General features: G+C 37.1%; 4 protein-coding genes across 5 annotated transcripts; 2 read left to right on the top strand and 2 right to left on the bottom strand.

Moving 5' to 3' along the window:
• Positions 1–15,015: 15,015 nt before the first annotated feature.
• Positions 15,016–82,839, top strand: hmcn1 (hemicentin 1). Its single transcript, XM_043220343.1, is given in 108 exon segments — positions 15,016–15,499; positions 26,254–26,324; positions 27,399–27,557; positions 27,814–27,936; positions 28,985–29,156; positions 29,250–29,356; positions 31,622–31,742; positions 32,273–32,536; positions 32,633–32,777; positions 33,692–33,813; positions 36,080–36,349; positions 39,984–40,125; positions 40,201–40,328; positions 40,515–40,628; positions 40,730–40,888; positions 41,113–41,307; positions 41,684–41,779; positions 43,392–43,519; positions 43,647–43,791; positions 44,576–44,688; positions 45,261–45,420; positions 45,579–45,756; positions 46,350–46,477; positions 48,309–48,575; positions 48,660–48,755; positions 48,970–49,164; positions 49,262–49,392; positions 50,202–50,349; positions 50,465–50,591; positions 51,336–51,490; positions 51,600–51,878; positions 51,999–52,280; positions 52,840–52,948; positions 53,368–53,537; positions 53,697–53,851; positions 53,960–54,083; positions 54,463–54,564; positions 54,668–54,844; positions 54,963–55,114; positions 55,233–55,356; positions 55,769–55,944; positions 56,206–56,302; positions 56,386–56,508; positions 56,652–56,807; positions 57,044–57,319; positions 57,868–58,035; positions 59,013–59,126; positions 59,290–59,376; positions 59,448–59,639; positions 59,715–59,888; positions 60,116–60,229; positions 60,337–60,482; positions 60,579–60,729; positions 60,842–61,018; positions 61,146–61,259; positions 61,371–61,558; positions 61,695–61,791; positions 61,898–62,059; positions 62,165–62,278; positions 62,400–62,602; positions 62,744–62,825; positions 62,904–63,035; positions 63,117–63,266; positions 64,209–64,368; positions 64,494–64,618; positions 64,727–64,910; positions 65,741–65,838; positions 65,981–66,259; positions 66,342–66,538; positions 66,693–66,774; positions 66,866–67,002; positions 67,442–67,583; positions 67,689–67,833; positions 67,934–68,061; positions 68,179–68,335; positions 68,506–68,627; positions 68,711–68,875; positions 68,959–69,066; positions 69,250–69,387; positions 69,991–70,125; positions 70,200–70,469; positions 71,847–72,037; positions 72,116–72,329; positions 72,412–72,546; positions 72,647–72,837; positions 73,171–73,252; positions 73,378–73,647; positions 73,748–73,918; positions 74,031–74,201; positions 74,281–74,451; positions 74,668–74,805; positions 74,808–74,837; positions 74,924–75,094; positions 75,575–75,745; positions 76,046–76,189; positions 76,374–76,511; positions 76,597–76,718; positions 76,830–77,067; positions 77,177–77,239; positions 77,353–77,472; positions 77,563–77,697; positions 77,834–77,947; positions 78,230–78,355; positions 78,502–78,630; positions 79,465–79,827; positions 80,765–80,884; positions 80,981–81,107; positions 81,192–82,839. Coding segments are annotated over 108 exon segments (16,860 nt in total). The 5' UTR covers positions 15,016–15,249; the 3' UTR covers positions 81,559–82,839.
• A 423-nt stretch (positions 82,840–83,262) lies between these two features.
• arpc5b (actin related protein 2/3 complex, subunit 5B) lies at positions 83,263–86,294 on the bottom strand. The gene is made up of 4 exons (XM_043220170.1): positions 85,994–86,294; positions 85,030–85,102; positions 84,443–84,619; positions 83,263–84,372 (listed from the first exon to the last, which is right to left on the bottom strand). The coding sequence occupies exons 1-4, from the start codon at positions 86,131–86,133 to the stop codon at positions 84,310–84,312; spliced, it is 453 nt and encodes a 150-aa protein (XP_043076105.1). The 5' UTR covers positions 86,134–86,294; the 3' UTR covers positions 83,263–84,309.
• A 1,870-nt stretch (positions 86,295–88,164) lies between these two features.
• On the bottom strand, positions 88,165–103,730 carry pla2g4ab (phospholipase A2, group IVAb (cytosolic, calcium-dependent)). Of its 2 annotated transcripts, XM_043220194.1 has the most exons (18): positions 103,589–103,730; positions 102,011–102,128; positions 101,397–101,478; positions 101,081–101,229; positions 100,499–100,612; positions 99,191–99,228; positions 98,929–99,073; positions 96,450–96,586; positions 96,151–96,373; positions 95,931–96,045; positions 93,783–93,920; positions 92,981–93,070; positions 92,450–92,515; positions 91,907–92,104; positions 91,626–91,810; positions 91,086–91,275; positions 90,591–90,748; positions 88,165–90,354 (listed from the first exon to the last, which is right to left on the bottom strand). In XM_043220194.1, the coding sequence occupies exons 2-18, from the start codon at positions 102,035–102,037 to the stop codon at positions 90,202–90,204; spliced, it is 2,208 nt and encodes a 735-aa protein (XP_043076129.1). In that variant the 5' UTR covers positions 102,038–102,128; positions 103,589–103,730; the 3' UTR covers positions 88,165–90,201. The 2 variants fall into 2 exon arrangements, with proteins under 2 accessions (XP_043076129.1, XP_043076130.1); XM_043220195.1 differs by lacking the exon at positions 100,499–100,612.
• A 1,071-nt stretch (positions 103,731–104,801) lies between these two features.
• Positions 104,802–108,554, top strand: ptgs2b (prostaglandin-endoperoxide synthase 2b). The gene is made up of 10 exons (XM_043220196.1): positions 104,802–104,926; positions 105,036–105,152; positions 105,248–105,391; positions 105,515–105,658; positions 105,931–106,112; positions 106,211–106,294; positions 106,486–106,732; positions 106,884–107,170; positions 107,308–107,455; positions 107,622–108,554. The coding sequence occupies exons 1-10, from the start codon at positions 104,869–104,871 to the stop codon at positions 108,029–108,031; spliced, it is 1,821 nt and encodes a 606-aa protein (XP_043076131.1). The 5' UTR covers positions 104,802–104,868; the 3' UTR covers positions 108,032–108,554.
• The last annotated feature ends 12,149 nt before the right edge of the window (positions 108,555–120,703 follow it).

Raw genomic sequence — 120,703 nt, 5'->3', positions numbered from 1 at the left:
CATAGATGTATCTTATATGTAAATTTGTTATAATGAATCTAATGGCAAATGCATTGTTGCATAACATACCATTTGCACTCTTTTATTAATAAGAGCAGATATGAAGCATATGTATCACTTTTTATAACTTTTTGAGACTGATTAAATTTGTAGTGTCAGTTTTGATCTATCACCATGTTCTTGTCCCCTCTAGTTTCAAACAGATACATGGCCAATCTGAATCCTCATGCATAATTGGATCATTTAATCACTCTGTGTGTGTGTGTGTGTGTGTGTGTGTGGGTGTTGTGTGGTCGGCTCATCTGAAATCCTCAGGCTCAGTCTACTGGCACAGATGTGTTCTGACAGCAGCATTATTAATATTTCAGGTGAGAGGCAATGTCTCACAACTGCAACTAACACGTGAGGCGTCTGGGGAATGTTCCCGGCAGGACATTTGACTCGGCTCAATTTTTTTTTTTTTGTTCAGCAGAAGGAATGTCTGAGAAGAAATATGACTGTAGAGATTAAATAGCGTGCTAGATGTTTTCACATTCGTAAAAAAATATTTTACATAATAATTGTATTATGAACCATTTACATCGTGAATGAAGCCCAAGTAGTTTCTGTGCCACTAAGTCAGACATTTTGTCAAATCTACTATTTTCAAAAGTTTCCCTCTTTATTCTATTAGTTGCAAATACAAAAATTGGCATTGTCTCAAATGCATGCTTTTAGCTCAGCTAGTGTTGCCATTTTGGGTTTGTCAAGATGCTCAGACTAGGTCCTGTGTTTATACTTTTAAGTAAATCAACCCGCAAGTCACTTAGTTCTAGGATTCACTTTACATTAACCTGGCATGAATTAATATATTTAATAATTAGCAAACTATAAGAGTAGGGTTTTATATAAAAAGTTTAAATCTAAAATATAAAGTACTTTAATGTTAATGTCAGTGGATTTACCAAAAAGACAGTTATGGTCATATATGCACAAACTAGTTTATTAAAACTAGGTCATGCAGTGCATGTAGGCATAATACATAATTAATGCATTCTAACATACTGTACTGCACTGTACTCTTACAGAAGCTGGCTTGTTAGTATATCCTATATTGAAGTATCCTGATGTCACTATTAGGTGAGTTAAAAAGGATGCTGGGGGATTTAATGCACAGCTGATTTACAGTATGGGTTGAGTCATTCTTGCTGAGTAAACCTTTGTTTTCAATACAGGTTCATGGCTTTGTTGTAATGTTTCATTATTATTATTATTATAACACTGGGTGATGTCCATAGATAGAACATAATAACTTTCCAGGGTGTACCGAAGACAGCATCCATGTCTATTATATCCCTATGGGTACAAAAGCAGAAAAAAAGCATAACATGTTTTTAAAAATCTCCCTTAAGTAGCTCCTCATAATACTCCGTCTTTAAATCTATTCCAGCCAATGTTTTGTAGGCTTCATTGCTTGTATTGGTACCAAACTGCATATGTTATTTCAAAAAAATTTAAATGTCACCAATTGAGTACCATAAATAAATCATCAATCAATTAGGAATTATCCCTATAGTCTTCCTGTTTGCAGCCTGGACGTTCGTTCAGCAGTAACTGCTATCTGACACATTTATTGCTCATATTGAGCAGCTGAATGTAGATCATTTAATTTCATTATTCTGCAGGGCTGGTCATTATTCACTTATGATTTTATTGAAGATATCAGAGAGTAATCATAACTAAATGCAAAGTATCAATCATGAATTGCAGAACAAAATTAACATCACAATGAAATAATATCTTAACATTATTTGCAGATGAAGAATACATTTTTTTAGAAGTCTATATGAGCTTATACCAGTAGTCTTGTTCTATAAAAAATGATGTTTTTATTTATTGAAGTTGTATTCTAAATTTTTAATGACAACATTTGTTTTTACTCTTTTATGAAAGCAATGTTGATGTTAAGACATGGGATAAGCACAGCATGTTTACTAACTAATGAATGTGCATCCTTTTTATAGAGAAGATTCTTTAACTGGGTCATAACTGCTTAAAAAATAAAAATAAATAAATAATTTATGTGTTTATTTTGCCTCCATGCATTGGCCTTCCTGGGTGTCAAACTAGTGCCACACACAAGCATGTTAAGTGTACAGCAAAGGTTAATTTAATGAAATTTGTAACTTAAATGGAAGTCTATTTAAAGATGTTTGTGTTTCAAATACTATGCAATACAAATATAATGTATATTTAAATTTACAAATGAAATAAGTTCTCTAAAAACAGCCAGATCTGATTTGTAGTCACTGCTAAATTATTATTTCGAAATACTTTTCCCCTAATATAATTTCACTTTAACTTTTTCAAAATAATTTTATTTAAGTAAATGATGTCTGTTTTGCTTAATGTTTGCCTGTGGAGGCCATTTTTGAAGGCCAATATGCCCTACACCAAATCCAACCCTAAACCTACCCAAAAGTGTTAACAAATGCAAAACTGATATAAAAAGGCATCTGTTGATGCAACCATGCCATTTCGACATCTTTTACACAGTTTTACCAAACCATCAGCTACCAAACAAACCTACTGCCTATGAAGACCCACATAGATGAACTTGAATATGTGTGATGCTAATGTTCGAAAGCATTAGAAATATCCCAGCTTTTTTCTTTTCTTAAGTCACATGATATTCAAGTATTTTTTTTAACATTATGCTTTATTAACTGAGACTATGCGGCAATGTGTGAAAAGGAATAAAAGGTGTCAAATTTTTACTGCCCCTAAGTGTTCATTTATTTTGGAAACTGGAGTGATATGTACTTGTTGGTACATATTTTGTGTCTTTCTAAAAAGTGCACCAAGGTACGTTAATGCCATTAAACCAGGTAGCAACCCACACTGCAGTGAAACATACTGTGTGTGTATCTGTGCTGAATTTACTGTTTCTCTCCATTCTCTCTTTGTCCCACTATTGCAGAGCAGTGATTGTTTCATGATGCTGCACTGCTGAAACTAGAGGATTGCAGTGCAGAACGAGGAAGCCATCTAATGTTTTCAAACCTCCGTCTTCATTGGTTTGTAATATTCAGGCAGTATGCACCATGTTTACTTTTTTACAGTATACATGCAGTCTAATTTTTGTTTGTTTGTTTTTTATGTCATGAGCATTTTAGTCACTAAATATATACTATATTGCTTCTAAAGCTCTAAATCGTTAAAGATAACTAAATCTAGGTTTACGAGAACAAACTATGAGAGGGAGAGCATACAGTGTTTATTTGGCTCAGGTCTGTCTAGTTTGCAGGGAAATTGCACATGCAATTCAAGATGAGGTTAAAAACAGAGATACAGTGTTTTCTTGTGGGGAGTGTCTTGTTAACTGAACGACTGCACTTTTTTTTTTACAACAGCTGAGCTAACACTGCCGTTAAGTTTTACTTACTCCCCAACCTACATAGCCTATGAAACGGTGTCTGTTTAGTCACTCACCGTCTGGGCAGCCAGCAGCTTAGGTTCCTTGGGTTTCAGACAGAGCCTGTGTCTGTGTCTCTTGTTTTTTCGGGTATTTGTCTAGTTTATTGTGTCCACCTTCCCTCAGATGCCCTTGGTCTAGCCAGCATCCTTGTTCAACTCAACCCCTCCCTTTTCCATTGACCGTGGTAAGTGGGTCAGAAATTTGCTCACACACTTTAAAACTGTGCTGCTCGCTGTTGGCCTTGAGCCACCAGACGTGTTTACCTTGCCAGACCGCTATAATAGTACTAGCGAACCTTCACTTACAGAAAAACATCGAGGCCTAAGAGCTCCATTAAGAGCTTCATATCGCCATGACGATAGGACTTTCGATTTTCGCTATTTAGATTTAGTTCTACTCATTAAGTCTGAGAATGCACGCAGCCGCCAAGCTTTTAATTCAATTACAAACTCTCTCGCCTGGCATCTTTATTCTTCTTGTACTTTCTCCCTCTCTTTCTTCAAACATTCGCTCGCTCACCCCTTTTCTTGATGTTCCCTGTTGTTCCTGAACTGCTTGAACCTGAAATTCCTTAATGTTAACATGACAGTATAATTAAATTCCCCATCACAGGATTTTACAAAGGATTTGTTATTCATTTAACTCGTATTACCTTCTTCCATTCGCATGGCCCAACATGACAGGAGTTTGGGTATTAAAATAATTGAAAATATTTCAATATTTACCAGTCTGACACTGCAATGACAGTAAATTGGTCGGACATTATCTAATTTGTTTTATCCACTGTTGATGTTTTGCAGTGTTTCTTGGTTTAGTCACATTTTGTATTTTGACACATTTTTACATTTTGTCAATATTTATACATACATATATATATATATATATATATATATATATATATATATATATATATATATATATGGATATGGATATGGTTGTAGAAATCATACACTAAAGGAAACCATGCTTTCATTGGGATTTGTAAAAGTTTAATGTATGTCCATACATTCGACACTTGTAATGTGATCAGCCATTTACGCAATTTATTACAGCATTGGCCACTTTCTATCCAACCAAATAAATCAATGTTCAATAGGGGGCCCGGCCTTTTCTATGGTTACTCAATACAGACGTCATTCCCCATGAGGTCAGATCATGTGGTGAGCGGTTATGTAATTCAGGATGCCACATGTGCCCAAACACAGGAAATGCTTTCTCAAATGCAGATCGCTGTACAAGTAATTCATTTAGAGCGTTGATTGAATGTGATAAGTAATACATATTTCTTAAGCACGTTTTATTAAGCCACCACATTTCGTTTTGAAGCAGGGGAATAGCAATATCAACCCCTAAATGCAATCATAATTCCAATGAAATTTTTAAAAAAGCACAGAAAGATAAGTTGTACTCAACAAACCTGATGTAACAATGTTAAAAATGGGTAGTCATTTTCTGCTGCAATCATGTGGTAGTTAGCAGCCACTTCTCTCAAAGCGCCTCCTTATCCTTCTCTCCTTTAACAGTCCCTGAACATTCACTTGATATGAGAGCCTCTAAATTAGGTTGTGTCTGTGAGTAGGTCTAGTTTAGCGAGTTGGAAATGGAGAAGGGAATAATAGATGTACTCCTCAATAGCCCTAAATTTTGATGAAGAGCAGGACCACACAATTGTATTCTGGTCTTTAATGTTGTTATTTAGGTCCTGTTCGCTCGCACACCCTTGACAAAAAACATCTCTGTTGTAGATGGATTATTAATATAAATAACAAGTAATATCTTATGGTGCTCGGTGCTGCAGGTGCATAGTGTTCTCTAAGTAATTGCTTTCTGGCAAAATCAGAAAAAAGTCTTATTTATCTCTTTTTATTTTTTTTAAATCACGTAGCTCGTCTACAAGCACCACAATTTTAGGTATAATTCATGTTGTGAGACGTAAATTTTACAGACCGAATTTTAATATATATACTGTGCCCTAGCAAATGCTGACATGACAAAGCGCCAAGCTAAAAAAAATCCTTCCTCTAAATCTTTTGTGATAATTCTGTGTCTGGGGTTTGATGGGTAGCCCCGCCTACTGTGAAATCTCATTGGTCCAAAGTCCTGTGTCTCATAACTATACATTACACATCAAATAACTACTGATAGGCTGAGATTGAGTCACTTTGCAAAGCAGTTTTGCAATTGCACGCATTACTGTTGCTTACTGGTTAGAACATAGTGTTCGAATTATGTGCATTGTGCAACATGAATGTTTGCTTTTATAAATTATGTACAATACAAAGGAAGTCTTAAAGAGTTTTATTGCTACTTTTTATGCCTATTTTTGTAACGAGTTTCACGGCCTTTATGCTTGACCCAGCTTCAAAGGGCATCAACTGATCTCATACAGGTAATGTACACACTTAAGTGCTCCAGTTGCATTGAACCATTACCTGTTTGCTGAGTTGTGAATGAAATCAAACTCTGGAACTGCTAGAAGCCTGCAGCTCAGGGTCATATCCGCGAAACACGTGAGGGACTCTGACTGACCTGGATTCAGACTCAGAAATAGTGGGCAGCGTGTCAAAGAGATTAACTTTTAACCAGAATTCGACTAGTTGAGAGCCTGCCACATCTCTGTGACCCCCTTATATCTTCTGTCGAGTCAGGGGAATTTGTGAGTTTGATGAAATCGTTCACTGATAACAAGAAGCCAGTCATGTTTCAGCCAAGCTATCTGTGATTGGATAAACGTGTGGAACATGTTGTAGTAATGGAAAAGCTTGTTCATTTGCTTAGTGTTTGTTAATATGTAAAGCTGCTGCTTTGAAAAAGGACCAAAAAAACACAACAGCCTGGCCCTTGTATGAAGGGAGGTGTCAGATATCAGAGCAAAATAGCTTCTTATAATCTCGTGATCATATTATGCACTTTCTGAGCATGCCTGGTCTAGTAACACATTATGATTGAATAAAGACAAGATGTCATTTTTCTTGACACGGCTGTATATGTGTGGTTTATAAGTATGAGTTCACGTTTAAATGGAAATGGGAATTAAAATTTTGAATGACACATTATGATGGAAACTGAAACTGATATTAGTTTCTTAATTATTCCATGTTCATTTCACTGACACATAACTAGTGCATTTTGAAAAATAAAAAATAAAGTGTACTTAGACTTTTGGACCTAGCTGTTCACATTTGACTTATTGGATGGTTTTGAAAAGGTTTTGTGCTAATTGTTTGCACATGCTCAGTTAGTCCAAGCAGGCGTTATAGACAATCAATGTGCTGTTATCTGCTCTAGCATTAGTGTCTCCATATAAGCTGAGCTAACAAGGCTTTATCATTTAGAAATCATTTTATGATGTCTTTCTCCGTTCCTCCATCTCTCTCTCTCTTTCAGTGGAAAGTGTTGTTCATGTAGGCAAATATCTTTGATGACGCTCCAATGTCTACAGTTTCTGTCCTTCATCAAATGTCACTGTTTTAAACAAACCTTCTACAAACCAGACACAAGCATACATTTTCAAAACCATACAAACCTGTCATGCTTTAAGCCGATGGATGACAGAAAACAAATACAGACAGTCAAATAATGTAAAGCACACACAAGTGCTCTGTTTGCTGTTGTGTAGCCATAACTTAGGGAAATTGTTACTTTAGCCTACATTTATTAAATTTAATTTTGTTTTTATATTTTCACTGTAAATGTTTTAATTTAAAAATGCTTTTTTAAGATGATATGATCACTAAACATGTATTAGAGTTTATTGAACAATTAGTATTGGATTTTTCTGTTGTGTGTGTGTGTTGTTAAAATATTACATTTATTTGGATGCATTTTTTAATAAAAAAAAAGTAATAAATATATGTGTATGTATGTTTATATATATATATATATATATATATATATATATATATATATATATATATGTATGTATGTATGTATATATATATATATATATATATATAATGTATGTATATGTGTGTGTGTGTGTGTGTGTGTGTATATAATATAAATAACCCATATCTGGTACAGAATTATAAAAACAACAGTTACAGCACAGAGGGCTTTGTTATGTCTACCTCCACTTTCTGTGTTGTAGAAACACAGCATATTTCTTGGAACACTGACCACGCTCACATGTTCCTCGCTGTTGTTGCTTCAGAATGGTGGTGTAGGTGTTATCTGTTGTTGTGTTACAGTGCTGTATGTGAACATCTGCCCTCAGCTTCATAGTCTTGCTGGCCTTTCTCTTTGCTGCCCAAATGTGCTTCAGGTTGCTACGATGACTTCCTCACAATCTCGTATTGAGCAAGCATTAAATGTCTTCTGCAGTGGTTTACAGATACGAACGGCTTTCATCTAAGCTTCTAATGTCTTTTACCTCATCCTGTCTGCCTTCTTGACTGACAGCAAAGAGCTGTGCGTGTTTTATGGATGTGTAATTATAATTTCAATGAAGTCTTAGATATTTCTCCTTTCCATTTGAAAGCACGGGAAAGCAAAGTGTGTGCGCAACGATGTGGCAGGTCATTGCTTTCAAACTGAAAGGAGAAACAGCATGTGAAGAAAGTAATATCTTTATATCTTTCTGCCTGTCTGTCTGAAATCAGTATCTCTATCTATCTAAAATGATCTATTCATCTATTTATTTAAATACCTACCTATCTGTCTATATATCTTTCTATATGAAATAATCTATTTATCTATCTAGCTATATAAAATAATCTATTTATCTATTTATTTAAATACGTATCTATCTATACAGCTATTCAGACACAGGGTTGTGTTCTTGCCCTCAGGAAGGAATCACATGGTGAAGCACTTGAAGGCCACGTGCCGACTGCTGCTCACACTCAGAATACAAAACAGCATACATAAAATTCACAGATGCATTAAAAGACACACACTCAAAGTCATTTCCCCAAGGACACAAAAATATAGGGCAAACATGAGTTATATATTGTTAGAGATTTAATTCTAAAATGACAGCATTTTCTGAAAGTTTACATTGGGGTTCAACTAACTTTCCTGTCTATGTGTTATTACCTATTTGGTGTGCAGTGATTGTTGAGGACCATTAGCTCTTCATGTCAAACCCGGGGAAAATAAGGAAGTGAAGTGGAGCGAGAGAAACAATTGATTTCAGAGGGCTCTTTTAAAGAAGGAGGGCTTAAACAGAAAAGAGGGTGAGAAAGTGCCTGAAAAGTGTTTTGAGGCAGTGAAAAAAGAGTTTATTCAAGGACACATGGGAAAGGAGAAAAGAGGTTAAGTTAATCAATGCCAGTCCTCTCTTCTATCAAGATGTTCAGCGTTTTGAATGCACCCATTTTTGAGCTCTGTGTCATTCTATTAAACATTAAGCCAGTTCATGCAGAGAGAATCACAACCTGCTGTTTGTGTTTTCAGGCATATAGTGCTGAGGACATCTCCACAGTTCTGTCCAGTTACACACAGCTGCCAGTACATCTTGAGACATTATGTTGCCTGTTTTATCTTGATTTATCGTCTTATTTTGGGTTCAGAATGCTCTGGGAGCCTCAGACCTCATAGCGTCCTTTATTTTCTCACCCTGCTCACCCTGAATGTAACCTTCAGACAAACGTGTTGATATCAGTAGTTATAAATGAAAATATCATTTGGGAGCTTTTTGATTGATGAAAAGCACTTTTTTTTTTTTTGTTTCCCTGTTTTCAATTTGATCAAATTCTGATCTTCACAAGTACAGACAATTCTTTAACTTGTGTGACCTCAAAAATTCTGTTTGTGTGTAGAGGATTTTGAAAAAAAGTACTTCTCTGTGTAAAGATGTTCCACATGATTTCTATTTACTTTGATAATGAATGATTTTTTTTTTTTTTTTTTTTTTTAAATCCAAACACATTGGTTCTGCTTACAGTAAAAACATGTGACTCTAATCCGCTTCCCTAGAATTATTTTGCATGCTTGTTGTAAATGACCCACAGACACTTGTTAGGAAGGAAACTATATCTTTTTCCCAGGTTGTTTGTTCCTTGTGCTCCATCCCTTGTTGTCACAAATAGTGTGAGACCGCTGGAAGCAGGGTCATTGAGTGCTGTTCCCACATATGCAGTGTTCCTGTTTGACATTCCAGCCTGAGACAGGGACAGGACCCAATCAGCACCTTCAAACAGGATGAACCCAGTGTATTATACAATAAATAATACTATGTGGTGGCATGGTGATTGGAGGTTGTGTGCTTTTGGGTTAATAAATCCCTTAATGCAAACTCTTTTTGTCAGCTTGAATAAAATGTAAGTGTAAGATGATCTTTCGTGAATTTAACAACACATTCAAATGTTTACAGTTTTCAGATGTTGGTTAATAGTCATATACTATGTATTTATTCTTGGTAACAACTTTATTACATGCAATCTGGATTACGCAATCAGGTTCCATAAATTTAGTGCTTGTAATTAGTGAATCCTGAAGTAATGTAAACTCTAATGCATTTCATGATTTCTTTTTTTATGTGTATATAAATAATCCCATTCAAATCCATAAACAAGTTAGGTCATAAGTAATCTAAAAGAAGCAGGAATACATCACCTAAAATGAGCAATGTAAATTACTGCTATTTTCGTCATGTAATTTGTCATCGGGAACAGACTACAATCCAGCCTTTATGTATATATATTGTATTATTATTATATTAAAAAAGTATACACTCTTAAAATTAAAAAGCTTTAACATCTGAAGAAAATGTTCTGTTTAACAAAAAGTTCTTTGGCTGTGAAAGAAGGTTCTTCAGATTATAAAAAGGTAAGAAAGATATGATTCTTTAAAGAACCAAAACCATTTTAAGCGTCTTTACCTTTAAGAGCGTAACAAAAAAAAATCCAAGATTTTTTCATTCAAACCACGTATGCACGAATATATTTCATTCAGCTGAAAAAGGCCACAACCAAGTGAACACAGCCAATCTTTGCTCTTCCCTTCCCCCACTCACTTTGTAAATCAGCACATCGCTCTTCCTCACATCACATCCAGGTTATGTAACACTGCTTCCTAGTTACCCGGGAGACAGAATCTGCCCCTCTGTTCACCTCGGTGCCAGCCGTCCACCGTCTCCTGTCTGAACGGGAGGGTAGACAACAGAATTTATAAGAAGATTGATTGTTGTTCTGTTCCTTTGGGTGCTGAAGGAAGCATACAGATGACCAGATAGTATTATGAATGACAATTATTGTACAGCGAGTGCGCGATTGGTCTTTTGTGCAATTGGAATGACACACATTTCCCTTGAAAGAGATTTATTGTAAACTCAAAGCAGCAGCGGGCATATGATAACAACAGTGACTGTTTGAGGATGTCATGGCCTTGCTAGATAAAGATTATGGAATTGTTCGTCAGATTACATCGGATTTCAATTTTTTTCCTTGTTTATTTAGTTACAGAGCATGGGATTTTAATTGATTTTCCTCCAACGCTGACTAAACAAAATAAATAATCTCATGTAATTTGTATAAACACACTGGATATATAATTTACATGCCCAGTTACTGCCATTAATCCCTTTGTTGGTCTCTGCTTACTTAATTCACTCTAATGAGCTCATTTCATTACAGACATTTTAATGAGCGCCTCTTAAGGATAATATACCAGCCGTAATGTTTTATTCATCACCAACAGTTCATTATCTATAACCGTCTGCAGCACTGCTTGCAATTTTGTAGCAGTGTATGGCTTGCTATTAAAACATTTGTACAATTTTCCACATGCACGTTTTTGACATTTTCAGACTCCACTTTCATTCTTCCTGCTTTTTATTTCAATTAATTAAAAGAAATGCATTTAACTGAATTAAAAGTATGTTAATTTTCTGAACAAAAACAGATTCTTCTGGTATATGGTGGGCGCCACAGGGCTCCCTCTGCTGCTTGTTACATCCAGACAGTATTGCCCGGCTTCGTTATCCAGTGGCCTGTGCACTCTGTGTACCTCTTTCAGTGCCAAACAAAGCATTGTGAGGTGCGTCATTACTGGGCCGAAAAATGTGCAGACGGCACAGAATGGCAAGCCTAGAAAAAACAGAGAGGTTTTATCTCACCACTGGTGGCCATTCACATAGCGGCTACACAACATTCCTGCAGGCCTCATTAGGGTGCCACTTGTACCAATCTCATGTCCCATGCCTTTTTATTTGTGTAAATCTCTCTTGTATTTTTCCTAAATAGTTTTTATTTCATAATTAATACTACAGATATGTTAGTATATCTTAAGAGTTTTCTCACAAACCTGCTTTAAAATAGAAGCGCCTATAAGTGTGTTATGCAGTATTGCATACAGGTGAATATTTTGTGCATGTCTATATCAGTGCATATCTATGTGCTTTTGTGCATGTGCTCTGGGCTGGATTGATTCATAGTAGTAGGACACAAAGAGGGTCTCTGTGGGCATTAGGTACATTATAATCCTGGGATTAGGGCTATTGAATTACAGAGCTGAGGGTGCTTCTTTGCTGTTCAGTTTGTGTTTGGTTATTGAGAACGATGGGCTGGGGTGTCATGTGTCCTGTTTTTAGGATGAAAAGCGCGTTCTCATGTTCGAAAATGCTTGATTCCCATTGTTGATGTCCGTCAGGTTGTTGGCAACAGTTTTTAATACACTATAAATACTGAAGCACTAACCTGAGTGTAACAAGGGGGTATAAAAACGTTATAGTGTTTCAGATCTGCTCAAATGAATGTTAAATCTTGGTTTGTGGCAGAGCTTTGAACTGAGTTTCACATTAAGCTTTGTACAGAGCGAAAAGGTAGATGTTCTCATACATGGAATTGATGGCTGGATAGACAGATATGTGATGCGGGTGATTACAGATCATAGATAGATAGATAGATAGTATGGTACCAGCGGTGGTGAAACACGTTACAGTAAATATAGAACTTCTTGTTGCAGTAATGTCCTATTGTAGGTTGCATAAGGCTGGGAAGTTTTTTTTTTTTTTGCAGAAGACACACTCAGAGAACTTTCTCTTGGCTTTGGCAGAGAACTGATTTACTTGTTTATGCATCCAGTCCCAATTTGGCAATTTGGCTTTGCGCAATATTGCATTTCCATTGCTCCTCTCCATAAAAACAGCATTTATTGTAGTTGGCACCTCACTGCTGAAATTCCAAACTAGTTAGATATAAAATTGGTTTAAGGTCAGTTTTTTGGTCACAATTAGGTGAACACGTTCTATGTCAGCTATGCGCAGATGTGTGTCTTGTCTGTATCAAATCAGAGCAAAACAGAATGAGTAAACATACCTGCCAAAAATTCTGATGCATGATTTTAATCATTTGATTGTACTCAAAACAGATCACATGAGTGACACCCAGTTTCCTTAAGTAGAGCGTGGATATGTTTGGATGGCAAGATAGTAATGTGTAGCTAGTACAATTTCTGCTTTGGTCATTTTTTCCTACCATTGTGTGTTTTAGATTTTTAGCATTAACAGCACAGACAGCTTGCTGGTGTTGGGCCCTGATTCAAGCCTGCAACCAGCAGCTGAGTGGGCATATCCAACATAAACATCCTGCCTCCGTGCCATCAGCTCAAGCCAAAGAAGACTCATAATCAACACACCTGTGTCAACATGGAAAAAGAGGACAGTTTGAGAGAGTTAATTGTCAGTCAGTTCCAAGTAATCCAGTACATAAAGATGGAATTTCAATGTTTAATGATGTAAAAATCTAATTGTGTAGATTCTTGTTTCTGTGGTCTATATTTTAGCTATAGTGAAATCAATTAATTAGTAAATAAATAAATATATAATAAACAATAATGTAAATATTATAATTAAAAACTCTGCGTATTTTTTCTCTTCATATTATGTATGCAACTACATCGTATTTAACATTTAACGTTCATAGAAGTTTGCGATCATCTGCATGTTATATGGCGCTCTCTAGTGGACAAAATCTCATTATTTTTTTATTTATTTATTTATTTATTTATTTATTTATTTATTTTTAATTGGAGAAGTGTGTTGGTTGGGATTGTGTGTGGGATAATAAGTCACCCTTGTAATCACTCAAGCCCTTAACAGCTCTGCTTTGAGCTACCATTACCATGGAAATTGAAGTTTCGATTAGTCTTGACTTGGACTAATGGACCAAAGGCCAAAGGAAATTGGGTGCTAATTGGGTTACAAAACAGTCTTTTTCCTTTCATTTTAGCAGTTGGAAAGTATCAGGGGGGTTCAAAGAAGAGCATATATTGACTTCAGGAAAATCATCTTAGGTTTTAAAGTGGAATAAAATACATTATTTAAAACTCTGTTAAATAAGTAGATCAAATAATGCGTTAAACAAAAATGCATGATTTGGGAGAAAGGTTGGAGAAGAAGACCCCTATACAAAGCATTTCATCTTTGAAGCTAAGAAATTTAAACGAGCATTGCCATTTAGAGTAAGGATTTTAGAATTATGATACTACTTATTTAAACTTTGAAATGTTTAAATAATTGCTCTGGTGACATCTAGTGTTGTAAAACATAATTTCTTCTCGTTTACGTCAACGCGGGATCGATGGAAAACTATTCCTTTGCATCTTTTTCCAAATGACTTAATAGTAACGTCTCATCAGCCCAAATGGCATTTATGTGTTGTGGTCTGACAGGCGGCCATGTTCATTAATTCATTTACCATGAATGGCTGTCTATTTGGCTCCTCTTTTCCACAGTCTTCAACTTTTTTTTTTTACTACTCCATTAGGCCTACTCACAAAAATCTGCTGACCCCGATCTTTTTCTCGCAAAGTCTTAAAAGCTTACAAGCAAACCTAACTGACTTTAACATTTTAAATAAAAAACGTACCGCCAATAAAAACGCCAACAACGATGACGTTTCACAATTTCACAGCCCCTTCTTCACCGGGCACCTTTATTTTTGTTGGCATTGATGATGTTGTAGAAAAGACAATAATCTCAGCTTCTGTAGCCTACCATTAGGTGGTGGTAAAAGAACAAAAACACAAGCGACAGAGCTCAGCATGAACTGCACGTCTGTATGCGTGAGGTAACTTGTATTGTGGGGACCACGTTTCTCTACAAGTATAGAATAACTTAAGTTTTTTTTAATTATTATTTATTTTTACCTTGTGGGAAGATAGGGACATTTATTATTTTTTTTTATCAGAATGTAAAAATGCATCAATGTTTCTGTAGGTTATAGAGGTAAGGTGAGGATTAGGGGATATAATATGCAGTTTGTACAATATAAAAATCAGTATGTCTGTGAAAAGCCCAGATAGTGTGCAAGATTTCAATTTAATTCATTAAGTTGCTGCTATACTCCTTGAAGGTGTTTAGATTTTTATTGTTTTTTTTTGTTGTTAATATATATATATTATGAGATTAATGTCTTATGTGCGGACAACATGAAATGTAAGGCCATTAATATACATGGTCTGTCGATATGCACAGGACCCCCTCGCGACCCCAAAAGAGCTGTGGACCAATCAGAGCGCAGCGTCTTAATACAGCGAGTTTGCCCGAGGTGCTCGCTTGTGAAAAGAACTTTACAGAGGATCAGCGTTTGTAACGGCGACAGTGTCTTGAGAAACTTCTGAGAAGCAGGACGCGCGTGGTCTTAAACAAACTTAAAGCATCCTCGCGCGAGCGACGCTCAGGAGAAATCTGACTCTGAATCTTAACAAGCCTTTATTTTTGTCACAGTAGTGCGAGCGTTGACATTTCGAGCCAATGTCTTGTCATTTTCCCTCAGCTCGCCGCTGAATCCTTTGTCGAGGTTTTTTTTTTTTTTAATTTTTGTCGAGGAGCATTTGTAAATCTCAAGATGGACTTGAGACCTTCGCCGTTTTTTCTTGGTCTTATATTAGTGCTTAACGTTTTGTCAGCAGCCCAGGACGCAAATGAAGAAATCCCCGAGGGAGCGTCCACCTTGGCGTTCGTGTTTGATGTCACCGGCTCCATGTACGATGATTTAGTGCAAGTGATTGAAGGAGCATCGAAGATTTTGGAAACATCCCTCAGCAGACCTCAGAGACCGCTGTACAACTTCGCATTGGTGCCGTTTCATGACCCAGGTACATAACACAACGCAAAAGAGCTTTTTTTTTGTGGTGAAAGGCTTTAAAAAAGAATTCTTTCTTTTTTTGCAGTTCTCCTATCTAGCGTTCTCGAGGAACATTATGCTTTGTTTTGATAAGTATAACCTGTTACTTTCTTTCCTAAGAGGACATTTAACTAGAACTTATAAAGCCTAATGTTTTCCAGTCTTAACGATGAACTAAACAATTAGTTTGTGTTATGTTATTAATACATATCGCAGACTAAATGTTTTTTAATCTAATGCAATTTATTTTATTCCTAAAACAAGTAAAAAAAGGTAAGAAAAATGAACAATGTAATGTCACACAACTTTGCTTAAGAAAATGTGTCTTGTTTTAAGGATGTTTAAAGATGTAGCTCATCTTAAAGAGGGACTTGTTGCCAGAAACATGACAAATCTGTTAGTTTGCTGAGAGCTGCTTCATGCTGAAGTGTCTCACACCTACAGGAGGTATCAAAGCATTGTTTGTAGTGCCCAGATGTTCAGTGCGCTGAATTCACTGTCATTATCATTCCGTCTGTCCAGGCGGAACAAGCTTGGAAGCATTTGAATGCCTGCTAGCGCAGCCTTTTTCTATGGGAGATACCTTACTGACTGTACATTACAGTTTGAGTACAGTAACAGCTCTAGTAAGTTGGTATTTTTGGAGTAGACGTGGTTTAAGAGTCAATATGTCGTATGTACATTTAATTAATTTAAATTAGTCTAACGTATACCTGATACACATCCAACAATGATATGACCTGAATAATGTGTAAACAAACTTTTGTTTTTGTAAAACGCAGACTCTAAACGTGGTGTAGTTTTGTCTTTGTAATTAGTTTTAAGTACAAGGGTAAGTTCGCTTCTCTAATCTGCAAAAGCTGAAACAAGGTAATGGCATATAAATGATAAAATTGCAGGGCAAACAACACAAAAACTATGCATCTAATCTCTTCAAACGCTTTTCGAAGAGCGAGAGAGAGTCTCAAAAGAAAGTATCGTCTCAAGAGATGTTAAGCCTCCCCCTTCTTCGTTCCCAACCTGAATCTGACCTAAAGTGTCCAAACGCAGCATGCCAAATACATTTTCCATCCACTCCTTGGGGTGCTCAGGAATTTCTTTCAAGATGCACGCTGTATCTGGTTATTGCTTCAGAATGCGCTGTCCGCTGTAACTAAACCGAAAGATTTGCAACACAAAAGAAGACTCTTAGAGAGGGAGAGGAAGATTGCCTGTTCCTTCACAAAAATGGGTAAATCAGTTTTCCAGATGTGTGCAATCATGTACTGAAATCGGGCTGTTGCCTATTTGTTTGCATTATTGTAGATTGTTTTATGAAGCCTTGCAGACACGAGATGCAGCCAAAGGAATGGAATATGCATTATTCAGATAACCCATAACACAAGCGGTTTGTTTGTCAAGAAATTGTCGATCTGCATCTGGCTTTTTGGATAGCGTTCATGTGTTTTATTGCATAAATCAAAGAACAACCCTGCTCTCAGGAAAGGAAGGACTAGATCAAACTGTGTACATATTGAATCCATTTCAATTTGTTTAAGCGTGTTTGGCTTCTGATTCAACCAGAATCCTCAATGAATTTCTGTAGCAAATTAATATCTAACTAATCATCAGTGATTTGCGATGATTTAGAATAGTTTTTCTTTGCTTTGACTACCCATCTAACCAAAGTTAACCGATAAAAACAGTTAGCTGAGTTCTTTTGGAGAATCGGTTTGGTTCATTCAGACTGAACTGGTAAAAAAAAAAAAAGCTTCGTCCTCTGGTAACCGTTCGACTGCGACCTGGAAGAGGAAATAGAATGTCCCTTTGGGCACTGAATAAGGGTTAATAGTCAGTGGAGGCTTCAATGAGTTTCAGATGTCCAGAGATCTTTTAAAGAGCAGTTGGCCAATTGAGTAGTGTGTGACCACAGGCTCCTGTGCTACTGCTTTCCTAAGACTCCAGTGAGGTACTTCCCACATACACATGCATGCATGCATTCTCAGATACACACACATAGGCCTGTAAATATGACCCCCTGTAATCCAGTTCCTGAACTTGGATGTGTTTAAATGTGTGTTATTTTGGGCACAGAAACACTGTCAATTACTTAGAGCAGACTGAGTTTGGAAACTATTTCTCAGACGCTTTTCAAGGTTTTTGCAAGGTTTATTAGTACTATTATATCATATTATCTTGTGCACGCTTTGAATCTGTCCAAATAATTGGCTTCTGGATAGGCTTTAGGTCACTGGAGAATTGCAAAGACAAACAGGAATACTTCAGTTCATTCTTGTCATCCTAAAACTGTCAGGAAAAGCTGTGACAAATGATATAAACTTCAGACAGAGAATAAGCAGGATTGGTATTCTTAAGGGACCATTACTACTCTAGCTGAATTTTCCAGGTTCCTGAAGATCCTGATGATAGCAGCTGGATGGATATGAATATCGGTCAGCTTTCCAAAGCAAATAGTTCCCTTTGTCTTTCTGTAGTCAAAGAAAAAAAGTTCCCTTTTCTTGTATGAGATTTATCTCGCTCTTTCTACGTCCCGTCACAGTTTCAAATGGCTTAACCTACCAAATAGTTTGACAGCTTGCTTTGTAAATGAACATTGACATGCTTACAACTTGTTGATGTCTTCGGAGCTATAATCACCTCACCATTTTAAGGAGCATTTTATCCTTCTTCACTCTGATTGGTCGCATCTGCTCCCTATAGTTAGACCTTTTACCAAAGCTCTCCAAACGGGATAGGAGGAACGTTGATGCTTTCTACGCTTTTAACATTTTCAAAGCTTTTTGCTCAGCTAAATATCTCTTTGACCCTTTTGCTGCTTGTCCTCTGAAGCTACATTCATCTTGGAATACCCCTAGATTACAAGGGGATTGGCGTGAACATGGCCCGTAATGATGCCATTAGGCAGGAATTTGTGACGGTGGGTGGGGTGGCTTAAATAGGGTTTCAGAGTACGGTGGAGTATGTTGTAATTCTTCTGTTTCATCTCTTTAATGATGAGGAGAGAATAATATATCACTCTTTAATTTGAGAACAGCGATTCCAGTGCCTAAGGTGTTACACAAAGAGCCATTTTCCAATGCTACTGTACCCAGTAGTTACTGTAAGCACTTACCTTATATTTATATGGGGACTCGTATTGTGTGTGTTTGTTTTTTTTGCTGGGAGATTAAGCCTTTTATTTGGTAAGAACATTTAAAATGTAGAAAATAACAATTAAAAAAAAAAGCATAAAGCATAAAAAATCTTACCGTTCAAAAACTTTTGACTGGTTGTGTATTTGGCCTCTGATTGCTCTTTCTGAGCCGTAGGAATTGTTTTGATTGGACACAGAGAGATTGTTTGACCTTTTGTGACTGCTAGAGGGTAAAGGTCGAAGTCTGCTGGGAAGTTGAACTTGAGATGAGTTCAGAATGAAAGATGAAAGGACAATAGATGACTTTTAGTCTGTGTATGATTTTCAGATGTTTGAAAGACAAACATGGATACTATTAGAGCGTAATTGCATTAGCTGCTACAAGTCAGTGGAAAATTATAGCCTCTGTTTATGACATACAGCGACGTTTTGCTTGCTCCAGGCCAAATAATTGCTTATGCTTTTTCATTACTTTGATGTCACACATTCTTTTGTATTATTTAAATATGACTAGATAAAGGCAAAACACTGTATAAAGGAACCAAGTATAATAAATAAATTTATGACTTGGGTCTCTTATACGACCTGACATCAGGATTTGCTCAATTATAGCGAAATAGCCAATGATGTATGCCATCATATTTTCCAGGTGTGTTTTAATTGTAATTTTAGGTGCTGAGATATGTTTAATATTAACTAAGTATGAGATGAGCAATTAGGTCTTTACAAATTGTTTTGTGAATTTCAAAAATGTATTCCTGATAATTCCTGAGATATGGAGTATTAAGGCAATATTTACATTACATTAATGTGAAACATGTAATATCTATTACCTGAGACCAAGTTCCATGTCTTCTTTAGAGGACAGGTTTTTTAAGGTCATTTTATTGTCTTGGGGCATCATCTAAAAATTGTATACAAACAAGGCTTAGTGCATTTCTCAGTCAAAAGTAGTCAGATGTGAAAGCATTTCTCAAAACACACTATACTCTAAGGAGGTAATTACTCAGCTTTGTTTATGATCACAATTCGACTCTGCTACATTATTTAGATGATAGAACAGGCTGTTTTGATCTTTTGTGAACAATTATGTTTTTCATTCAGAACTTCCTTCAGTTTTTGGCTCTGATTGGGGAAACACATTTGGTCTGCATAAATGAAGTCTGTTTGTTCCAGTGTTATTTAGTGACATGATTGTGGATAATGTAACTATATTTATCTGTTCAAAACAAAGCAATTTTTTTCCTATCAAGCATGTCAAATGGGTACAAGGGTGCAAATGGGTATTTTTGTTTGTAGTGAAATGTGGCATGTGACATGCTGCTGTTTTTGTCTTCAGAACAGTGCTATTCGGATAGGATACATTTTTTTATGACATTTAAGTTACAATTATCATACTTGATGACATTGATTTCATATACTGATCTGAATATGGTTAGGATCTCTGTAATTATTACTTATTATAGTTCACCTATATGTTTTGCCAAGGCCTATATTGCATCGGATGAAACATTATGCTGTGCTATATCCAGTACGTAAAATTACCATTTCCTGATCTTTATTTGTGGAAAAAAATATTTCTAGTTTGCACAGATTTGCCAGACTGGTTGGTTACAGTATTTGCTTCCATTATATTTATTTCTTTTTTTTAATCACAAATATAATCACAATATATAGTAGTATTTATATATATATATATATATATATATATATATATATATATAAATAAACATTAATGAATTGAATTGCAAGATTCTTATAATAATGTAATGATTTTTTATTTTACATTTCTATTTTTATAGGTCAGTACTATATAATGAGCATTCCGAGGAGCCCAAAATTGGGTTATAGATTCATTTTTCCATTTTCATTGGATGTGAAGCCAGCAGCATACCTGCAGCAACAAATTTCTTTTCTCTTTCCTTTTTTTTTTTTTTTAACTGAGAAAGTTAGGAAAAAGTCCCCATTCTATAATGTAACGGAACAAGACATTTAGCTTTATTTACATTTCAGGGTCAAAGTTTTATCATTTTGTGATTATGTATCTGAAACGCTCATTTACCTGACCTCCTCCTCACAGAAAATGAGCCTCAAATGTATGAAATCCTACTCCAAGTGAAACAACATGCGTAGTTTACAACAGACAACAGCTAGTGCTGTAAAGTTCTTGTAATAAAATGTTTAAAATATTTTAATCGAACATTTGTATTTACATTAATTCTTTGAAGTATTAGTAGTAAGAGATTTATTTTTAAATCAGTTTTGCAGTTTTCCTATCTGGGTCTGTCTATTCCTGTCTTTCTTCATCCCTTTGTCTCCCCATTTTTTTTTCTTTGTCTCCCAGGGGAATCGCCGTCTCACTGCTGAAACATTTCCTGAGCGGCTGAAAAAACGCCAGTCAGCTCCCAGCTGGCAGGCCGGCATTTGCTGTGTCTGTGTTATGATCTCTGGTCTGATTTTTGGCTTTACAGAGCAAGTGATTGAGACCTTCTGACCTTCAGTTCAGGCTTTTCTTTAGAGAACAACCTGCTGAAAGCTTTGCGGTATGAGTATTAGAGAAGTGTGAGGAAATGGATGGTTAGGCTTAGTCCTCTCTGGGTTTGGTGGAGCATGTGTGTGGTCTATGTTTCGGTCAATGGTGTTGGGTCTTTGTCTATAGGATATCTGACACAATTAAACAAATGTACTCTACATGCGAGCAACATTCTTTGTGTTCTGAAACTTTCTATTTTATAAAGTGGTTGAGGACTGGATTGTTTCTTGTTGGCCCTATTGCTCTCATATGACTAATGACTAATGCTTTGCACCAATCTACAGTTGGTTTCCATTAAATGGCTTTGTTTGAGTTACCATAAACAAATTGTCAAAGTTCATATCCGGATAAACTTTTTGCTGTAAAACCGATGGTACATTCGAGCTGTTCAGAGCTCTCGTATTTTTATAAAACTTTGTGTAGCTAAATTATACAGATACATAGTTACTTTGGTCATACTTGTAAACCAGCGTCATTTAAATCATACAATTCAGCCAAATGCAGTTATGGCATTAGAAAGTTATGGACTGGCAACTAGTGACTTGGCAAGGCTTATAAACAAATGTACATCAACCAAAGCGCTATATGTTAGGGCCAACAGTCTTACATCACAGCCGATGTTTCTGGTTTTTAAATGGATTGTATGTTGAGAGTAATGGAAACCATATGCTACATACTGTAGCTATGGATAGCATTCATATTGAGTAGCTGAAAAGAGCTCATTTATAGTTTCTTATTACTTAAGAAAGAACCAAGTAAAAAAACTTGATTTTATGTATTTGTTTTTTTTAATTTTTATTCAGTTGTTGCATATGATAACGAAACTGTGTGACTTTCTTCCTCTCTCTTATCACTTTTAAATATTCCTCTCTCTTACCTCACAAATGTTACTTTTGTCTGATTAAAAGTCTGTATTGTGGAATATTATTACAAATGAATACTATTTTTTTTAATGATATTTATTTCTGTGAATGCAAAGCTGAATTTTCAGCAGCAATTACCCCAGTCTTCAGTGTTACACGATCCTTCAGAAATCATTCTAAAAAGCTGATTTAGTGCTCAAGAAACACTACCACCATTATAGTTGGATGACTGATTACAAGTCTCTCTGGGGGGAATAGTAACTTCCATAAGAGTTATTTGATATTCAACCATTTAAGTTTTATATGCCCTTCTGTTGTGATTATTTTAAGTTTTTTTTGTGCTGGTGGCAGCTGTAGTCACATACTGAGGGAAACACTTTGACTCATTTTGACTGTTTTATGGGGGTGCCGTCACATCACCAGCCATTCGATGGTGTCAGTCAAACTTGGACACTCCTCCATAGGCCTAAAACCTGAGTCCAGCTAGCCAATGAAGCATACCCAATCATGCTACTGGCCTAAATTAGAAACAGATTGGCTTTAGACCCCTTAGTCAAGTTTAACTCTTTCCTTCTGATAACATCAGGAAACTTGTCATTAGCATATATTTTGTAAGGATGCTCTTCTGTGAAAGCTTCAGTGTCTGCACAAATATTTTCTTGTGTGTGTGTGTGTGTGTGTGTGTGTGTGTGTGTGTGTGTGTTTCAGTTCATATATACTAAAAACAATTTTGTTGGTTTTGTGGTCAAGCACCCTGATAGGTTTACAGGTGGTCTCAAACAAGATAAGTGTATATAGGACTTCAGACATACGCTAATATCTGTTTTGGGTAATTAATAACAGTTGACTAAAAAAATATATAAATAAATAATATAATATAATATAAATATATAAATATAAATAATATATAATATAAATAATATTTTGAAATGTGTAGTTCTGCCATTAAATTCTCATTGGTAAGCCACATTTGAAGGTAAATAAATGATAAACTGTATGGGTATAATATCCACACAGCAGCTCTACTTAAATGTGACAAGTTGCAGTGTTGCTTGATAAATTATATGGTGCGCACCACTTAATATAATAGCAAGTTTTTTCTCATATTTTTTGGGAAACATCCTGCTTTTCTTTTCACGCCGCTTCATTTTTCTCTGTCACTTTTATAGCACAACGAGTGTGGAGAGCTGTGATTCTATCCTGAACACTGGTTGTGGTGAAGTTGAGGCAGCCCTGTCTTATTGAACTGTTCTTTTTCATCAGTCATCTTTTTTTTTTCTTGCTTTCTTACAAAGGCTTACTGTTTTGGTAGTTTCCTGGCACAATGCTGAAGTAATTGAAGTGATTATCCTGCATCAGTGAAATATTTCTGTTCCTAGAGTCTAAAGTCTGTGCAACATATTTGCTGTCAGCGGATGTTTTAATAAATTTTATTGCTGTTATTTCCTCCACATGTTTAATAGTTCATGATGTTAATTCTGTTAGTAATTTACTGTTTTCATTATGTTTTTCGGTTATTCTTGGACCTAATTGCTGTACCTATGATTTTATAAACATGGTCATCAAATGTCCATCTTGGATCTACCAGCAGAAAGATGTAAAAAAGGAAGAATCCATTGTAGCTGGTGCTGTTGTAGTTCTACTTAAAACTTCTATTTGAACAACATTTTAAAGCGTATTGAAAAAAGAGGGTGCCACAGCAATGAAACAGTTATTTCTGCTATCTACACTGGTATCATAGTATTGTCATTGTGGCTGTTGCCCTGTAATAAATGCAACGTGTTTATCCCTGGAGCGTAAAGAGCATCTGATGCTCTTATTTATTAATTTCCATAGTATATAGTGAACCTCCTGATTGCTGGACTAAAAGGGATGAAAACAAATGTTCAGGCCTGTTAATATGATTGCTTTCACATCTATATAAACTCCTTGGTCTTTGGCAGAAGAGATGTGGTGGAGGGTTAGTAACTTAACTTCCACAGTGGTTTCCCAGGCTCCATCCATCTCGTTTTAAGACTGTTCCTTAATTCTTCATTTAGACAGACAAGCTGAATCGATTTGGCTTCTATTGCAGAGAACTACTTATTTTTTAAAATGAGCTTTTAATAATAATAAGAATAATGCAAGGCAGGGGGCATAGAGACAGAATTTCTTTTTGAGAATGTTGTAGTGAGGTTTTGTTAATTTCAATAAATGTTTATTTTTTTAATCGAGAAGGACACACTGTAAAAAAACAATCGTTGTTTCAACGTAAATGACAACTAAAATACTTCAGTTGACTCAACAAAAAAAAAATGTAGGCAGCGAGGGAACAAGGTATTTCAAGTTGAAAGAACTATTGTTTTGTACAGTGCATTCTAAAATGTAATCTTATGGAGCTTTCAATGTGTTTCAAATACTTAAAATGTTTTAAAACATATGTCATCATTATTCAGTGCTGACTGCAAGCATATGTCTTGTTTCTGAGAAAACACTGTGACTCTTTCCTTTAATGTTCTAAGCTGACCTAAAATCAGCTAGCTCAAATAAATCACTTGCTTTCTCTTTTATTATTGTTAATTTTCTTCTATAAGGTTTGTATGCTTTTATTTACCTTTCTCTTAAACGTCTTCCAATTTGATTGTCATAACTTGATTGTCAAGCACTTTACCATTTCCACTATTTTTAATGTTTCCGTGTACTCTTTGCCCCAGGTTTCCCTAACTCTGATGCCACTTTTAGGTCAAAGTAGAGTCAAAGTCAACCAGCATCCAGGCTTCTAAGATGAAAATGTCCTAGGACTTTGTAAACTTTTCCATTCGTAAAAGCATTCACTTGAAGCCAGTTCAGCAGGCAGAGCAGTCAAAATTACTATCCTGTTAAACACCGCTTTGATCACCTAAATGTTCTTTTTCTGCACTTCAAGAGTTTCCTATAGTGCCAAAATATGCTCTGAATCTCTCTTGAGGAAGATTTTACAGTTCTGCAAGCATTTGTTTATACAGTGTTCTCAAGAAGTTATGTTAGACCATAAAGTTTTTCTTTGTTCACATTAACCGAAAGCAAACCGTAGAAAATCAGTTATAAATTTTTATTTTCTGAAGATGGTAATATATACAAAAACAAAATACACTTCAGAGACACTTTAGCTATGGGGAATGCATCAAAAGGATCTCTGACTCTCTCTTGCACAGCCCCTATAATTTTTGGTGTCAAGAAATTTGTAGGTTTTGGACACTACTGTACTTCCTGACTTCTTCAACGTAAAATGCTCTTGAATTGGTTCATAGAGGATGTATTTGCTTAGTGGTTTGGGAAAAGCTTCTCTTTTATAGTCTAGTTGTTTGAAGTCCTCCTTGCTATTAACAAAACAATCACGATAATGTTGCTAGTTTGTTTGTATTAAATCTGATTGCATTGTATGAATGGAGTGTGTGAGTTGTTATGTTTGGTACAATGTGTCGGCTTGGCGCTACTAGAGTTGTCTTGTATGCTTCCTTTGAAAGAAAGAACATGTTTAACAGTTTTACAGCTCATCAAACCTTGAACAAAGAAAGAAAGCTGGAAAGCAAAGACAACATGGCTTTAGAAACGGCACATGATGTCATTGGCCCATGCACACTGACACAGGCAGGCAACCGCAGCACAATGACCTCACGCCAGACTCTCCCGCAGCTGACAGAAGAGCATACCTGAGTTATAAGGTCTTTCCTATTATGAAGGAACAGCTGATGGGAACATAATAAGAACAGGCTGTTTTTTTAGAACTAAACCACTGCCGGTTAGACCCTGCAGGTTTAACACATCGTGCTATGCTAATTAATGCAATACTTGGGTGGCACAATTAAACAAATTAAAATGTAATATTACCTTATTTATTTAAATATGGTGCCTATACCTTATTTTGGCCTTGTTGATCAAAATAATAATAATAAGGCATAATATACACAACTCAGTGTAATGTAAGGTTAAAAAAACAAACAAACAAACACAAAAAAGACTCAGAAAACCTCCTGGCACTAAGCAGGAAGCTCCTCATCAACCAGGATCAACTGTGACCCTTGATTTTACACATCCGTCACTGGCTGCCAGCATAAATATTTAGCATAATATATGAGTGAACAAAACAAGACCCGTTCTAATCTTTCAGTCTATGAGGTCATTTGACGCAATTCCAGCTTATTTTTGCCTCTAAAGACATTTGTTGTTTTCTGCAGAGATTGGACCCATTACAATAACAACAAACCCCAAGAAGTTCCAGGATGAGCTGCGGGAGCTTTACGTCCAGGTGAGCTCATGTGCTTCACATTGGGTTTGATCGCAGGCTTATTTGAATCCATATTCAGTCCAAAAATGTAACCTTTTTTACAGTCTTTCTACTTTTTGATGTTTGGGTTTGCTATCCACTGTTGTATGTGTGTGTTTGTGTAAAGAACAGCGAAACAAAAATCACTTGCTTCCAGATGTTTCCCTCAGACACGTGCCCCCTGGAACACATAATGAAGACAAGACTCTTTGCCCTCTGTGTGAGAAGAGACAGACATACCTATATCACAGATACTCTGATGAAAGAAAACGGTTTACTTTTATCCGTGTCAGTTTAAAGGAAGGCACATATCTATAACAGAACTCTTGGAAGTCATCCATTTGAGTTCAAGATTGTGCTCCATGTTTCATTCCAAGGTCAACATCAGTTGCAGGCATGACTGACTCCCATGGCAAGCTTTGCAGCATGCCGTACATTTCTACTTTCATGATTAGGCCAAATCTACTGACCAGCTCGTTGCCCTTTCCAACTTTGTGCAATTAAGATAAATATCTGCCTTTGAGGAATCTGGATGTTGCATTGACAAAACGCATTGGCGGTTGTGCTCATTTGTGTAGCATTTTTTTAAAGTTCCAAGGCAGCTGGACTGAAAACAGGATATAAATAAAGAAGAAAAATAGAAAGTTAGCAACTACAGTGAACAAGCCAGGGGTAAAAGAGGAAATGCTGTAGATAAAAAAGTTGAGCATGGTGCTAGCAACATCAAGGTCTTGGGTTAAATCCCTAGAGAATGACAAAAATATAAACTGACAAAGTATATACTTTGAATGCAACGTAAGTTGCATTGGATGAAAGTGTACAAAATGTATGAATTTAAAGAGCCCAGTAAAAATATATTTATTTCACATAAATGTATATTCATCAAAGAATCAAATAATAAAAAAAACTAGCTAACTCTCCTCAAACATTTGTGCATACTAAGAAAGTCGAGCATTGCGTCTCTTAGCGTTTGCTAAAAGAAATGAAGCAACAGCCAGCTCTCTGTGTGTTTGTCACATAATAAGCATTAATTCAATGACAAATAATGTTTTTTAGGGAGGAGGAGATTGTCCAGAAATGAGCATTGGAGCCATCAAAATTGCCCTTGAAATCTCCCTACCAGGGTCCTACATTTACGTGTTTACAGATGCCCGATCAAAAGACTACAAGCTGACCCACGACGTTCTTCAGCTCATTCAGCAAAAACAGTCACAGGTAATTAAATCATTCACTCAATTTACAGCAACAATTTAGTAGAATTACTGAAAGATTCACCATTTTTTATCTGTATATGATGCATTGCACGCAGTGTAAGTATGACATTGTTATATTGCAGCACTTTCTTATTCTTAATTCACTTTGGATAAAAGTATCTGCTAAATGAAGAAATAAATTTGATGGAAATGTATCTGGACATTTAGAATAATGCACTGGAATACTACTAATGATCATTATGTATTTGTGTGGGCAGGTGGTTTTTGTTTTGACTGGTGACTGTGATGACCGATCGCATATCGGCTATAAGGTGTATGAGGAGATCGCCTCGACCAGCTCAGGACAGGTCTTCCATCTGGACAAGAAACAAGTCAATGAAGTAAGATTATTTGGGACTACTAGTTTGACCCCCAAAAATATCACTCTTTCTTTGTTTCATAAAGCAACACACTGCTGCTGTTATATACTGTATGACCGAGGAATAATAATGAAATGTCTTCATATCCTAGCTTGGTTACAGGCCCAGATTTTTACCCACTAGACTACATCGCCCCATGTATGATGACAGAGCAAGCAAATTAATAGAAAGATTGGAAAAGATGATGGAAATGCTTGAGGTGCAGTGATGCAGTATGCTCTCGTTTGAAAGCTTTACTTTCTTTGAGCATGGTAAAATAGACATAAGTCCAGGATTCTGTTTTATAGCTCTCTGAAAACCAAGGATTTAGAAGAGCTTGCTCTTTTTAGGTGTTCCAAGAAATTCCTATCAATCTTCATATGCGGTCAAGTTGCTGTTGCCTCAGAATTTTGATGTTAGAATCAAACGCAAACTAAAATATTTGAGTTGACAAAAAAGGAGTTTTTGTTTAAAGTTGTAATTTCAAATGTCCATCAAAACGCGAATTCTCTAAATATACAGTAATGTTCAAAAACTTTTTATGTTTCTAGCAATCTGCTATAGGTTTGTTCAGTTTCTCTAAGATTAACCCTTTGTTCAACCTTTTGATCATATATATGTACATATACATATACATTTAGATTTACAAAAATTTGAGATTACATTGAGATTACAAAAAAATCTAAATTCTGTGAAAATTGCCTGTAAAGTTGTCCAAATGAAGTTTTTAGCAATGTATATTACTAATCAAAAATTAAGTTTTGGTATATTTACAGTAGGAAATTTACTAAATATCTTTATGGAACGTGATCTTTACCTAATTTCCTAATAATTTTTTGGCTTAAAGGAAAAATGCTTCATTTTGGACCCTGCAATGTACTGTTGGCTATTGCTACAAATATACACATACTCCGTATAGCTAATTCTGTGCTCTTCAGGGTCACATATACATACATGCATATATACACACATATGTCCATCAATCTTTTTAATTGACTTTACTCATTTTTTTTTTATCTTTTGACTGCAGGTGTTGAAATGGGTAGAGGAGGCAGTGCAGTCATCTAAGGTTCACTTGCTCTCGACTGATCATCAAAATGGGCTTTTAAACACCTGGCAGATCCCCTTTGACCCTAGCTTGAAGGAAGTGACTGTTGCCTTAAGCGGCCCTGCACCAAATATTGAGATCCGAAATTCTCAGGGTAAGGAGAACATTGTCTGATTGCAGTATTCCCAGAACAAACCAACAGTGTAGACTGATGTAGAACTGAATCATGTACTTTTTGTGCTTCTAGGAAAAATTATCGGGATTAATGATGGTCTGTCTGAGCTCCTTCACATCCCTAACTCTGCCAAAGTCCTCAACCTCAAAGACCCTGCGCCAGGAATGTGGACTATAAAGGTGATGGACTAGTTTATCATAGACCAAGATGCACATACACATATGATAGGTCTTTTGTGTCAGTGTTGATGATTTAACAGTAACTGGTGGCTTTCCAGAAAGTTAAAGTTATTGCTTTTAGTCTGTTTTATCTCCTCAGCATAAGAACTGATCGCAGAGTGATGGATAGGTACTCAAGTCCAAGGTTGTGTGTTGAAGTCATTTATGTCGTTGGGTTTGGGACTTTGATTAGCCTGCTGTGTAGTGGGTTGCTTTAGGGTACACAAAGTCCCATAAGTCCAGTTAAAAGAAAGGACAACATTTTTGCTTGATTGATTTGTGAGGGAAACCTTACATAGTCTGCTTAATCAGCTTTATGGCTGCTTTTTGAGTTTGGACGGCCTGATGATTTATGTGTAGACAAATGTAAAGAGAGAACATGTCATCCTCTATTTGCTTTTGCAGAGAGGAGAGGATTATCTGGCATAATAGGTGCAAAAGCCCCCCTATATCTGTCAGTTTATTTCCTTCTTCCACCCAAACTCTTCTACTTACTCCATTCAGTAGTAATGTCTTTGTTGTTGTTGTTTTGTTAAAATCTGAAAATTGAAATCAGGTCTCTTAGACTATTATCTGTACAAAGACTGGCTATGTTTAGAATGAATTGTAAAATGTTATATGATTTACACTACTGTTCAAACGTTTTAATGTCTTGTTTAAAGGCAACAATTATTTTTTAATTAATTATTAATGCTGTAAATCTGCAATATTGTAAAATATTACAAATTTAATTCATTGTCTTTTATTTTTATTATTTATTATATTTATATATTTAAATTATATTTATTCTTGTGATGGCAAAGCTAAATTATTAGCATTCATTACTGTAGTCTTTATTGTCACATAATCCTTCAGAAATCATTCTCATAAGATGATTCAGTGCTTCAGAAACATTTATTATCAGTGTTTAGAACAGTTGTGCTCCTTAAGTGAAATAGAATTTATCGTAACATTGTCAAGATCTATTTTCTAGATTTAGTTAATGTCTCCTTGCTGAGTCTTAGCCCTGTTTATATAAACAGTTAATTTGCTAAATTCAGTTTATTAAAAGTTAAAGATTATTGTAGTCCCTTACATCGTTATTTGTTTTGCTATGTTGAGAGTAGGTTATGTACCACTTGTCACATGAGTATGAAGTTTATTTATGCTTTGGCTATTTAAATTGTTTTGTTGCATCCCATAGAAAACAAAAGCCAAGGTTCCTTTAATCTTCTAATGCCTCCATATCTTCTCCAACTTTAATAAATTTGTATGATTAACAGAATCAGTTTATTGGCCCTTAGTGCATGTATAAGTATAAATACTCATACGGGCCTATCGCTTACAAGAACATGAACAAAAATAATAAAAAAGCTCTTTGTATTTATTTTCCCAAAAACAACTTTAATTAATGTGTTTAGATAATTTCAGTGTTTGTCAGAAAGCATGCGGATTGTGACCACAGTCTGGGAGTGTGGACATATCATGGGAGTATTCACATGTTATGGTGGCGTCTGACTGGGTTTTCTGCCTCTGGGTTGTTTTAGTTTGGATTAGTGAATGTTTGGCCTGAATTTAGCTTGGCAGGGCTAATTCAAGGCAGGCTAATTCAAACCTCAGGATGAATGAATATGATCTAATCTTAATCTTCTGTAAATTGCTCAGTGAAGGCCTTTCCCTTGAATCTCATGAATGCCCCTGTACCCCCTGTTCCAATGTCCTTCCTTCTCTCTGCTCCACATCTCTCAGAGGAATCCTTCAGGATCTTCTCCTCCTCATTCTTGGCGTCATATCATGCAGTGCTTCATGGCCCATGGTAATTCTTTAGGATGGTTGTAATTTCAAAAGAATGCGAGCAGAGGATGGGTTGCCATGGCTCGCCCTGGAGCACTGAGCTGCAGACATCAATCGTACGCCAGACCCTCAGCACCAAAACAGTCATAAAGGGCAGCGCAGAACAGCAGGGATCATGTTTAAATGACTCGGACTGTTCCATCTGTCAAAAGCGAAGAAAAAAAGCGAGCCATTCTTAATGTTCGAGAATTTCAAGTCTGCTGTATCTGTGGATCTTGAGCCGACTGTCATCATAAATTAGTTTTGTTGTGTTTCTTCCGTGCATCTTGCTATGAAAAACAAGTTGTGTCATTAGGATTGAATGCTGTTATCTTAACGAATACAAATAACTATAATATTACAACAACTATTCTATTTGTTTACTTATTTGTGTTGTTGTCAATTTAACCTCAGACGTCCAGTGAAGGCAGGCACTCAGTTCGTATATCAGGCCTCAGCACCATCGATTTCAGAGCGGGCTTTTCTCGAATGCAAACGCTTGACTTCAAAATGACATCCAGCAGGCCAGTCCAAGGTGAGTTAGTGTTTTAAAGAGTTTTTTATTTTAAGTCTTTATTTATTCCTGAGATGGCAAAGCTTTATTTTTTAAAATTGTAACAATATAACTGTTTTAACTATATTTTGTAACTTAAAATAAAAAGGAAATAAAAACGAATCGGAACCCTTAACTAGGAGTCACGCATTACCAGGTCTATCAAAACTATTGCAACCCTTCATTTTTTGGCCTCCGGTTCTTCTCTAGATTCAATGGCTTATTTATTTGTTTATTGTTTATTTACAACTATACTAATTCCCCTTCCATCATTTCATGATTCTTTGATTAATAAAATGTTAGAAAATTTATTTTATTTAAATTTTTTTTAAATCTTAGTGTGTCCTTGCTGAAAAAAAGAAAAAAAAGAACCCCCTAAAGTTGTGTTTCTGTCTGGACCACACACGCTGTCAAATTTATGAGGTCAACATAGTGGCTGTGTACTTGAGCATTTGAAACATGTTTTGATTAACCTTTTTAACCTCCATGCTCCTTCTCATAAACACACACAGGAATCCCCACCTTTATCCTGCTAAACACAACTGGTCTCTCCCCTCCTGCTCGTCCTGATCGCCTGGAACTCTTGAGCATCACTGGTGATGTAATGAAGACGCTGCCCATCCGCTACTTCCCTGACCGACGCCCTTATGGCATTTGGAATATCACTGAGTTTGTTCCACCCAAAGAGGCTTTCTTCCTGAGAGTCACTGGCTATGACCGTGATGGCTTTGTCTTCCAAAGAGTGTCCAGTGTCTCCTACTCCAGCATTGTGCCAGGTCAGATTAATGTCGATAGATAAAACCATGGAATAGTCAGTCTAAGTGTATTCTATTATATTTGTTACAAGTATGTTTTGTTCTTTTTTTTTATAGAAGCACCTAAAGTAAGCATGCCTGCTCATACCCCTGGTTACTACCTGCAGAAAGGGAGTATTACCTGCTTTGTGGATAGCCTGATCCCCTATACCTTGCGTTTCACTAGGGAGGGCCTACGTCTGGGTGTGGACCAACTTTTCAGGTAGTGATAATTAATGACACTGTACATGAGTAGCTGACACGTCTGTAAAGTTTTTTAATATATATAAAATATAAAAATATACTTGGGAAAAATTGTAATAATGTGAAACAAATAACAAATTTAAGGCATTTTAAGATGCATTGTATCCTTGTAATTGCCAAAATTAAGCAATATTCAGAAGCTGTTGCTCCAGTCTTACATGAACCTTCAGGCCCATTCTTGATGAACAGAACAGTCAAAAGAACATTGTCACTTTTGATCAATTTAGTGCAACTTTTCTGGATTAAATAAATAAACTTTTTTTGACCTTAAAGGAACACTCCGCTATTTTTAGAAAATAGTTTTCGAATTCATTCAGCTGATCTCCGGATCTGGTGGTAGCACTCAAAAATGACCAAGGAGTTTCAATATTTTTCCTATTTATAAAAATTAATTTAAAATTTAGATTTTGTAGCCCGATATGGCTAGGAATTATACTGTCATTCTGGCGTAATAATCAAGGATCTTTGCTGCCGTACCATTGGTTCTACCCCCAGACCCGGTAATTGGCTGAAAGGATTTGAAAATGGTGAAACTCAACTGTTTTAAGTTGAAAAATAAGTCTAGTTTGAAAAATAGTGGAGTGTTCCTTTAAACTTCAATGTTAGTGTGCTAAATTCAGTGTAAAACTATTTTAAACACATTTGTCTAATAAAACTAAATTGCTACTGTTTTTAATTGGAAGAAACCTTGACTAACATTCTAAGCAGAAAATAATGCTATGAATAGTGTTGAAGTGCCAGTGAACTGTAGCTACAGCACTTAGCATGCTCATTTATTTCTGTAGTCAAGGACTCAATGCTAAGAGCCTAATTAATTGTTTATTCTGGTAAAAATGCATTTTATATGGTTTTACATTTTTACCATCTTTTTAGGGAGTCTGCTAATGCATCATGGGGAATCCCTCGGGTGTCCCTGAAGGATGAGGGCTTTTATGAGTGCATAGCCATCAGCAGTGCTGGAACAGGACGGGCTCAAACCTTCCTTGATGTTTCTGGTTAGAATGTCACCTTTCATTTTCTACTACATTATAACCTGTTATTAACAGTAACGTTAACAAACATAATTTGATAGACATTATAATGAAGTTGGGTTGAATGAGTTCAATCACAAAGTTTGCAAAGACAGAGATATGCTATTAGAATAGCACTGAAGCATTTTGCATGACTGAACGCTCAGGCATTTTAACTGGTGCATAATAGATTACATATAAGGCAGAATATTTAGACGTCCCACATCTGAGATGTCTCTTTTATATTTTCTCATCAACTTGCATGTGTGTAAGTTCAATCTACCCAGTCAGAATCCCAGTGCGATTGCGTCAGTTAAAACTTTGGTCCAAAGGTCTGCCCCCAATTCATCCAAAGTGAAGAAAGCACTGGATTCCTCAGATGAAATGGCCCATTATAGTCTTTGGTTTTATTTCATGCTCCATGTAACGGACATGTGTTGTCCATGAACAATCTCATGCATGTGAGTGAGTGAGTGTGGTTTTAAGTTCAGGAAATGATTATTTTTGTAGCTGAGTTTTGGTGATGCTAATGGCACAAAAATTTCACAGTTCAGCCTAAACATTTATAGTTATTTGAATAAAAATAGTGGAAGATTAATACACTGAAAAGTGTCAGCCTCTTTCAACTTAAGTTCAGCTACTGCCTTAAATTAAGTATAATCAAATTGGAGATGGGTCATTTTAGATAAAATAATATTAAACTAATATATTATGATATAAACTATTTAATAAGTACATTTTGTATAACTTGGGATTAAATCAGTTTGAATACTTAGACTCAGTGTCTAAAAATCTAATGAGGTGTCCACTCTGCATAGAGATTTTGGGTATCATAGACAGAAGCAAATGTAGCTGTTAAAGCCTGTTAATACCATTTGGTGCAAAAAGTTGGTGCATTACACATTTTAATTTGAATGAATGCCATGTTCAGACTAGCACTATATATATATATATATATATATATATATATATATATATATATATATATATATATATATATATATATATATATATATTATTTATATATATATATATATATATATATAATTTTTTATTTATTTAATGTTTTAATCTCTTTTCCATCACACAGCAAAGGAAATTCGCCAACCAATAACACCGCTTTTGGTCATGTGCCCAGAGCTGCTGCTCTTGCATAACTACCACTATTTTTTACATGACAGTGAACTAATTTGGTGTTGTTGGAAAAACACTATAGCAAATACAGAAATCTGAATGGCTGTTTAAAGGCATACTGTCTAATAAATACTGTGTAATATCCTATATTCTCTGTGACAAGCGGGTATCAGAAACAGAAGGTTGCACAGCACTTTGTGTACCATGCTAAATGTGATATTTCTGCTTTTACATAAGTGCCAGACTGTATTTGCATATTCATTCAGTCTGCTATTTTTTGCCAATAAAATTTGACTAAAATTTGGCAAAAAATTATGCACAATATGATTTCTTAAGTAGGCAGCAGTTTTGAGAAATTTAAACAGCAGTTTAATATTGTCATGTCACTGCAATTAGATTGAACAGATCAAAACTTTTATTACCTAACATTTCAGAAAGGGAGAAATGTTTCAATGTTTGGTTTTGTGTTGCACAAGGACAGCAAAAATAAACAGGACTGTATCCTCAAGGCATTGTGGTTTTAGAAACCAGACACCACAGTGTCCCAAACCGTGCTTGCACAAACGTCTTGGACAAATAACCTAACTTCCTGTCTTCCGGCTCCTCTCTGTTGTTTTGGCTTTATGGTGAGATACAGTGTTAAAAACACCTAAGGTTACTTTAGAGTCTGGGATTAAGTTCCCATTCACCTGGAACGGTCACCTAGAAATCACATTTCGCATATAAGTTTTTTGTTGACCGAAGGTTTATCCTTGTCCCATTTTCTGAGCTGTTTCCCTGACTGTGCTGTCGCGGGGCCAGTGACATGATTAGCAGGAGTGACAGGAAAAACCTCCCTTATAAAATTTATGTGTCTTCCTGTATAAATTCCCCACTTATGCCCTAATCCACACATCTGTCACCACCTCCCCGTTTCCCTTTGCATTTCAGACTTATTGCACAGACTTCATAGATCTGTAGAGTTCACAGACATCCAAAGACCTTATAAGAACTCATAGACAAAAAAACATTTAGAGAAGGTAAACAGATTCAAATCAGGCTGTTGAATTCAGTTGCTCTGGGATAAATAGGTTTATTGTCAGATTTTCTTGATTCTTTTGTATCTGTATTTCTGCAGAGCCTCCCCCAGCTATCACGGTGCCCTCTAATGCGACTGCGTCTCCAGGTGCAAACGCTATTCTGACGTGTCTAGTTGTCAGCACGGTGCGCTTTAACCTGACTTGGCAACGAGGGGACGTTGATGCCAGATTGGACCGTCGGATGCATGTCACCTCCAACCTATCCTTGGAAATCCAGCAAGTCACTCCTGATGATGTCGGCTGGTACACCTGCATCGCAGCCAATGAGGGTGGAGTCTCTGCTTCTCGTGTGTATCTCAATGTGCAAGGTGAGTGTATCCGTGTGATTTTTAGTGTTGTTGATTATTTACCATATTTAAGGGCCTAAGGTAGAATGGGCATATACCAATTGACTCATGAATATTAATTAGGCGATTAATTAGGTTACTTCTTATTAGTTTATTCTGCCAGTGCAATTTTATAATACACATTTTACTCTTCATAATAATTCCAGCTGTTGACCCAAATGTCATCAGGTCACGTTCCTTGTCCACTAGGTGTGTTTAAACTGCTAAGAGCTCTTTGGACTTTTAATACATGCATAGAAAAAAGCCATGCCACAGGGCTCTTGGCAGCTCACTCACTTGCTTCTCTCTAGCACAAGATCTGTTTTCACTGCAGCCTTGCTGTAATATTTCACTGTAATATTTTATAGCACTTGTGAAAGTGATTTATGCTGGGCTTGCTCGCTGTTTGCGATCCTGTAGTTTCCATTGAAACAGGTTCTACCCCTCTCTTACACTGAATTAAAAAGACTTCCTTCGACAATACACAACCCCTTTTTTTAGACCATGTATATTTATGTATTCAATTGCCCTATGTCTTTTTTTTCTCTGAATGCATCTCCTAACACTTAACCAAACATATACTTGAATAAAAGACTTTTAGTAGATCTACTAATAGGTCATGAAGTTCTTGTCCTCACTGAACTTTTGTGTTGCATATCACTTACAGAATCAAGACTTGTCTGTTGTTTCTCATGCTGAGGCACAGCTTTTTTATTAGTCATGCTCTGTTGTAATGAATTAGAAAAAGATGTTTTGATTTGAAAATATGAAGTTTGGAGGTAATATTGATGGATAGATGTGTGTCCTTGATAATGATGAAATGTGTTGAGCCCCTGAAGGCCCCAGCAGGGCCGGGCTTGAGTTTTATTAACAGGAGAGCGGGAGTGACATTAACTGTATAATTTTACCTCATTGTTGAGTGATGAGTCTCTTAGTTTTCCACAACATTCTTTCCCAAGACCTGAGGAACGGGTTTTCCCTGCATCCCACTTTAATTCTTTCTGTCTCCATTTCTGACTCGTCTCATTTCTGTCTCTCCTCCTTAGGTTTATTTTTCTGCGTCTGTGTCAATTTGTTTTGTCTTCTTCTCTCTTTTTTACTTTACAAAAGCTTCTATTGCACATATATGCACACAACTTTAAAACAATTTAAAAAATAATGAATTAAATACAAATGAATACAAATACAAACTACAGTCTGTTTTACTTCTATCAGTCCCTGCTTAGTTTTCCCTTACCCTCTATTTTTGTCCTGCTGCAACATTTTAAGCCGCTTCAATTTTTTTGTGTCAGTCTTCAGCTTTTTAAACAGCTGTCACTTTTGTACTGACAAAGTGCATGTATATGTATGTGTGTGTGTTGTGTGTAATCACCACCTGCTGGGATTCCTGTGCTGTCCTAGTCATTAAGGGCCCTTTGAAGTGGGACTGCTGACACAGTGATGCCTGGCCAGACCGTAGAGTCATCTGCCCTAATCCTTTACACAACATTACTTTGACCTGCAGTGTCCACACACAGTTCCTGTCATATGCAAATCTCTGTGTTCAGTCTAGAACTTAAGTGAAACTTTACCTCCACTGACCTTCCTTTTCCTTCAAACGATTAATTAAAGATTTAATATTTTTGCAAATATGTATTTTTTCTTTTGTTTGGTTATTTGCATTAGAAAACCATTTAACTATATGACAAAAACTGGAATAACAAACTGTTGCACTAAACATATTACGTGTGGAATCTGCATGCTAAAAATGTGTCTTAATATTTATACCAGACCATAGGCATCCAATTTGCTCAAACTATAGACAAATTTAGCGTCTATATGTTTAACTATTTGTACCTATTTGATTTTGTACCTAGCCTCAGGCAAAGAAGCCTAGATAAGGAGGTGTTAGCAAGGTTTAGCGTCATTGCGTTGTTAAAACCAAGCCTTTAGGCAGACCAAGTCTATTAGAGTACAATTTAGCGAGTAAGACCTGGGATAATTACAGCTTTACTACTAGACACAAAGCGATCTCTCGACGGCAGTGCTATAACCGCCTTGCATACAACACACAGCGTCCCTCCCGTGTACAACAGACTCTTTTTGTCTGCCAGGTTTCGAGTCCATTTTAATAATGACAAAGTAAGGTTCTGGAAATCACGTCACTCATTCCAGTGAAGCTTTCCATGTGAAATACAGTAGACAACCTGTAAGGCTTGTGACCATTATGTTACCATTGTGTATGGTACCCATGCTACTGATACTTAAGCACTTAAACAGTGTCTTGCTCTGCTCTGAAACTTAGTAAGCACCATACAGAGGCAGCATTTTATCTTGTTTCAAAAGGTAGGCAACTATGTTATTCTGCATACTAAGATACCTAAAATACCTATTATTATTATAAGGAAGTATTGCATGTATTATTAATGGCATATTATTATTAAAAGCATATTCTTAATGCATATTATTATTAAAGGCAGTCATAAAATACACTGTGATTACAATGTTTATTAATTAATTAAATGTTTTATTTTTTCATTTATTATGTAATTAATTTATTGATTTAAATAATTTTAATAAATGCTTTTTTGCATTGAATTAAATGTAAACTACCATTCAAAAGACCTGTTTTCTTATTTAAAGGTTTATTTTGATGTCAAAGCTGAATTTTCAGCATTGATTAATCTAGCCTTCAGAAGTCATTCTAATATGCTGATATGGTAACATTTCCTATTATTATCATCAATGCTTAGTAGAATAGTGCTGCTTTTTGTGGAAATGTGATGCTCTGTTTTTTAATGCTTGTACCATGTTGTGGTATTGTCTTAGCAACGTGCTAACAAACTGTAAGAGTTGCAAGTCGAGTCTCCCTTCTGTTGGGATGCTGTCTTAGGAAGCAGCTATATAGGTAGCTTGCTTGGTTATGGAACAGATCTATCATGTGCCTTTCCGGTCTCTGGCCATGATGTCACACATCCTGTTCTGCTGGAATATGGGACAGGCAGAGACTGGAGGTCAGAGAACAGTGGAGACACACATCAGATTGGCTTCAGCAGTGAGAAAACACTCATTCAGCAGGGGCTGCACATCATGAATTGATCAAGAGCATGCCTCGGCTTCAGCAGCTCAGAGAATCTGGAACCAATAATCCCACTTTAGTGTTTCTGTAAAAAAAGAAGCAGGAATGATAGGAGAATTGCTGTGAAATGTGGTTGGCTGGGTCTAGAATCATATCATGGGTATAAAGCAGGACAATTTTAAAGGCCTATTGTAAAGATATAAACATTAGAAGCTGTTATATTCTTTACAAACACATATGTTTTAATGGCCAAATATTTGTCGATGAATGTAATTATATTAGCTATATATTTGTGAATCTCATCCAACCATTAAATATGACCGGGCATGTAAATAATACATTTCCTTTTAGTACAGTTCTCATCATTGTTCTCACAGTGGTTCTCAAGCTTTTTGACTCTAAGACATGTTTTTTTTCCTGGCCTAGAAATCACACTTTTGAAATAAACTGTGATAATCCTGGTTCTTCTGCTTTTGAGTTATGTACATTTGCATAACAGCTGCTGGGACGTTCTGTTAACGATACATCATGATTGACTTTTTGAATTTGAATTTTTAGAACCACCGGTGGTGACGGTTGACCCACGAAACCAGACGTTCCGTACAGGACAAGAAATTTGGATCCGGTGTTCCGCCAAAGGCTACCCCTTACCCATGGTGGTGTGGACACACAATGACATGTTCATTATGGGCTCTAGCAGGTAAAACCCCCCACAAAAAATCTTACTTTTGAATCTGCTCTTTGTGTTAACCTTTACTGTTCTCTTCTTACTAAGGCACAGAATGACCCCTGATGGCACACTGGTCATCAAGAACACAGGGCCAAAAGATGCTGGGACATATGGCTGCTTAGCGAGTAATATTGCAGGAACAGACACTCAAACTGCCATCTTCACCTACATCGGTCAGTACAGAGAACAGTTGCATAACACCACCAAATGAAAGCAATAAATCTCATTCTGAAGGTTTATATGGTTTTACTCAGCTTCTTACAACTTTGAATAAGTTAGAAATATGACATATTCAGTCCCACCCTGTGTTTATACGCTAGTCTTTAATTAAGTTTCCTGTGATCTTCGCCCCTCTGTAGAGTCTCCACAGGTGACAGTCCTTCACTCTGACTTGCTGATTGGTTTAGGACAGACCACCATTTTAGAGTGCAGGGTCACAGGAGTTCCACATCCGGACGTCCTGTGGTATAAAGGTCAGCTAGTCTACTCCTTAACTTCTGGACATCTTTCTGGTATTTATGCACCTATTTTTAATAGACACCTTCAGCCCTAATGTACTGTGTTTGATTTTCAGGTGACGTGCAGTTGAAGCCATCTGCAGTTTTAAGCTTGAACGCTCAGCATGGCACTCTGAGCATTCAGCAGACTCAGGACACAGATGCAGGAGAGTATACATGCGTGGCAATAAACTCAGCCGGTTCTGCACAGGGGTACATCACTCTGGACGTGGGCTGTAAGGCATTAGACATCCCTCATATGAATTAGGGTCCCCTTTCTTACAAAATCCTCTGATTATATTGCATAACCGAAAATCATTATTTATGTACTTGGTAGTTGGTATGTTGTTTTATATGCATTTCAATGTAATAAGGACTGTGAAACATTTCTTTATTTCTGTACTTTATGAATGAATGAATTAAACTACTGTTTATTTCTTTATTCTGTATTCTTCAACAGCTGCTCCTCAGTTCACACGAAAGCCTTCAGATCTGTCTGCTGATATCGGCACAAACCTCACCTTGCCTTGTCATGCAAAAGGCCACCCAAAACCCCAGCTCTCTTGGAGGCGAGAGGACAACATCCAGCTATTCTCTCAGCATCGCGGCCCCAGTATTGTCACTCAAAAAACTAATGGGGACCTTTTCATCACCAGTCAGTGTCTTCCTTTTACTTCCTTTTACTTTCTCTGTCCCTGGACCTGTGTAAAACACCAAAATTTTAATTTATATAGCCAAAAACACACAAATACTGTATTTGTAAATATATTTGTTAAAGAATGTATATTTTCAGTGAAATTTTGCATTGGATGCATTAAAAATTATTTTATTACATTTATTTATATTTAAAATTTATATCTGAATATAGACATGTTTTCAAAGAAATTCAGCATTTGAGACATCAAAATTTATTTTTTTAAATTTTTGTGTTTAGTTGCATTTCTTATTATTTACATTTTTATTTATATGTAAATACAAGTTTCAATGTATTTTACAAGGTTGGATGTGATTTCCTATCATTTGCCTTTTAGACCTCTGGGTAGAAGATGAGACCACCTATGTGTGTGAAGCTTTAAACCATTTTGGAAAAATCCAGGCCAAGGCCAAAGTCACTGTTACTGGACTCGGTACGCTATCTGAAAAAACTGTTCAGTCATAACTGCAACATATGTTTCATGTTTATACTAATCCGTCTGTCAGCAGGACACTTCAGGGAAGAAGCCGATGTGGAATATTAATTGTTTTGCTCTTCCTTTATCTTAGTCACATGTACATTTTCTCGGCCTGAGGCCCATATGCTTGAGTTCGCAAGGTGCTCAGAAGCTTGATGTTTTGAGTCCATATGAATTTATTAGGCTCAGGGGTACATGTGTTTCTGGTTAAAAGAGATAGGATGCTAAAATAGAAGTCCACACCAAAGTAAGCTCAAATTCATTTTCTGTGGCAAGAGATATACCGCACCAGATGTGAGCACTAAAACTTGCATAATGCATTGCAATGTGTATACTTTATTTAATAGATTATATTTATGTATTTGAGGTTGTTTAATTATATTGCAGATGTAAGATGAATGAATTTGCCTGTGTGTGACAGAGCTCATGGTTGGATGCTTGCCTTTAAGATTGCGATGGGCGCGTGTCAGCTTTACTCTCAAAGAACCAAAGATATTCATGCATCTTTTCATTTCTAGCATCTGTGAAGTTCTACTATATGTGTTCTTATCTCGCAGGATAACGTCAATCTGTTAAGACCTTACCGCACTGGCCTGCTTGAAACTTGTGAGCTTGGCAAAAATTACCCTCTTTACATACATCTAAGAAAATGGTTCATTCCAAGGTTTTTGCTGAAACTTTTAAATAATTTAGCCTGATAGTAGGCCAGAGCTTAGCTAAAATAAGTGAAACATTTGATGCAATTTCCTCTTCTCTCTAAATGAATAGAGTACATGTTTGTGTACTTTAACAGGTAACCTAATGCGTATATTTAAAGAGAAGACAAATTTTTGACTCATATAAACACTAAAAGCTCTAAGTATAATCATTGGTTTTGTCATGTTGAAGTACACGCTGTGTGTGAGTTCCAGTGTAAGCGTATCTCAGTATGTGAGGGAGTGACTGGTTTTGTGGTCCTGTAAAAACAACATAACACAAGTTGAAGCTAAAGGTCACTAAATGCGGTCATGCAGTGTGTCTCAGCCATCCCATAATTCTACTTTGCTGAGGCCTAATACCCCAGTGACACTTTTGTGTATTCCAAGGTATCCATGGAAATTTAACAAGCAAAACATCAGAGGTGCGGCCAGTCTACAGAGTTTTCAGTGTCAGTGTTTCCAGTGGAGACTTAACCATCCTCTGTCTGATTGAATCAGGAGGATGACATCTAAAATAATCAGGATTTGATTTTAAATAACTAACAATTAGACTTTATAGCAGGCACCTCAGGTTTTGATGTGAAATGCTAGATTTGTCAGTGTTGTGTATATATAATGGGTGGACTATTTTAAACTAGAGTATCATATCTGTAGCATTCTCATAAACATTACTGTTTATGATGCATGCTTGATGAATAAAAGTACTATTTTCTTTGAAAAAACTAATTTTACTGACTTTTTACTGACTGAAAGTTTTTACTGACTTTTTACTGACTGAAACTTTTGAATGGTAGTGTTTAATTCCATAATACTTTGATGAAACTCTATATATATATACCACCACGCTAATGTGTGTATTTTGTGTGCAGTCTCTCCTTTGATAGCTCTGAGTCCAGCAGTGGTCAGTGTGATAGAGGACCAGCAGGTCACCCTCCCCTGCGTGTTACTAGCTGGAAACCCCCTTCCTGAGAGACACTGGCTACATGACAATGGCTTAGTGAGTTAACACACGCTCACGCAAACGCATAGGCCTTGAAGCCCGTTCATCATTGTTGAGTATTTTACACAGTCACAATGATTAAACATTGTTTAACTGTGTGCATGTGTGTGGGACCACTTGTCAGGTTACATCAAGTCCATATGTGACTGTGAGACGTGATGGAAGTCTACATATAGAACGGGTCAGTCAGCAGGATGGGGGGCAGTACACCTGTTTGGCCGAAAACGTGGTGGGATCCAGTAACCACACAACCATACTAAATGTCTATGGTAAGATTTTAAACAAAAGCACACAAATACATTACTGTTCAAAGGTTTTTTGAACATTCTCTTCTTTAATAAGCCATCCTAGAAAACGATGTATCAGCATTGCCATCAAAAGAATAAATAACATGAACATATATTAAACTCTAAAGTTTCTCAGTATTACTGTATTTTTCATCAAATGAATGCAGCCTTGGTTAGCATAACAGACTTTTTCAAAACATAAAAAAAAAATCTTACCAACCCCAACTTTTCTATGATTCTGCAACAGTTTATAGTAGCTAGAATCAGATCTGATGTATTTGAGTCACTCACAAGGAGTCAAACAAATCTGTAAAATAAACCACCCAAACAAACTGAATCACCAAAATCAATCAACCTTTTAAACAGATGATAATCATTCTTATCCGTAACAGCATTGTACCTACTGTTTCAATTATACTATTTCGATTTTTAATAGACTATTCAAAATCAGGCCAGTTGTAAAGGATTTATTTTCTGTGGACCAATATGACATAGTCCAGTGCTTTGCTTCCTCCCTTTCATGACTATACAATAAGGCTTTATTTCCCTCTGCCCCACAACAGATGCCTTCATCCTTCATGTATTCATTTCAGAATTAAAAACAGATCCAGCAGTGTGTGCAAAGCACTTCTGAAAGTCTGAAACAAGGTTATTATAGGATACAGTATTGTACAGTATACTGTCTTTACAGTGTTCTGTCAAATGTTTAAGTGCTCTGTTCAGTATTTCTAAATCTTGCCTCATATAAGTGTTTTTTTCTCTATAGTGATGCCCACTATTCAACATGGCCCTCAAGTATTCAGTACCATTGAGGGGACGCCCATTTCTCTTCCATGCCGTGCACATGGAGTCCCCAAACCAGATATAACTTGGTCTAAGGTAGATATGTCTCCTTTCTATGTTCAGTACCCATTTAGACAGAAAATGCCTGCTTTCTTTCAATCATCATGCTTGTTTTTTTGGTTATTGTTTAGTGTTTTCTTTTAAATGCAATTTTAAAGTGTAATTAGCATAATGTTAGTGATTTTTTCCCGCCTCAATTACAGCATTGAGTTAGAAACTAATTTGGTCTTTTGACCAGTGTTTTCTTTTTTACGTTTACATGCAGCTTTACATATACATAATAAATTGGTAACACTATTAACTATTAAATATGACATTTTCCCTAAATAAATTCTTAATTTGCTGCTTATTAATAGTTAATGAGGTAGTTGTTAAGGTATTAGGTGGGATTAGGGATGCAGGTGCTTAATTAGCACTGATAAAAGGCTAATATTTTAGAAATATGCATGCTAATAAGAAACTGATGGGTGTAAACATAAAATAAAGTGTTACTCAATAATTTACAATAAATTAATATGCTTAAATAAAAGTACTTTATCAGTCTCACCATTTCAGGCTTACGTTGCACCCTCATGTAGCTATATGTATGTGTGATAATATTTCCTCAGCGAGGAGAGTTGCTGGATCTGAGTGGCAGTTTATTTTCACTGGGTGAGGATGGCAGCCTTTACATTGTCTCCCCCAGCAGTGAAGAGTCTGGCGAGTTTGTGTGCACGGCCACCAATGCTGCTGGATACAGCTCCAGGAAGGTTCAGCTCACTGTCTACGGTTAGAGCAGCCCAACCTACTCGCACTGTTTTACGTGTCTTCTGTGGTTTAGATTCTTGTGTTTTCATTATTTCTTTGTGTGTGTATTTGTTCATTTTCTGTTTATTAGTTTCTCACCCTGCTGTGCTTGCATACTGTATGTCTTTATAAACATGTAGTGAAGCCCAGGCTGAGCGGTGTTGGTTCAACAGAGATGCAAAACAACCCCGGCAAGCTGTTGGAGATGTCGGTAAAAGTGGGTGATGATGTCACACTGCCATGCGAGGTGGACAGTGTACCTCCTCCCATCATCACCTGGGCCAAAGACAAGCAGCTCATCTCCCCCTTCTCTAACAGGTATCAGTTTCACTTAGTGAAAACCTAATTTATAATGAATGCATACGCAGCCTTAATAAACCTCTTTAAAAAAAAAATTTAAATCATGTTTAGACACATCTGCAAGTGAAAATTGGATTGGAGGTGTTTATAATAACTACAATTAAACTCTTTGTCATTTTCACTTAAAAAAAATGAAACAACAAAAAAAAAATAAATAAATAAAAATTAAAAAAAAATTAAGTCAACATGCACAATATATGCACAAAAAAAGTTTTGCACACATGCTTTTTCAACTGGCATGTGAAATCAAATTTAATTTTACATGCATTTTATGAATAAGGCCCTACTTTTAAATACCACTGAGTTTGTATGTGATTAGCTTGATCTTCTCTGTGCTGTTTTTCAAGGACTGATGTTTACTGTACAGCCTAAAGGCAGAAATACTGCGGTCAGATTAAAATTACACACTAATTAAACTCTCCTTTCTCTGCTCATCATGAAAGTAAACGGAGCTATAATTTCGGAAGCTTAAATTTTAACCAGGAGCACCTGTGTTTTACATCTCCAAAAGAACAGTTCTTCTTACAGTTCTTTAACCTGTTTTCTCACAGACACATTCAGCTTCCATCAGGCTCCATGAGAATCACAGAAACACGAGTGACGGACAGTGGCATGTACCACTGTGTGGCTACCAACATAGCTGGAAACTTCACTCAGATGATCAAACTCAGTGTGCTGGGTAAGAGAAACAGATCACATTTATTTACTTGGATGCTGTCGCAAATTATGCTTGCATGTGAAATTTATCGAAGCAACAGCAGCTTTGTCTCATGCCATCGAAGGTCATATGAACACTCATCAGCCGCGGAGTCGTAAAAACAGGTCCCATCTGTATAACTGCATCATGTTGCCTGTCTTGTGGTGACATCAGGCTTCAATCAGTTGTGTTTCGAGCACTCTGCTTATACCCACAACTATAAAATAAATATTTCGACTGAAAACCGCATGTAAAACAGCGCAGCATTAAATGGCTGATTATTGCATATTTGATAGTCAATTTCACATCAAACACAACAATCAACTCAGGAAGTGCCTTGATGTTTATGTTTCACACATGCTGATGTGCTGTTTACCAGGACAGACACATATCCAAACACTGTTGTCATTTGTTTTGTTTTTTTGTGTAGTACATCCAATGATCAATGTTTTTTTGACTGAAATTAGTGTTTAAACATTCATATGCTATTTTTGGATTTCGGGAATTCGTTTTTTTTTAACATTTAGGACATAACGTGACTATTGTCGTGCACAATGCACAATAGTGCTTGTACATGCTTTGTAAATGAGTGAGTTGGGATACATGTGGCATTCAATGTGTAGTGAAGGATGAAGTAGTGATTAAGTAAGTGGTTTCGGACACAGCATGACTGTGTAAATAATAGATGATTGTAAAAGCAGCAAGTTCAGGAAACTGTCTCTCCTCTGTTTAAACAGATGATGTAACTGCTCTGAGAGGGGTAATTGATAATGGTAGAAACTTCCGCTTTGTTTTTCTTGCACAGCTGTTAAAGAGACAGGTAATACAAAAATTTTAACTTCTATAATGATATAATATGAAAAATGTTGCATCATTACAGTTGACGGAAACAAGATAATCAAGATAATAAAACTTTTTTTTTGTTTTTTTAACACAAGTATCTTTATATATGATATATAAATCAATCATTTGCAGCAATAAATGCTTCTCTACCTTTCTATTTTGCTGATCTATAGTAGGTTTTAAAAAACATGGCAGTGTGTGCTGTGAAAAACTGTTGGTAAATCATTTTGCAAAAAAGCATCTGCTAAATGAATGAATGAATCTGTGGATTGAATGTAAATCTTTGTTTGTTTTTACAAAACTACAAAAGAATAAATGAAATGTTTTTGAGATTAACTGCAATTAACATAAATTGTATTGTGATGCATAAACAGAGCAGTTTGTATTTATTACGATTTGATATCTATTAATTTGCTGCGCAGTGGCTGTGGCATTGAGTGTGTTTATATGGGCCAGTTATGTTCATTAACCTCCTAACACCCACTTTTGAGCTTTAGCAGGCTTGGCGCGATATATGAGAAAGTATTGCAGGAGAGATTAGATAGTCGCTTGGAGCATAGTGTGATAATAATTATAGAGTCTTGTAAACGCAAGTTGCTCTCAGCACACTCAGACACATCTGCAACTGAAAATTGGAATGGAGGTATTTATAATAACTACAATTAAACTCTTAGTCATTTTAATCTTGGATTATAGTTTTCCGCAAGACTGAGAGCAGATACTTTAGCAGAAATGAGCAAAGGGGAATGTGCTGTTTGATTTATCACAGCAATCTAGAAGATTAACAGCAAAAAAATAAGAAAAAAGATGTGAGAAAATTTTCAGTAACTTCCAAAGGCAAATAAGGACAGGTTGCTGTGCATGGCGAATCACTCCAAATGACATTTTAAGAAAGAATGCATTATTACAGCATAGGTTTAATACTTACATTTCTTAACTCTCCTCCTAATACTCATTTGTGCCCTTTCAGTTCCTCCCAGCATCCGTGCGGGTCCTCGAGCCATGAAAGTGCAGGTGGGACATGCCATAGACTTGCCCTGTGTTGCACAGGGTGTCCCAGAACCCTCTGTGTCCTGGCTGAAGGATGGCTCTGCTCTGCTGGCTGGGTCTCAGTACAAGATCTCAAATGAAGCTCTGACTTTGAACCAGGTGGGACTTAAGGATGAGGGTGTCTATACCTGCGTGGCCTCCAACATCGCTGGACAAGATAAAGCCACTATTCAGCTCTATGTGCAAGGTCAGATGGATGTTGGCATTTACAAAAGTGATTACAGCTATTGCGGCTTTAAATGAACTAAAAACCCATGCACTCTTTCCACAGTCCCTCCTGTGGTGGAGGTCTCTGAGCCCCCATTCAACAGTCCCTTACAGGAGAGAGTGGCAAACCAGCAGATCGCCTTCCCCTGTCCTGCCAAAGGTGAACCTGCATCTGAATCATAAGAAATTGCCATTCATTTCTCAACGTCACCCATAACAGTGTAAATCTGTGTTGCTAGAACTAGTCATTATAATATATCTATTGGTCTAATTTTGATAGATGCTGGTAAATTTAATGGTTAAATTTGTATTTTAATTAATGCGATATTCACAATGTTGCTTCAATATCAAATTCTAAATTATTGAATTTGCAGGCACTCCTGAGCCAATAATAAAGTGGTTTAGGAACGGTCAGGAGTTGACAGGGAATGAGCCAGGTGTGTCCATTTTGGAGGATGGCACTCTTCTCATTCTGGCCTCAGTGTCCCCTCTTGATAATGGGGAGTACTCTTGCATGGCTGTAAATGATGCTGGTACAACCGAGAAGAAATACCAACTTAAGGTCAACGGTTAGTGCAGCAATCAAAAACGGTTATTAAGATTTTTTATCTTTCAGCACCTTGCACAACCTTTCTCTTCTTCGTCTCCTCCTTCCCCTTTTTCCAGTCCCACCTGATATTAGAGACAATGGCCTGCTGCCCAATGTCTCTGTAGTGATGAATCAACCAACAAACCTGGTGTGTGATGTCATGGGCACACCTGTACCTGTCATCACCTGGTACAAAGATGGAGTTGAGGTCAGTGCAGTGACATGCACTGAAAATCACATGGTCTTGTTCTGTGTAATCAGTGCATGTGATTTAAAGAAAAAAATTTTAATGACAGAAATAAAAGAAATCTTTACTTTTGAAGCTACTATTTTAACATCTTGAAAAAATTGTAGTTCTTACTTAAGACCTATAATAATAATAATAAACAATAAGTAGCAATATAATAATAATAATTTGTTAAAATATAGTCATTTTTGGATAAAATATGTTCAGTCATACATTATTTACATTATTATTACCTACATTATTTTGGAATTACATTATATTATTAAGGTAAAGCACATTGATTATGCCATTTCAGATTGTTAAATGTGCATTAAACAGTTAAAATAAGCATAATGAGAAATAAAAAGGGCATTTCCTTCAGTGAGGCCAATCACAAATAAGTTTCCTTGGATCACTGGGTTTGAGCTCCAAGAACAGGTCATAAAAAACCCCAGTGCTTCTTATAAATGTGCTTTTACGAGAATCAATTTCAGAATGAAGTCAACAGTTAGGAAATCTCTAATCGCACTGCAGGGATAGCAGAGGCTGCTGATTCAGAATAATGTTGGAATAGCAGATAGTCTGAGAATTTTTTTCCGCAAAGTAAACACGATTATTGCCTTTTACTGTTGGTTGATGTTTTGGAGTGATTTAATGAATTTAATGAATATTTTTAAAAGAGTTTAATAGATAGAGGTAAATTGTTCTTGCTGTATAAAAAGATCTATGTTAATATATATTAATTTTGTTGTTTATAATTTGTCAAATAGCTGTATGTATCATTTAACCAGGTGGTTTCTAGCAGCGATGTGCAGATTCTTCAGAAAGGCAAAACTCTTAAGCTGTTGAAAGCAGCTGTAACAGATGCAGGACATTACACCTGTAAGGCCATCAACATTGCTGGAAGCACAGAGAGAGACTTTTACTTGGATGTATTGGGTAGGTTGCAAAAATTAGTTTTCATTTAAAGTTATTTTGTAATAACATCCACTTATTTGTGGATTTGTTGTGTTTTTACAAGTTGGTATTACATCTTATATGGTTTGCCTCATAGTTCCTCCTACAATCATCGGGATAGTTGGGCCACGTGACGTCTCTGCCGTGCTCAATCAGGAGATCATTCTGGAATGCAGGGTCAAAGGTGATCCATTTCCCACAATTCAGTGGTACAAAGACAGGAAGTAAGTTACTCTACAAAGCTTTTTAAAGAACACTTTTTTTATCAGGAAAAAACTTAGGGGTGAATTCACTAAATAGTTGTGCATCTTGTTCACTATCCATCCAAAACTCAGTCTAACCAGGCATCAAAAGCACTGAAATAGTGCTCTGCTGTGAATTTGTTGTCAGTATTTCATATGCAAATATTTTATGATTTTGCAAATCAGGCTTCTTACAGAATACATTCTTACAGAATACAAAAAAAATATGGGTCAAAATTATCGTCATCATCAATAATCATTAGAAGTAAAGATCATGTTCCATGAAGATATTTTGTAAACTTCCTACCATAAATATATCCAAACGTAATTTTCAAATGGTAATATGCATTGCTAAGAAATTCATTTGAACAGTTTTAAAGGTGATTTTCTCAATATTTAGATTTTTTTTGCACCATCAGATTCCAGATTTTTAAATAGTTGTATCTCAGCCAAATACTGTCATATCCTAACAAATCATGCATCAATGGAAAGCTTATTTATTGAGGTGATAGATACATCTCAGTGTAGAAAAAAATACCATTATGACTTTGTGGACCTGGGTCATATATTTTCTTCATTCCTTTTGCTAATCAGGTGCTAAATTAATACAGCATGTGCAAATAATTCTATTTGGGGCATAAATAATATTTGGTGAATTCACTCCTTATATTTTGAATGAGTACTAAGAGAATTAACTTTATCTGTTCATTTAACTCTGCGTGTTAGGCCAGTGTTTTTGGGTGACCCCAATGTTGAAGTTCTAAACAGAGGACAGCAGTTGAAGATAAAGAGTGCTCGCTTAGGTGACCAGGCACGATACCAGTGTAGTGCCACCAATGCAGCAGGAAAGCAGTCCAAGGATTTTAACCTCAGTATCTTTGGTAATTTTACTCCTACATAATGTCCTATTATGTTTTTTAACAACAACAGAATAAAAAGACTTCTGAACTCTATATGCTAAATGATTGTCTTTCCATTCTACTGACTCAGTACCACCCAGTATTAAGGGAGGAAACATGACTTCTGAGGTAACAGTTCTGCTTGGTAATTTGGTGACTCTGGAGTGTGAGGTTCGGGGTGTGCCCCTCCCTGCCATCACATGGTACAAGAACGGAGAGGTCATTCTGTCCAGCAGACAGGCCCAGTATGTGGACAGAGGGCAGTTCCTCAAGATCTTAAGAGCTCAAGTGTCAGATGCAGGACAGTACACCTGTAAAGTCACCAGTGTAGCAGGCACCACTGAGAAACTTTATGAGCTAGATGTCTATGGTGAGGACTCATTTCCAGGCCTGTAAAATTCTATAATCAGTGTTCATTTTTAGTTTTTTTGGTTGGAAATACTTGGAAATAGTAACACTTGTTCATGTTTCCTTTTTTTCCATCATTCAGTCCCTCCCTCCATCACTGCCAGTTCTGACGGTCCCACAGACGCGAAGGTTGTGCTCAGCAAATCTTTGATTTTGGAGTGTGAGGCTGAAGGTCACCCTCCTCCTTCACTGACCTGGCTAAAGGATGGTTCACCAGTCGCTGTTAGAGAGAACCTGCGTGTTCTGGAGCAGGGCCGCAAACTTGAAATCGTCAGTGCTCTTACATCTGATGCTGGTCGATATGTATGTGTGGCTACGAGCATTGCTGGAGAGAAGGAAATCAAATACGACGTCAGTGTCTTAGGTATATGCACTCACATTTACATTATTGTAGCAAACTATTAAAAGTCAAAAGAAGTGACCTATTAAGCATTAGGTGCGTTTAAATTTGACGGCATGTCATCCTTCACTATTCACACGAATCAGGAAGTTCTGTGTTTTCATGTGCATGAGCCAGAAGGATCTTGTCTCAACCTGCACATTGATCTTCTGAGCATCTGGATACCATTACGGTCCTAATACATGCGTCCAACAGACCACCGCAATCACTCAGTCCACATTTGTGTTGCATCATGGGAATGTGTTTGCAGGAAATCAACAGCAAAGTGTTTTATGATCCTATAAACTGGTTAACAACAAATGAAGGAAATGTATAAAAGATTCATTGAGATTAAAGGGTGATTGTAGAGGCAGTATCCGATGATGTGACACAAGCATGTGGCATTCATTAACTCTCTGTGTGTTTTCGTTATGTGAGTTTGTTACGCGTTATTTCAAAGACACGGTTGATTCGTGCATTGTTTGGTTTACGATTCCGGAGATGCTGTAGCGTCTGACCATACTTTTTGTTTGTGTGTATTCAGTTCCTCCTGTTGTGGATGGGGCAAGTGAAACCACAGATGCCACAGTTATCCTCAACAATATCCTAGAGCTTGAGTGTTATGCTGTAGGCACACCTACGCCAACCATCACGTGAGTACGCATGTACATATGTGACCCTGGACCACACGTTTTTGTAGCAACAGCTTAAAATACATTTTATTGGTCAAAATTTCTTTTTTTGTCAAAAGTAAAGATCATGTTCAATGATGATAATTTGTAAATTTCCTACTATATATATATTAAAGCCGAATTTTAGATGAGTTTAGATTTTTTCTCAATATTTAGATTTTTTTTTTGCACCTCCAGATTCCAGATTTTCAAATAGTTGTATCTCTGCAAATATTAGCTATATCATGCATCAATAGAAATCTTACTTATTCAGCTTTCAGATGATGTTTAAAACTTAAAAAAAAAAAAAACTTGAATGGTGTTGTGGTGCAAGGTGACACATATTTAAGCATATACAGAATTGAAAAGTCGCTCGTCTGCATCTATCTCTCTGTTTTAAGGTGGTTGAAGGATGGTGTGCCAGTAAGGCAGGGCGAAGGGGTACGGATCACGTCAAATGGCCGTCGATTGGTCATCTCACGTGCTCAGGTGTCTGATGCAGCACTTTTTCACTGTGTAGCATCTAACGAAGCTGGAGAGCAAGAGAGAGAATTTAAAGTATCTGTACATGGTAATAATAATTTATTTTATTTCTTGCTAATGTTTGTGTTTGATGTTTGCCTCATCTGCTCACAGAGTGAAGGTCAAAAGTGTTTTTTTCTCTAAGACATATTTCAGGCGCTATTATGGTCAAATGTATTTATTTATTTCTTTAATATTTGTCTGTCAGTCCCCCCAACTATCCGTTCTACCGGTCCAGCTGAGAGGTCTGTGGTCCTCCACACATCAGTTAGCCTCCAGTGTGTGGTCACTGGTATTCCACCTCCCAGCATCACATGGCTGAAAGATGGCCGTCCTGTGGACACCACACAAGAATTTCTGAAGGTCAGACTTTAAAGCATGACAGAAGACTTCCAAAATAAATCAAGTGTTTGAGGAGGTTTAAATTAGAGCATATATCATCTCCTCTCTCTTTATCTCTCTGTCATGTAGCTGGAATCTGCAGGCAGGGTTTTGCACATAAAGAAGGCCAGACTTGAGGACGCAGGAAAATATGCTTGTGTGGCAACTAATGCAGCAGGCGAGGCACAACAGCACATTCGCCTCAGTGTGCATGGTAGGAAATATACTTGAAAAAAACAAGATAGCGAAAGCATTTTAACTTTGTTGAATAGTTGAAGTTATATTATATTTATATTCTGATTCTTTTCATGGCAAGTAAACACAATTAAACACAATTGCTCATCATTTATTTGTTAACGTGAAAAACATCTCATTATTTTAAATATTTAAATGATTTTATTTAAAATAATTTTGATTATATTAGTATAATTGCAAGTTTACATTATGTTACTATAAGGTAATTTTAGCTGATTTTCAATTAGTTTTTAATCATTTATTTCTATGTATGCATTTTATTTGTTTTTATTTATTAGTCTATGTTTATTTGTATTAACTTTAATTTCAGCAAATAAGTATGTTCATGTGTTTTATAGAACCTCCCAGCATCCACTATGCTGGAGAGATCCTCAACGAAACTATCCTTGCTGGTTTCCAAATTCAGCTGAAATGTAAGGCAACAGGAAGTCCTTTGCCAGGTGAGCCTTACATTTACTCTTTTTAGGGCTATATCAAATACTGGCTAGTATCGGTTTTCAACAGTACAGGTGGTGTATTTTTCTCATGCCTTTTCTGCTGCAGCTGTGACATGGTATAAAGACGGTCGTCCGTTGACAAGCGCTGCGGGAGTTAACATTCTGAGCAGAGGTCATGTGCTGGAGATTGACCGCGCACAGGTGTCAGACGCTGGCCTCTACAAATGTGTGGCCATCAATGTGGCTGGCAGCACTGAACTCATATACAGTCTGCAGGTGTACGGTGAGTGTGTTTGACTAACACTAATGAACATTTCAGTCAAAAGTTTGCCTATGTGAAACTTCTTAAAATGCTCCTTTTTTGTTTTAAATATCTAACACTCTTTGTCTGTCTCCATTAGTTCCTCCTTCTATCTCCAGTAAAGGAGGAATGATAACAGTGGTGGTGAATGACCCAGTCAGGTTAGAGTGTGAAGCCTCAGGAGTTCCAATGCCCAGCCTTACTTGGCTCAAAGAAGGCAGCCCTGTCTCCAGCTTTTCAGAGGGAATCCAGGTGTGTATGTGTGGGACTTTGGATGCTGTTGAGCATATGTAGCCATATAAAATCACGCTTGCCTCTACTGGAAAGTGTTGAACAGGCTCTATCAGTTTTTAATTTCCTCTTTTACTAGGTATTTTCAGGTGGCAGGGTGTTGTCGTTTGTTAGTGCACAGGTCAGTGACACAGGTCATTACACTTGTGTTGCTGTGAATGCAGGTGGAGAACAGCAACGAGAATATGATCTACGTGTGTACGGTGAGCTCAGAAGACACACTCCCTCCTAAACCTGATTAAATCTTTATTCTTTTGAAATTTCTATTCGAGAATCCTGAAAAAAAATCTATTATGGTTGCCACAAAAATATTAAGCACATTTTTTTAACATTGAAAATAGTAAGAAATGCTTCTTGAGTACCAGATCAGCTTATTAGAATGATTTCTGAAGAATCATGTGAAACTAAGGGTTGGAGTAATGACTGCTGAAAATTCAGATTTGACATTATAAGTAGTATATTAAATTAGAAATGTTATTTTTTTATTTATTTATTTTTTATTGTAATGATATTTTACATGTAATGATATCTCATTATATAACTTATTTTTCTAAATGTAAAAAAATTCTGCCTTAGTGAGCATAATTAACTTCTGCATGTGTCTGTGTCCTTCAGTGCCACCCAACATCATGGGTGAGGAGGTGAACCAAACTGTTCTGATGGGTCAGTCAGTCCAGCTGCATTGTCAAAGTGATGCCATCCCTCCACCTGCATTAAGCTGGCGGAAAGATGGTCGACCACTCTATAGAAAACCAGGTCTGAGCCTATCAGAGGACAGCAGCTTACTAAAGGTGCAGTACATTACAGTACAGCATATAAGACGCCTGTAAGTTTTGACCTGGCCAATAAGCAACAACCTAGCAACCACTTATATCAGGGGAACTACACCCTGTAAATTCGCTGCAACACCCCAGCATCATAGTTTGGCTTTATAGTTCGTTTTTTGTTGTGTGTAAAATAGCAACTGAAAGGCATTTTGTATTGTTGTCTTTTTTTCATTTTTCATTCAGTTTTAGGATGGTACTGACTTGTTATTTGTTTTGTGTTTGCAGATTAACAGTGCTCAGGTCCAGGACACAGGCAGGTACACATGTGAGGCAACCAACGTGGCAGGAAAATCCGAGAAACACTATAACCTGAATGTGTGGGGTAAGTGCTTGAAAATATAATCAAATATAAACTCTGATTCAAGTTATAATGTTTTTCTTTCTCTGTTATTTTCTTTCCCTCAGTTCCTCCTAGTATCCGTGGATCTGATGAGGTGTCTCTTTTGACTGTGATTGAGGGTGGTCTCATCACGCTTGTGTGCGAATCCAGTGGGATTCCTCCTCCCAGTCTCACCTGGAAGAAAGATGGTAGGACTACTCATCCTCACCATCCTCCTCGTCACTATCCTCATCGTATTTATTGCCATTTTCATACTCATACTCCATAATCCTTAAGGTATTTGAACAAACTCTTAACCTTAAGCTTTGTAATCGTTTTGTGTGTGTCTCAGGATCAGAACTAAAGGGAGACTCTCGTGTGCGCGTACTCTCCGGAGGGCGTCAGCTGCAGATTTCCAGTGTTGAGAAGGCAGATGCTTCCTCTTACACTTGTCTGGCCTCCAGTACAGCCGGCAGTGCAATGAAAGAGTACAATCTGCAAGTTTATGGTACATCTTGTCCGTAAGAGATGCTCAAACTAGAACAGGACAAAAAATAGATATTGCTAAAAAAATATTTTCAATAATAAACATCTGCATATTCTAGATGTATGTATCAGGGTCACAGTCTCATCTACTATACATATATAAGCACTCATAAAGCTTATGGAGTTTTCCGTTTCTGCTCTCTAACCATATAAAAGACACTCCGCATGGACAAGCATTTTACATTTTTCTTCAAACAGTTCGTCCTTCCATCAGCTCCTCAGCTCAGGATGAGGAGACAGTGACACGAGGTGGAGATATCACTCTGCAGTGTGAGGCAGATGGGGTCCCCAGACCTGCCATTTCATGGATGAAAGATGGAAGACCGCTGAGCACCAGCAGCAGGGCTCAAATAATTAATGAGGGCAGACTTTTGCGCATTCAGGATGCCCAGGTAGCTGACACCGGTCGATACAGCTGCATTGCTGTAAATGTGGCAGGACAAGCTGACAGGAAATATGATGTCAATGTTCACGGTAAGAAAAAAAGTCAAAGTTTATGGTTTAAATTTTTTATTAAGTAGTTTTCATTTATTTTTTATGTTACATCAGGTCTTTTGTAACTCTTGTTCATAAAATATGATGGTACCTTGGTTTTGAAGTCACGGTTCAGTATGGTTTTGGTAGAGCAGGTACCTCAGCTTCTGGGTTAGGGAGACCTTTTACATTACTATAAGGTTACAATTAACAACAGAGCTCAAATTTAAATTCAATTACTGTTCTTTTTTTTTTTACTATTTATTGTGCAAAGATGAGACTTTGTTTCTCAACAAAACTTTTTATTTCCAAAGAAGTTCACACAGTGGTTAAAGCAATTATCTATTTGTTCAGTGCAAATGCATACCGAACTCGAAAGACCTGTACAGAAAATGTTTGATATGAATTTGTGTACCTTTACACACCAATAATGCTACCAAAATTCACTTTTCAGATCTCTTTTTAAGTAATGCGACCTTATTCAGTATGCATAGTGTTTTTGTCATTCACATACTTTATATTCACATTTAATGTAACCACCTCTTCAGTTCCTCCCACCATCATCGGACAGACACAGGTGCCTGAGAACGTGAGTGTTGTTGTGAAGAACCCAGTTGTTCTCACTTGCGAAGCTTCTGGAATGCCACCACCATCCATCACCTGGCTCAAAGACAGCCAACCGATCAGCACGTCTAGCTCTGTTCGGGTCATCTCAGGTACCAGCTTCTTCTTCAATGAATGCATTTGCCTTGATCCAAAATGTTTACACCACTATGTCTAGGTAAAGAGCCCAGTACCAGTTAAAGGATTAGATTAACCAGGTATAATAACTCAAAAAGGTGCAACAAGATAGCTTTAGTAAGCAGCCAAACGCCACAGATCAGTGGTTAACTGAAAAGAAAAACAGCTAGACAGATGTTCTTGTATTTGAACATGCAAAGACTCTCCATTAACGGCTTCCAGTGTAAACAGAGACTGATCCTCCGCCAGCAGCAAGTATGAGGTACATCCATCATTGTAACCTCAGACATCGTAAACCACCGGAGGTCACCTGTGCAAAATGAACCACATTGTAAATGAATTTGTGCTGAGCTATAATAAGACTGTCCCTCTGCATGCCACAGGCAAGACATGAAGCTGGACAGAAAACAGGACCAAAATATGTAGAATAGGCATATTATTGATTACATATTCGCAAATGTTGAAAAGCTCATCCACCGATAATGTATATCACTTCTGGCTGACCACAAACTTTTTTCCTCATTATAAGAAAGAGACACCAGGGAAGAAAGAAGGATACGTATTTGTTCAGGTGATCAGCTTAGCTCTCTCCTAGGGAGTGATAATTACTCGTTTAAAGAGTGAAAATGGGAGGTTTGACTTGTGTTGACGGGTTAAGCTCTGTTTGAACAGCTGTTAACTTGAGGTCTCTCGTTTCATACCAAACAATAGGGACATTTATGAAGCCTGTTTTTTTTTTTTTTTTTTTAGACAAATTGAAACTCTGAGTTTGCTCACTTATTCATTTTACAGATGCATTCCTCCTCTGAGTAAATCTCACACTCTTGATTTATAGCTGATTAAGTAATTCCCTAAGAGAAGTGTGTGCGGGCCATTCTTTTGACTCAATGTGCAGAAATCACTCCCTCATTCAGTCACCTGTGAGTCTGATATACATCTGTAATTGTCTCAGGGGGACGAGGCCTGCGTTTGATGCATGCCGCAAGTGAAGATGCTGGGAGATACACCTGCATCGTGTCCAACTCTGCAGGAGAGGAGAGAAAGAATTTCGACCTAAACGTCCTGGGTAATGCAGCACTGTACATGGCACAGTTTTAAAATGTAACCATTTTAAGCTTTATTGAATTTCAAAGCCTAAATACAGTTGCCAGAGATAAACGCATTGATATTAGTATTAATTTCATTAGAAAATTAGAAATTTCATTTAATCTTTTTTCTTTCAACCTTAGTGCCACCTAGCATTGTTAATGAAAGCACAGTGGAGGATGTGAAAGTGAAGGAGAGACAGAGCATAATTTTGGCCTGTGAGGTCACTGGTAAGTGACACAAAACACAAGATTACTTTGCTATCTCTTTCCTCCTGTTAACCATTTTTTGGGTGATCTAGGTAATCCAGTGCCAGAGATCACATGGTTAAAAGATGGGCAACCGCTGAGTAGTGACTCAAGGCTGCATGTGATGTCAAATGGACGTTTCCTGCAGATCACTGGGTCACAGGTTGCAGACACAGGCAGATATAGCTGCTTGGCCTCTAACACCGCTGGAGACAGGAGCAGACACTTTAACCTCAATGTGTTAGGTATGTTTGGGCAGGAGGTATTACAATATCTTTTTGTGGTCTTGTGGGTGGACTCATCTATATTTCTGTCCACAGTTTCTCCTACCATTGCTGGCTCTGGTCCAGAAGGTTCAGCTGAAGAGGTTACTGTGACACTGAATAGTCCTACTTCTCTTGTTTGCGAAGCCCAGTCGTACCCCCCTGCCATCATCACTTGGCTCAAAGACGGCACACCCTTCGAATCCAGCCGCAATGTCAGGGTACTTCCAGGTCAGATTTCAACACTTAAATTTAACTTTGGAATAAAGTAATGACTTTGAATCACGATTACATTGTGATTAAATGGACATATTATTTTTGGGGGAATTGTTGTGAAGTCATAAAAAAACATTAATATGAAAAACATTAATATTTCTAACTAATTTAGATTAATATAATAATTAATATAAATAAGTGAAAAATAAATACATTTACAGCTTAACTGTGTCTTGCGACAGGTGGTCGCACTTTACAGATCTTGAATGCTAAGGAAGAGGATGCTGGGAGATACACGTGTGTGGCAACTAATGAGGCTGGAGAGACACTCAAAAACTATGAGGTCAAAGTTTTCAGTACGTATGAGAGCTGATCTACATCGCCACCTTTTGGTGTAGGGGAATATAACACTTTTTTGGGTTCAGTTATCCATGACCTATTTATATATGTTCCTTTCCTGCAGTCCCTCCAGTTATCAATAAAAATGACATCCCAGGAGAGAGTCTGTCTCCTAAAGAGGTGAAAATAAAAGTTAACAACACCCTTACACTGGAGTGTGAGGCTCAGGCTATTCCAACACCTACACTGGTGTGGTACAAGGATGGCCAGGTGAAAAACACATATGGTATATAAAGCATGCTGTTTTTAACTCTTATGGGGATATTGAGTTTTCATATACTCTTGTTTCTCTCTCTATCTCTGCAGATCTTGAAAGCAGACGGTCACCTCACTATCACTGCAAACGGTCGTATCGTTCAGATTAAACACACTCAGGTGTCCGATACAGGTCGTTACACCTGTGTAGCCACCAACATCGCTGGAGAGGATGAGAAGGACTTTGATGTAAATATACAAGGTGAAAAGGGTTTTACAATACAATATGTATTATTGTCTTTTATCTGTGGATTTTGTACTGTAATCTTCTGGCTTTATACCTGTCTGACAGTAAAATCCTGTTTTTGTGTCAGTTCCCCCTAGTTTCAGAGGCTTTGGAGACACTGGTATTAATGGAGACATTAAGGATGTGATACTAAATAATCCCATCTCCCTATACTGTGAGACCAATGCTGTTCCCCCTCCCGTTCTGACCTGGTACAAAGATGGACACCTGCTGGCTTCTAATGATAAAGTACTCATCTTGCCTGGTGAGTGGCTAAATTTCAACATTTTGATTATGTAGCATGGCAAAATAATTAATAATAAATAAATCTGTGTGTTGCATATGAGTTTATAAGAATTTTATATGGTTTTTGTTCTGTATTTCTTACACAGGCGGAAGAGTCCTCCAGATCCCTCGAGCTCAAGTAGAGGATTCTGGGAGATACACTTGTGTGGCTGTGAATGAGGCTGGAGAAGACTCAATCCAGTATGATGTTAGAGTGTTGAGTGAGTTTAGTCTGAGCATTAAACTTTCTTTCTTAAATGCTAGACATTACAATAGCAACAATGATAACTATTGTTACATGTCTTTTTGTCTATACTCTTGGATTTTGTTAGTACCGCCCTCAATTCGTGGAGATGATGGTGAAATGCCTGATGAGATCACAGTGCTGGTGAACAAGACCAGAGTACTGGAGTGTCAAGTGCACGGGAGTCCCACTCCTAAAATCAGCTGGATGAAAGACAGTCAACCCCTTACCCCAGACAACACACACAGACTTCTGTCCAATGGCAGGACACTGCAGGTGAGAGAAAAACATCTGTAATGCAACAGTGACAGTGTGTGCTGTTAAGAACATATATTTATTTTTGTTAGGATTTTTTTAATTGCTTTATTTTAGCATATATATATTAATAGATACGTTTCTGTGTGTGTTACAGATTTTAAATGCACAGGTGACAGATACAGGACGTTATGTGTGTGTGGCTCAAAACTTAGCAGGAACAGCAGAGAAGTCTTTCAACCTCAATGTGCATGGTGAGTCTAACCACCGTGAAATAAAACCATGGCTCTGTTCGGCAGTAAACTGCAACCTACTTGTTTATTTTTGATCTAATAATCGCTGTTTCCTGTTTGCTGTCAGTTTCTCCCTCCATTGTGGGCATCAGAGAGGAGAATGTGACAGTGGTGGTGAATAACTTCCTATCTCTAAACTGTGAGGCCACTGGATTGCCACCTCCCACCCTCAGCTGGTTCAAAGATAGGAAACCTGTACAGGCCAGCTCCAATGCACTCATAATGCCTGGTACACATGCAAACAAACACTCTTACTTGCACATTATACAAGGACAACATAGTACATACTATACATAAATTGCCTTTCCTCTGCTTTACCTCATTCTGTCTCTAGGTGGCCGTACTCTACAGATACTGAAAGCAAAGATATCTGATGGGGGGAAATACAGCTGTGTGGCCATCAACCAAGCGGGAGAAGCCCAAAAACTAATTTATCTTACAGTATATGGTAAGTAAAGCATTGCTCTGCGAAACTTTCCAAAAATAACAAAAGGTATACAAATTATAATATGACAAAGTAAATCGTTTAACAAGTCACTGATCTGAATTTCTGATGTGAAATTTCCTAGTTCCCCCTAGCATCAGACACAGTAGTGGGGATCTTCCAGTGGTGTTGAATGTCCAGGTGGGCAAATCTGTTACTCTGGAGTGTGAATCTAATGCAGTGCCTCCTCCCATCATTACCTGGTACAAGAATGGACGTCCCATAACTGAAACCTCCAACCTGCGCATACTAGCTGATGGACAAATGCTGGAATTGAGAGAAACAGAGGTGGGTTTGAGACAATTAGCATGTGTTATCTTCTGCTTGGTGTTGAGTTTTATACTCTGTGTGTAAGCACCACTTATTATTACTTATATTTACTTACTTTTTTTTTTTTTGGAATTATAAATGACTCTTTCTTTCTGTCAGGTATCAGATACAGGCCAGTATGTCTGTAAGGCCACAAATGTAGCAGGTCAAGTGGACAAGAACTTCCATCTCAGTATCCATGGTGAGAAAAACATTTATACATATATATATTTTGTAACATTATTAAGGTACTTACTGTTTAACAAATAACGGTGTGCAGTTCCCCCATGGCTGGATGGCCCAGCAGTGGAGCGTGTGGTGGAAACCATCAGCAATCCCGTCACTTTCGCCTGTGATGCTACAGGGATACCTCCTCCCTCGCTCACCTGGTTAAAGAATGGCAGAGTGATCGGTGAGATAAACAATGTACAGATTTCTTAACGTTTACATTTGTTTTAAAGTGAACTCATGCATGTTTTCATTCTCTTTCAAGAGAATTCAGAGTCTCTGGAGATGCATATACTGTCCGGGGGCAGTAAGCTGCAGATTGCCCGTTCACAGTTATCTGACAGTGGCACTTACACTTGTGTGGCATCCAATGTGGAAGGAAAGGCCCACAAAAACTACCATCTTACAATTCAAGGTACAAGAAAGCATTATTAAATCGGTGTGTCTACTGACACAAAGTGCAAATAGCCTGCCTTGTTGGCAGTGGTCCTACGTGGTAGACCTACGCTCTGAATGGCAAACTTTTTTTTCCACCCTTTTTATATTTTAAATCTCATCGGATAAGCATTTTTTTTTTCAAGAGAAACCAGACCCTTCATTTTCCTTAACAAAAGAAATAAAAAAAAATACAAAAATTAATTTGCATGTTCTAATAAGTGATTAGAGCCTTTTGTGTCAAATCAAGAAGCAGGTTTGGGTTAAACATTCGGTATAAATGCACACATGCTATAGCTTAATCACAAATGCATACTATAAATATACCATTACTCCTGTAATAAACACATTTCTGCCACAATCATGGTGCAATGAGTTTTATACTACAGTAAATCCATGGTATGATGTGTATGATGTATGATGTTTCTCTTGTTTGGCTTTAAACTGGTTTGAATCAGAGAGTCATTTGTCTTCAGTGCTAAATTCAAGCATTTCATACAACACAGCCCTGTTGAGTGCTTGCGAGTAAACGCATCTGCTCTAGTGAGTTTGTGCTGCGCAGCAGATAAACTGTCCGTGTAGTGCGATTCAAATGAGTTGAACTCTTCATAGAGTTTTATTGGGGGAAATTATATTGTGATCATTTTTGTTATCGGATTATCACCCAGCCCTACTGTTTTATAATGTACTACAATACTGAGGTGCAGATAATTGCCTCTATTTGCAATAAATAGTAAAAAGAAGCAGAAAATTCTGCTATTTTAACACAGTGTAATAAAAATCTATAGTCTAAATAGCATATAACTATAAAATGATGATATTTAACCTTAGTGTAAATAGCCACTGCTTTATTAAATATTACACATAGTAGTTGTTAGGTGTTTTTATTGGACAAATTACCTTGTTTTGTGTTCACCTTCAGTCCCACCGAACATCATAGGATCTGAGTTACCTAGTGAGATGAGTGTTCTGCTGAACGATAGCATCCAACTGGTTTGCCGTGCTGAAGGAAATCCAACCCCTGAGATCCAGTGGCTGAAGGATGGAAAGACACTTAGCAGAACTGCTCAGAAGAACATCAAGTGAGAGCTAATTTTTGTGTCATTATGCGATTAACCCTCTCCAGTGTGTTTTTCTGCATACTCCTTTTTCATAGTATTTCAGTATAATAAGACAATAAAAGTCGTAAACCCATTTTTTTTTCCAGAATCAGTCCTGATGGCAGCACACTGACTGTGACAGCTGTGCACACATCCGACAGTGGAAAATACACTTGTGTGGCCACCAATCAGGCTGGAGAGGAAGACCGAATATTTAACCTAAATGTGTATGGTAAGTTGTGTCTTTAAAGGACTCTATTAGGAGCGAGAGGTAGAACAACATTTTTCATTACACTACTGTCTTTCCCAGACATTTGATAGCTGCTTGTTTTGTTCCTAGTTCCTCCTCTGATTCTGGGAAATGGGCCTGCTGCCAAGGAACTGACCACGGTGCTGGACAGCTCAATAAATATTGAGTGTGTAGCTAGTGGTTCTCCACCTCCGCAGCTCAACTGGCTGAAGAACGGTCTGCCGCTTCCAGTGTCATCTCAGATACGACTGCTGTCTGCCGGCCAAGTGCTCCGGTAAGAGATCTGACAGATTGTAAACATAATCGCTAGGTCAGAAATTTATTTGTTGCTGCTCAGCCACACCTTGTTTAAATTTCTTCAATTCGAGATGGAGGCTTACATTTTATAAGCTATTTTTATTATGAACACAGACAAGGTTTTAAACTAGTCCCAGATCTTGCTCTTACATACCTTAAAATATGTCAGTGCCATTGTTCTGTCTCAAGATGCACACCTGGGACATTTTTATAAGAAAAAAAACATTTTTATACAAGATATAAAATACCTTAATTTAACTAAGGCCTAGACCTGGCTTAAGTTAAAGCAGTCTGTGCAACTGGCCAATAAAGTTTATCACCACAAATGTGAAATTAAACCAGTGTTATTTTAGTATTATTTTTTTTTTTGTTTTATATTATTTATTTATAATTTTATTGAACCTTTTTTGTTTTAATTTTAGTTGTTTCAGTATTTTTTATGTGCTTTTCAGTATTTTTATTATTTTTATTTTGCTGTTTTCATTGATTGATTGATTTTATTATTTTTATCCATTTTATTTATTTGATTTAGTTATTTTAGTATTTTGAAACATAGTTGTTTCAGTTAGTTGCCAAGGCAACATTTCTGTATTTTAATAATTCGTTTTTCACATAATGTATTTTATTAGATTTTTTTTATTTCAGTTGTTGGGCACTTTTTGTAATAGTTTAATTTTAATTACAGTAACAACACTGAATTGCACTCTTGCACAAAATAGTAAAACTGGTGTTAATATTCCACCCTGAATAGAACTGATGATTCATAACACTAAATGTTTGTCACCTGATTGCAATTTTTGGTGTTAGCATTGCTCGTGCACAGGTTTCAGATGGAGGTAGCTATACTTGTGTGGCCTCCAACAGAGCTGGAGTGGACAACAGACACTATAATTTACAGGTGTTTGGTGAGTTAACCTGTTTGTATTTCCAAAGATCAAATTTAGGTGCATTTACTGTGAAAATGTTCATTTAAATGACAGATGTGTCTGCTGTTTCTAAGATGTAACTGTTACTTCATTTCTTCATTTCTTGTGTAATTTTTCTCAGTTCCTCCCAGTCTGGATGGGGCAGGCAGTACAGAAGAAGTAACAGTTGTTAGAGGAAACACAGCCTCTTTCGTCTGCATTGCAGATGGGACACCAAGTCCAGCTATTACTTGGCTGAGGAATGGTGCAGTAATACCTAAAGATGTTCACCTGTCGCTCCTCAACCAAAACAGCACCCTGCAGATTTCTCATACAAGAGTCAACCACACCGGACGCTACACCTGTACTGCTCATAATCAGGCTGGAGACGCAAGCCGCCACTTCAGCCTCAAAGTATTAGGTGAGAAAATGCGCTACGATACAAAATAACTATACTGATTTCTTCTGTCACAGATTCATTGACATCTATCCCTGTCTCTCAGACCCACCGCGGATCAATGGCTCTGGTGTGCCTGCTGAGGTCTCTGTGGTTGTCAATCATATCCTGGAGCTGGTTTGTGAGGCTGACGGCATACCTTTACCCACACTGACCTGGCTGAAGGATGGGCGGCCTCTGCCTCAGACAGATAGTATACGGCTCCTCAGAGATGGAGAGGTTCTCAGAGTTGCTTCTGCTCAGGTAAAAACTAAAAATAGGCACAAAAATTCTTGTTCCTGCCTTTTCTCAATTGCTGCTGAATGTGACGCAGTGTTATAAGTTCCTAAAATTCATTGTTCTTCTTCCATGTTTGTACCTTATTCTGCTGACTTTCATGTTTACAAAACCAATGTAGGTGGAAAACACTGGAAGATACACATGTTTGGCCACCAGCCCTGCTGGAGATGATGATAAAGAGTTTCTTGTCAGAGTACATGGTGAGTCTTAAAAGTAGTTAAAATGTTATTCGTTGTTTTAGGCTAAAATGTAGCCTCGCATAATTTGCTTAACGACAATCTTTTTCAACAGTTCCACCCAACATTGCTGGTGACAGGGGTGTGCAAGATGTGTCTGTCCTGCAAAACAGGCAGGTGACCCTTGAATGTAAATCTGATGCAGTTCCACCCCCAACCCTCACATGGCTTAAAGATGGAGCACCTCTGAAGGTATCCAGTGTAAACAACATTCAATATTAAAGCCTGGAGAGAGTTATAACCCTTGCACCTGATTTGAAAGATGAGGTTTGAAATTCAAATGGCAGAAATAAAAGCACTTTTATAATAAATTATCTATCCTCATATATAAATCACTAAACACATCTGCTAAATGTAAATGTTGGCAGATTATGGATTATCATTTATTTTTAGACATTTTCCTATTTATACAAGACTTTATAACGTTCCTCTGCAAATACAAGATGAAACATTTAGCTTTTTACTATGTTTAAAAATATTTTACATGTAATCTTCCATTATTTTGTAATATTTAAAAGAACAGTAATATTGTGAAATAATATATTAATGTCTTTCTTTCTGTGATAGCAAAACTAATTATAAACCAGTTAAATGAGTTCATGCTAAATATCTTTTGCAATGCTTTCTCCAGATGTCTCCACGGGTACGGGTTTTATCCAGCGGTCGTTACCTGCAGATCAACAATGCAGAGTTGGGAGATGGTGCCCAGTACACTTGCGTGGCCAGCAATGTTGCTGGAGAAACCAAACGCCACTTCAAACTTAGTGTCAATGGTGACCAGCAATTTCTATATATGTTTTGGCACCTGTGCAAGATAAATATTGTGGGTTTATGCGTATGAGGATATGCATATGCTAAAATAAACATTTTCTTTGCAGTGCCTCCTACAATAAAGGTTGGTCCTCAGTCTGTGTCTGTTCGTATCAATCAACTGGTAGTTCTGGAGTGTGTCGTGAATGGAGTACCCGCTCCACGCATTACCTGGAGGAAGCATGGAGCCATCCTGGCAGGAAACAACCCCAGGTCAGCACTCAGCAGCACAGATGACTTGAGAGTGTTTTACCAGTGTTTTGTTCAGAGAGTGTTTTGTTCATGGCAAATAACAAACACCCTATATGTTTAGGTACAGGTTTGGTGAAGATGGTTCACTTCACATCCTCTCGGCACAGGTGACCGATACGGGACGATACCTTTGCATGGCTACCAACCAGGCAGGCACAGAGCGTAAGAGAGTAGATCTGCAGGTTTATGGTGAGTCTTAATAAACAAGATATTTAAAACGGTAATATACGAACACATGAATTTATAAAAATGTATACCTAGAATGCTGTGAATAAAAGCATCTGACCATGTTCTTTTTTACTTCAGTGCCACCCTCTATCACCGAGGGTCCCACTAACCTCACTGTGACAGTGAATGTCCAGACTACGCTATCCTGTGAGGCCACCGGCATCCCCAAGCCCTCCGTTCGCTGGACCAAAAATGCTCAACCCCTTAACACTGACCAGAACCAGAATATGTACAGGTTCAGCCAGGTTTCCTCCCTCTCCTCTTATCATCTCTTACTGTATCTCCAGCCAAATGAGCATTAGTCTTAGTTTGGGTCAGAGTAGGACCCTGATGCTTAGTATCTTGCAGTAAGGCTCTTGAAATTCACAATTGCGTCCAGGTAATCAGTTTGCAATCTGTCCTCAGGCTGTTGTCGTCAGGCTCTCTGGTTGTCATCGCACCCACAGTAGAGGACTCAGCTTTGTATAAGTGTGTCGTATCCAATGAGGCAGGCCAGGAGAGCCGAGCCATTCAACTGACTGTGCATGGTGAATCCCTACTTCTGTATATGACATCCGTGACATGTGTATGTGAATTTCAGGAAGATTTGAATGTTTATTTTTCTCTGCAGTTCCTCCTTCTATTGCTGATGAGGCCACAGAGCTGGTGGTGAGCAGACTGTCCCCGGTGGTCATCGGCTGCACTGCTTCTGGTGTGCCTCATCCTGTCTTACACTGGAGCAAAGATGGATTGAGACTAGCTAAAGATGGAGAGGGCTATACCATATTACCGTCAGGTAGGTTTTAACAGTGTAAAAAAAACTGTTGAAGTTTGAAGTAATTCTAAATGTTACATTTCTATTTCTTTGGTTTCTCTTAGGTCCTCTTCAGATCACAGCCGCTGATCTGAGTCACTCAGGCCGTTACTCTTGTGTGGCCAAGAATGCTGCAGGCACCGCCCACCGACACGTTCATCTCACAGTACATGGTAAGAGATGTACAGAAACAATAAAACATGTTTCTAAAAGTGCCACTTAATTTTTTGTCCTTTTTAATGTTTGTGGCTAATAAGAATGCATATAATTAATTTCCATGATTGACATTTATTTATCCTTTGTACAATTTTTGTCACTTTTTTTATTTAATAGCTTTCTGTATTTCTATTTTATAGAACCTCCGGTAATACAGTCACACCCCTCAACACTGGATGTGATTTTGAACAACCATGTGACTCTGCCCTGCAGAGCAACAGGCTCCCCTCGCCCAACTATCACATGGCAGAAAGAGGGCATCAACATCTTTACCACAGGTACGAACAAAAGCTGTGCCACTGCGAGCAAAATTGACAAGCTTTCCATCTCTATACAGTAGTAATTAATTAGGTAAAGGGTAATTTACTAACTAAGGTAATTAATTAACACATTATATATCATAACATTAAAAAGTTTGTGGTCAGAAAGATTTTATTCATTATGTTTTTTATGTTTTAAAAATTATTTTATGCTCACCAAGGCTGCATTTATTTGATCAAAATATATTACAATGAATATAATTTAATTTATTCCTGTGATTAAAAAAAAGCTGTATCTTTAGTGTCATATGGTTCTTCCAAAAACAAGTTCTTGTTATTATTGATCTTGAAAAGACTTTGTGACTTTGTGACTTTCATTCTTGTGTAATAATTGGATGAATAGAAGCTTCAAAATAACAGCATTTATTTATTTTTTAATGAAGAGTTACATTGTTAAAAATATTTACTGTCACTTTTGATTTTTTTAAATGTAACTCTGCTGAATAAAAGTAACAATTTCTATATAAAAACCATTACTGACTTGAATTGTAATTTAATTGTACAAAATGTAACAATTAATTATCAAGTGATTCATTTTTACTTTATTCCATTTATCATCAGGAGGTGATTTTACTGTGCTCCCCAATGGTGGCCTGCAGATCTCTAAAGCAAAAGTGGAGGATTCTGGAACCTACATGTGTGTGGCTCAGAATCCAGCAGGCACTGCATTGGGGAAAACCAAACTCAGAGTGCAGGGTGAGACAGCATTGAAAATTAAGACGTCTTTGAGAACTGGTGTAACAAATGTTCAAATGTTTATTTTCTTGCAGTGCCGCCTGTCATAACATCTGAGATCAAGGTGTACATTGTGGCACTAGATGCATCTGTAACTCTGCAGTGCCACTCAGAGGGTTTCCCCAATCCCTCTATCACGTGGTACAAGAATGGGCAGCTTCTGAGTGAGTCTGTGCAACAGCGAGTCCTCAGCACAGGAGCCTTGCAGATCGCCTTTGCCCAGCCTAGAGATACAGGCAGATACACCTGTACTGCTGCTAATGTGGCTGGAACCACCAGTCTGGAGATGAGTCTCACTGTGCAAAGTGAGTCTACAGGATTTATTGAAAATAGTGATTAATGCCTTGACCATCTGGTAGAATATTTATAATTAGGGATGCACTGAAATTGTTCAGCCAAATAAGCAAAAAGGCAGTATAAATTAAGCCAAACAATGATGTGATGTGATTAAATATAGGCGCTAATGCAGCAAACATATTGGCATTGTAAAAGCATTAAAAGTGTCAGAGTTAGATGCTACAATCATTACAAGCACAGAAAGTGAAAAAACAATTTGCACTGTATCTCATGTTGATGAGAATTCGCAAAATATCTTCAAATGATTAGTAAATAAATTTCAGATCATAATGGGGTTTTTTTAGAACGCACACGAGTTGCATGTAGGCTATTCAATCAGCGTTCTACATGCTCGTGTGTACCTGCTTGTTAGCCTGGGTTGTCTGCTAGGTAACATTTTCATGCATTTTTAAAAAAAATAAGAAAAGAGACATTAAGACAATAATGATAATAATAATAAAATTTACAACAACTCTATTAATACATTTATTATAACACTCACATATAGTGTTCAAATTGGGATCTGTAATTTTTTTCAATGTTTTCAAAGATTTCTCTTCTGCTCAGCAAGGCTGCATTTATTTGTACAGTAAAATACACATGCCTGATTCAAGAAGAGGGTCTCAAAAATGACAGAAATTGTTTTTGTAACTTATTTATTTTAAGTTAAATTGTGCTGTGTTGGTATCGTTATATGTATATTTTAAAAAAATGTTTAGTGCTAAGTAAATATTTTTAAATAGTTTTGTAGCATATTTATTTTAGACAAAACAATTGTCATGACAACTTTAAAGAACAGTTCTCAAGAGAAAAACTCAATAATTGATCTTTAAGGATTTTATTCTTGCAAGAAGGTTAGACAATCATACAGAAACACAGTTTACTGAAGGGCGATCCTGCCCTTTAAACCTTGTCTCACCCCTCAAGGCTACCATTCTCAACAGCTGTACTTTTACAGCTTATCTTTACACATAGATAGGGTATAGAGAAATGGTAACATGGATCCTCTTGCCAAGTGCAGACACCTGTGGGTCCCCCCAGTTATCCCTCTCTCATCAGTCAAAATGAATTTTCCACCACACAATAAAAAGCACATTTTGGCTATTTAATTTATTCATTGTTGAAAAAAAGCAAAAACCCATATTCTGTATTCGTCCTTCGGTTTAGTGTGTCATTTTGTAAGGCTTCAGGCATTTTGGTACACCCTTATTTATAATAATAATAATAATAATAATAATAAGCAATGTACTGGTACTGGTAAATATTTCATTTATGCAACTGATAATCAAATGATAAATAAACAAAACTATATAACACATACATTTTTTTCTCCTTCTATACCTTAGTACCTCCCTCCATCCGTGAAGGAAAATCAGAAGTGTCGGTGGTTGAGAACACCCAAGCTTTGCTTACCTGTGTGGCAGATGGGGTCCCACAGCCCATCATCACTTGGGAGAAAGATGACATTGCACTTACCGACACCACCGGAGAATACACAATCCTGCCCACAGGAGAGCTGCTCATAGACTCTGCTCAGGTCAGTGTCCCAAACATCCTGTATTTAAAATGTGTACATACTGTCATTTTTTTCTGAGGCATCTCTCTGTGTATATAGCCTGAAGATTCTGGGAGTTACACATGTGTCGGCACCAACTCAGTTGGGCAGGACAGTCGCACCATTGGCCTGTCCATACACACACATCCAGCCTTCACTGAACTTCTCGGGGATGTGGCTCTCAACAAGGGAGAGCGCCTTTTGTTGACCTGCGGAGTCATTGGCATTCCTCCACCCAAGATCACATGGGCATTCAACAACAATATCATCCCTGGTATAGATCCTTCCTCCAACTGAGTCTATAAATATTTCAGTAGAGTATTATGTGAAAATAAGCAACGTGTTTCTACCCACAGCCCAGTATGATCATGTTAATGGCCATAGCGAGTTGGTGATTGACCGTGCGAGTAAAGATGACTCTGGTACTTATTCCTGCGTGGCTGAGAACAGTGTGGGATCAATCAAATCTCTGGGATTTGTCTATGTTAAAGGTAAACATCTGCATTTCTCATATATGATTAGTTTTTCTGCTTGTAAAATCAAAATCAAGAGCAGTGTGAAAAACCTGAATCTCTTGTCCACTTTTTCCAGAACCACCAATAATAGACGGAGATGTTCATTCAAATCGCATTGAGCCTCTGGGAGGGAATGCCATACTTAACTGTGAGGTACGAGGAGACCCTCTGCCCACCATCCAGTGGAGCAAAAAAGGCATCAATGTGCAGATAAGCAACCGAATCCGCCAGCTTGACAACGGATCTCTTGCCATCTACGGCACAGTGGTAAACAAACGCAGCACACTGTGCTCACTGATACAGCTGCAAAATGTGTCTTTACGATTTACCCCAGTTTTTCTTACTGATGGCGTGTTGTCTATTTCTCATCATATTTCAAAGCACATGCGTGTAATAATAATAATTTAATAATTAAAAATAATTATCAATTATATAAAATTCTCACCAAATATTGTCCTATATACACAAACCATACATCAATGGAAAGAGTATTTATTCAGCTTTCAAATGATGTATAAATATCAATTTCGACAAATTGACACTTATTATTGGATTTATAGTGCAGGGTCACAAATAATTAATGGGTTTGTATTGTTGTAGAGTGAAGATGCTGGAAATTACATGTGCGTGGCTACAAATGATGCAGGAGTGGTGGAGAGAACAGTCACACTGACCTTACAGCGTAAGTCTATAGTTAATCTTTTAAAGTTAGTCTTCTGCTGTTAGTCAGAAAGAATATTCAAACAATAAAAACCCTAAAATCTCACTAGCTTGGATTACTCTAATAACATCAGTGCTGTTTCACAGGTTCTCCAACCATCACTGTAGAACCAGTGGAGACGGTGGTTGACGCCGGTACCACAATAGTCCTAAACTGTCAGGCAGAGGGAGAGCCTGTGCCTGTCATCGAATGGTCCCGCCAGGGACGGTCATTGTTAGGTAATGAGCGCGTCACCATGCTGAGTAACGGTTCTCTGCGATTCAGTAGTGCTCAGAAAGAGGACACAGCTGAGTATGAGTGTGTGGCCCGAAATCTGTTAGGCTCTGTGCTCGTGCACGTGACCCTCACAGTACGAGGTGAGTTCAACTGCACCTTTACATTTTTTGAGAATATTCAGACAGTTTTAATGCAGTCAGATGTATTAAAATAGGAGATTGCACTGTGTGTGTTTCGCAGTTCATGGAGGTTTCTCTGAATGGATGGAGTGGGGAGCCTGCAGCGTTTCCTGTGGCACAGGAATGCAGAAGAGGCTGAGACAGTGCAATAGCCCATTTCCTGCAAATGGAGGACGCCACTGCCTTGGATTAGCAACAGAAACACGTAGCTGTCAAGGCAAACCTTGTCCAGGTATTATTGTGAGGATCTGCATGTATACACACACTTGTATATAGATTAAGTATAGTGTAGAGACATGTTTATATTGTTCTTCATGTTTTAATCTATTTCTTTATCTCTGTAGTGGATGCTAATTGGTCTGAGTGGTCTTCCTGGGAGGAGTGCTCTCGTACCTGTGGTCAGGGTAACAGGACTAGGGTGCGAACTTGTAGTAATCCTCCTGCCCAGCATGGGGGCAGAGCCTGTGAGGGAAAAGCAGTGGAGGCCATCATGTGTAGTATAAGACCATGTCCAGGTGAGTAGAGGAACACTGCTCCTGCTTATGCATGGACATATCTTGCCTTTATCAGTCTGACTGGCCTCTTATCTTTCAGTGGCAGGGAACTGGGGTGCCTGGTTGCCTTGGAGCCCTTGTAGTGAAACATGTGGCAAAGGGATGCAGACTAGGCTGAGACTCTGTAACAACCCTCCACCCTCATTTGAAGGACCGTCGTGTGAAGGACCTGACACACAGACGCAGGTGTGCAGTGAGAGGAACTGTCCTGGTAAGCATTCTGGTCAAAGTAGTAATTGATAAAGGTAAATAAAAGGTGACTAAAATTTTTTTTTTGTTTGAACAATTTCTTTAATATCCTTCAAATTAGTGTTTTTTAAGGATCTTTGTACTAGATTAACTTTATAAGGCTGCGCACATCTTTTTCATGATTAGCCAAATCAAGGTTTAACAAGCCTTAAACAAGCCATCTTCCCTTTTTCAACAGTGGATGGCAAGTGGTCATCCTGGGTAAGTTGGGGGGCATGTAGTGTTTCTTGTGGAGGTGGTACAAGGCAAAGAACACGTATCTGTGCTAGCCCTGCCCCCCAGCATGGTGGACGGCAATGTGAGGGAAATGACATCACATTGATTTCTGCAACAATGAACCCTGTCCAAGTAAGTAAACACATTTCATATGTGGTAAACAAGTAGACACAATGGTGTAATGCTGAAAGCAATAAGTAAATAATTTCTCTCCATAGTTCATGGTAATTGGGGCCCGTGGAACAGTTGGGGGAGTTGTAGCAGAACTTGCAACGGTGGTCAGATGCGCCGCTACAGAACATGTGACAATCCTCGACCAGCGAATGGTGGCAGAGCATGTACCGGATCAGACTCCCAAATCCAGAAATGCAACACAGCCTACTGCCCTGGTATGGCACTCATACAAATACTACAGTTCAATCTTCATTTTTTAATAGTAATCTCTAAAGCTCTCATTATTAAAAATACAGTAAAAATAATATAATATTGTGACAATATTTGTAATTTCTTATTATTGTCAATGCTGGAAACAGTTAAAACGGTGATACAGGATTCTTTCATGAATAGAATATTTTAAAAGAACACATTTTTTATAAATTTTTTGTGTTTACGGTCACTTTTGATCAATTTAATGCATCTTTGCTGAATAAATTTAAATTTCTATAAAAATGTATTGCCCTAAACCTTTGAAGGATACAGTGCACAAACCCATAATTCCTATACATTAATAATTATACAAGAGATGCTACATACAGTACATTTTAGGTTATGATTTACAGGATTATTTTAATGAAAATTATATTTTCTGGAGACCTTTTTACTGTGACGGCTTACACACGTTTCTGTGCTCTATGAATGTGTGTGTGAAGTTGATGGTAAGTGGAGTTCATGGGAGTCCTGGGGCGAATGTTCAGCATCCTGTGGAGGTGGAGAACGAACACGTGTCAGACTCTGTAACAATCCATCACCCAGCAACAATGGTCGCGCCTGTCCAGGAGACTCCACCCAGTTATCAAGATGTAATATACAGCCATGTCCAGGTACATTTACAACTATGTATGCTTGTTATTCAAGACTTACATCAAATAAATTTAGTCTAATAATGTTTACATTTTTTCGTATTCTATTTGATTTATTTTTCACTTTTTTCAGTTTTAATTACTCTCAGAAAGATGATGTGTATTTTGCATTTGCAACTCTTGTCTTAAGCATTTGAGTATAATGGGAGAATATTTTATACATTTTTCCCAACCACTTTTTAATGTCTGCCTTGGTCTTCAGTTAACTGCACAAGATTTGAGTGGAGATTGTCTAAACTTTTCTTCTTTTTTCTCTCTAAGGTGGCCCTCAGAAAGCCAGAGGAAGCATCATTGGGAACATTAATGATGTGGAGTTTGGCATTGCTATCCTCAATGCCACCATCTCCAACAGTCCCACTGGGAGAGTTATACAGGCCACCATCACTAACATACCCAGGAGTCTTGGTCAGTCTCTGCTACTGAGTTTTTGTTATGAGCTGTATTTTTTATTCTAAAACATTATAAATATGCGGTGTAGTATTTGTCAGTATGTGTATATATATATGTTTTGTTGTGTGGCATTGAGGCTGTAGTTCTAAGACTGTTTATCAAGAAAAAAAGACATTTTTAATTTGAGTGCATCATCCAGGCCCTGCTATGAGGAAGTTGATCTCCATCCTGAACCCTATATACTGGACCACAGCACAGGAGCTGGGTGAAGCTGTCAATGGTTTCACTCTCACAAATGGCATTTTCAGACGTGAGACTCAGGTGGAGTTTGCCACAGGTATGAGGTATCGCATTGATGCATAGAGATCTTTAAAAACTTTTCCTTCTAAGTTTTTCTAATTGAATTTGTGTTTTGGCTATAGGAGAGATTCTCAGGATGACCCATGTGGCACGGGGGCTGGACTCAGATGGGGCACTTTTGCTTGACATTGTAGTAAATGGACACATCCTACAACTCCCAACCAATGCAGACATCAGTCTTAAGGTAGAATCTCCATCACTGAATTTATTGAATATTATACCTTTTTATACTTTGAAAATGTGATGGTACACAATATAAACTTTATCACATTAAAATATCTTTTTTAAACTCCAGGACTACACTGAAGACTACATCCAGACTGGTCCTGGTCAGGTCTATGCTCTGTCCACACGTATGTTCAGTATAGACAGGGTGAGTGTGCCTTACTCCTGGAATCATACCATTACTTACGGATCCTCCAAAGGAAAGATGCCCTATCTGGTGCAGACTCTCCACGCCTCAGCTATCAGCGCTCTGTACCGTCCACTAGAAGAGATGCTGGAGTTTGCCATCCATGCCACCATTGCTAAAGGTACAATACACATACAGGATTTTTTCATACCTATTTACATAATTTGTTTTTACTCATTAATTTTTCGTAAAACTATTCCTCACCAATTATGATGTATTTTCATCGTCAGGAGAGCGCAGCAATCAGTGTCCCAGTGGTTTTCAACTGGACCCTGCAGGGCCATATTGTTCAGGTATAATCAGAGCTTATGTCCTGCTTTTACTGTGATACCGATAATATTATTCCTTAGTTAATATATAGAATGTCAAAAATGAGATTCTGTGCTTTTATTTTTTGCTGATGAAGATGAGAATGAGTGTGCGGAGGGAAACCCCTGCTCACATGCCTGCCACAACGCTATAGGCACATACTACTGTTCCTGTCCCAGAGGACTCACCATCTCAGCAGATGGTAGAACATGCCAGGGTATGACAGTTTACAAACCGTTTTCCTGTGAATAGTGATACATGATATTGATGTTTCTGTAATAATTGCTTTCCTTTAAATTTATCCTAGATATTGATGAGTGTTCATTGGGTGGTCACATGTGCCATGATGGACAAGACTGTGAGAACATCATTGGCTCTTATCGCTGTGTGATGCGCTGTGGGCGGGGTTTTAGGAGGACAGCAGATGGGCTCAGCTGCTCAGGTGCACAGTTTTATATCTGTTTGTTTGTATATTTTTGACTTGTATATTTGTATATGACATATTGTAATGTATATTAATGCTCTCTATTTATCTTTGTGTTTATTCGGGCATGCATTTGTATTAATTGCTTTTGCAGATGTGAATGAGTGTCAGGAATCCAACCCCTGCCATCAGCACTGTCTAAACACCATTGGCAGCTTCCGTTGTGCTTGTGAGCCAGGCTACCAACTCAGGAATCGGCGCTGTATTGGTAAGTTTAATATAGCTCAGTCTTGCTAGGTCTGTTAAAACTACACAGTAAAAAAAAAAAAAGTTGTTTTAACTTGAAATAACTTGTTGCCCTGCTGACTAAATTTGATTTAAAAAATTGTATTACTTATTGTCAATTTAAGTGACAACTAAAATATTTTAGTTGACTAAACTAAAAAGATTAGGCAACAGGGTAACAAGTTATTTTAAATTAAAACAACTTTTTTTTTTATTCTACAATGTATGCTCCTGTGCAACTAAAATGGCGTTTGTTTCTTATCAGACATAAACGAATGCAAACAGAGAGTGTGTCGCTCTGATCAGCAATGTAAAAACACACGTGGTGGATACACTTGCATTGACCTATGCCCTACTGGCATGACCAAAGGAGGCAATGGCACATGCATAGGTTTGTAATGTTGTTGCTTATGTTTTTGGGCCGATGATTATATTTGTTGTGTTATACACACATACTTATATATAATTAATAAAACTAATTATTGTTACATAACTGGATTATGATCAAAGATTTATAGATTTTTATTCTGTTTGTAGACATTGATGAATGTCATGATGGCACACATCAGTGCAGATATAACCAAATCTGTGAAAACACCAGAGGTAGCTACCATTGCACTTGTCCAAGGGGGTACCGCTCTCAGGGTGTGGGCCGCCCCTGCCTTGGTACGTAGTCTGATTCCCCCACACCTAACTAACCCTCTCCCAACCTCCCAGGCTGCTCTCCTGCAAAACATCAACCTTCATCTCTTTCATTTTCATCTCCTTCACTCTTTTGCTGCATTTTATTTCTGTGAACCAACTCTTACTTAAAAAAGCATTCAAAACCTGTCATGTAACTTCCTTCCACACAGCTTGCTTATATTGCCACAGAGCTTTTTAACTAACCGACATATAACCTAATCAAACAAAGAAGGCAGTCACTGATACCAAATCGAGGATACAGCTGCTACAGATATAATTGTCAGTAAGATGTTGCAAGTTGTTAAGTGTGACAGACATTATTACACCTGTAAGTAGGTTCACTCTTACAGCAAGGCCAGCACGACTATCATGACTATGTCCTTCCTCTGTCTGTGTCTTTACTCTTCAAACCTTCTGCTTGAGATTTTACCTCGAAGTGCTATGCTTTGCTGTGGCATTTTTGAATGTCCTCTAGTGACATTCAGTTGGGATTATAAGTGCCATTTTGGCATTTGGAGTTCCCATTGAGTTTCAGTGCTGATAAGTCACTGGGTTAACTGAATTTAATTTATTAATAGAAATGATGCTCCTTGTGAGGAATCATTAAATACATTCAGTATTCTAGACTCAAAAATACAATATGTATTTTTGCATAAAAACATGCTTTTGAGGGATAGCTACTCATGTGCAGTATTTTTTCTCACCCCCTTTTTTTCTTCTTTTAATCTGCTACTTTCAATTCAACTGTATTTCCTCTATTTTCTTCCTTTGCTTCTCTATTTCTCTTTCCCTGTGTTGGCCTTGCTGTGAGAGCAGACATAAACGAGTGTGAGCTGGTACCGGTGCCCTGTGCCTATCAGTGCGTGAACAGCCCTGGCAGCTACAAGTGTCTGTGCCCACCGGGGCTCCACCTGCTGGGTGATGGCAAGTCCTGTGCCGGACTAGAGCGCTTGCCCGGCTATGAGAGTTTCTCATATGGGTACAGGACATCCCAGTCCTCTTCTGATCGGACCTCCTACCAGCAGCGCTACCATAGCCTGACCTCCCAGAGTTTCCACTCATATGTCCCCATCGGGAGGCGTCACATGACCAACAGACCAAACAATGCACAATCACGCAGTCGTAGGGATACTACTTCCTGCCCCCATGGTTTTAAGTCAAACAATGGCCAGTGTTTAGGTAATTACTGTTGAGCTGTAGAATTTGGGTTTCATGTTATATCCACAAGCAGATTTATATATAAATTACTCTTTGTCTTAAAAGAGTAGACTTTGGAAAAACTGCAAAAGTTTGCTTTTTTGTAATATTATATGAAAATAGTAAGTAAAATGTATTTATATAGCACCTTTCAAAGATAAAGAGACACAAAATGCTTTACAATTAAAATTAAAATCAAAACTATAATAATAGTGCGGTAAGTGCCAGAAAAGAAGCATTGATCAATATAAAGGAAACTCAGGTAGTAGTTTTGATTCGTGAAATTAAACTTTTTTGTGTTCAAAATTTATTTGAAAAGCATAAATTCCGCAGTTCTGTTTATTAACTGCTCGTGCGCCAAAAGTTACTGACTGAAGCTTTAAATAATTTAGAAGATACGTACATGGTAATACAAATATAATATAAAATATATTTTGAAATATTTTGAAAATTTTATATATATATATTTTTAAAATGGAGAGATGGGATTTTATACTACAGGGCCCCCAAAGGGACAGAGCCATGAAATTGTGAATTTGTGTCAATGTGACAATGTTTTGCATTCTCCTGAGAAGCTTTGCATTGAATACAAAAATATATTGAAAATATATTGAAACTTTCTTAGGGAAATGCAAATATTTTGCAAGTGATTAAACTGAACAAATATTCTTTCTATTTCTGTTATTATTAATATATTACATTTCAAATTATTCAATAAGAGTAATGAATTGGTTAAAGCAAATAGTTTGCGGTCCTCATTAAAGTTTCATTAATTTATATAGTACTTCATAATGTATTTCATAATGTCAATGTGTTTAATGTCCTTTTAATCATGTCAGTAGTGACACACATGGACATGGACACACAAATGGCACCATTTCCAGATAATAATGAATTACTTACCCGTTTTATGTTTTAGATATTAATGAGTGTGAACAGAGGGATACATGTCAACATGAATGTATGAACACACCAGGCAGCCATAGGTGTTTGTGTCCCAATGGCTATCGCCTTATGACCAATGGCAAAACCTGCCAGGGTAAGAAACTTAAGACATTCAATAAGAAAATCAGACCGTGAAACAGAAAGTTTAAGAGGTTTTTACATTACTCACTTTTGTTCTTTGTATGAATAGACGTAGATGAATGCCTGGAGCAGAACATTCAATGTGGTGCAAACAGGATGTGTTTTAACATGAGAGGGAGTTACCAGTGCATCGACACACCTTGCCCTCCCAACTATCAGAGGGATCCAGCCACAGGGTGAGACTGACACTTTTCTTAGCAATTAGTTACTTTTATTTAGTCTGTTGTTCAAAGTAAAGCAGGTTCTGCCTTTCCACTCAGGTTCTGCCTGAAGAATTGTCCACCCAATGATCTGGAGTGCGCCCTGAGCCCGTATGCACTGGAGTACAAACTGCTGTCCCTGCCCTTCGGCATCGCCGCCAATCAGGACCTGATCCGGCTGGTTGCCTACACCCAGGATGGAGTCGTCCACCCACGCACTTCCTTCTTAGTGGTCGACGAGGACACGAGTCTGCCCTTCGCCCTCCGGGACGAAAACCTCAAAGGTGTTCTGTTCACCACCCGGCCACTGCGCGAACCTCACACGTACCGCATGAAGGTGCGAGCCCTGTCTTACAGCGCTGACGGAGGCATAGAGTACCAGACCACCTTTATTGTCTACATCGCTGTCTCAGCCTATCCCTACTGAGCACTTTAATACATCCCACAGCCTATGAAGAGAGGGAACGATCAGAGGTTGCGCTAAACAAAAAGAAATACGTCATTTGAAATTGTAACGTTTTCCATTATTTTGACAGATTAAAAATTATAATAAAAATCTAGCTTCCTAAATTTGAGAAATGCAGAAAAGGGAGCCGATACATTTTTAAAGCGTCTCTGTAAAAAATAAACAAGGAGTGATACGAGAGAGGTTTGGGGAGAGAAACAAGTGTTGTCTGTTTCACATTATGGAAGCCAAAAGAAGAAAAGGCCAAAAAGTAACGCTCTTGGCTTAGTACTTGCAATGGTGTTCGTCTCAAAAAAAATCTGTATCGATAATTTACTGACAGATAAAAAATACGGATGATGGAAAATTGACCGTTTAGTCTTTTATAGCGCAGCCTCTAAGAATGGTGCAGTTTTGTACATGTGTGACTGAGCTAAATTGGTCTTTGTGTGAGAGTGTGTATGTGTGAGTGCAGATCCTCCACTTGAAGAGATTCTCACAGGTCACGTAGACATGTAAAAGGCCTTCGCAGAGTCCTGCAGACGGACATGAGGTTCAGACTTCAGCTCAGCTGCAAGACCGCTGGCGGGTTAGTGATTGGGCCGCAAGAATCCTTCATCAGAATGTACAGCAGGACTATGGGTGGTGTAATAGAATACATTTGCATATATGTCTACCTATTAACTTATTGGGAATTGCTTGAATATATGAAAGAAACTCAATTCCCTCCTTTGCTTTCTATGAAATGAGATGGGGAACATTTTACTGGTTAAGATTTTGTGCTTTTTAACATGATAATGAGGTTTGGGTTTAAGCCCCACCTGCAGTAAAAAAAAAAAAGGACGTCCACCTCAGGTAAGCCCTATTTTTGCTCTAAAAGAGAGTATTGTCAATCAGTAATTATGCACATAATAGCAGCGTCTCATTATCAGTACAGTTTCATACACATTTGGAGTATTTTTTGTAACTGTGTCAGTAATCAAGGTGTATTCTATTTTAATGATATGTATATAAGTGTTTGGGTTTTTTATTTGTTAAATACTATGTTGTATTCCTTTTTTTAAAAAAGCAATAAATTGTACGATCCATTCATTATGAGACATTTACTTCACAGCTGCGTATAAGTTTAAAAAAAAATTTAAGCGACAGGAAAGATATTTACAATGTTCCAAAAGATTTTTAGATACATTTTGCTGAAAACTTTCGATTTATTAAAGAATCCAGGAATCCATTTTTGTTTTAAAAAAATATTAAGAAACACAACATTTCTGAATTATCTATTAACACTAAAGACTGCAAGAATGATGTTAAAATGTTAGGTTTCCCATCACGGGTATAAATTACATATGTTCGATTTTAATATATTTTTAATGACATATTAAAAAATTAAAATAATAATAATTTACATGTTTTGACTGTATTTCTGATTACTGTGAGTATATAAGATTTCTTCTTCAAAAAAAACCTACCGACCTCAAACTTTTGAATGTTAGCGTATATCGGAAGGAAATATTTTATACTACTTCACTGATAATATCAATAACCAGAAAAAATGTATTTTGTAAGAAAGCAACCAAACCAAAGTTGACATCTATAGTGTGTAGCATTTACCACAGATGCCATGAATAAAGCTTTCACAATATTTCTAAATCTATACATTCAAAATATAAAATGCGAGTCCTCAAGTATATTTAACATATTTTATTAATCAATCACAAAAGCACAACCATAAAAAAAGGAATATTTTGTAAGGCAGTCATTATACCGGTTTGGTTTATTGAGTGTTTACACTTTGTCTTTCTGTATTACTGCATTGTAGAGGCAGGTCCCTGCGATCAGACGATACGTCACAGATCAGACTGGATCAGTAATGATCTGCTTTGAGGCAGTATTTAACATGATTGGCTTAAAAATGCCTCCTGACGCAGACTGTATACAGACATTCTGACACACACAATAACAATGGTCCATGGCAATAAGTGCTTTGGAATGCTGACACAGATACATTAAGACAAGACATTAATACTTTATAACAGCATTAGTGAAAATCACGATTAGTGAGATGGCTCCATCTGCCAAGAAAATTAAACAGATGTTTCAGATGATGCGCAAGATCGGCATTGTAATTTAATGTATTATAGGAGTATTTAAGCTAATGCGCTTTGGTTATGAAAAAAAAATACTATGGAGATAATGGCTGGCGATTTAGAACAAATGAGAGGGGATGAGTGACGGGAAGGTTTAATGCACTGGAGAGTATTATTGGTAATCCGACAGTCACTGTGGACAGACGTCGTGCCAGTAAGACACGTCCACCAATCCGTGACTGTTCACTTTAAGCCTTCCTCACACATGCAGACTAAAAAAACAGGTTACATTTCTCTCCAAGAACAATGGCAAGTAAATTTACTATTAAATAATAAAATGTTATGATAAACATAGGCGAGATTTTACAAAACTAATTGAGATTGCTGAATGCAATACAGAAGAGCGTAGAAAAGTATTCCTGAGAGAAGCTACTGTAAATCTAGCGTACAACTGATGGCACGGTTATGCGTTTTTGACTATGTGAGTGAAGAGTGATATAACAGAAGAGGGTGAAACGCATTGAAATCTGATGAGAGGTCCTCTTCAGTACCCTGTGGAAAGTCATTGCTTTGTTCTGAGTGTCTCAGCAGGATTTCCCGCTGCTGGGTTTTGTTTTTTCTGTGTGCTGTGCTAACCCACTGGAGTTTACACCGTTTTCCTGGCTGTCAGGACCCTCACGATGCAGCCCACTCCACCTGCAGAGAGAGCCTGAGGAGAATACGGAGCAACAATTTAACTACTGTCCCTCTCACATGCTTTACGTTGCTATTAGCCCTACCTTCTCATGCCACTGCAGCAGGACAGCGCTGCTGTTCTCAGAAGGCCTCTCGAAGCCCTTGTAGATGTATTTCATGAGCAGATCCACTCCGTTCTTATCCAGAGACTGAACTCCCTTCTCTATGTCGGTGCTTTTGAAGGAGCTGAGCACCTTGAGTACTAGACCTTCAGCGCGATCCTACATCCAGAATGTCAGAAAAATGCAAGAATGATCCATCAAAGCAACTGTCTGTAGTTTTGCGACATCGATTGTACCACTTTTTGCAACTTTAAAGCCTACTACAATTAAGCAACTGAAACTTCTTGTGGTTATTACAGTGGATAGCTGCACACGCACATTCATTGTTTTCCTTTTTGAGGAATTTTGTAGTTGGCCACCAAACTTGCAATGGAAAGTACACAGAAGCTGTTTGCATTATTAAAATCTGTGTATCATAAGAATGATTTTGAAACTTATTTCAAGACATAAAACGTACACTTTAATAATAAGCTAGCATGTTTAAAGGTGACGTTTTATATCAGTAACTTTGGAATAAGCAAATGTTATGATTTTCTATGATATCCGAATAAAACCAGTTTTTGACTCACCTTGACGTTCTGATTCTTCGTGTTGATTGGTGGGTTTTTTAACACTGCCTGCAATGCGCCCATAAGGTTCCCTTTGAAGACTGGAGTTAAGAAAAACACTGGCATAATTTACACACCTATGCATGCATGAATATCTAAATGCTGTGGATTTGCTATGTGCATTTGAAGAAAACATATTTCAAGACACCCAAAGAGGAAAAAAAAAATTAGAAACAGGAAATAAGGCCCTGGGTACTCCAAAATTGACATATAAGGACATGAATTCAACTTCCTTATACTAATTAATGCAACAGTTTCAAATGACAGGAAAACATAACACTTGCAACCACCACACCTTTTAAAACTAGTTAACGATCACCATCAACATAAATTAAAGTAAGCAGCATCTTTAGTTCAAAAGGAATGACTGGAATGTTAAGGCAGGCCTGGACGAAGACGTTTCAGATGTCTGAATATGAGCTGATCCATGTACATTATACATTATAAAACTAGACAAGCGTGTTTGTGACGATTTTCGCTCCACTTATAAACTATAAAAGCTTAAAAAAATAGACAATGCTATCATTTTTTACACGAAACCGTCCGGTGAGATAATTGTCAACGAGCAGAATAGTGCAAAGAATCCAGTTTAGCCCGCGTGGAAGCTGTACAGAAATCTGCAGGCCAGCTGGTGTATGGGGCAACTCATGAATTATGAACAGCAAATCACTGCATATACTGTTGACGTAAAACCGGCTGCGAAAAAAGGCGAAATCGTCTTTCCTTCCACTTGTTAGCACGCACTTTTGCTTCAATTATTTATGCAAATATTTAATTAGCCGTGTATCCATTTGCTGATGTCATAATTGCCTACTCAAGCATTAAAGCACACGGACATTATTTAACGTTATATGAGCTAGTGCCAAAGAAAACGCGAGACTATTTGAGACCATGCACATGTTGGCCGGAGAATAAAGAAGGATATTGTCTGATGAGAGAATCCACCTCTGCCTCATCTGGACCCAGCTGGTTTTCTCCTCCCTCTTCCTCGTCCACAAACTTGTTCTCGTCGTACTCGTCCACATCGACTTTACGGAAACGATCGGACACCGTATTCTTTGACATGATGAAGGCTATTTATTCCCCGTCTGGTGTTCAGCTAAACGCTATGTTTCGCATGAACGCAATCTAACAGTCGTCTATGCTAAACCAGCCTGGCGAGTGGCGGAGACTCCTGCAGTGTGGTGTCTGGTAGTCAGTGGCGGATTTCCATCACTTCCGCATAGCGCGCCCTCTATCGGAAACAACGGTGAAGTGAAGCGCTCCAATCCGGGTACTAGGGTGATTCTCAACCACTAGAGGACCCCAGCAAACATATTCTAATGGGAGTGCTAAACGACTTACAACCGTCTAAAATAATTTATGATTAAATAAACTTAATTACTACAAAATCGCAATGTTCAACTTGTAAATTAAATGTCATTCTTAGTTTAATTTCCCCACAAACATCTGTTGGTATTATCGAAACACATACATTTCTGGAATAATACATTTCGCTGTGGTTGTGGCTACTGACACTTTTCATTTCGCTTTCCGTTATCAACAAAGAGGGGCCCTTTTTAAGATTAGCATATAAAATGAATAAATAAATCGTTTGAGAAAAAAAAAAACGTTCAAATGTTAAAAACATTAAATATTAATATTAAAATGTCTTAATATTATAATAATATGATATAACACGTAATTATTTAAAATTACTTCATATTTGTAAAAAGTCGGTCAGACTGTAGATGCAACGTATTTAAATTTGCAGTGTCGGTCACGTGACAGCAGAGGGCGACAGAACACTTTCACTCGCCGTTTTAAAACGTTTGGCGCTTTTTACAGGCCTGCTTGAACTTTAACCCGTTCAAAACGGCAGGTAAACGTAGTCTCGTGTTATCCATGTTTCACGCTGTACACGCAAACTCTGGGTTCTTATTTACATACTTAATACTTTACTAATATTCAATGGACGAATACTGCTCTATACTTAATTGGCATGTAACCAATGGCATGTTTCAATAATTGCAGGTCCGTTTAAAAACATCGCCAAGTAGTTCACTTTGGTAGTATTAAGTTTTAGAATAGGCTACTGTTACTTTAAATAATAATAACGTCTCTTCCTGTACAGTTGTTATTGATAACTGATCATCATTTTCAACAACTTTTCCCCCAGGTTTGAATATTATACGGCGTGATTAAGTGTTTTTGCATCAGTGGACACAGAATGGATATTTATTAAGGTAAGCCTTAATTCTCTAAATAACTCTTTAGCATTCTGATATCTGATATGCCCTTTTCAGAATTACAACTTAAAACTTTATCTGACAGGATGTGTTGAATAGCGCACAAAAAGTTTTCGAGACTCACTTATCCGTCTGCTAGGACTAATCTTTACAGAGTGCTGAAAGACACGAGGAATTCGGTGCATTGTTGTGTCTTTTTTTAGAAGCTATTATATTCAGCGCAGGTGACACAGGGACGTAATGTGTTTGTGATGCAATAAGTGTGTAGGCAGCGGATGTTTGAAATGGGAGGTTCGCGCTTCTCATTACAAGCCCTTCACCTCCTGTCACATACATAAACACAAGGCATTCCTTAAGACATGCCTCATCAAAAGAAACCCCAAAACGACGCACGGTGCAAATAAACGGCCTTCAGTTGAGCTACACGTTTCTATATGTGCTGGGCTGTAAAAGCTGGCCTTCTGCTCTCTTAATTACCTCGCTATTGATTTATGTCGACACTTTCGTTGACTCGTGGTACAACCCAAGATGAGAATGCAGATTTTTAGTGTGATTGAGTGTATAATAGATTCCCACACATTATTAAAGAATGTCAAGAGTGTATAGATCAATGGAACCTCTCAGGTGGAGTTAGTTAAACACAGAATCATTAGATTGGTTAATTTAGTTATCCGGCTGCGGATACCAATTAGCTAATATTGGCCTACCGGACGCGGACCTCCACGATATTACACGCTGCTTTTAAATTATAGCACATACGAAACTGCAAAAAGCAAACACTACAAAGTGTGAAGAGCGCTGCACTTCCGCCACAATCTAAAGAAATAAACAGCGCAAGTCGCTTAAACCATTCAGATGTGACGCAGACTAAAATGTATCAGAATAGCTTTAATAACTTTTTTCTTTTAAAAATATTTAGTTCTACCTCATTTTAATTTGAGTAAATGTTAATTCAGTTAGTGACCTTAAAAATGGTCACCGTTTACCCACCATCATGTCATTCCAAATTTCAAGAAAGCTCAGTACAGTATAATAAGAGAAGAACAGAATACAGTAGAAATCAAGGGTGGTTTGAAAACATTCTACAAACGATCTTCTTTTGGGTTCCACAAAAGTCACAGAGAGTGAGGAAATGACAGAATAGCAGTGAATCTTCTGCATCAAAATCATTATTTACTTTAGTTCCTTCATGTGACAAATATGCATGGTTGAGTTCATTGTTAAGGATTCAGTGATATCTATCATTTTTTTGTTTCTGTCCTGTTTTATTTACTTATTTACTCTAATTTAAAGCCCTATAACTTAGCAAAACATTCATGAGAAACTTGTTGGCCAGGTCTGCCTGATTTTTCCAGGGCGAAGCGTAGAAGCATAGAAGGTATAAATGGATGTAACACTGATCTGCTGTGGGTTCTGTTGTACAAGATATGCTTACTTAATAATAAATCTTGAGAGTTATGCAATGAGAATGACTATACTATTTTTTTGTGTGCTATGATTAGACTCTGAAATTACTAAGTTTCTTAGGAAAAATCTAATGACTACTGCCAGTAAACAGTCTCTGTTTAGGGGAAAAATATTCTATATAACTTTCTGAAAATACAAAATACTGCCATAATGCCCTAACCCTTTGCAAAGATATGTTGCCTCAAACCATGTTGGTTTTGACTAAGATGACATGGAAATGCAATATAAGGACAATAAATAATTGTTTACATATTTACATTTTATATTAAGTGTAAACAATGCACACAAACGCTTTGTAATAAAACATTATACACTTTTAAGATAAGTATTCAAAATGAATAGTGAGTCTGCACATACAAACTGCTGATGGCCTTCTCAATAAATCCCAAAAAGATCAAATATGTTATAATAAGACAGAGCATGACACTTACATCTTAAACTGCCATTCCTCTATAGTTATCATTTACCAAGTTCACAGTTGCAGCAGGTATAGTGGAGTCGATTATATAAAGTGTTTTGTGCTACCTTCGTGATCTCTGTGTACAGAACATAATGTCATCCTGATATCAAAGTGTTGGTTTGAGGATTAACTACTTTTCTTTTCCCTTTCACTCAGATATTAAAAGGCAATAGTGGTTAAGGGTAAAGCGAATGACACCGCTTAAAATAAAAAATATCTCTGCATCTAAACGATAACTTAAAATAAACACCCCTCCTACTGACTTAAGCAGGATAGTGGTGCCATGCTTTCATGTTTTGTTTTGTACTTCAGGATGTTGCTCTTTTGTTGAGGCACTCCCTCAGTTCATAAACCAGGACTCGTATGTTGTTTTAGCAGTTGCATTAAATCATGAACCAAAGCCAAAGGCTTTTTGGTCGCATTCTTGGGCTTGTTTTGATTATTATTATCAAAGGATCATTTTGTGTAAGAAAAGGATAGGTTTGATCCAAAAATGAAACTTTTCTGTTGTCATTTGCTCACCCTCATATTGTACAACACCAAAAAATATATTTAGAAAAGTGTTTGTTCATCTATACAATGAAGGACAATGTTTTTTGGTCTCCAGTGATCTTCAAAATATTTTTATGCTCTGCGAAGGAATGAAAACAAACGTACTACATAAGGTTGAGTGAGTAATGACAAAAAAAGAAGTAAATCTCTCTGCACTTTAAATAGACAATGTGTATCTTAACAGAAGTTCTAAAATTTGTAGAATAACTAAAACACCTGCACAACTTTAATTAAGAGTGTAAATGATCATTTCACTGTGCCGCTCACCACTTCTCTTTTTATCATTAAAAGGCTACATAAGAGGTTTTGGAAACCAAAACCAGATCGTCTGGTTTCACAGTTTGTGAAGTGTGTTTTTAAGTTTAGAAAAAGTGTTTCCATGATGAGATGTGTGACATCTGTAAACTTCCTGTGGCTAGAATGCCATCATACTCCGCCTGCTTGGTGGCATGCTTGTCCTTTGGACACCCTCTTCGGGTGTTTTTTGTTTTGTACTTGACTGAGAGAAAAAGAGGCAGAGCAGCGAGATGGAGTCTCCTTCCTATACAAGATACTGTCCTTTATGCCTTCTTTAATGACCTAGATAATGATGATGAATGATAAATAATTAAAAAACTTGACTTGCATAAACAAGCCGAAACACCCACACAAAAAATGATATCAGCTGCACCTAACTGTAATAGATTACAATCGTTATTCTTAGAATTATTGTTTCCCATTGAAACTGTGAGAACAAAGTAGTACTTTCAGTCTAATTTAAGTGGAATGGTAATATGAAAAGAATATATAAATCAACGTATTTAAGCCGGACTGACCTCTATGTTGTTAAGGGTGTTGAATTCCATAAGATCATGTAGCTGGGTGAAGGCTTGATTAGAATATTGAAAATTGAAGGTTGAGTAGGGTGTCTCTGGGTCATCGAAGATGTCAAAGTCTGCAAACTCTCTCTCTTTGTCTGTCTGACGTGGAACACCTTTACAATGCACCACACTTTTGTATAAACATCTTATTATTAAAACATTCAAATGAACTTTTCAAAGCATACATGTTTTATACTGTGTAGAGTCAAACCCACTATATGCATTACATAAACAGGCATGCAAATCAACCCTCTCATTAAAGAGTCAAAAACAATCGTCACTACACAAACAAATGTGCTAATCGTAGGACAGTGTAAACAGATGAAGATGCACCGGAAAGACCAGAATTTCCATGAAATTTGTCAGCATTGTCTATAAATCTGCATATGCAAAGCTGACTTTTTCATTAAAAAAAGTACACAGACACAAACACAAAGAAAGAACACACACCTGGAGCTTTGAACGTCCTGAATTCAATATTGACCAGGACGAAGTGAATAACAGTAGGGCAGTTCTTTTCTCCCTGATTGGGTTTAAATACATAACACTCTTTCATCCCCTCGCGATCAAACACCTTCGGGTCGATCTTGGGAAATGGAAGTTTGTTCATTCGTGCCCATTTCTCAGCTAGTAGAAGTTCCTACAAATACAATCATTTAAAAAACCTATGTCCTACATATTGTTATACAGATAGTTACTTGTATTTTTTCTCCGTTTCGAGGGGTGAGAATCAGTAGGGCGTAAGTGACATTTTTGGTGAAATGGATATATGTCTCATCATGCATGAGTGTACAAATTTGTATTATTAAAAAAATGAAATCAGCGCACAAAGTCAGATCAAACTATGATAGAATTTTTGTTTTGGCTCTACTGTAAAGTTGGTGAAATGTCACACCTTTCTGGTTCTCATACCTGGGGTTGTTTATTGTTTATTATAATTGATCACACTAAATTAGCATGTTGAATTGATGGATTAGCAAAAGTACTAACCTTAAATGGAGGACTAGTGTCACTCGGTCGGGCAGAAAAGTCGAAGGAGATAATAAGGTCAACACCTCTCTGAGGTCTTAGAATCAGGGGATAAGGCAGGTTAAAGGTCAAGCCACTGTCCACCACATGAATTTTCTTGCTCTTTACGTCTAACGGCTCATAGATATGCTCAAACTCAAATGGGTCTGAAAGCATCCAAAATGAAAAAAACAACAACAATAAGGCAACACTCGAGGACAATTTAGTAAACCTAAATGACCATAACAAACAGGAACTCTTACCTGTGACTGCGTCAACTTCTTCCTCTATGAGACTGATGGTCTCACTGAAAGGAGAAAGTGGCACATCATTGTTGAGGTTTAAACCCAACATGAAATTGTGGACTTTTCCTGCTCTGCCTTCTCGTGTTTTAAAAAGAACTGAGTCACTGAAGAGAGAGCTAACCATGCGCTGCATCCAGCTGGCCTGATATTCGTCCTCTGCAGGTGTAAACCAAAACAAAACCATTATTTTTTAAGGATTTGCACTGATATTTTGATTAGGTGCTGTGAGATCCAAAAAAACAGTAAGTTCATTGAAAAAATAATTAAAATAATATTTTTACAATACAATTCATACAATGGTTTAATAAAAAACAATTATTATTGGATTATTTTCCATATATTATTTAATTTTTTCTATTTTTCCTTGGTATAAATTTGGTCTTTACAAATGCAAATATGTACCTGCCTTCTATATTTTGGACATTCTTCATTTTGTGGCGTCAAAATGTTTGAAAAAATGTTTGTTGTAAGCTACTTAGTGTAGTTGTTGTAAAATCTTACCTTTATGTGGGTCTTCATCATTATCTAGACTGTCCTCTCCTACAATGTGTTCCGGTTTAATCTGTTCTGTAGAATAAAAATGCGAAACACGCATCAAAACCACACTGCAAACAGATGTCTGCCTAATAATACCACAATCTCTCAGATCACACCAGTATGAGTGTGTGCCAGGATGTTTGCATTTGATGTAGGCTTCACAACTGCTGCTTTATTTAAGCGCAAGTTCCTTAGTAACCACACATTGGTGTAGCTGTCTGATAACATCGCCTTAACATTCTACCATCAGACATGCAAACACACAAGGCACCAACATTCTGTAAAATATTCATCTACTGCTACAGCATACAACATACACGTAACACACAAAGAAAGGAGAATATGTAGAACTTTGTGAGTGCAGGACATTTACATTCTATATGAATCTGTGGAAATCTGTGCGGCATGCAGATGAAAACATTCACTAAAAAAAGTGTAGAAGAGTGATGCAAACTGTTCTTAAATCTGTAAAAAAGAAAAAGAAAGTGATCATACCTAGTTCTTCCTCCATTGTGCTGCCGTTGGGTACGTCGTTGAATCCCAAAATTCTGTTGAACAGGATGGAGAAGGCACTGCCCCACACACCTGTGTAGCATTGTATCCCACACACTAAAACATGTTGTATCATTTGACCATATTTCACCCAAAAATTTGAATTTGTCAAAAAATGTATTCAAATACTACCACTGTGTAGTCTACTTAAAATTGTGCATTACAAATGTACTTGACTATTTAATTAATAATAAATAATAATAATAATAATAATAATAATATAATAATAATTATAATACTAATATAAAATATAATAAAAAAATCATAATTGTCGTAACAATAGGCTTTAATATTTTTTTACATAATTTCTTGTTCATATACCGATGAAATATGATCTAGCCTTTATATTAGAATCTATTTAACATACATCTTTATTCTTCAACATTATACAACTGGTTAAAAAAGAGTTCATGTCAGTGTTGTAAAAAACTTTAAATCTGCTGTGAAATTTTGTCTAGGCAGTACACATTTCACAGAATGTTTCTTTACCGTCACAGTGACTGTCATAAATTTTGAGCGCCATTGTATTACACCACTAATTATTCTTGCATTGCAATTCAGTAAGAATGAGATTATTTTAAATGACTGAACCAACACCCTTAAATCAGGTGATATTCGACTGACTGTGAGGATTCCAACTATATGGTGTCACTATTTCCAAAAGAACACTGTTAATATCAGTTTCTTCTCATGGTTACTACTCCACTTACTACTTGGAGAAATCCATAAAACAAAGATACTGTACCCATTAGGAAGTGAAGAGGGTTCTCTTCATGCTTCTTGACCACATTACCCCTGACAAACTTGCTCCCAAAAAGGTCAGGGGTCATGAAGGTTCCATATTTAGCCATTCCGATCTCATACGGACTGAACTCCACCCAATCTGTCAGTTAAAACACACCAATCAAAACACAATCACAATAGAAATGTATCCACAACCAAAAGAAATCTGCAAAACATGCCCATGACAACAAATACAAAAGTAACAGGAAGCCTAATTATATACAGGTGAAATAAAATTTTGAAGAAGAGACCAACACTAGATTCCAAGAAACTTTAGTGACAAATTACATATTTCAAATAGTTTCTGGGAATGTGCGAAAGCAGTGTTTCAGATTTCAACTTCCTGAGAACGTTGATATTACATGTCACTTTTGTCGAAGGCAGTGCATGAATCAACTAAACAAAATGCTCAAAACACAAAAGCTATTTTGTGTGAGTGAGCATAAAGAAAATAGACTGACGCTTTTTCAGACAAAAATTATAAATCAAAGTCTGAGGTATTGACAGGTAGCACAGTTTTATTCAGTTGCAGATACAGGAGTGGTTCAGGTGTCTGTCTCCTAGGATTATTTTGTACCTCAATGACACGTGACGTAAGGGTGATTCCCATGAGTGTCTCAGTGTCTGAATAGTTTCTTCCATTCAGCTGCGTTTATACCAGCTGCACTGATGCATGTATATACCTAAAACAAAATACCTGTGACAGGTGTGATGTCTGAAAAAACTGCTATTAATAAGGAGGTCTGTTTATGTTCTATTAAAACAGCCATGTGCATTAAAGTGCTCCTCACTTGTGATGTAAATCTGTTCTTAAGTAAAATTTATGTACTTAATAACATTTTTCCATTCTTTACTTCTCAAACTAGAAAGAGCTGCCAGTAGCTTCCGTCAGTTGCGACAGAAGTAGAAGAATGTCTATGGCCTATATTCAATTACAAAATTTACAGGCAAACCTTTAAACAACTAAAACTTGTGGCACTTTTGTAGGGCTTTAGAAGAACAACAAAAGTGTTCTTTGAACTAAAAAAAGAAATTTTACATACTTTTTCACATTCTTACACTAATCTGCTGACGCAATTGGGTTCTCCCCAGGCAATTCAACAAGTCAGACTACTATAAATGGTATCTCCCTTCATTCATTCAGTAAGCACATTGACAACAATGCAGCTGATAATGGTCTTTGTATATTTCTAAGGTATTGTATTACCCTAACAATTAGTTGGCACAATAGAAATGGATATTTGATGTCATAAAGAAAATAATAACCTATCCTTGAAATTGTAATTGCAGACATTTCAACACAAATAGGCAAGCAAAGATACTAAATAAGAAATTCTAAAATATATGTTAAAATGTTATATTAAAGAGATCATCAGATGCTCAAGTTGTTATGATTCTTTAGGGTCTTGGTCAAAAGTCTATAACATGCTTTGGTTCAAATTTCTCAATGACAGTGTAAAACAGAATCATCTTACCCTGTTAAAAATCAGCTGTTTTCAGCAGGCCATTTTAGTCCATGTTTCTTTAAGTGCTAATGAACTATACTGACCACACCCCTCTCTTCCGTGGGGTGTCGAGACATTCTTATGAGACTCTTTACTTTAGCCGTGGAACTTGCTAACTAGCACATTATTAGAAAAGGCTATTTGGAAAGATTGCAAAGATCCTTATACTCACTACGTATTTGGGTAATTCTGGATCACAAATGATTTACTTAAATACATTTAGGTAGATTGGGCATTTCTTAAAAAACAAAAGTAATCCACTATGTCTTTAGTGGATTGGATGTCGTAAAGACAACTCCTATGTTCATTATTACATCTAACAACAGAACACCTCAACTGCTTAAAAGCCAGCCTCGAAACAGTGGCAGGTCTAAGGTAAAACACCAGTGTCATTTAAAAGTCATGGGAGGTGCTTGTGTCTGTGTGACGTCCCAGACAGGCATCTGAGCATAGCTTGATATGAGAAAAGGGAAATGATTTAACAAGATAAAAAACATTTCAATTTAAACAAAGTGCATGTTGCATCTGCAGACCCCTTTAAGAAAGATCCCTGTTTAACCAATACAGAGTTTTTAAAAAAGCAAAGAAAAGTAAACCCCTTTCACCTGCAAACTTAAGCTCAGAGACATCTGGTTTAACATGCAGGCAGGTGAACAAAGGTAGAGGAGCCTGAGCCTCATTTATCTTTTCCTGCAACTCGCTCAACTTGATGTCCATTCTCTGTTGAGAAAGCAGAAGGAGAAATGGAACCTTTGTATTGCCAGATGAGCATTGTGTATTACTGAATAAGAACAAAGAAACCCCCTCTAAACATCAGATACTTACAGAGGGAATGAGAGTCTCCCCTATCAACATTCCAAAGATATCTGTAAAGGTAACAGGCTGCCCTGCGGCCTTCTTGCTCCACAAGGCCTGTACGTAGTTAGTAATGTGTTTGGGAAGGAGTAGTCGGAGAGGGTTATTGCTCACACGATTCATCAGCTCGTGGTTGATCTGCTCTGGACCCTTAGTGGGGAACTCTGGGTGGGAGTACAAAGTGGACATGTACCTGTGAGACGCACAACAGTAAATGAGCATTTATTTGAGTAGGAGGTGGTAAAAAGCTTAGTTGAATGTCCTCATACCACGTGGATCCAGATAGGCCAGCAACATATGTGACGCAGTCCAGAACCGCAGACTCATACAAAGCTTTCATAACCCCTGAAAACCCAACCATTGCCCTGAAACCTCCACCTGAGCCAAGCACAGCAATCACTGGAACCTGCATACAAGTAAACACAAATATTAGTAGCGAAGTAGAATGTTACCAATAATCTAACAATAGGGTAGTGATTTAAAAATTCTGTCGAAAAATTGAGTGAACAAATAAATGCAAAGAGCGTCCTCGAACGATCTGAGATTAATTGTTAATTCAATAATTGATTTATTGATCATTGCAGAGTCACAGTATTCAAAATACAAAACTTGTCTAATGTTTAATGTAAAGCTATTACTTTACTTCTGCTTCTTAAAGTTGGTTATAGATCAGATTATTAATGATTCATCCGTGTATTCTATTTCCTTTTCACTTTTTGACATTTTATTTAAAATAATTCAGAACTTGACCTTTCCAGTGAAACGACTTCTCTCTGGTGACGTATACTGGACATCACTAAAACTCTGCCCTTTTCTTACAATCAGCTGCAAGCTCTGAGGGACAGAACCAAGACTCTGCACTTCATAACGTCATGTGCGTCACATCATAAAAGAAAGGATTGGTACTAATGATTTACACTGTATCTTTTAGAACATAAATTCCATGTAATAATGTTATGACTTAAAAAAAAAAAAATCATATTTATGCCCACAAGATGTCAATGCAGCTTCTTTAGGTTTGTGCATCAGATAATTAGCATTTCTAGACTAAAGTGTCTAACAGTAATGTAACTGTATTTACTAATTGACCTGTCTCATTCTATTTAAAGGTCCCATATTGTCAGAAAAAAATGTAAGTAAAGTCTAGGGTCTATTTAACGGCCAAATAAGTATCAAAATGGTCAATCCACAGTAAACTGCACACAGCCTGCATAAAGTAGCTGTGATTTTTCACACGCCATTCTTCCTTAAAAATGTGACGTCTGATCTACTCCGCCTTCAGTCAACACCCAAGCATCGCCCACTGTCCACGACATTGCTGAGCAGCAAACAACACTGAAACATGTCAAAAGGTTCACTTTAACACATGAAAGCAGATCTGCCAGTGGCATCAGATAATTTGAGGCTGTAATACGTTGATTCTGGCACCCAACATCACTAAATTATATTTTAAGTTCCTTATGTAGCCGATTCTGTGCTGTTTTGAATGGGCTGCCTTTGTCTTCCCTTGAGCTGTGACGTAATTGTCACTGTGTTACATTTGACTGGCCTGGTCATACGTCACTCAGAAAAGAGGCTCATGAATATAAATGATACAGGCCAAAATCGATTTGTTTTTGGAAGAGCTCCTGAGAGAGGAGCTGTAAAAACATATTGTGATGGCTTTTGTTACTTAAACTGCAAATATATATTCAACACCTAAAATAAAACTCCAAAAATGTGTATTTGCACAATGACAATTTCCTGATTATTTACTCACCCCTATGTCATCCAAGATGTAAATGTATTTATTTCGTAATTTGAAAAGAAATTAAGGTTGTGTTCACACCTGTGTTGTTTGGTTCGATTGTAACAAACTCAAGTTCATTTCCCCTTTTGGTGCAGACATTTCTGTATTCAAGTGTGAATAACGCTTCACTTTCACTTTCTTTTTTACCTTAGTCCATTTTCTGCGCAGTGCCAATGTCAGTACTATGCCATGTATAAGAGCATACATCCCAGAGGTGTGAGACAAATTGCTTGTGTCTTACAAGCCCCCCTTTGCCAAGGCACAGTTTTTCTCAGTTTGGGGTCATTTCTTTGATCTGCAGGAGCTGCATACCCTTTCTGAAGTTGGTGTCAGATATTTTGGATTGATGAAGTGTAGCTCATTTATAGATCAGCCTAGCTGTGCCTCTCTGATAAGCATTTTATTGTGTGTTCAGCATGTTCTGGCCTGACTTCTCTGACTAGGCTGGGTTCCCCTTGCCACAAGTTCTCTCAAGTATTACTTGGTATTCAACCCGTTGGCTTTCAATGAAGTGTACTATATAGTTTACTTCTATATAGTGAATCAGTAAAGACAGAAGAAATGGGCCAAAGAAAACTTGATCATGGAGGACGCGTGAGACCATTAAATTAAGAGCTTTAATGCACAAATATTTCTTATATTTTTTTACGGCTGCTTCATGTTGCCAAATTTCTTATGCAGTAGATGATGACTTAGTTATGTGGAAACCTGAGCTGTGTGAGGAAAATCTGCATCAGCAGTGCAGGTCAACTTTCTGCTGTATTTCATTAGGTGTTTCCATGTGTATGACAATGAGGTGGCATCTGCATCAAACAAGTTCTGTACTGTTTTTCATGCAACCACACCTCCCATGCTTACAAGAACAATGGCTCTCATCATCACAGTAAACCAAAATCTGTCTAATTCTAAATATAAGCCTTTATGACCAGTGGACGAAGCAGTCTAAGAATGAGTGGTACCTCATGAGGAGAGGAAGGGAGAGAGGATGGTTCCTCCATGTGCAACAATTTCTTGATGCCCAGCATGACTCTGTCAAGCCGGTGTTGTTTATAGAGCTTTTCTTTAGGGCACAAGTCCAGATTGAATCTCAGGTCTATTGCTGTGCTGAAAACAGTGGGAAAAAAAGACTCCAATTTGTGGTGCTTGAAAGTTATATCTTTTTGTACTTATTGTAACTCACAGAAGCCGTTTTTTATTGTGTTAATTGTGATTTATACATACCACTCCTCCAAGGAAAGCTCTAAGTATACTTTGGTCATCTGTGAAACGACAATAGCAGATAGAGACAATATAATAATCTACAAGGGTTTGACAATGAAACTGAAACAATAGCCAGTGTAGTGTTGGAGGTTTCATGGCTAAATTAGACCATCCTGGTGGCCGATCTTGCACATTCCACCAGTAAGCGCAGGGTGTGAAGGTTTAATTAGCAGAGTAATAGCACAGTTTTGCTTAAAATATTGCAATGCACACAACATTATGGGTGACATATCAGTGTTCAAAAGAGGACAAATTGTTGGTGAACGTCTTGTTGGCGTATCTGTGACCCAGACAGTAAGTCTTTGTGATGTATCAAGAGCCACGTTATCCAGAGTAATGTCAGCATACCACCAAGAAGGACGAACCACATCCAACAGGAGTAACTTTGGACGCAAGAGGAAGCTGTCCTGAAAGGGATGACCGGATGCTAACCCAGACTGGATCCAAAAAACATAAAACCACAGCTGCCCAACTCACTGCAGAATTACATCTGCACCTCATCTCTCCTGTTTCTACCAAAACTGTCCATTGGGAGATCCACAGGGTCAATATACATGACCAGGCTGCTGCAGCCAAACCTTTGGTCACTCGTGCCATTACCAGTGCCAAACGTCGGTTTTTAAATGGTGCCAGCAGCAAATATCTTGGCCTGTACACAATGTGAAACATGTATTGTTCTGTATTGATGTCATGTATTGATGAGTCCACCTTCACTGTCTTTCCCACATCCAGGAGAGTTACGGTGTGGAGAAGCCCCAAAGAAGCGTACCACCCAGACTGTTACATGCAGAGTGAAGCATGGGGGTGGTTCAGTGATGGTTGGGGCTTCAATATCATGGCATTCTCTAGACCCAGTACTTGTGCTAGATGGGCGCATCACTGCCAAGGACTACCAAACTATTCTGGAGGACAATGTGCACCCAATGGTTCAAACATTGTATCCTGAATGTGGTGCCGTGTATCAGGATGATAATGCACCAGTACACACAGTGAGACTGGTGACCGAGTGGTTTGATGAACATAAGTCAAGTTGAACAGCTCCTATTGCCCAGTCACCAGATATAAACATTATTGATCCACTTTGGGGTGTTTTGGAAGAGCGAGTCAGGAAACGTTTTCCTCCTCCAGCATCACTAATGAATTATTGCTGTTCGGTTTTATTGTCCAAACCCTCTATAAGCTATTGTACTATAAAGAAGTAAATATGACAGGATCGATTTTCTAAAAAAAAAATTAAAAAGAAGGGCTCTTCATATAGATAAAACTTACTTTTCCTATAAGAAATGACTCCAGTACTGTTTGTCCAAATTTAAGTTTAGAGATGTCATATGAAGCCGTACCCAACATTTCATCCACAACATAGTTAGCATCCATTAAGGTCAGCTGGAAACAAGATACAGAAAACATATAATTGACTGCACATACGCTTCCAAAAACCTTATCAACATAAAATATTTGAAATAAGATTCAAAATACTCCACAGATTTTGAAAAAGCAAGGGCTTATTAAAGCAACATGATAGAATGTGTTGAATAAATGACACACTTCCTGATTGCAGTACATTCTCCTATTTCATTTAAAGATGCAGAGACGTTTTGAGGTTTAGAACATTGGTCTTTTTTTGGGCGGTAACTTGACATGCCAACTTACAGTAAACTACACGTTTTCAACAATGGTAAACAAGGGCAAACCTGTTTTGCAAATCATTCTGAGCTTCTATCTGGTGCAACTAATTACACACTTTTACACTTTATGTTCATTTCTGCTCCTCTGCTGCTTAGAGAATAGCAAATCACATTATTGTAGTGACTGTAATGTTAATGAACAGAAATTCAGTTTGTATCTCTTTACCTTAAGCACGTTGTTTTGGTTGGGGTCGAGGATGAATTCAAAGGCCTCATTCCACTCCGGATTGATGTTGTTGTCTATATGTTGTGTTTTCTTTCTGCTGTCTGGGGAAGTGGGGATGAACAACTCCACATATGGGTCCGGGGTATCCACTGCAAGCATGTTTAGTTAGTTTGTTAGAAGCAATCATGATTAATTCTGTAAAATAACCATTCCTTTTAAACTGTTAAAGGCAGTGCATTATGCTGTGTGAAGTACAATGCCTGTTCTGTAAGTACCTAAACTTCATATTTAAAAAGTATTGAAAATAAGTACTCACACAGGTCTCCAAGAGGTCCCTTTGTGACATTTTCAGCTCGCAACACTTTAGCTTTGAGTTTGTGTGAGATTTGCTGTTCAACCTTAAAAAACAAATACACAGAACACTCAACTTCGCTAGTGATTCCCTAAAATTACTACTATAATCTATAACTAATAATCATTTTACCTTTAAAACTTTTAATACATCTGTGTTTTACATCTAACTCTAAAAAAGGGGAAAAAGCACATGCCAATAAAAGTAGTAAAGCTCATAAGTGCACATTTGGGCTAGAAGCATAAAAATATTTTGATGTATAGCTAGTAACAAATGTTTTCTTTTTCTGTTAACATAATGTGCCTAAATAATTTAGCTCTTTATACCTTTAAGCCAACACTGGCCAATTCAGCACAAAACACCTGTCTAAAAAAAAAGGCTATAATGATATATCATGATATCCACTTTGATGCACATTAGCATTCTTGGTGTAAACTTAAAAAAAACAAGAATTTCTTGGAAAACCATCTGTGCTGACAAACTTGGATTACTTGTTTTGGATTACCAACTTGAAGCCCATGCTCCATTGTTTCACTGCTATTTTTATGCATAAACCTGAGGGGTTTCTTTCTACTTACAAATATGTGGTGATCTGAGAGAGACATGGTGCTTTCACCGCTAAATCAGACAAAACTGCCCAGTTATCCAGAATTCCTCAAAGAACTTTGTGTCTCAGCCACTGGACATCTAAAAGCACTAAAAAAATAAAAAAATGTAATTAAAAAAGCAATTAGTCAGTGACAGTGTATAATTTACTGTGAAATCAGTTAACGGTTTGAAGTTTGTAGAGATTTGTTTCAAAAACATTTGTTTCTTTTTTTTAATGAGAGAATTATTTTACATCAATTAAATGTTATGTTAATAGGGACAAAAAAATAAATAAAATTACACCAAAAAGAGCGGTTTGGGGTTATACACTCACATAAAGAACATAAAAAACACAGACTAAATAACTCTCACCCAAAGAACGTACATTTGTTATTCTAATACTTACCCTATACTTACTATTTAGAGTTTGTCATTTGTCTTTAGTAACAAAAATGTTTAAATTTAACCTTTCTTACCTTGCACTAAGAGCCGAATGGGCAGGGGCAAATGTGTGTGTATGTTGTGAATGGGCAAACATAAGGAAGGAATATTTATAGGCTTTACAGATGGACTCAAACGAAGACAAAATAAGCATATTAAAAACGGGAAGTGTGCATTGAGTCAAAAAATGGCTTTGACGGGATGAAACTGTTCAAATCTGACTTTCACATCCTGACGCTCACTGAGCATGTGTAACATGTCGCTAAACTGGTTAACTGCAGAGACCACGACAACAGTTTGGCTACACGAAAAGCACTATTCGCACGTGTGCTTAAAAATCTGCAAAAACAGTCGCATGTACTAGGAATGAATAGTGTGCAGTCCAGCGGAAGCTTAGATTGCGTAACGACGCATGTTAGGTTCTCTGATTAGCTAAACCAGCCAAACCACAAAACGACGTGGACCCGAATGGATGCTTTTGATGCTCATCAGTGCGTGTGTAATTTTCACACCGAGTCCGAGCGCGTTCTCTTCACGACAGAACGGACATGATCACGTGGACACGACAAAAACACATTAAGACAAGCGGCGTTAATAGTACAATGCCCCAAAACTCTCATTAACGCACGATGTTATTTGTACGTATCTACTAATCTATGTTACTGACGTGGGATGCTGTTAATAAAAGGTTTTATGAAACGAAACTCCGCTTTTAAACACGCTACACTCCCATCTCGCACTTGATCCACATTCAGATGTAAACAAAGGTTTATTTAATTGCGGGGCGATAAGGCTGAAGATCTTAGACAGATCGATCATCTGTCAGAAGTGCCGTTAGCTATCTATGGCCTATCTATCACGAAACTCCTTCGGGCTGCAACTGTCCTGTTGCTTAACTTCAAAGCACTAGATAAACAGAGAGGTGCTTTTGGCATTTAAATAGCGTATTTTGAAACGAATGGAAACTTTTTAAAACACGCAGCTGCCCTTAAACTGTCAGTAGGAGACACTTAAAATGCTTCCCCGAGCTTTGCACCGCTATTTTCTCGTGACAAATTGTTGCATGAACGACAGCTTTTTTTCTGCAGTAAACAAATACAGACGGAGTAATTAACCTTTCATCTTACCCAGGGGCTGGAGTGCACAGCAAGCCAGAAACCTTAAAAAAAAAATCAGTCGTCTTCTATGCAGAGAGTGCGCCTCTATCAGACTATCATTTAAAAAAAAGAGGAGGAGGTACAGCAGGCTTCCTATGATGATCAAGTGTCATCTTCGTCCAGCAGTATCGTCCCTTGTCTTGCACTGTGTGCTTTGCTTTTCATATTGCTGACAGATTATACATTATACTCGACTGTGAATTTGTTATATGGACTATAAAAAACAATATAAAGCATTATTCCCACATTTGCAGCAAAAAAAAGTTACAAAGGCAGTTTTTTTCCCTGTATGCTTATCTTCACAATTAACAATCATAAAGGAAGAATTAAAGCTTTTCCGAGGTAACAGTGAGCAGAGATGAGGAGGAAAACAGGTTTGTCTTGCTAGCGGACCTGTACTGTGAAGTTAAGTAAATAATTTCTGCCACAAGGTGGCAGTTGCTTATGCGATATGAACTTGAGCAGGTGACCGCAAATGAGGATAATAAAGAATAGCATTGGCAAAAAAAAAACATGAATCTTTAAAAAGTCTCGTTAAAACACGTTACGTTTATATAAATGTAATCTGTGTATCCATGCGTAATGCATTAAAGATGATTACGCCGTTTAATATGGCTTGAATGTTTTGGTTATGCTTATCATTAAACGGTTTTTAAACAACTTTTGTGTTTTAACTATCTCGGGGTTAGCCTACACTACTGCGTATGCGCACACAAAAATAGAAAGAAATTATCCAAATGTATTTTCACTCAGGATTTGACTCAAAACAAAATTTAATTACAATTAATTTACAGTGTATTTTCTCTTTGATCCGGAAAAAGAATCCGCGGACTATCAACAATAATGTGATGTGTATCAAATTATTATTATTATTATTACTACTACTACTATTATTATTAGCACTATTAGTAGTAGTAGCAGTAGTAGTTTTACAGTTTATTAGAAACAGTTTTCTCTTGCTTCTCGGTAAGTGACACAAACGACAAGACGTAAATAAACTATGAGCCTTGTATCTTATCTCCCTACAGATATTAGGCTGTTTCATGACATCCGAAAATTAGTAGTTACGCCATACCAAAAAAAAAAAAATGAGGCATGTTGAAAGTCATTTAAGGCATGACATTTTAACGCGTTACGTCACTCCGCTGCTCCTATAAGTGCGTCTCTCTCTCTCTCTCTGAAGTTGATTCATTTTCTGATCTGAACCCGCGAGGAACGACCCAACACATCTACTACTATACGCCACTGGAATGAACAGTTTGGTATTATTTATTCTTTTGCACCTGGGGTTCATGGTTTGCCAGGGAGGTAAGTCGTTTCTTTATGTATTCGTTTTCACGTCTATTATGACTCTTTAGTATTATCGACATTATGTAAGTTAAGCCGTCTAAAATAACCGACATTTTTGGTGATGCAGCCAACCCCTGTTGCTCTCAGCCGTGTCAGAATCGAGGTGTCTGTACGGCATTGGGCTCGGACTCGTATGAGTGTGACTGTACGCGGACTGGATATTACGGTGAAAACTGCACAACACGTAGGTGTAAACCTCATCGACTCCTGGAAAAGAATCGGCTACCTGTTTCCCTGTCTGTACCAGGCTAACCTTTTACTTCGGGGTCTTTTTTACAGCCGAGTTTCTCACATGGTTGAAAGTGTCTCTGAAGCCTTCTCCCAACACGGTGCATTATATTCTCACACACTTCAAAAGCCTGTGGAATATCGTCAACAACGTGTCGTTTTTGAGAAACGGCATAATGAAATACGTGCTGACATGTAAGTATGGTGTTATAGGTGTAACGCTTTATTTAAAAATGCAACTTTAAAAGTTTCTTCACAGAAATCGTGTAAATTATAGATGCAGCACAAAATTAAAAATGTATTTTCCTCCTAAACCAGCTCGCACCCATCTGATTGATAGCCCTCCTATATTCAATGCTGACTATGGTTACAAAAGCTGGGAAGCCTACTCAAATCTCTCCTACTACACTCGCACGCTGCCACCTGTCCCGGACGATTGCCCAACACCTATGGGAGTTGCAGGTGAGCCTCTTTGTCCTCTGACCTGTTTTCTCACATTTTTTTATCATTCACATTTCTGGCATCACAGCTAGACAGGAAGCTTGCGGATGCAACCTGCCTGCCTGCTTGCCTTGGGTGTGTGGATGAGAAAAGCTTAAATAAAGTTGTTCTTACAGCATTACTTCTGAGAGATTCATCTCTATTAAGTAAAATCAGGCTGGAGGCTAAAATATCTTGCAATTGCACAGAATGCTTTGGGTTGGTGTTAATTTTTTTTTCTTTTTTTTTACCAGGAAAGAAAGAGCTGCCAGATGTGAAGCTTCTGGCCGAGAAGCTGCTTCTCAGGAGGAAGTTCATCCCGGACCCTCAACGCACCAGTCTTATGTTCGCTTTCTTCGCCCAACATTTTACACACCAGTTCTTTAAAACCGACATGAAGAAAGGTCCAGCCTTCACAAGAGCCCTGAATCACGGGGTGTGTATCTCATAGGACATTTTTAAGTGACATCACCGTATTAAGGACCCTTTCACCATTCACTGTGGCATCTGACTGACTTTGGCTGATTCTTTTAGGTTAACTTGGGACACATATATGGTGAGGACCTTGAACGCCAACACAAGCTGAGACTTTTCAAGGATGGCAAGCTGAGATATCAGGTAAGGAATATCTCCACCCCAAAATGAACTAAAATAAACTCCAGTTTACTCCCAAGTCCCCTCATCCTCCCTTCCCATTAGGCAACTTTGCTATTTTTACTGCCTTGTTACTTACTTATTTTTCACTTGATGTTTCTCTTTCATATTGCATGCATGGCTGTCTGAAAATTCATGTTTGTCACCTTAACCAGGTTCTGGATGGTGAGGTTTATCCTCCGGTAGTCAGTGAGGTTCAAGTAGACATGCACTACCCTCCTCATGTACCTGAGTCCCATCGTTTTGCCGTTGGTCACGAAGCCTTTGGTCTGGTTCCTGGACTCATGATGTATGCCACTATCTGGCTGCGTGAACACAACCGAGTGTGTGATGTACTAAAACAGGAGCATTCTGACTGGGATGACGAGAGGCTGTTTCAGACCACAAGGCTTATTCTTATTGGTGAGTGTGAGGAAAATTTACATTGGTTACAAGCAGACAAGTATATAATGAAAATTGTATATTTTGCAGAATGAGTTCATGGGTATGTTAACAGTTTTGCCCCAAAATACAATTACAGTGGTTCTAACCTTTGTATATCCTTACTCTATAGGCGAGACTATCAAGATTGTCATTGAAGATTATGTGCAACATCTCAGTGGATACCACTTTAAGCTCAAGTTTGATCCTGAACTTCTCTTCAGCGAGCGTTTCCAGTACCAGAACAGGATCTCTTCTGAGTTCAACACTCTTTACCACTGGCACCCCCTTATGCCTGATGAATTTCATGTCCAGGATGAAGTCTACAATTATAAGCAGTTTCTCTTCAACACGTCTATACTGACAGACTATGGCGTCAACAGCTTGGTTGAGTCCTTCACCAAACAGATTGCTGGAAGGGTAAGCGTTCATGTATTCTAAGAAAAGATAAAGAAGCGTAGTTTGACTTGTTTTGCATTAGCCTGTTGTAGATACTGTTGCAAGGTACCGCCCTTGGTGTGGGTTTGGTAAATTATAAATCTTGTCTTTTACTTCAGGTGGCTGGAGGGCGTAATGTTGCACCAGCTGTGTTAAGGGTGGCCATAAAGTCGATTGAAGACAGCAGGCAAATGCGATACCAATCCATCAATGCCTACAGGAAACGTTTCAACATGAAGCCATACAAATCCTTTGAAGAAATGACAGGTGAGGGTTAATATATTTCCATTTATCAGGTCTGAACATGGATGCTTTCTGCAGTATTACCTGTAGACTTTGCCAGTATGTTTAAAGCATACCTTGCAGATACTGTAAAAATGCTGTTGTCTGAATCGCCACGGATTGAGTTGACCAAGCTTGTTTTATGTTTTAGGAGAAAAGGAGATGGCTGCTGATCTTGAAGAGTTATACGGGGATGTGGATGCTGTGGAGCTTTATGCTGGGCTGCTGGTTGAGAAGCCCAGGCTCAATGGCATTTTTGGGGAGACCATGGTAGAAATGGGTGCCCCCTACTCCCTCAAAGGACTTATGGGAAATCCCATTTGTTCCCCCGAGTACTGGAAACCGAGTACCTTTGGTGGCAAAGTGGGCTTTGAAATTGTCAATACAGCCTCTCTTCAGAAATTGGTTTGCAATAATGTCAAAGGGCCCTGCCCCATGGCGTCCTTCAACGTGCCTAATGTAAAAGATTCAGTACCAACCACCATTAATGCAAGTACTTCCCACTCGGATCAAAACGTCAACCCAACAGTTTTGCTGAAAGAACGGACATCTGAACTTTGATAGATGTATTTTGCTAGAAAGTTATTTATTATTTATTTATTTATAGGTTATTTATTTTATTTATTGTACCAAGAAATGTGTATTTTAATTAATATTTTTGTATTTTTGAATGATTTTTGTAAAAATCTGATGCTTTGTTTTTAACACTATTTATTAAATATGTACATTGTATGTGTTGTAAAAAATGTTTACATTAGACCTCAGATTTTAGCACTGATATATGTTGAATAGTTTATCATGATTTTACTTGAATCTCGTTTCTAGTTGTTTACAATGTTAAAATGTTTTATCTTGTGTTGTTTGTTTACGTCTGCCTTTTTTCTTCCTTTGTTTCTTTCAATCCTTGTAATGAAACATCTCAAGATCTCAGAATACTAATCAAAAGTTTTTTTCGAATGAAATATCTCACACTGTTTTGTCTTTGTGAACACGTTTTATCTAAAAAGTATTGAATTGTTTCTTATTTTTATACTTGAAATATGACCTTCGAAAATAATAAATCACAATAAGTCTAATACTTTTACCTTGTTTTCTATGTGTGCATTTTTAATGTCCCTTTAAAAAAAAGATTTGTTGCATAGAGATATTTAGTTTAAATTGTGACATGAAAATGAAAACGTCCACACAAATTCTAAGGCAATAAACATTATCCTTATGATGACAGATGATATTATTGTTAGTCTAGGGAGAATGTTTTATGGCTTGAAGTGATCACACACGCATCAAAATCAACATGTAGAAACAAAATGTAGAAAGAGTGCTGACTTGTTCAAACTGAAAAATGCAAATAACTTGAGTGTATTACAACAGTCAAAATTTAAAGTGAACTAAAGTGATTATTAAAAATTACAGCTCATTCAGGCAGGTCAGATGCAAATATTTACAATTATCTGATACTTCAGTAATTTGAAGTACTCATTGAGCGTACAAAGTCTTTTTTTTCTAAATCAGTTGAAATAAATCTCACAACAGCAAAAGATAAACAGGGATGTGTTTCCCAAAAGCATTGTTAACAAACTGTAGTCATTAGTTCCATTGAACTCTATTGGTAATGACAGAACTTGTTACCATAGTTGCTTTTGGGAAATGCACCCCTGTTCATTTAACAAGAGCAGGCCTATTTCAATTCTAATTTTCTAAAATATGCCCATAAAACAACCATACAACCAGGGATGCAAATTCAATAATCATCAAATGTTAAAGGATCAAAAAAATCAAAAACTGAAGGCATTATGATAATTTCTGTAGATTTTCAGCAATGCCGTGGGTTCGTGGTTTGGTTTAATTTCTGATATTCATGATCTATTTATAATAAACCTAAACAGAGGAACTTTTTAGGAGATAATCAATACACAGTTCCATGCTTTAGTAAATGCCCCCTTCAGGCCCTTTTCACATTGTTTCTACAGCTGTAGATGTCAGGTCTCATAAAACCGAACCACTGACCACATCAAAGTAAAGAGATGCATCACAAAGATCAGGGCCATAAAGCTTTTGACGAGAAGCATCCGATTAGGCCCTGTAATTGTGCAAGTGATTAGGAGAACTTTGCATTTGTGCTTCTGGTCATCAATGACCCTGCAGGGGCTCTGATTTTCCAAAGCTTTACTGTATGAGCTCCAACTAGCTCACTTCTGTGAGTGGACTAAAAGACAGTCTCCCTTTCTCTGTGATAAATTGGCATGAAATTGGTACCTCGAGTTAGAAGGGGAGATTGCGGAGCGCATGTTTCCATTGCCTCAGCACACACTGTCTCCTCAGTGACTGATAGTGTAGGCTTTTTTTGCTCCGGTCAGGGGACGCGCCACCGGGAAAGCCTGTGTGGCTGTGAGCCTCAAGAGGAGATACGTGCCATCTGACAAGTGATGAAAATAAAGGGAAGTTGGACTCGATCCCTGTTCACTTTCCAGTGTGAGAACTTGGCAGTGAGAAATAGAATCAAAGGAAAAAGCAATGTCCAGCAGTCGTTTTGACATAGAATACAATCTTACAACTGCAATTAATGGCGATTAGTCATTTGATAGCACTAATATATATTCATTATTCCTTAAATGTCTTTATGCGTGTGCGTTTGTGACACATTACACATATATAACACAAACATTTGCGAGTTGAGATTAATCACGATTAATCGTTCTCATTGTATGTATGAATGTTATTATTGTCAATATCCCAGCTGAGGTTTACAAAAGTGTATAAAACTGGCAATATATCAGTTTTGAATCATTCCGGCTGATGTTATCGACTATATGCAGTGATTATGACATTTGAATGCAATCTCTCTATTCTGCCTGTTCTGCGGCAGCTGATACGCACCGTTGAACTGACGCTTGCGGGCGAGCGTGGGAAAGATGCAGAAGTCTGTCGCCTTGTCAGAAGTCATCAGAATAATTTCAAACTGTAATTTCAGTTTTTAAAGCTTACACACAGTTGCTTTAAATACAGAAATGGATCTCATTATTATATTGTAGTAGGCTATGCACACACCAAGCAAAAAGGAATGTGAAAGTAGACAGCTATAAATCTGTCACCACTTGCCATTATGTGTTTCATGGCAGCATTTGACACATATGAGGTAACGCTTACAAAAGATGCTTTCAACTGGGTCCTGAAGCAAGATGACAGAGAGGTAACTCATCAATACTGAAACTAGACCGTGCCACGCTGTCTGCTGCCCTCCGTTTAATGCTGTAAATATTCTCCGACCATAAAAGGAGATGCGCATGTAAAACATGTTTATTTGAATCTGCCACTGGCCTCATGTACCTCACTAGGTCAGATGACACTGCTTGCCTTTTGCTGTTTTGAATTTGTAATATCTGTTTACAAACAGACAGGACAGTGAAGAAAGACCCAGGGTATAGAACTTCCCTGTATGCCTATGTTTAGAGTATCTGCACATGGCTATCTCCCAAACTGTAAATGATGCTGCTTTTTTTCAAGGAAGAAGGGAAAAATCTCACTCAGGCAACCTGAGCCACACAACCCCTTCTGTGCCTTACAAATTAATTTTACAGAAAGATGAATAATGTCTTAATAATATATTTGATGTCCAGATGAGACTAGTTAACCCATGGGAGAAAAAAAAAAAAAAAAAAAGGTTAAGTGCTGAGTTAATTATCTGACTAATTCTGTTACATTTTGAAGCTCACAACTGCTTGATGTAATTGCATTTAAAATTACAAGAAAACATTTATAATTGTGATTTTATAAGCTTCTGGAAACAAGCTTCTTTAGTTTTATGAGCAGTTTTTTGTTCAAATAATTTCCGTGTTTCCTTTAAACATCTTAGTACAACTAAAAAAAGAAATGAAAGTTTAGCAGGAAGCTGACATTCAATAAGCGTCCTTCAAAGTAACAGACTTTGTTCTATTAATCTTAGAAACATGTTTTCAGAAGAGAGATTTATATATTATACATATATATATTTATTATATATAATAAGTTCACCTTGAGCTTCCTCAGAATTTATTATCTCTCATAAACAAAATTCCAGACCTTGTTGTCTGTGTGGTCTTTTCAAAATAAGATAATGAATATCTATAAGTGGTATGTTCTACCTAAAACACATATCAAACAGTAATTACATTAAATACACTAAACAATGCAATGGCATTTTGCATAGCCAAATATTAATTTGAACTGTATTTATTTGAGACAAAATTGTCAAAATCTCAATTTTAATCTGAATATATTGTCCTATGCATGTGCATTCATAAATTGCTGCCTAAAGAAATTCCTAACTTAACTTTGAAGTAGCAAGTTTCAATTTGCCAGAATTCAGTGAGTAATGAATAATGAAATTTCAACCGGTTACTCATGCAAGTGTGTTGTATGGACTTTTTAGAGAGCCTGGCTTATAGTACATGAGTACATATATATAGTACAGATTTCGATTGCTGTGCTATTTCAAGCTTGTTTCAGATTTAAATTCTGAGTCAGAAACTGCAAGAATGAGGATATTGGAGTCAAACAAAAAAAAAGACAAAAAAATTTTCCATGCAAGTTGTGATGCTAAAAGCCATTCTGGTCATAAAGTCCATGTAGCTTTTTAATAACATCCGGATGCATCAGCTTCACAACCCCCTCTCCCCAGTTTATCCACAACCAAATAAGGCTACTGATTGACTTCCCCATTCAACATTTCCTGCCAGAGCAATTGGTCGGTGTCCAATTCTGGACCAGGCAGTCAGTCTTTGTATATCATCAGTCAAGGAACCATTTGTATCAACCTCCACTTTACGTCACGTCAGGCATCTGGCCAACTATGTCAGTAATATTAAAAAGGCCTATAGAACAATTAATGGATCTATTAAGACTCTCAGGTTTGAATTAAAGATGCTAGTGTTTGTTATTTTACAACAACTAGGTACTCTACTTAAACTGTTAATGTAATTAATCTCAGGCAGGTGCACCAGAAATCTATTAATAGCATGAAAGAGAAATATCCCAGTGGCTTGGTTACAATAAGGATACAGTGTGTACAATTTTCTTACTGGTCTGTTTGCATGTAAAAGGAAATGATGTAATTGTGCATAGATGTATTGAATTACTGGCATTCTCTTTAGCAGCTGTAAATGAATGACTATTTGATTAGTCATAAAATGCTTTCACCACTGCTATTAATCATTTTAAAGGAAAGCTTTAAGTCTTAAATAAACTACATACCTTTTGAAAAGAACTGTAATGTCCGACTTTAAATTTCCAACAGCAAGAATTCATATTTTAAAATATCAAAGGCCTCTTTTCCTCTAGGCATGAAACACAGAAAATTACTAAAAGTAATATGACTAAGTGTGTGTGTGTGTGTGTGTGTGTGTGTGTGTGTGTGTGTGTGTGTGTGTGTGTGTGTGTGTGTGTGCGTGTGTGGTCTATGCATCAGAGTGTGTAGGTGTTGTTGTATTTTAGGCCTGTATGAGGCAATATACAAAGAGAGGCCGCTTGACTAGACTTGATAGTTTCTGTCTAGCTTCTTTTGCAATTAGTGACAACATTTTCATTGTCACTCCTTTTCCTCATACTCTTTCTAGGAAAAATTCATTACATGTCATGTCGTGTCTCTCTCTATATATCCATTATTTATAATCTATAAATGTATATACACATTTAACAAACATCATACAAACAACACAACAGAAAAGCATTCTGTCTTCTCCATCTTCAAATGAATAGTTACTATGGAAAACATAAATGTAGTTTTGATGATCAGTGCATTCATATGGATTTGAATATTTCAATCCTTTCAACCTAACAATAATCTTTCATCATAATTACTTATTCCAGATCATTATTAAACTTTTTATATCAATTATGACTTTTTAAACCCATCCAGCAGTCTGTTCTCATGGAACAATTGAGCAGATCTGGCAGATCAGCTCAGAGCCTTAGATGACTGTTAATTAAAATTTAAAATGTTCACGTACTGGGTTTTTCATCCAAACCATTATACATACACACACACACACATACTCAGATCTGATTGTGACTGTTTAATTGCTGACGGTTGGCTCGTATCTCCAATTTTGTGATCAGTCACCTGAAACTGGAATTTTTGATCTCTAAACTAAAACAAAGAGAAGGAAATCCCCATTCATACATCAATTTGGAAAAGAAGTCATTGGGACAACAACCATTTCACTTTCATTTTAGGTCAACACATACACTTCTGCATGTTGTACGGACCACATTTGTCAAGTACAACCAAGCTTTTGTAAAGCTACAGCTCAACACAAAGATGTTTTTGTGTGATTAATTATGGGGAATATGCAGTAACTGTAACTACAAAAAAACATTTGGTTTCAAACTACCACCCATATGTGATATTCTTACATAAGCGCAATATCACAAATCGGTGGGAAACAAAATAATATTTTCTTAAACGCACATCATTACCCTTTTTATGATTTTGTATGCTAATTCTCAATCAAATAATCATAATCTTTTGGTAAATAACAGGCCTCTATTCTTTGATGACACATGCTCATTTAATCTACTTAAGCCCTGTCCCTTTATTAAAAATCAACCTTACGTTGTATTATACATGCCCTAAAATTTTGTTTCAACCTCCTGAGGTTGACAATCAAACAATTCTGAACGTTGAATTAACTTTCTGTGACCATTTCTTACTCCCTGTTTGGTCCCTTTTCTTCCACAAATGCTTTAACTCAGTCATTTGAGACATTTCCTACAAATGTCTTGTTTATAGAAATGGTTTGCTTGAGACCCAATGAACATCTTTGATACTTCCTGCACTCTGTTTGTATGACAGGAATGTTTCCATGACACTCATACACAGGTTAACATACCATCCTAACACAGTCACAGCTTGAGCTTCTGCATAAATATGCATGTCAACAACAGGCATATTCTACAAATATCACGTGATAAAGTGCAAAAAAATATATCGAACAATATATTGAGGTTATCAGTACCAAATTCTTGAAAGTAAATAATTCAACATTTTAATATGCCTGAACTATGTTCAGGTAAGCAGGTTAAACTCACTTGTTTATAAACATATAAACAGGTGACTAAAACACTTTTGACTATGTAAACATTTTGAGGAGAGATAGCTGTATGTTTAGCAGGTGGCGTGAAGACCATTTTAAGTTGAAGCAAATGGTTGGCTGAATTTGATTAACTTTGTTTATTTATCATTGCAAACACAGCCAAAGATATGCACAAAACACTAAAACAACCCTGACATGTTGTGCAGACTTCTTAAAGGTCAACACACACACACACACACACACACACACATTTGTGCTCCTATAAACACAAGTACACATAAACAGGAACCTCTTCACACAACTCTCATCCAGCATGACGTATTGTATTTAGTGATACCATTTTTTTTAAATCACGCTTAGATCATAAGGCACTAGGTATAAACTAAAAAAACGTTACTTTTCTTTATTTGCAGCTTTATTTGGATTTAAAAATAGCAGTGAGACCATACCGTAGTATTTAGGGCTGGGGATGACAGGGATGTTTATTGTACAGCTCTAGATGTGTAGGTGACAGCTGTCTAATTGCCGGATTTTCTCACGCGTTCCCTGAGGGTGTGGTGGAAGAGGGTAAATGAGGCAGAAAACACCTGTGAAAAACAACCGTTTTTAAAGTGCATCATTTTGGAAGTGTTGTCATACTTTCATGACAGTGATGTTATAGTAATGCACGGGTTAATGATCTAGGCTGGAAACTAAAAAGTTGTAGGTTTGAAACCCAAGCAGGGTGAGAGATGAGGTGTCGCCACTGTGCTCTTAATCACCTTTAGTTTAGGAAAAGTACACTCAAAATTGCTCTTTTCCATTCCGTGACTGAAAACATAGAGTAGTCATGTTTAATAAATGACATAAAGGACCGTAAAAGAACGAAAGTGTGGTCCATATGACTTGTAAGTTCATATTCCATGCCTTATAAAGTCATAGTTTTGCGTAGTGACTAATGACTGTAATGTATTTACTCATCTTTCATGAGGACATCTAATAATGTAATGATGGGCACTCTCGTAACACTGCTTCATGAAGCTTAGGAACTTTGTGAAAAAAAAAACTTTCGAGTCAGTAAACAGTATTTTGGAATGGCCAACAGATTATCGAGATGATGTGAGCAAATGAGGTTTCTTTACATCATATCTTTTAACTGGTATTTGCTGATATGGCCATTGATCTTGTAAACTCATGAACCGGTGTCTGGTTTTAATAGATCTCGAGTCAGTTTTACTGTAGATTACATTTTAATTGGCATAATTTAAAGTTTCTAGAATTGGCCTAAATAGATACGTTTTGTCTAGAAAGTTAGATGCCAAGCACTACAAATGAATAATGATATAACAAATAATACAGACACTTGATATTAAATGGTATTTAATGATTTGTAGATTACGTCTTCTTTGTCTTTATGCACTTTTTGGCTGTTCACGGTGCATTTAAAATGAATTATTTTAGCAATTAAAATTTCTCTTATCACTAATGTCACCTGCTTTGAAGACAAAAGCAATAATTTGTCTTTTAAAAACATGCACGTCATTAAAACATACATGTGAACTGAATTCTTCAAATTTTCGATTTTGGATTACGCATGAATCGTGCATGTCGCTCTAAAACAACCCTTGACTATAACTCAGAATCACAAGCAGCTTATTTTCATGAATCGTGCATGTATTCTCACGATTCATAAACTAATAATTCAGAGCTGTTTGTGAACTGGATCAAACGATTCACTAAAAAAGCGATAAACATATGTAGCTCTTTAACTTCTGATTTTGTGTTGTATAAAAAAGAAGAAAGCTGCACGAGCTTGGAGCAACATGATGGTGAGTACATGATGACAGTATTTAAATGCCACACGCAACTGAAAGATGACTAATAATGAAATCATTATTTATGTTCTTAAGTTTAGGAGCAAACAGGAAGTGGTTACTGTGTAGCTATGTACTGTCACCTGGTGGCTGTGAGGGAAACCTACATGAGTCATTGTTTCTTTGGCTGTAGGAGAAAGGGGCCACAAAAAAATGTATGAATGAGCATGAGTAATCTATGAAAGTAATGAAATGTCTGAAATTGCTTAATGAGAAGTGGAAATGTATTGGGGTTACAATACAAGCAATACTGTTGTTATCAGACACATATGGTGTCTGATTATATAGTAGTGTAGATAAGAGCTGGTTGTTTTTTATTATTTGTATGTGAATAAGCATAAGAAAACCTTTTAATTTTGTTTCATTATTTGATCAAGATGAGATAAAACTAATAACAAGATGTAACCTACTAAAAGCTGCATAAAAGAATCAAGAAATCGTGCGTGTAATGTAAAGTTAAATATGTGTGTGAAAAAGAATGTCCATCTTATTATTTAATTAATCATAAGTGGAATAGAATTCAAGGAAATTCTACAATGACAACAAAGGAATTGTGTAGAAGTTTTATTTTATTCTAAATATTTTATGTCCACACAGCATATGTCCACATTTGCATATTTTACGCCACAAAATCGACAAATGTTTCAAAAGTTTGTGCTATGCTAATTGTCCTCTTGTTGTAACCACAGTAGGCTAATGACAAACAACAAAATAAAGCACATTCTCATCAATACTTTTCAAAAAAGCAACCCCTTTCTGTGCTCTACCAATTCTCTTTACACATTTGACCTTTTCTGGCTTGTTTTTCCTTTCAGTTCCTCAATCTTTGTCTGCTTTTCTATGAGCAATGGAAAACTAATAGAGAGATGGTGAGTTAGTGCACGTAATTTCCTGTAGAAATAAGATTTGTAAAACAAAGTTCAGCCAGCATAGGTCTGTTAGAAGCATAGTATCAGACACAGTGGATATGAAAAACCCTTGTGGAATTCCGCTTTACTTTCAAGCAATCTGGGACTTTCAGATATTTCCCGGTCACTGTAAACGGAAACGGTGTGTGAATGGACAAAGAGGTGTAACTACGTCTTTCGTGGGTCGTTGTGATGCAGCTTCATTTACATGAATGGTAAAAAATAGAAACGCCACTGTGGTCGTCGGGCTCTGAGTCAGTGGTTTTCATAAAGTGGATCATCGCAGTCTCAAAGCAAGGCTATGTTTCAAGGCACGTACTGGCTTTAGTTTGCATGTAGATACGTGTAGAAAGGCTGTGGGAGTGTTTCCTGTCTATTGTTTCAAAAGAGACCACGTACTTAATAACTTTAAAGGGATAGATCTCTCAAAAAGGACAAAAGCTTAATAGGAGACAAGTCAATATAATAAATTTGTGGTAAATTTTAAAACATTTTAATTTCTTAATCCAGAGGTCCAAAATTGGCCATATTTATCTCTCAAAAGTACATCCAATGTCTACGCTGTGTAGAAAAGGCTGTTTGTTTTTTCTATTAAGCAATTCAAAAGCAGAAGCCAAGACTAGTTTTGCAAAATAATGCAGGTATCACCTGAAACCTGTCACAACTCTCTGTTGTTATGATGGTGCCATGGCAATCCCGATAGGAATCCTATTAGGGTTTACCTACATCTGCACCACACCTAGTTACAATGACAATCCGTTTGAACTTCTGAGAGGGGGTGGCAGGCACACACTCACTCTGTGATCCCCATATGGGTGTGTATCCATGAGCAGGAAAAATAAATCTGCTTTTACCTCACATGACTGACAGTTCACCTCACACACCTCAGGTTTGTCAAACCACTCTTTGATCAGCTGCAATGTCACTGCAAAAAACAAATACAAAAATAATGAAAAATATTGAATAGCACCATTATTGATTAACACAGAATCTTGGTTTCTCTGTTGACTCACACCGTACAGTTATACAGTTATTCTGAGACTAGTGCATGACATTCATTACAAAAATAGAAAACGGAAACGAAACAAACTCTTTAACTTTATTTCCAGTAGGGATTTTGTAATAAACTTCATGTACAATATTCAAAGAATATTGTAAAAACAAGGCTTGAGTCATACAATCTATAAAGTCATAATGCAATGCTACAACATAAAACCTAACCACAACTTCCACTTTGAGCTTCCTAGAAAGCATTAGTTTACAATAAATGAGAAATATACACTCATTTGATTTGAAGGCTTTTTATGGCCAAAATCACTGAGCTGTGTCGGACTGCAATGTTGAGCAGCATAATGAACGCAACATGATTTTTCAAGATAATGCCTCAGTACAATTGTAATTTTTTTTTTTTTATTTGCATATTTTTCTTAAAATTTTCAAATATATTTTAAAACATGTACATATTATTTTATGTTTTGGGGCAAAACCTTTTTTTTTTTTTTTTTTTTTTTTTTTAATAATGAAACTTTTACTAGTGAAACAAACTGTGTGTGTTTAAGGACAGTAAAATATAAGTCATATAAGTCATGTAAGTGCCTCGGTTAATTACAAATCATTTTTGTTTGTGCTTCCATGATATACACTGGAAGGATACGGTAAGGAATAGTTAGGCTGAAAAGATGAGTGTTTTCCCACTAATGAGGTTAATCCTATTTATTAACCATCTGTGCATTTACATTCACTGAGCCAGAAAAGTCAGCCAGCACTGCTTTATCTCATCTCTCTCATTCTTTCTCTTCCTCTCTCTCTCTTTTCCTAATTTATCTATCCTTCTCTCCACCTCTTCAGTTTAGTAAATACAGTGCATATTTCAATATAATTGAAATGTGTAAATGTAAATATATACACACTACCATTCAAAAGTTTAGGAAAGATTTTTATTATTTATTTTATTAGCTCACCAAGGCTGCATTCATTGCTCAAAATACAGTAGAAATAATATTGTGGAATATTACAATTTAAAATAATAGTTTTCTACTTTGTTTTTTAATATGTAATCTACTCATGTGATGGCATCCAATAGATGCCAGTAATATTCTTTTTACCTGCTGTCTGAACTTTAAACGTATGCACAGAAGAACAATCCATTAGCCATACAATCAAAGGTTTTGTTTACTGCCAGCCAGTTAAACACTGCTCTAATCTCTGCACATTAAATTATTCTGCAAGCAGCAGATCTGATGTTTACGTCAGAAACCAAGATGGGGGTTTTTTCCATGTTGGCATATGTCTTTTTAACTTTTTCCCACTGTCTTCCTCACATTGTTCTCAATACCTTGTATACCACTCTCGGTATACCTTTGTCTTTGGTTGTCATTTGAATAGTGTCTAATTACTGCACTTAAATCCTCTTAGGTGCCCTGTGCTATTTCTGCAGAGTTGTCCAATGTATCTTGACTTAAGAAAGCTTCTTTGTGCCCTCCCCATGAACACTCAAAGCATGAAGGACAAGCTAATGGTGATAGTGACCACGTAGCAGCACACTGAAGGGACGTATTCGGACAGCAAACAAGGTGAGGAGGCAGAATGATTTACTCATGCAGTTACAGAATATTCCAGCTTGATGATTAAATACATCTTTTCCTGTTTGTTCTGTTTTACAGCTTTAAGTGAGTCACGGTGTTATTTAACCAAAGCTTAAAGTCTATTATCTTCATGCTTTGAAGGATATTTTCCTGTTTGTTCTGTTTTACAGCTTTAAGTGAGTCGCAGCGTTATTTAACTAAAGCCTATGTAATCACAGGCCTGATTATGCTTTTGATGAGCTGTGATGTTACAGACGAACGGATTGCGTGAAGCAAAGTCAACTTTGATGGTGTTTGCATGCTCAAGTGACAACATAATTCCTGTTTTTCTATTAATCTAAATCAAACCTTGGAGTTGGCATTTTCACGTGGTTTGTTCAGATACTTTTGATGCGCTGTAGATCGAGTTGTCGATGTTATATTTATCTCCGAAAACTATGCAAACGTTCGTGCCATGTTTATTATTTTGCATGATTCAACAAGACTTTGAGATTTAGATCAGACTGAAAAAACATTCAGAAACACTCTGTTATATACAAATAACGACTTTAGGAGCTAAAAGCAAAACCATAATCAGGTGAAAATAGAGTTGTTTTGATGAAAATGCAAATCTTAAAACACCACTTTTCAAGAAGCAAACTTAAATGGGACATTGTTTAAAATGCCATGCCCTTTTTTTTTGCTCAAATAGCTATCTCTCATACAATAAGAGTAATCTGTGTGCTCAAACCAAGCATTAAAATTGTAAATAAATACAAAAAACCACCTCAGGCAACCTTCAAAGCTGTCATAGGATTTCATTGGTTGCCATCTGAGC

This window comes from Puntigrus tetrazona, chromosome 20 (genome assembly GCF_018831695.1).
Source record: "Puntigrus tetrazona isolate hp1 chromosome 20, ASM1883169v1, whole genome shotgun sequence".
Lineage (NCBI taxonomy): Eukaryota > Metazoa > Chordata > Actinopteri > Cypriniformes > Cyprinidae > Puntigrus > Puntigrus tetrazona.
The sequence above is the reverse complement of the archived record's forward strand: the minus strand, read 5'-3'. Positions and strand labels throughout refer to the sequence as shown.

Coding starts and splice junctions, on each gene's coding strand:
- ptgs2b (XM_043220196.1), top strand. CDS start 104,869: ATGAACAGTTTGGTATTATTTATTCTTTTGCACCTGGGGTTCATGGTT. Junction 104,927..105,035: donor GTTCATGGTTTGCCAGGGAG/GTAAGTCGTTTC, acceptor TTGGTGATGCAG/CCAACCCCTGTTGCTCTCAG. Junction 106,733..106,883: donor CACAAGGCTTATTCTTATTG/GTGAGTGTGAGG, acceptor CTTACTCTATAG/GCGAGACTATCAAGATTGTC.
- arpc5b (XM_043220170.1), bottom strand. CDS start 86,133: ATGTCAAAGAATACGGTGTCCGATCGTTTCCGTAAAGTCGATGTGGAC. Junction 84,620..85,029: donor CGAAGAATCAGAACGTCAAG/GTGAGTCAAAAA, acceptor TTCTGGATGTAG/GATCGCGCTGAAGGTCTAGT. Junction 84,373..84,442: donor TGCTGCAGTGGCATGAGAAG/GTAGGGCTAATA, acceptor TATTCTCCTCAG/GCTCTCTCTGCAGGTGGAGT.
- pla2g4ab (XM_043220194.1), bottom strand. CDS start 102,037: ATGTCTCTCTCAGATCACCACATATTT. Junction 99,074..99,190: donor GAGCTTTCCTTGGAGGAGTG/GTATGTATAAAT, acceptor CACTGTTTTCAG/CACAGCAATAGACCTGAGAT. Junction 96,046..96,150: donor GGGAGACTCTCATTCCCTCT/GTAAGTATCTGA, acceptor CTTTCTCAACAG/AGAATGGACATCAAGTTGAG.